Source organism: Saimiri boliviensis, chromosome 7, assembly GCF_048565385.1.
Source record: "Saimiri boliviensis isolate mSaiBol1 chromosome 7, mSaiBol1.pri, whole genome shotgun sequence".
NCBI lineage: Eukaryota > Metazoa > Chordata > Mammalia > Primates > Cebidae > Saimiri > Saimiri boliviensis.
Genome location: NC_133455.1, coordinates 102,198,301 through 102,342,479, shown reverse-complemented (window position 1 = coordinate 102,342,479; position 144,179 = coordinate 102,198,301). Strand labels below are relative to the sequence as shown.

The window sequence follows — 144,179 nt, the reverse complement described above, 5'->3', positions numbered from 1 at the left end:
ATTTTATCTGTGTATCTGTGTATGTATACGTACTTTGGCAAAGAGCTGTCCTTAACCAAACTCTTCTCGCCAGGTTCCTCTGAGTTCTTTTCTGACTAGACCTCATTCTTGGTGTGTTCTCCAGAGCCCAGTTTTAGCAAGTCTCCTGCCCAGTTGGTGTACCAGAATTTCCCAGCCTTGATATCTGATCCAAGTCCTTATTCCCCACCATCCCCCAAGTGATTATCTGATCACCCCAGCTTGCATTCAGCAAGAATCCTGTCAAGTACATTTAGCTGGAAATCCTTCAGCCTGCTGTCTTATTTCAGTAATTTTCCATCATCCACTGACCACCAACCCAGCTTCTTGGCTATAAATCCCCACTTATCCACATTGTATTAGGAATGGGTCCCAGTTCTATACTGAGGCCTGTTTTTCCCTGTTTTGACAGCCCTTGATTAAAATCTGTTTTCACCACTTTACTCTCCAGCTCTCATTTTACTTTAACAACATAGGCATATGTAATAAACACATAAAATGCACACAGCCTATCCACAAATTCATGGTTCTTTTTTAAGAAACTAGACAGCATACAGTAATGTGTGTGTGTATATGTGTGTGTGTGTGTGTGTGTGTGTGTGTGTGTGTGTGTGTATTCTATACATACATGCATTACTTACTGGAGAAGTGAGGAGTTTCCTTTAACTAGGTTATTAACGTGACCTTTAACTGACCCAAAAAGGTTTATTGTGATTTATTTTTTTCCTCCTGTTCTTTTTCTTCAGGAAACCTGGCAATAGTCTAACCCTAAAAATAGAGTTGGGCCAGGCACTGTGGCTCACACCTGTAATCCCAGCACGTTGGGAGGCCGAAGCAGGCCGATCACAAGGTCAGGATCAGACTGGCCAACATGGTGAAACCCTGTCCCTACTGAAAAAATACAAAAATTAGCTGGGCCTGGTGGCTCGTGCCTGTAATCTCAGCTACTTGGGAGGCTGAAGTAAGAGAATTGCTCAAACTGGGACCAGGGAGGCGGAGGTTGCAGTGAGCCAAGATTGCGCCACTGCACTCCAGCCTGGGCTACAGAGCGAGACTCCATCTCATAAAAAAAAAAAAAAAAAAAAAAAAGTGGAGTTAATTACCCCTAAATAAAATCAAATCAGGTGCTTTCTTCTGAATGTATGAAAAATACCTAAAAGGAAGCTTAGAGTGACTTGTGGCACAACAAATGCATTTAATGTCAACTAATGTAAGCCATCAAAGGTGTGCTCACTGAGCATTTGATTTTATAGGAAACAGTATCTAGGTAGTGTTTTTAAGAATAACATGGCTGCACTATTGCTTATCTTTTGGAGACCATTCCAGATTTGCTTATTCTCTGCCTTCAATATTGAGTTGAAGGGTTTTGGGAAAAGGGGCTTGTTAAACATATCCCTTCTGTTTCTAGTAAAGAAGTATGATGTGTTAAAAATACAAATGTCACTGTGACCTCCTCCACTGACAGGACTGGTTTATGCCAGGTCATTTTTCTGGCACATAGGGAGTAGCTTTGACAGGCTGATAACTTTTTTTGAAGATGGGAGACATCTAAACTATTTTTTTTCTCATAGTCCTGCCTCTAATATTTAGAAATGTTCTCAGACTTTAAAACAATGCACAAGGCTTCAGTTTACTGCCGTTTGACTTTAGAAGGAAATGTTTGTTCACAATATTTATTCTCTTATGTAAACTGTTTGTATAAAAGTCTCACCTCTGAATATGTTAAATGACAAAATTACTTTATAAAATGTTTATGCATGCTTTATAACCTTAAGTTTTTATTTGACAATGTGAACTTACAAGGTACAGTACACTTCAACAGTCTTGAGTGCCAGAAATAATGCAGAAAAAGAAGATCGTTGACTAATGAATTTAAAGAGTTCTGATCTAAAGATGACAAAATTGTATAAAGACCTTGCTGGTTTGCTGGTTTTTTGGGTGTCAGTTTCTTAAGCAGTCCAAACCTAAACTTAGAAGAAAAGCTCAACATGGATAAGCTTCAGCCTTCTCTTGCCAAGAGAAAAAGGCAGAATGAGTTTGAAGTAAGCAGGCTTTTCATAAACTTTCCAGATATCAAAATAGATTTTGATATGTAAATGCATTTTCTGAGACACTATCCCTCAGTTTCTATAACCACTTCACCTGAAATGTCTAATCAGTCCTCTGAATGTATTCCTACATGTGCCCAGTTTCTACAAAAACCAATTCACCGCCTCATGACAATTAAGTACATGTTATTTGAGGAGGAAAAAATAATAATAAATTGTGAATTAAGTGTGTAGCCTTCTTATCATTATAAAATTTCTTTTTCCACATTAGTTAATGACTTAATTTAATAATAAGTGTTTAAAAATGGTTAATTGTCCTACATCAAATTTGTTATTAAATAGATCCATTCATTTATGGGACACAGAAAGAGTTCATAGAAGCTGGACGAAAGCCCTTGTGCCTGTGAGTCAGTGAAGACTGAAGTAATGTCCCATGTTGAGTTCGTTATTTTGATACATAATGATTACCATCTTTGAGGTAAAATAATTTCGTTAACTGGAAAATTACAAGATATATTCAGCATATTCTTCAAGACAGATGATTTTTTCCTGCATGGCAAATAGGTTAAAATTACACTGTCTGGTAATTGCATTTAGGTCCTAAAAATAATCTATAGTGTTATCTATGCAATATATACTTTGTTCAAATTTGTTTTTATTTGGGGAATGAAGTTCTGAAAATGTCTCCAATGTTGTTTACTCATCAATTGAAAAGTCCTCCAACAAGACAGTGATTGGACCACGGTGTGTGTTAATAGAAAAGAAAAGCTCCCTCAGTTTTTTTGAAGGAAATAACTTTAAAAAATACTTAAAAGTTTCTTTACTTGGTACAGTTAAAACTTAAACTTCCAATTTTAACATTGTTGTTATATCTGAAATTAACTTATGTGATGTTCAGACAAAAGGATGTATATAGCAGCAGTGTCCGTAATCGACTGTTACCATAATCTGCCCAAATCCACATCAACAAAAGAATGGACATAGAAAAAATAGACTATTCATACGATGGAATAAGAGTTGGCAATAATATTAAAGAGCTAGAGCTTCAAGTAACTAGTTGGTGAATCTAAGACAATAACTGAGGAATAAAAATAAGTCACAGAGAAAAATCACTGAACATGAGTCTATCTGTATAATATTCAAAACAGGCCAGATTAAACATTATTTTGTTTAGGAATACATTTCTTTCTTTTTTTTTTTTGGTTTCTGTTTTTGTTTTGTGTTTTTTGAGACGGTGTCTGGCTCTTGTTGACCAGGCTGGAGTGCAATGGTGCGACCTTGGCTCACTGCAATCTCCACCCTCCTGGTTTCAAGTGATTTTTCTGCCTTAGTTTCTTGAGCAGCTGGGATTACAGGCACACAACTATGCCTGGCTAATTTTTGTATTTTTAGAAGAGCGGTGTTTCATCATGTTGGCCAGGCTGGTCTCGAACTCCTGCCCTCAGGTGATCCACCCACCTTGGCCTCCCAAAGTACTGGGATTACAGGCGTGAGCCGTATACAATGGCAGGATCTTGGTCATTGCAGCCTCTGCCTCCCAGATTCAGGCGATTCTACTGCCTCAGCCTCCTAAGTAGCTGTGATTACAGGTGTGGGCCACTTCACCCATCTAATTTGTGTATGTTTAATAGAGACGGGGTTTCACCATGTTGGCCAGGGTGGTCTCGAACTCCTGACCTCAGGTGATCCGCCTGACTCGGCCTCCCGAAGTGCTGAGATCACAGGCGTGAGCCACTGCACCCAGCCTTGGAATACACCTCTCTGTGTTAAAACCATAAAAAAGAGAAAGTGACTGAGTAATGGTGAATGATTACAGAGGCAAGAAAGCATAGCGATTTTAAGTTCAGACTCGGGAATTAAACAGCTGTGCTTCCAGCTCTGCCGCTAATTAACTGTGTGTGTGACTTCTTTGATCTTGTCAGTTTCCCATATCTGTGTGCCACAGTTTCCTTATCTAAAGAAGGGTGGTGTGTGTACCTATCTCATAATAGTATATACAGATAAATGACTTTAAATCTCCTTGCGTGTGGATTTATTATCAGACCGAGTTACCTATGGTAGTTACCTCTAGTGGGGATAAGGAGGCAGAACAAGGCAATCTGAAAGGGGAGCAAAGGGCCCTGAACATTTTCTCAAATAAACTGCATCCCATGGTTGGTACAGCCTCAGTGACATTTTATGGGCCGGGTGCAGTGGCTTGTGCCTGTGATCCCAGCACTTTAGGAGGCAAAAGTGGGTGGGTCACCTGAGGTCAGGAGTTCGAGACCAGCCTGGCCAACATGTTGAAACCCTGTCTTTACTGAAACGACAAAAACATTAGCTGGGCATGGTGGCAGATGCCTGTGATCCCAGCTATTTGGGAGGCTGAGGCAAGAGAATCACTTGAACCTGGGAGGCGGAGGTTGCAGTGAGCTGAGATCACATCCTTGCCCTTCAGCCTGGGCAACGAGAGTGAAACTCCATCTCAAAACAAAAACACAAATGAACAAAAACCCCATTTTATGTTATTTTTGTAAACTGCATACATACACTACATATCTCTTTTATGTGTCCGGTTTTTTACATTTTTTTAAAGTTAGGTTTTACACTAGGAAACTATTTTCCCATTTCTTTATCTGAAAAAGTGCGATAGACCAACCCAGGGCAACATACTGAGATCTCCTCTCTACAAGTGGCATGTGCCTGTATTTCCAGCTACTTGGGTGGCGGAGATGGGAGGACCGCTTTAGGCCCGGAGGTTGAGGCTGCAGTGAGCTATGATCATACCACTGCACTGCAGCCTGGTTGACAGAGTGATACTCTGTCTCAGAAAAGAAGAACAATATACCACTTAAACTGAAAGTTAAAGATTAATACACTATTGTGTGCATTTATTCTTTTATTTCCAAAAACTGGTATTCAGATATTACTTGTTGCTAAATTGACTTCCTTTTAAACACCACTTGGAACACACATACCAACTGGTTTTCAATCTGTGCATTTGACTATGGTGAGGCTTCCAAGGAATAAACTTTTTCCTCTGGGCAAGAATCCATTTGTAGGACTATAAACTATTAATTTGCTTGAAGAATTTGGTATGGTTTAGTAAGTTTACAGCTGGTAGGGGCTCTCTAGTTTAATTCGTATTTAAGGAAACGAAAGTACAGTAAAAGTTTTTCCAAAGAGGCTTCGTTTCCCTTCCAAGTCCTCCCAATGTGTTGTTTGTGTCTCAAGAAACAAAAATTTCTTGAAGCTTTTTCCAGTGGCTCAGGAGACACAGATAATGTGACCCGGGTTCGGGTCCTGCATGGGCCCTCTAACACTGGTCTGCAGTGATGGGAATCCATCCTGATATGTCATCTTTGAACCTACACTTCCATATCAATACTTTGGTTGTAATCACTGCCTGTTTTAGCTGTTCGTGTCCCTGGGATGCTGTTATGTCAATCTCTTTGGGTCCCATTCTCTGTCATTTTTATTCCAGCTTTATGTAACCCTGAACACAGCTCCAACACTAAAACCCCAGGACCAAGGTCTCAGGCGGGGGAAGAATAGAGGTTTGGATGTCAGTGATTTCGCCTATTACACAGTTAATGAACAGCAAAGCTAAACCCAGAACCAAGTACCACCAGATCCCTAGCAAACATGTGTTTCATCTTCATCTGACCTTTCCTTTCACTGAGTACACCTTAGTAAGTCCATAAGAGCAGCTGCATTTGCATTACCCTGCAAGGCGTTCTGACCACTTTTCCCTCTAAATATTCGTAAACATCATCCAATGAACAGCGCACCTTAGAGGCTAAATTGAACTGGCTGTAGCACTGGAGTTTGTGACAATCTGGTCCTGCTGGCCTTCTTGGCTCATCTACCAATGCTTTCTCTCTAGTCCATCCAGACAGTGGGCTCCCATCTTAGGGCCCTTGATTTGCTCACCCTGTGGCTGGAATTCTATCCCTAGATGTCCACGTGGCTTACTCCACTGCCTCCTTTAAGTCTTAAATATTAAATATTACCTTACTGGTGAGGCCCAATCAGACTGTTTAAGATAGCGACCTCTTCCTCTTTCCAATACTTACTGGCTTTCTTCCCTGCTATACTTAATTTTCCATAAAATTGTTCCCCATCTGACAAAGTATACATTTTAACTGCATATTGATTCTGTTTCTTCACTAACAGAAACATGTGTTCCATGAGATCAGAGATTTTTAGCTATTTTTCCCACTGCTGTATCCCCAGTGCTAAGATCACAGGAGTCAATCAACAAATGTTTGAAGAAAAGGAAGAGGAAAAGGGTGAAAATAACAAGTAAAAGTCAGCACAGCTTCCTCCGCACCTTCCGTCCGGCACTGCAAACCTGCCTGCCATGCTCTATCGAGGGACCGTCATGCCGTTCACAGCTGTCACACCACTATCTTACAAAAGTTCTCAAAGCCTTAGGTTATTTAATTAACTGACCTTGCCAAATAGGAAAGACAGGCAGAAGCAAAGATCTTAGTGTGCAAACTATCTGATTTTTGACGCATTTTTATTCCTTTTGTTTCTTTGCAGTCTTTGTCTTTCTAGCATCTCTCTCTCTTTCTTGTGTCTCCCTCCTCCTTTGCACTTTTCACCATGTTTTGGCTAAATGCACCTGTAGCACCAAACCATGGTGTGGAGCAGAGACAGTGGAGGGTCACGGAGCTGCATACTAACGGCAGACAATCTGCCTTGGGGCCATCTTCAAAGGAAAGGGCAGCTTCTGCTGAAACTGGAAAAGCCCTTCTGTAAACTGAGAGCCTCTAATAAACATTTTATTAAAACTAAACAAGATCCAGTGCATTAAATCAGATCAGTTGTTGCTGATGGGAAAAGCATCAAAATCGATTATTTTAAAAACTGAGATTTTCAATTCGCTTTTTATTTTTATTTTAAGATTAATTTTGTTTTCTGGAAAATAAAAGTAAATATGAAAAACTGAATTAGAATTTAGTGTGAAAAGAAAAGGTTAAACCTTGTAACATTAGGTGGATAGCTTGTCGGTTTACACATGAAGCAGAGGTTTATTATGGAATTGGACACGATGTTTCAGGATATCATTTGTGGATCCTCTAGCCTCCAATACTTACTGATCCCAATTATTTTTCAGCTAGATCCCACATTACATAAATCCTATACTGCATAATCTAGAATCCCCTGAAATGAAGCTAATAGGGATACCTAACGGGCCAATCATGTCATTAACTCTAAATTAGGACTTTTAGCTTGGAATGAGGAGTTTGAATAAGCATTAAAAATTCAGAGACTATTGGCAAAGACCTCAGTTGTAACTGTAAACCAAAATCAGAATGAGCCATTTGTAACAGGCAAGAATGAGTCAATACGCAATATCTAGTTTTGGACAAGAGGTTGGAAAATCTAAATCCTAGAAGAAATTCTATATTCCTGTCTTTAAAAAAACTTAAATACATTTTGTAACATTTTACTTAACTCCCTTGTTCTGTCTCAGAACTCCAAATATTATATGCAAATTTCCATGTATATATACAGAAACACATCTTTCTGGAGTGTGGGTACAGTAAACTCCAACAATGATTTTTACTTTTAGTGATCCAAAAATGATAAAGAATTACTACTGTATAATCTCTTTTCAACTTGAAAAACAGTGTGAGGGAAGTATCTGGCTTTCCATTTGTTGTGATATTTTTATTTGTAAGGACCCTAAAGCAAAGCTCTTTGGTTACAGAAGCAGAGCCCAAATGACTGAGCTGAATCGGATCAAAGCTGTCTATTCATCAGAGCTCCGACTGGCAAACAACAGAAAGAAAATCCAGTTGTTTTAAACAGACACCTAATTTATTGGATGAATGTCATGGAGTTCCCAGAATTGGCTGGAAGGTGGAGCAGCCAGGTTTAAAAATACAGGCAGCAGCTGAGTGAAGGGACTTGTGCCTGTCATCTCAGCTACTCAGGAAGCTGAGGTGGGAAGATCGCTGGAGCCAGGAGTTTGAGACCAGCCTGAGCAACACAGCAAACGCCATCTCTAAAAAAAATGAACGTGGACAAAAAACTAAGGCAGATCATTGCAGGAAAGTAAAAATCCAGACAAGAAAATGTATATGATTTTTCTTATTCACGGAAATAAAAATATTGTTCATTGATATCCTTTACAATATCTGTCTTGTCCATTTTGTATGGCTGTAGCAGAATATCATAGACTGCGTAATTGATAGTAAACAGAAATGTATTTCCTGCAGTTCTGGGGACTGACACATCCAGGACTGAGAAACTGGTATCTAGCGGGGCCTTCTTGCTGTGTCGTCTCATGGTGAAAAGCCAGAGGGCAAAGAGTATGAGAGAGAACAAGGGGAAGCTAAACTCATCCTTTTATAACCTACTCGCATGGTAAGGAGCCCGCTTCTGCAATAACAGAGTTAATCCGTTCCTGAGGGTGGCGCCCTCACGGCCTAATCCCTTCTTAAAGGTTCTACCTCTTAACACTGTTGCAGGGGGGTGAAGTTTCTAGCACACGCTTTATGGAGGGCACATTTAAAACATAGCAGTATCTTTGTGCATACCTGGAAATTGAGCCTCAAGGCTGTTTTTCAAGTTTAGAAGCCTAGTTCTTTTTCCATGCAATGTGAATTTCCAGAGAAGGCAGACAATCCATTTATTGTCCAGAAAATGTAAGTAATGCAAAGAAGTTGTCCAGGTTTTAGGAGGACAACAGTCGCCGTCAACACAGCCCTCCCAATGTCTGTGCATTTCACATATAGATATTTTCTATTCGCTACATCAAAAAAGTGTTACATTTCAATGAATGAAGTACCAATTATCATTTATATTCAACCCTTTAAGACCATTCTCTATTTAAATCTAAGCTAGACAAATAGATAAAATAAAATTATCATAGAAAATAAATTTAAGTGAGCAAACGCATACAAGAAGATCAAGAAAATATAGTTCTGATTTTAAAAATGTTTCTCTTAAAATGCTACAAGAACAATTATATGACTAAATAACTCAGATGAATATAATATTAAAACTAAAAATCTGAATATTTTTGTCAAATATCATCTTGGTCCATTATGTTGATATTTGGGTAATAGGGCCGGTTAGCAGCAAATTCCAAATAGTCTAGATCCTTACTACTCAAAGAGTGGTCCACCGAGCAGCAGCAGCAACACTGCTTGGAAGTTTGCTAGGTATACAGAATCTCAGGCTCCATCCCAAACTTGCTGAGATACAATTTGCATTTTACCAAAATTCTTAGGTTGACTGACATATACATTTTGTATGAGAAGCTCTGTTGTATTTCTCAGTTATTCTCATTTTTTAGGACTTTTAACTAGGGAAGAGTAAGGATTAAGAACAATCACCTGGGAGGACTTTAAAAATTCTCACAGGTTCTAGAATAATCGTGGAGTAGAATAGGGCATAGGTAGTCTATTAATAGCATGGTTGCTCTTTAGGAAACTCCCCAAATAAACGTCTTAACTGTTCTCTCTGGTGGTTTGAGAATGTCTAACTTAGAAATGTGCACTCCTTAATGGTCATTTCTAAGTCCCTGCTCTATCCTATATTTAAGAGCACAAATCACCTATTGGATCTAACTAGTTATGTAACCCTGATCAATTCACTTAGTAACTTTTTAACTCATTTGCCTCATCTGTCAAGTGGAGATAATAATACCTAAGCAATAACATTTCAACATAAGTAAATGAGTACATGAATGTAACATGATTACCACTGTCTTGGTACAAAATACACACGAATTAGAAAGTCTATGATGATGCTGGTGGTGGTGGGAGTGGCGGTGAAATTCCTCTCTAGCGCAGAAAATTCCTGAGGACATCTTGATTTAGAAATGCGCAATAATTTGGTATATAATTCCCATAATTTAATTACAAAAGTGCAATTGTTTTGATGATACGGTTTTCCTTAAATAGTCAAATCATATTTACCTCCTCATTTGTTAAAGAACTTGTGTTCAAGAACGTAAGGAGTTTCTCTTAAAGGCTATATACAAAGAAGCTATTTATTGAACAAGTTGATGGCTTGTAGTGGTCTCTAATTACTGCTACCCAAGGTTTCCAATTAATATTCATACGACCGCATACTAAGAAAGGCAAAAAACATCTACGGCTCTTGGTCATTGTTCTGTCAGAAACTATGAGAATTTTCCACTACCAAGGTGGAGAGAGAGTCAATGACAAAATACTGGGGCTAATTAGAAGTGGGGTAAGAGGTTTCTGTCTCCCCAACGGCACACTCCCTACCTCGGACCTGGGGCTTCACTATTCAGAGGAAGCTGTCCGGGTGCCTCCCGCCCCCTCATTTCTATCTGTCTACTTCTTTCCCTGCATTCCTCATAGTCCATTAGTGAACCATTGTCCCCATTTATGTGAAAACCACACTTATTCATTATTGCAAAACCATCAGCGATAGAAGTAGACTAGCAGGTGTCCCGAAACACGGGCTTTTGAACACTAAAGTCAAAAGGAATGGATAAAAAGGAACTTAAGAGAGTTGTGCTCCGTGGGAATTGGGTGTGCTTTTTCCCTCTGTTTTTAGAAAATTTATGTTAGTGTACACACCAAATAATTTATGGTTAAATTCCTATAATTAAGAAACAGCATCATACATACTTTTATCTATCTTTCAGAACTTCATAAAACAAATGGCAATCGCTAGATTTTGTCTAGGGACCGTGGTAATCATTTCACTATTCACTTTAAGGTCTGAAGTGAAATTAAAACAGCAACCAGGTGGATAACTGGAGCCAGGAGAATTTATCCATGCAGTGTATTGGCAAACACCAGGTCTAATTTATTTTGAAGATGAGTAAAAGAACAAGAACAATGAAAACAATACAATCTAAAACGACTTTTAAAGGTTTGAAAACACCCTACAGCATAAACGGAAAGGAATAATTCAGAAGAAAAATGTATTTTTAGAATAAAACAAAAAGGAAAATCTCAGTTCAAGAAATATAATTAAGTTTCAAAGAGCATGAACTTTTTGTTTAAAAAAAAATCAACAAAACATTGACTGTTGACAAGAGGGATGAAAAATATGAGAAGCCAACTGAAGGAGCTGCGGATGTGCCTGGTTGAGAGATGTGCCCTTGGAAAGGGCGGAGTCAGCTGACCTGCCTGTGGGCACTTACGCCAGAGCCCCTGGAAGTGTTGACTTAGAAGCCAGTCCTATGAAGGAAAGACTGGCATAAAGTAGCCTGTCAATCAATGCTGCTTAGAGCTGCGAGGAAAGAGAATGGATAGTGCACAAATACACAAGAAAGAAAACACTAAGGAAATGAAACAAACAAGATTGCAATTAAATGATTGTTTATGGATTATGAAGAAGAATTCACACTGCAAAAATTGAGTAAGTGATATTGGAACACATGTAAATAAAATTTTATCCATTTAGCAGGTAAAAAAAACAGTTTTGCCTTCTATATTGTTAAAAGACGTACACTGCACTCAAAAATAAAACAACTGTAAAATGTATATAACTGACACTCTTAGAAATACAGGTAGAAGTTACAAGACACCAGTTCATGGGTGCAGACTTCCAAAATGTTTTCATAAAAACACTTAAATAAACCACACACACCCACAGTCGAAAACATTTTCTAATAATTAAAACTTATATATTCCAAAATTTAGTATTCTAATAATAAAATTGTGTTTCACATACTCATGTGCAGTATAAACATTTTGTAAGATAAAAATGTGACTTTCAAAACTGGAAAACATAATTTGTTACACATTTTCAAACATGAAGCTTTAAATAGACTAGTAGCACCATGTGACCCAGAGTCTCTCTCCTAATGCCTAAATGTAATGTGATGTTTTAAATTGTATCCTGGAACAGAAAGTCGACATTAAATAAACTGAAAAATTCTGAATAAGTATGATCTTTAGATACCAGTAATTCATCAATATTGACTCAATAATTGTATCAAATATACCATACTAAGATATTAATAATAGAGAAAACTGAATTTGGGGCTTAACAGAAATACCATACTATCTTCACAAGTTTTTTGTACATCTAAAATGGTTCTAAAATTAAAATTCTATTTAAATCAATTGCAATATGAAAATACAGTTTCTATTATAATTTTCCTCGACAGCTTCTGAAGACAAAGCTTTTCTTTTAAATTTTTTGCTGAAATTGCACAAATTTTCAGTCAAACTATTTATTTGTAACAATATTTGCAATACTAAAAGCTTTATAACTTATAGAGTCACAGTAATGGAAAAGGAAGCATACTGTTGGTTTTATTTTTGGAATGCTATATGAAACATATAACTTTTTATTTAAGATTTATAATAACAATTCTATGGTATTCAGTAAGGGACCATAATTCACATACAATATAAGTTAATTTTATCTTAATGATTGTGAAAAGGTTAAATATCCAAGCTAAAAAAAGAATCGTTTTTAGATTAGAAAGAAATATAAAGTATATAATTCTTTAACTTTAAAAATATTAGGGCTGGGCTCATGCCTGTAATCCCAGCACTTTCGGAAGCCAAGGAGGGCGAATCACGAGGTCAAGAGATCGAAAGCATCTTGGTCAACATCTGAAACCTCGTCTCTACTGAAAGTACAAAAATTAGCTGGACATGGTGGTGCACACCTGTAGTCCCAGCTACTCGGGAGGCTGAGACAGAGAAATGCTTGAGCCTGAGAGGCAGACGTTGCAGTGAGCCAGGATCTGTCACTGCATTCCAGCCTGAGCGACACAGCAAGACTGTCTCCAAAAAAAAAAAAAAATTATAGACATGGTTAGTATTTTAATAACAAAAACAGTATCAAATATTTTACATGTATTCTGTAATCTGCCCTAAACAAAATTCTTTAACTTAACCTTTTTGAGAGCTATTCATGATGTCTAAAAATGCTTAATTCAAATTTGTTTTAATATCAGCAGCTCTTTAACCTTTTCCTGACCCTGCCAAGAAATTTATCTTCCTAAGCTCTCTTACTAGGTAAATTTCTCTGTGTGTGTATGAAAGAGAGAGGGAGGGAAGGAGGGAGGAAGTGAGGGAGGGAGGGAGGGAGGGAGGGAGGGAGAGAGAGAGAGAGACTAATAGAGAATTTATAGAAAAATAATAAGTTAGGAAGGGTTATAATAATAACTGCTTTCCTTTGATTTCTCCATCCTTCTGAAGTCCCCATTTTTGTCTCTGAGAGCTGATCTAGGACAGGGTAGGCTAAAGGAACACAGAAAATTAGAGTGCTGGAAAGAACTAGAAGGGAAGTGGTGACCTGAAGATCAAATACTAAAAAAGGGCCAAATAGATGGCAAGGAAGGTGGTCAGCACAGCGTGCAGGTAGATGGGGTCCTGGTTAGTGAAGACCCACAGGGTGGAAGGTAATCCCATGCAGGGTCAAGTATAATTCGGGGTCAAGTGACAATACAGGCAACATGGGAGACTTACCACAGTGAACCAGCGATTGGCACGTTTGTAAGGACAGTGTTGAGTTTGCATTTTATTTTTAAAGATTAAGTGATCTTGAAATTGGCATTGCATGTCATTTTTAAACATACATGGTAAAGCAAATGTTTTATTCACGTGTCCTTATTTCTCCCCTCCCGCTTTCCCCTCCACTCTTCTTTTTTTCACGTGGAAGTTTAAAATGCAATCTCACTTTTTTTTTTTTTTTTTTTTAAGTATAAATAAATGGGAAAACTTCACTTGGCTAGGGAATGCGTTAGCAGGTCCGCGTCATTATTTAGCCTTTACTGCCGCCTAGTGGTAAGGCAGAGCCGTGCGTTGACTGAGGCTCAATTGCTCAAGTCTGCGAAGGCTAGCAATGCCTCTGATTTATTGAAGAATATTTCATTGTAATTACTCTATATGTTTTGCAGGCAACGAGCTCTTGCTGCTTTACAGACGTGTGTGTGTGTGTGTGTGTGTGTGTGTGTGTGTGTGCTCAGGCTGGAGGTCAATGGTGCCATCCCTGCTCACTGCAGCCTCCGCCTCCCGAGTTCGAGTGGTTCTCCTGCCTCAGGCTCCCGAGTAGCTGACACCATAGGCCCCCAACACCACACCCGTCTAAATGTTTTGTATTTTTAGTGGAGACGGGGTTTCACCATGTTAGCCAGGACGGTCTTCATCTCCTGACCTTGTGATCCTCCTGCCTCGGCCTCCCAAAGGGCTGGGATTACAGGCATGAGCCACGCGCGCCTAGCCTACAGGCAAGGTTTATTGAATACAAAACAAAGTTTTATGTTCTAAGCATTGTATGACTTTTAGTATTAAACAAAACGTAATGAAGTTTGGGCTAGCGGTGGTGGTGGTGGGTTTTGTATTCTGATGACAGAAATGCACTTTGAGAGGCTGCATCCAAACTAAATGCATCCTTAGCTGTCGGCCTAGAGATTTGCTTCCCCTGAGCGAAGCTGCACATTGTGAATTGTGGGTGGTAGAACATGGTTATTAAAACAGTTTCTTCTCTTATTTTTCTATTATATTATTCCTTAATTTGTGGTGATTTATTAATATGTCATATTTCCCTTTAGCTTCTTAATGTCAAGACAATTTGTTATCATTTTGTATATTTCTTAATGTCTTATGCAGAATTGTTGCTCAATAAATCTTTGTTCAGTTAATCTCATTGAATAAGGCAAAACAACATCATTTTCACTATTAATTAAGACTGGCTCTGCATTAGCAGAACAGGGACTCTACAGTATTTGTCTCAAAAGCACTTTTTCTCCAAAATCATTAGGCAACTTTAGAACTAGAAAAGGTATAGGGGTGAAGTCATTGAATGACCTTGGCTTTAACCAAATTGATACATACTCTAACCAAATTGATACAGATCAGAGAGTCTTTGCCTTAAAATGGGCCATACACCTCACCTAAACCAATAGTTAAACCAGAAAAAATATTCCAAGGAATACTTGGAAGGTGCACTGAACGGCTGAAAACCTAAAGTTATGAGAACTAAGAATCGAAATGGTGATTGCTTAAAAACAATGCCATCAGCGCTCCGCGACTCAGTCCTGTAATCCCAGCACTTCGGGAGCCTGAGGCTGATTTAGGCTAGGAGTTTCAGCACAGCCTAGGCAACATCTAAGACCTTGTCTCTACACAAAATAAGTAAGTAAATGGCCAGATGTGGTGGTGTGTCCTTGGAGTCTCAGCTACTTAGGAGGATTGCTTGAGCCCAGGAGTTTGAGGCTGCAATGAGCTGTGATTGTACCACTCCACTTGAGCCTGGGTAACACAGTAAAGACCCTATCTCAAAGGATGCATATTACAAAACAGTACCGCCAACCACTGCTCCAAAAAAACATACGCTTTCCACAAAAGTAGCTTCACGTGGTTTGTGTGCATTCTCAAATATTTAAAAGCAATCCACACTTTATATGTGGTCCTAAATGCTTCCGTAAGATGTTGGATTTGTTTCAGTTTGAACCTTTAATGTATTGCTTAAACGAGGAGGTGAGGGAAGTGTTAACCCTGCCTGCCTTCTCTCAGCTCTCCCTCACTGAGGATGGGAACACGGCCCTCCTCAGGGCACCTGGGAACCCTGGTTACAGTGCCTAGGTGACATTCCTGTGGAGAAAAGCACTTTAGGGCCAGTCTCTAGATGTCCTCTCGTGGGCCTTTTGCTTTCACATGAAGCATGGGAGGGAAAAAAAGGGGGAAAACTGTGGGAAGAACTATATTGCCCTTCTGGAACAGAAGCCTGTTGTGCAGAGGCACATGCAAATGAAGGCAGAGCTCAGCGTTTTAAATTAAATTTGCATATAGTTTCTGTGACCTCATTTGACAAACTGTTTTTCAGCTCCCTGTTGCCAGTGTGTCTATTTTCCTGTTCGCTTAAGCCTAAGGGAGCACTCACGTCAGCCACAAGAGGTGACTGTTGCGTAGGTGCTCCTGTATCCTCTTACTGCTGTCACAATGACACTGATTCCACACAGTGACATGATCCTGGATGTGCGGTATATGCAGAAGAAGACGGTGCCATGGTTATCCCAGCAGTCATTAAATGAGTTAAAACTGTGATAACAGACAAGGAGAACGTGTCAAACACTGCATTCAAGGTACCCAGAAATGAAAATGGCATAATCCTGACCAATTCATAATCGGCAAAGCCACATTGCGTGTGTCATTCATAGTCCTTCTCTATGATCTGTGTTTATGGCATAGATCTATGTGCAGCCTCTATTACACACAATAAGGTCCAATTGAATGAGACAGAAAATCCTCAAAATAACAGTCCCTTAGACAAGTTAGCTGACCTCTTGCTCACAGAGGCTTGGCTGTCCAGGTTTGGTGCGGCAGCCCCACGTCATGAGTTAGCAGAACTATGCACTCCCCGGCTTTGTACAGGGCACAGCTCACTTACTCGTAGTCACATATGGCTGCGGGAGCTCCAAGAAACACAGCTGCATCCCAAGCTGCAGTCATGACAAAGGAGTAGGAAAAGCAAACGACCTTCTCCCATAAAAAATTCCCTGGAGAGTGTAAATGAGTCCAACCACTGTAGAAGACAGTGTGGCGATTCCTCAAGGGCCTAGAAATAGAAATTCCACTTGACCCAGCAATCCCATTACTGGGTATATATCCAAAGAATTATAAATCGCTCTATTATAAGGACACATGCACATGAAAGTTCATTGTGGCACTGTTTACAATAGCAAAGACCTGGAACCAATCCAAATGCCCATCGATGATAGACTGGATAGGGAAAATGTGGCACATATACACCATGGAATACTATGCAGCCTTAACAAACGATGAGTTCGTGTCCTTTGTAGGGACGTGGATTAACCTGGAAACCATCATTCTCAGCAAACTGACACAAGAGCAGAAAATCAAACACCGCATGTTCTAACTCATAGGCGGGTGTTGAACAATGAGAACACATGGACACAGGGAGGGGAGCACTACACACTGGGGTCTATTGGGGGGAAATAGGGGAGGGACAGTGTGGGATTGGGAGTTGGGGAGAGATAACATGGGGAAAAATGCCAGATATAGGTGATGAGGAGGAAGGAAATCACACTGCCATGTGTGTACCTATGCAACAATCTTGCCTGTTCTTCACATGTACCCCAAAACCTAAAAGGCACTAAAACAAAAGTCCCTGGAAGTCAAAGACAAACAATCTTGCCTCTACCTCACTTTCCCAACTTTAGTTCCATGGCGACACTGGCCTGCAAGGGAGGCTAAGAAGTGTAGTGTTTACGTGGATGATGATGTTCTCAGCTGAATATGTGGGACTCTAGTCACTAACCAAAACTGAGAGAATAAATACCAGGAAGAAACCGATTCTTAGAGGCACAGAACACTCATTCTACAACAGTAATGATTCATTTTTAGAAACTCTTTTACATTAACAAGAAAAGACTTGTGAAATCCAACAGAACGCTGAGAAGCATATGAATAGATAATTCAAAGTAGGAAAAACTTGAATAGATTAAAAATAGGTGAAGGGAAACTCAGAAAAATTAGTGATCAGATAAATGACACAAAAGAGCACTTTACATTAATTTATTAATTTTAGAAATTTGGATTGGGCCAAAATCAGTGGAAATGCATGTGGACATGTTCATGTTTTAGCTCAAAGATTCAGACACACTTGAAGATTTTCTTCGTACTTAGTGAAAATAACTACACACATACTTTATGTCCTGACCATCATATCCCTGGAATATTCCCCTGACAGATTCTCAAAGATCTTATTTGCAACATTTATTGTACTGCAAAGTATACTAAATTTAGATGCCCTTTACTTGGAGATTTTATGCATTAGACATGGTTGTGTTTATTGTATACATTTATTTTATATATGCATGTATATTTCTCTCTATATATCATAACTTTTACACACAATTTTATATAAACATTTGCAGGTGGCAAGAGGGCCCAATGGTCCCTTGTATAAATGTATTTACATCTGTTTTTTGTTTTTGTGTGTTTATTTTCTGGTTGTGTTTATTTTAAACATTTATATTTATATTTCTCTATGTTATAGCAACTACACACAATTTCATCATGATGTGATATAGCTCTATTAACTATTCTATATGAAATAGATACATGTGCACACATACATACAAAAAACACTATTAGTAGGCCTCAAAAGCAGTGTTGTGTGAATACAGTGTGCATATTCTAAGAAGTGGATGGCTGTCTATAAATAAACGACGTATGCATGCTATTTCGCCTGCTCCTGCACTTACCAAGATGAAAGGGTGTTCCCAGCCTTTCACTTGAATAAACGTTTGGAAATGAGATTCTCTTCCTTCGATTATTTCAGGTTGACAAATTCATAGCAAAATAGTGGGCTTTTATAATCAATATCTTTATGATTTGTTTTCCTGAATATCATTTTTAAAAGTATCAGATTATATCTCTTGTCTTTTATCTTCCACAAGCAGAGGAAACTTCCTCCCCCACAAGCAGATGGAAGGACCCGTAAGCTACGTGGCAGGATGGAACTAGAACGGACTTGCGCATTTCTAAAACATTTCTTTACTTCGATTCTTGGAGGACCCAAGGGGCTTGTAAAGAAGAAGAAGGGGATTGACTGTGGGCTTGTAGCTAAAAGAAGGAGAGAACAAACCCACAACCTAGAGAAGCAGAAAGAAAGTGTGTCTGCAAAAGTGTCTGCAGGGTCTGAAGAAGAGCAGAGGGGTCTCTGGCCCCCAGGAGAGGGTCCGGGCCAGATCCTGCTGAACGCGGAGAGCTATCTGCATGATCAGCGTCCAGGCAGGCAGATCCTGCTGAACGCGGAGAGCTATCTGCATGATCAGCGTCCAGGCAGGCAGATCCTGCTGAACGCGGAGAGCTATCTGCATGATCAGTGTCCAGGCAGGCAGATCCTGCTGAACGCGGAGAGCTATCTGCATGATCAGTGTCCAGGCAGGCAGATCCCATGGCGGCCTCACAGGAGATTCCCCCAGTCTGGTGAGGTGTGGAAGCAGCAGTGAGCCCGCACTTCTGAGGGAGATGCCTGAGTTCAACTCTTCTTTCCTGAAGAGGCTTTGCTCTTGAGGAGTCCCTGTATTTCTCTTTCTGCTAGAGAAAACCTGGCTTCCACGCACTTACTGTCAAGGCACATGATGACTCTATACCACCCCCAAGAATCATCAAAATCTGAACTAAAGACCCGGAGCATAGGTGGTTGGCTGCTGAGTGATCCCAACAAAGGCAAGGACGGTAGGGTCCTTGCAGATGTCAGGTCTCACTATTCTCCAGTGAGGAGGGAGGAGGCTCCACATGGTTCCTATCACCCAGACCTTCTCCCCACAATGCTCATGGAGAAGGGATGAGGCAGAAGATTCACTGCCTGCCTGCCCCTCACCTCTGACACTTGGCTTTATCCTCTGTGTCCCACTCTAGGACTGTGTGTCAGTATCCTGGTGCTCTAGGACACAGCAGAGACAGCTGCCTGTCTGTTCCAGGATGAATGGAGGTGCCAAGCCTATGGGACTGGTAATATCAGGTGGCATTCCATTCAAGTCCTATCTGGTTGGTACCTCCATGAGATTTTAAAAAACAGAAAACAATGGAGCTTTCTGTAGGGCCAAGCACTTCAGCCTGGCCTTTGGATGCAGAGACCAGCTGGGAAGCTAGCACTGCTTCTGGCCGAGACTAGATCCCAGCCCAGGGCCTCAGGGCTCTCTGCAGCTTCCTGGCTTGTGCATGCACAGTTCATATCTGATGTGAGAGACTCACATCACTGCACAAGCTCGGCTTTAGTTTGGTGACAGACATTATGCATTCACCTGAGTTAGTAGTAGTGTCCAACAGACTTCTTCTGACACGGTTTTGTTTCCCTGCCTCCTATTTTGGAGTGTAGAAAACCATAACCGTGTTTTCCATGTGTTTTATTCTTACGAAAGAAACCTCTTCCACCTGACTCATCGGGTGCCTCATATTTAGTTGCTCTTTAGAGGACTAAAGAACAACCGTAGAGTTTTCTTGATCCAGATGAAACTGGCTGGAATGAATACACTCAGAACTGAGTAGCCTTCAGAGTCTGACCCATTTTCATGGTTCCTGAGAGGTGTCAGTGGTCCTCAGCAGAGACCTTCCCTGGCCTCACTGTCCCTCCAGCCTTTTACTGTTGAGATTCATTTGGGGTGTATGGCAAAATATTAGCAAAATACTAGGGAAAATTATAGATCAGTATGAAACCTTTTGGAGAGTCGAAAGGTTTTACTGGGGCAGGCCGAAGGTGGTCAGACCATTGCTAGGGAAGACATAGGAATGATAAAAGGCTTTCCCAGTTAAGTTTCTTTACCACACATCCCTTGGTCTCTACTCTGTTTATTCATGTAAATTTGGTGCTGGATGGCCCTCTGAGGGGGAGATCAAAGGGGAATTACCCATTAATAGTGTTTGCTCTGGGCCCAAAACCTAAAGTTTTATCATTCATAAAACCACTCCTTTAACCATGTTAATTATCCACACATATGTTGACTTAGAACTTCTGTTATGAAATCTTTGCAGAATATATGTATGGGGGGGTGGCACTTCTTGGTCAATTGGCTGCATTTTTCCCTCTTAAAGCAGCCAAAAACAATCCCACTTGCATCACTTTAACGTTGTGGGAGTGCATGCATTCATCTGTCATCGAGTCAGGGTCTGAAGGTGGTGGTCAACATCTCAGGTGTCGACCCCACCGTGACACCTGTCACAGCAGGCACTCGAATGCGGAGCAAACTGATGTGATCATCACTGCGAAGAAGGTAAGATAGACCTCCCGAGAACTAGAAAGCAAAGAGGACTCTGAGGTCATGTCACGGAGTCAGTAAGTCATTGGTACCCACTGGGCTTGCCAAGCTCAGGAAGGCATTGTTTCAGGCTAGGGATTCACCATGAGACAGCAGTTATCACTGTAACAGAAACAGTATCAGGCTCCATTAAAAAATATAATACACACTGCTCTTTCCCAAGGCCCCTGGTTTTAGCAAAGGGCATGCTGGATGCAAAGCTCTGAGAAAAAATGAGGAGAAATCATGCACAAAGGGATTCAATGAATAGGAAAAGGAACTGCCCAAAGAAATAGAGACCAAGGAAATCAGAGAAAGAACCCCCTTCTATATGTCCCCGATGAGAAGGGGGACGCATTGGGCAAAGCAATGCAGATCTAAATTTGTTAAAAACAGCAACCCCATAGGTAATCAGATGGGGAACTTTATGAGGGGCCTACCTCAGGCCCTGCTTCGAACTGGGACAATGCCAGCAGCTTTCCTTGGTCAGATGGAAAGGCCATGGTCCTCCCTCACAGAGGAACCACCGCTGGGAGGGCAGGGCTGGACTTAATCTGCCCAAACAAATTAGTGTTAAAAGAAGGAGAGGACCCCAAAAGAGTTGCTAGAGGGATCTGGGGGGCACTGCCTCCAGAAACAATGGGATTGATCCTAAGATGGTCTAGCCTGTCTAGTAAAGGAATTAAAGTACTCACCAGAGTTATTGATAGTTATTATCAAGGTAAAATATTAGTAAGGATAGAATGTAAAGGTCTGAACATTCCTGCCCCTGGATCAAAGAGAGGCCTGTTACTGACTTTACCATACTGGATTCTTAATGGCTGAGGAAAGAAAAGGGATAAGGGAAGTTTTGGAAGCACAGGAGTCACAGGAGTATATTGGAACCAGTTAATCATGGATCAGAGACCCATGATTACCTTAAAAACTGGAAATAAAAATTTTACTGGATTATTGGACACAGGGGAAGATATATCAATTATCAGTGATCAAAACTGGCCTGAAGTGTGGCCTCATGTCACTCAGGAACAAAGGATTGTTGGCTTTGGGGAAGTGCACACAGCAAACCAGAGCACGCACACCCTGACGTGCTGTGATCTGGAAGGGAGAAAGACCGTTATACAACCTCTGATCATGCCCATCCCTGTTCGTCTTTGGGCATGGGGTCTATTAGCCCAATGGGGGGGTCACTCTGCAGACCCCTTTCTAGCAATGGCCACTGTTACTATTTCCCCCCATACTCCCGACATGCCTCCCTCAAGATCCTATCTGTGTAGAACAGTGGCCTCTGAAGGGAAAGAAATTAGTGAAAGCCCATGAATTAGTAAACGAACAATTACAGGCTGGACATATTGAAACTTCAGTGAACCCTTGTAACTGGCCCATTTTCATCACTCCTAAAAAATCTGGCAGGTGGAGGCCTTGGCGTGACTTACGGGTTACTAATGCTAAATTGCAACCTATGGGCCCTCTGCAACCCGGGCTCCCATCCCCCATGGTGATTCCTCAGGACTGGCCTATAATTTTCATTGACCCAAATGACTGTTTGTATATGATTCCTCTAGCCAAACAGGACAGGGAAAAATTCGTATTTACCCTCCCAGCAACTAATACTGAAAGTCCAGCTTGCCAATTTCACTGGAAAGTGCTTCCTCAGGGAATGCTCAACAGTCATACCATGTGTCAGTATTACGTGGATCAGGCTTTACTCCCCAGTAGAAAGGAATTTCCCATTGCAAGATATTTCATTTTAAGGATGATATTTTACTGGCAGCCTCAACAGAGCCTGCACTTTTAAGGTTGTATTCCTCTGTTGTAAAGAATACACAGTTAAAATGTTAAATCATTGCACCCGAGAAAGAATAAACATCCTCTCCGTGGAAATATCTTGGATACATACTGACTCCCCGATCAGTAAGACCTCAAAAGGTTAAATTAAATACTAGCAACTTACACTGAAAGATTATCAAAAATTATTAGGGGACTTAATTGGATTCGCCCTGTCTTAAGTATTCCTAACTTATAAGTTGCAGAACCTGTTTTCTATCCTAAAAGGTGATACAATCCTGGATTCTCCCAGATGTTTAACCCTGGCAGCTAAAAGAGATACCGAAGAAATAGAACAGGCCATTTCTCATAGGCAACTAGATCGCATATACCCCAGCTTCTCAGTCCAACTGTTTATTCTTCCCACTAAACACTTCCCTACAGGGTTAATAGCACAAATGGTCCCCTAACTACACTATCTAGAAAGTTTTTTTGTTCACATACCAGTACTAAAATTCCGTCTCCCTATATTCAGTTAATTAGTAAACTAATCCATTCAGATCACAGATGATGCAGTCAGCTGCTAGGTTATGATCCTGATACCATCAGGATTCCTTTAAGTAAAATGCAATTGGAAGCAGTCTTACCCCTGTGGTTAAATATGCAAACAGCACTATCTGATTACATGTGGCAAATAGAAAATGCCTTTCCTGCTGATAAGCTCCTTCAGTTCTTGTCTTGTACTCCTGTAATTATCCCGACAGATCTAATGCTTTGACACTGTTTACTGACAGATCAGGTAAACAAAATAAGGTGGCTATGTGGTGGAGACCTCATAATCCAATCACTCGATCTGGACTCACTAGCACTCAGATAGCTGAGATTGGAGCCCTGATCCTGACACTGGAAACTTTTCCACTCAACCCATAAATATTGTAAGTGACCTGGTGTACTCAGTTTATTTGTTAAAACATCTTGAAACAGCTTTGATTAAGTCTAGTCTGGAGCCCACCCTAGGGGGCTAGGGTATGTGCTCTTTCTCTTTGACTTCAGCAATTGCTAGATCAACATGCACCTCCTATTTTTATCACACATATTTGAGGCCACAGCTCACTGCCTGATGCATTGGCTTATGGCAATGAACAAGCAGACTTACAAGTAAGGACATCTCTGCTTGACCAAGCCACTCAATCTATCAATTTTAATGGATTTTTTTCCCATCAAAACTGGAGAAACTTGACGAAGAGATTTCAGCTTACTCAGAGACTGGCTAAGCAAATTATCCTACAACGCTCAGAATGCTAGCTCACAGGCACATCCCCTCCTTCAAAAGGAGTTTATCCTAGAGGATTAGAACCTAGTCGGTTACAGCAAACAGATGTTACACACATCTCTGAAGGTGGAAAACTTAATGTCCGTGTGTCCAGTGACACCAACACTCATTTCATTAGCGCACATGCTCTGCCTGGAGAGTCAAGTCGATATGTCACAAACGCCTTCTTTTAACTTTCCCATTTATGGGACAGCCTACAAAAATTAAAACCAGTAATGGTTCAGCCTATACCAGCTCACAATTTCAACAATTTTGTCACAAGTGTGTGGGCCCAGACGACCGGGGACAGACATATGCTGTCTCTACTATTGCTACTTAAACAAATATAAGTCTGATTTGCTTATTAGCTTATAGGGTTCGTGGTATACTGAAGTTTACACCCTGAAATAATCACTAGTGAATGCAAAGTACAGCACAACAGAGAACAGCTTGTAGCTTGTAAAAGTATGAGCAAATGAGGTAATGGGAGGCCTAAAGTTGGACCGTCTGAGAGCACCCCATTAACCTGGCACATCCGCAGTGTGGTTACAAGGCAGGAAAACACTGCTTGGTCCCACAAACTTCTTTCCACCTTGGGGTCTGCACAGGGGTTCCGTGAAGAGGGCTTGTGTAAGCGCCCGAGAAAGGTCGGCGAACTCTGCTCACAAGATCCAGGAGGCTTTTTGCAGATGGTAGCTGGCAAGACAGGAAGGCCTTGTGGGCAGAGATAGTGGAACACCTCCCGCTCTGCCTATGTTCTCAGAATACGGGGTAATCTCTGTTGCCCTATGTCCACAGTGCTCGGGCGATAAAAGCCCCTTGATGCCTGTGTGTGTTCAGAACTGATGGCGCCCTACCCTGTGTTCTGGTCCAGCTGCATAGCAAGAATAATCAGTGGTAAAATTTGGTGTACTAGGTGAGCTTCTTTTAGAAGAACCACCTGTTTCATTGTATTCTAATGATACATACTGCTCTCCCTGGCTATCTTGTCCCACAGTAGTTTCAAGGCCTCCCCTTCACCCACAGTAGTTTCAAGGCCCCCCACAGTAGTTTCAAGCCCCCCCCCCCCGGTAGTTTCAAGGCCTCCCCAGATAACCCACCCACCCTCTGCTTTCCATCCCTATATTCAGGGTGTGCGCTTAATAAAAACCTGTGGATAGGCTGGGCGCGGTGGCTCAAGCCTGTAATGCCAGCACTTTGGGAGGCCGAGGTGGGTGGATCACAAGGTCGAAAGATCGAGACCATCCTGGTCAACATGGTGAAACCCCGTCTCTACTAAAAATACAAAAAAAACTAGCTGGGCGTGGTGGCGCATGCCTGTAATCCCAGCTACTCAGGAGGCTGAGGCAGGAGAATTGCCTGAACCCAGGAGGCAGAGGTTGCGGTGAGCCAAGATCGCGCCATTGCACTCCAGCCTGGGTAACAAGAGTGAAACTCCGTCTCAAAAAAAATAAAATAAAATAAATAAAAAATAAAAAAATAAAAATAAAAACCTGTGGAAACCAGAACCCAGGGCCAAGGTGATCCTTGCACCTTACGTTGGTCCCCTGGACCCACTCTTTGAACTCTATTTCTGTGTATTTGTCTTTATTTCCTTTCTTAATCCCTCATAACCACTGAGGTGGATTTTGTGGATTGGGGTACCCACAAACAGGACTGGGGCTGGTACCCAACACCTGTAGAATATCCAACATTCCACCAGCATCCCACATAACTCCCAACATCAAGCAATAGTAGAATGGGACCACTTCACCCTTAAAAATATGCTCAAAATACAGAGAAGGGGGAATATTGGAAAAGACCATGCAACACTATTGGCACAAGCCTTATTTACCCTAATTATCTAAATTTAGATGACAAGTTTCAATCGGCTGTAGCAAAACACTTTGCTAAAACCCCTCAAGACAGAAAACCTGTGGTTTTATGGAAAGATGTAAGCAGGAATGAGTGGCATGGTCCAAATGAGTTATTAATGTGGGTAGAGGGTATGCTTGTGTTCCAGTTAGCTCAGGTCCGTTTTATATTCCAGCAGGACACATCAAACCGTATCACGGCATGGCTAGGACCCAACCCAATACCAGAGATGCAGGAGATGACTCTGCAGGACCCACCACCCTGGACAATGTGGCTTCCATGAATGACTCGAGCCCCAGTTGTCACCTTGAGGGATGTCAAAGAGGACAACTCAGGAGGCTGAACAAGTCCTACTCTGGGCACAAACACCATTTACTCCAGGCAAATTACTTCTTGCTCTGCTCTCTGTTGTGCATTGGAACTCACATAGGGTATTAATCCTTTTTCTGCTTTTGCTTTGTCTGCAAGCTGCATCTGCTACACTCTATCGGGCTCATATATTAGACCCACCTTTCTTTTGCCCTGTTACCTGGGCAGACACCCCATTCCCAGCCTATAATAATATGACTGCTTGGCTTGGAGGGTTAGAGTTACCCCCAGTGGGGGCCCTCAATAATGGCACACATTGGACTAAGGTGCCAGATAACACTACATATTACTCCACTGTCCTCCCACTGTGTATAAGTTATAAAAGTACTAGACCTTACTGTGTGCCAGCCCTAAAGCAAGTATGGCTACATCATAGCAAAAGAGATACCTTGACATTCTTAGTGGCAGGCAGCCTCAAACCAGGCAATATAATCCACGCTGCTATTCCAAACATTCCCTCCTGTGCAAAAGAACTAAGTTGGGAAGTCAAGGATTTCACTTTAACTGGGAGGTCCGTCACAGTAAACACCCGTAGCTTCCAGTTAGGCAATTATAAAATCTTAGACTGGAGCCCCCATGGCCAACTGCAAAGCAGCCTTTCTAGTGTTTTCATCCACCATAGCATCAATCACAGTTTCATAGCCACAGTTCATTCTTCTATAATTTGGGCCATTCGGGGCTGGGAGATCCCAGACCCCGAGTAAAGTCCATGTCACCCCAAGGCATCTTATGGTGCCTAGGACATCTCGGCACCTCTCTTAACACCTGGCATAGGACATGTCATAATTCCAGTCACAACTACACTTTAGCCTTTATTCATAAATACACTGATCCCTGCCTGATTTGCACTACCCAACCATATGCCTTCCTCATGGGAACTAACATTTCCATTACACCCCTAGACTCAACGTCTGTGACACAGGTGCAGGGACAGGCTTGGTTTGCCTCAGGTATCACTAATCACAATATATCTAATTTAAACAGCACTAGTTTCATGGTATTAAGGAGACAATCTGAAGCATTCCTACCGGTCAGTTTAACATGAAATTGGCAAGGTTCCTCTACCCTTGCCACTTTAGAACGCGCCCTGTCCCAGGTCAGACGCAAAAGATTCGTAGTTACACTTACAGTTTTATAGTTTCAGCCATAGTTGTCCTGGTAACTGTGAGTGAGTCAGTACAAATGGCTGCCTTTGTCGATAATCTGGCAAAGAATGTGTCAAATGAACTGCGTTTACAGCAAGGTATAGATCAAAAAATTCCTGCACATCTGCCAGCCCTCGAGGCTGCTGTGCAATATGTGGGGGACTGCCAGGATGCGACAGCCTTCCCACAGCAATTAAGCTGCAACTGGGAACATAAACATATTCGTGTCAGTTTTCTACCGTGGAATCAATCAGTGCATGATTGGGATGAGGTGAAACAACACTTCTGGGGAATCTTTCAAGACAATTTAACAGCAGATATAAGCAACTTAAAACTAAAATTCTCGAATCCCTTCACAGTATGGATCTATACAGCCAACAAACAGCCATATAGAAAGGTGTGTAAGATCGTCTTACACACCCCACTCCTGGAAGTCACTCTTCAACTGCAAAAGACTGTTGCTAATTGTACTCATAATTGTCTTTTGTTATTTGGTAATCCTAGGATGCAAAGCCAGAATAAAAGCAAGGGTACCTCTCCTGACAAACCCATGGCTGAACAAACCAGTGGCTTCAATGAATGAAGTACCAATTATCATTTATATTCAACCCTTTAAGACCATTCTCTATTTAAATCTAAGCTAGACAAATAGATAAAATAAAATTATCATAGAAAATAAATTTAAGTGAGCAAACGCATACAAGAAGATCAAGAAAATATAGTTCTGATTTTAAAAATGTTTCTCTTACAATGCTACAAGAACAATTATATGACTAAATAACTCAGATGAATATAATATTAAAACTAAAAATCTGAATATTTTTGTCAAATATCATCTTGGTCCATTATGTTGATGATATTTGGGTAATAGGGCCGGTTAGCAGCAAATTCCAAATAGTCTAAATCCTTACTACTCAAAGAGTGGTCCACGGAGCAGCAGCAGCAACACTGCTTGGAAGTTTGCTAGGTATACAGAATCTCAGGCTCCATCCCAAACTTGCTGAGGTAAAATTTGCATTTTACCAAAATTCTTAGTTGACTGACATATACATTTTGTATGAGAAGCTCTGTTGTATTTCTCAGTTATTCTCATTTTTTAGGACTTTTAACTAGGGAAGAGTAAGGATTAAGAACAATCACCTGGGAGGACTTTAAAAATTCTCACAGGTTCTAGAATAATCGTGGAGTAGAACAGGGCATAGGTAGTCTACTAAATTCTAATAAAAATGGAAGAAAATTATTTTATGGATATAGAAAAATGAATTCTATAGTTTATATGAAGAAGAAAAGACCTTGAATAGCTAACATAATATTGAAGGAGAACAAAATTGGAGGAAATACAGGCACAACTCAACTTCAAGACTTACAGTAAAGCGATGATAAAGTAGTGTCATATTGGTGAAAGAATACATAGAGACAGAATAATGAGAGTTGAGAAATAGACACACATCCATATATTTAATTAATCTTTGATGAAAAAGCAAAGGAAATATGATGAAACAAAGATAGGGTTCTTCAGAAAGTGGTGCCGGAACAACTGAATAACCACGTTAAAAAAAAAAAAAAAGTGAGTCAGATCTTACCCTCTCACCAAAATTAACTCAAAACAAATCACAGGCCTAAATGTCAAATAGAAAACTATAAAATTTCTGGTAAATAAAAGGAGAAAATTTAGACCCTCTTGGGTTTGATTACCTCTAGAAAAAAAAGAAGAAACACCAAAGTTACAGCACATGAAAGAAATAATATAAGCTACACTTGATTAAAATGTAACATTTTGTTGTATTAAAGCCACTGAAAGTGAAGACAAGCCGCAGACTGAAAGAAAATATTTGCATAAACATATTTGACAAATTTTTATCCAGAATATACCAATAGTCTTAAAACGGAATAATAAGAAACGACCCAATTAAAAAGTGAACTAAAGACTGTAAAGGGCATTTCACCAAATAAAATATACAAATAATAAAAAAATAAGCATATGTAATGACGCTCCACATAATATATCCTTAAGAAAATGCAGTAATGAGCTAACACTGCACATCAAGTGGGATGACCAAAAGCAAGAACATGGTCACCTGCTTTAATCACATAGTCCGGCCTATCACATAATTAGTGAGCACTGTGGGTTTTAACTCTGCAAGCCTGGTGTGTAAAGAATTCCGCATAGATAATGGTATAGTGACTAGAAGTATTTATTTATTTATTTATTTATGAGACAGTCTCTGTTGCCTAGGCTTGGAGTGCAGGGGCACAAATAACCAAACAATAACCCAAATTCAGAAGACAGAAAACATCAAATGCTGTCGCGGATGTGGAGCAACAGGGCTTCTCATTCCTTGTTTGTGGCACAATCCCAGATCACTGTATCCACGAACTCCCGGGCCCAAGGGATCCTGCCTCAATCAATCTCCTGGGGCCACAGGCATGCACCACATGCCTGGCTGATCTGTTTTATTTTGTCGAGATGGTCTCCCTTTGTTGTCTCAGTCGGCCTCAGACTCCTGGGATCAAGTGATCCTCCTATCTCAGTCTCCCAAAGTGCTGGAAGTACAGGCATGAGGCACTGCCCCCAGCCTGGAAGTCCTTCAATAGGATGATTTCAATGTCACTGTTTCCTCATCTGCTCTACTCAGCTAAGTCTCCCTCTCCGCCCAAGGGAGATAACGTCAGCCCCATCCAGGATGACTGCAGATTACCCGGCGCCACCGCCATTCTCCAGATGCAGGTCAAGGAGGAAGGGACTCCGAGGCCTGGCAGTGGGCACACTCAGCAACCTTGAAACTCTCCAGACGGGACCCACCCTCCGTGCCCCTGTCTGAGACGTAGCTGCTACCAGCACTTGGCACACAGGCAAATATGGCCGAGGAACCCAAACTCCCCACTTACCCTCTGGGCCTAAGCCACGTGGACCGGGGTGAGACGCCCCTGCTGCGCCGAAGTCCGTGGGTCCGCCCCACCTGCACCAGGGCGGGAACCGCCGCTCATCCCAGTCCCGGCGGCTGCACGGCGTCCGGAGCCCAGCTCTCTGGGCGCGAGCCAAGGAAGAGCCCGGCCTAGACTGGGGGGCGTGCGCCACGTGGCGACCCAGGGGCTGCCACCCCGACCCTGCCGGCGCCACCGACAGCGCGGATCCTTGGGCCGAAAGCCTCCATGGCGCCTAGGTCAGGGGGTGGGTCGCCAGCTGCAGCAGGGCGGGAACCGACGCTCAGCGCCACCCCGGAGGCTGCAGGGTGCCCGGCGCAGGGCCCAGCTCCTGGATCGCGGGTCGAGGAGGGGCCCGGGGCGGCTCTGTCAAGCGGGCTGTGTGGCGGGGCGTCCCCCACGTTCCGCTCCAGGAGCCTCGGCAGCGCGGCAGCGCTTGCCGGCACGTGCCACCTGCAGGCGGCGCCCTTCGGAGCGGGGCTTTTTCCCGCCTAGAGCGTCTCCTCAGCCCGCTGAGCTGCGCATGCGCCGCTGCTTGACGCCTGGCGAGCGCGGCCACGGCGTTTTCCCGCCCTCGCGCGTCCCATCAGCCCGCTGAGCTGCGCATGCGCCGCTGCCTAACGCCCGGCGAGCGTGGCTACGGCGTTTTCCCGCCCTCGCGCGTCCCCTCAGCTGCGCATGCGCTGCTGCCTAACCGCTCTGCTCCCTGACGGGACGGACCGTCCAAGCTCTTGGCCAGACCGCGACTTTAACTGGTGTTGGGTTTAGTGCGGGGACCGAGGAAGGGCGGGGCGAGCGGCTGGGGCCGGGGGAGGGCGGTCGGGGGCGGGGCTCTCACTAGCGGGCGGCCGCAGCCACGGAGACGCTCTCAGCAGCCGCTGTCCCGGGCGTGTCGGGCCCGCCGCGTCCGAGCGCCTTCAGTCAGCTGGTCTACACCAGCAACGACTCTTACGAGATCCACTATGGGGATCTCAGGAAGATCCACAAAGCTGCCTGGCAGGGCCGACACTGGAGGCTGCAGAAGATGATGAGCAAGAAGAGGAAGAGGAAGACAATGAACCTGAACAGAAGAGATGCGAAGAAGAGGTACCAGGCCCTGGCTGAGCCCGGGCTGCAGGCGGCGGCGGCGGCCGCGGGGGGTCGCCCTGCAGAGTGCGGCGCTGGGGGCCTGGGGCCCAGGGGGGGCCGCTGGAGGCGTGGGGGGCGGCGGTCCTGGGCCCTGGGGTCGGGGCCTTCGTCCTGGGCGGGGGTCCCCCGGGCCGGGGCTGAGGGCGCCCTGCAGGACGGAGGGCCCGGGCCACCTTGAAATCGGCCCCAGACTTTAGCTGCTGTCCCTTCACTCCCACTTCCTGTCACAGAGCTCTGTCTAGAGAATTTTTTTTTTCATTCAGTTGTCACTTTGTTGCAAGATGGTAGCATTAACTACAAATTTAAACTGTCACCTTGGTAATCTTTAGTCGGGCAGCAAGTTTTTACAAAGACAAACTGCTTATACAGAAGTGATCACGGAACAACTCAAAGGCAGCATAAGAAGGATCCGAAATACCTGACTGACCAGTGGAGATTTCGTTCTCTCACTGATTAAAACAAACTTGTCATTTTTAGAAGAGGTAAATCGTAACTTCAGTAGACACCAATAAGAAAGACTGTGTGAAATAGAGTAGTTTCATTTACTCAGTCAACTGTTTCTAGCAGTCTCAATTGGAATACATACATTTACGTAACTGGCTGTGCTTGAGCCTTTTTTGCCAGCAGCTTTAGGTCAGTAATGCACTTGGCAATTGTCTCCTTTTTCTCCTGTGCAGAGATGCTCTGCACCACGTGCTTCTCCACACACTTTATCATGTGCTCGTATTCCTTTGGATGCATCATGTTCTGCACAGATACTCAAGGCGATTCTTTACTTCCTTATATACTCTATGCAGTTGTTCCTGGTAAGTAACCTCCAAAGCGATAGCAATGTTATTCCTCTGCACATCAAAAAGGTAATGGCACTTCTGAACCTCTGAACCAAGGCCTGCTGTGCCTTCTCCAAATCAACTGCATCCTGGATTTTTTTTTTTTTTTTTTTTTTTTTTTTTTAGAAAATTTCCTTTATTTTGTTTTATTGTACTTTAAGCTCTAGGGTGCATGTGCTCATCCTGCAGGATTGTTGCATAGGTACACACACGCCATGGTGGTTTGCTGTCTCAGTCCCCCAGTTGCCTACATCAAGCATTTCTTCTGGTGTTATCCCTCCCCAACCACTCCACCCCCAATGTCCCTCCCCTCCCCTGGCCCCCACCTCCTAATCTACCCCATCGTGAGGTGTTCTCCACCCTGTGCCCACGTGTTCTCATTGTTCATCACTTGCCTGTGAGTGAAAACGTGGTGTTTGGTTTTCTATCTTGTGTCAGTTTGCTGAGAATGATGGTTTCCAGATTCATCCATGTCCCTACAAAGGACATGAACTCATCGACTTTTATGGCTGCACTGTATTCCATAGTGTATATGTGCCACTTTTTCCTTGTCCAGTCTATCATTGATGGGCATTTGGGTTGGTTCCAGGTCTTCGCTATTGTAAACAGCGCTACAAAGAACATACATGTACATGTGTCTTTAAAATAGAATGATTTATAGTCCTTTGGGTATATACCCAGTAATGAGATTGCTGGGTCAAATGGAATTTCTATTGCTAGATCCTTGAGGAATTGCCACACTCTCTTCCATTATGGTTGAACTAATTTACACTCCCACCAACAGTGTAAGTTTTCGTTTTTCTCCACATCTTCTCTAGTGTCTGTTGTCTCCAGATTTTTTAATGATCACCATTCTAACTGGCGTGAGATGGTATCTCAATGTGGTTTTGATTTGCATCTCTCTAATGACCAGTGATGATGAGCATTTTTTTCATATGTTTGTTGGCCACCTAAATGTCATCTTTTGAAAAGTGTCTGTTCATATCCTTAGTCCACTTTTGAATGGTTTTGTTTGTTTTTTCTTGTACATCTGCTGTAGTTCTTTGTAGATTCTGGATAATAGGCCTTTATGAGATGGGTGGTTTGCAAATTTTTTTCCCATTCTGTTGGTTGCCAGTTCACTCTAATGATTGTTTCTTTTGCTGTGCAGAAACTCTTAAGTTTAATTAGATCCCATTTGTGTATTTTGGCTTTTGTTGCCATTGCTTTTGGTGTTTTAGTCATGAAGTCCTTGCCTATGCCTATGTCTTGAATGATGTTGCCTAGGTTTCCTTCTAGGGTTTTTATGGTGTTCTTACATTTAAATCTTTAATCCATCTGGAGTTAATTTTTGTATAAGGATGTGAGGAATGGGTTCTTTAAGATATTGAACTTCCCAACTGTATTTATCATTGTTTTAATCAATTTATCACATGTAAGCTGAATGCCTATTATGTAGAAGACACATTGTAATAACTTACGAGACCCTTTCACCCTTAAACATTCCATATTTACTTGCTCAGCCTGGGCAAAGTGAGGGATTTGAAATTGGAGTATTAGGACTGACCCTCAATTGAACCTTTTCCTCTCATCTTTCAAACAAAAACACTTCTGAAGTGAGAAACTGGTGAAAGATAACTATCAACTACGATTTTGAAAATTTATAACAGTTTTAAATAGTAATATTAATCATTGAAAATACCTAATCTACAGGCATCCTATAAATCTAAATATGAATTAGCATACATTCTGTAAATCTAAATACAAAATAAAATGTGCCATAGTTACTCATTTGAATCCCAAGTGTTCTTTGGCTTGAAGTTTTTAAAATATTAAAGAAGTACTTTGTTTTAACAATTTGTTGTTTTTATTTCAACTCTGCTTTTGCATAGTATTCTTACAAGCTAAAATTTCTTTAAGTGTTAATCCTGTGACTTGGACTTCCATTGTCTTGTCGTATATACCATATCCCACTTCATGGAAGGCACCGTGAATTGTGTGATGCATCCTTATTTTATGTACCAATAAAAGATTGTTTAAATTGCTACAATATACAGTTGTAATAAATAATGACTTATAAGTGGCATTCAATATCAGAGATGCTAAAATATGAGAAATTGTTCACCTTAGAAGCATTAAAATACAGTGTTATCTCTAACCTTTAAAACACACCACAAAGTAGGCATAATTGCACCATTTTACTTAAAATGTTGTCTTTGTTAAGTAGTAGTAGTAATTACAATATCTAGTATTACTGAGCTTTTACATGTGCTAGGAACTCTTCAACATACTTTGCACAGATTCTCATTGAGACATCACAATTATGTCCTGTGAGATAACTGCTATATTCATCTGCACTTTATTGATGAGAAAATTGAGGCACAGGAAGGTTACATATCTAGTAAGTGAAATAATATCCAATAATATTAACGTAATATCCAAGCCCAAGTTGAAATGAATCCAAAGGCCAAGCTCTTTCTGTTGAAAGAGGCCACTCTTTCGTTAATGTAGTGAGGAATAAGAGCAAATGGAAGTGGTATTTTCTTCAGCAGAACATTGAATATTTGTTTTGAAGGCAGATAAAGAGCATTATATTTAATGTTTACAATTACATAAATCATTGTATGTTTTGAGACAGTGGACTAAAATTTCCTGAAAGGTCCTCTCACTCTCATAGGACCGCGCTACACTTAGCCTGTGCCTACGGCCATGAGGAAGTGACAGCTTTACTGGTAGACAACAAATGCCAGCTTGACGTCTGTGATGGCGAAAACAGGACACCTCTGATGAAGGTAAATAGTAGCCAGTGCTTGCAGCAGGAGATGGATTTGGTTTACATAGATAGAATAAAAAATGAATTTATCTTATTGAAATACAACTTGTTTGTGAACCCTGTGGAATATTTATTTTGATTTCCAATAATTTATAATTTACTTCTTGCTTTAATACTGACAGGCTCTACAATGCCAGAATGAGGGTTGTGCAAATATTCTGATAGATTCTGGTGCTGATCCAACTATCGTAGATGTGTATGGCAACACAGCTCTCCATTATGCTGTTTATAGTGAGAGTTTGTCAATGGTGGCAAAACTACTGTCCCGTGGTGCAGACATTGAAGTGAAAAACAAGGTAGACGTTAACCAATGTTATTTTCAAAATGTTTGTAATCCACTTGTTTTAACATTAACGTTTATATTATATTTAAAAGTTGAAACATTGCTTGAATGAAAATAGTTTGAACAAACTGAATTGTCTTTAATTTTACTATAAGTATTAATATTTTTATAAGAACTATTACAGAGTATGGATTTTTTGTGCATTTATTTTAACTATTTGAATTTGTTAATGGTAAAATTTTTTTCAAATATTCTTTCCCACCCAAGTTTTTTTTTTTCTTTCCAATTAGTGTAAAACTACAGGAAAGCAAAATTTGCCTGCATAAATTTTGTCAACATGTTAAATTTAGGAGACATGCAGAAATCTGGATTTCCTCTTAAAGAGTAGAATCTGATGTCTCTTGAGCCCATCTGACTGTTTGGTACTCTATGAAGAGGTTCTAGGTTTACCCAAAGCATATGTTTTCCAGTTTGCCCTGCTAGGTACATCACTTACTCAAGTTACCTCTTTTGCCTATGTAAATATCTCTTAGTTATCAATTTCTCTCTCATAGTATATTTTGGTACAGATTTCAAGGTATTGAAGACAGTTTATAGGTGTTTATAATATACAGTTTATATTTTACCTTAATTCATTAATAATGGGATTGATTTCTAGAATTCAGAAGACTTTTTTAAACAATAATTTTTCTTTACATAAACCATAAATAATTATCTTCTATTAAAATGACTTTAAGTCTTTTTAGATTAATCATGATTATATTTGAATAGGTTATACATATTGCAGAAAATATATCTTTCTCCTCAGAATTGTTAGCTAAAATTCAAATGATTTAGTGGCTTCTTTATGCTAATATATGTAGGTAAGTTAGAACTTTCACTAATAAGCCATTTTAGTCATATTTCTGATATTTTGCCAAAAATAAGTAGCAATTACAATAGAAACCAGAATAAAAATGGATTATTGCATTTAAGAAGTAGATATGCATTAGGATCCTAGGATTATCATTATAATTGAGAATAAACTTTTATAATGAATTTCCAATACCTGAGATAAAAGATTATTGACTTGTAATAGGAGAAACCCCATGGACCATTTAAAAATAAGCATGCAAAGTTCATTTGAAACTAATCTCTTTTAATTTGGAGCCCACTTCCTTATTGACCCATCTAGAGCAGGAGTGCCTGACATTGGCATCTCAGATCCTGGGATCATTAATAGAAGAGAATCAAGCATGTTTGTATCACCCAGACGAAACCTCAGTTTCTCTTGGGAAGCTTTCAAAACCATGTCCCTGAAATTCTAATTTGTCGAATGTTAATGTCTGCCACAAAAATACATTGTCAAGTAAGGATTAGGCAAAGTTCAAGTCATTTTTTGAATAATGGACATTTAACTCACAGTTTTATAATATTTCTTGAACATAAGTAATGGTGAAATCTGTTGGGGTACAGTGCTTCTGGTAAGATAATTATTCTTTGGAATATAGTTTAAGAAACACTGCTCTACAAGTGATAATTCAGATTATTAATTTAATTTTTTAAAAAAACAAAGTCTTTACTACTATGTCTTAGTGTTTAAGGCTATAGAGATAAAAGAAACTCTTGGTTTAGATGGGAAACAAATCATTACAATATAATGATTTTTTTGAGATATTCAGAGTTAATATGGTGATGCAGAGTCTGAATGTTTCCAAGGGAAGGTGCAGTGGATAGGAAAGCACAGAAAAGGGAGAAAGAAGGGACTGCTATTGATTTACTTTCTATTTTATGTGTTTAAGTTCATAGGATATTATATAAGGTATTCAGTTCAGCTGAGAAATACGTAATTTCATGAATCATAAATTGCTTTTGCTGTTTTACAGGCTGACCTCACACCACTTTTACTGACCGTAACTAGAAGAAATGTGCAAATTGTGGATTTTTTACTGACAAAAAAAGCAAATGCAAATGCAGTTAATAAGTGTACATGGTATAGTAGTTTTTTTTATTAGAAACACTTGAGTAGTGTTCTAGAGTGATAACAATCAAGTCAGAAATATTAAATTGATAGTTTATTTAAAATTATTAGCTTAAGTGAAAAATACCAACACAAATTATCATTTAGGAAGAAAACCCATTATTTGGACTGGTCAATACTAAGAACAGTATACAGTAAGATTTATCTTCTCTTTTTATATTGACTGATTTGTAATCTGATGTTTTTGGTTGCATTATCTTCTATTAGGTAAAGTGGTTTTATGTTAGTTTTAAGAAGTATGAACTTTTTCAGTTTATAATTCAATATTGAATGATTAACATTTTTATAGTATTTTTCTAACTTCTCTTTTTTATACACTTAAAAATCGCAATATTTGCTGGGCACGGTAGCTCTTGCCTGTTATCCCAGCACTTTGGGAGGCCAAGGTGGGTGAACCACTTAAGGCAGGCATCCCCCAAACTTTTTACACAGGGAGCCAGTTCATTGTCCCTCAGACTGTTGGAGGGCTGCCACATACTGTGCTACTCTCACTGACCACCAATGAAAGAGGTGCCCCTTCCTGAAGTGTGGCGGGGGGCCGGATAAATGGCCTCAGGGGGCTGCATGCAGCCCGCGGGCCGTAGTTTGGGGACGCCTGACTTAAGGCAAGGAGTTTGAGACCAGCCTAGCCAACATGGTGAAAACCCATCTCTAGTAAAAATACAAAAGTTAGCTGGGCATGGTGGCACATGCTTGTAGTCCCAGCTACTCAGTAGGCTGAGGCATGAGAATCGCTGGAACCTGAGAGGCAAAGGTTGCAGTGAGCTGAGATTGTGCTACCGCATTCCAGCCTGGGAAACAGAGCGAGACACTGTCTAACAACAACAACAACAACAACAACAAACAATAGTAGTCAAAAATAGGAGTTTAAAATCATTTTGTCTTTAGGATGACTATTGCTTTAAGTTATTTTCTTTGAAGAATAGTTATGTTAGGTTATCCCTTCATGACTATAAATTGCTGTCACCAGATACTGTGAATTTATTTATTTTTTCTTTTTTTATTCATAATGTATTTTTATTTTTAATTTGTATTTAATTTGTATAGGTAGAGGAAAGAAAGTCACTTTTAACTGGATTAACATTTTAGTTAATGAAGATAAGTCATTGGTGAGTGATAAAGAAGAAGAGATAGGCTTTTGAGTCACACAAGACTGGGTTTAATTTCTACCTTCCTCACTTGATAGGTGTGACCTTGCAGACATTATTTAGTACCAAGTATGATTTTCTATATGAAAAGGAGAATATACTATGTCCTTTAAGAATGATTGTGTGGAATTAACATAATAAATATCAACAGCATTTAATTCAGTGTTTCATACATTCTTATCAGCATCATTAAGTAAACTTAACTATTACTAAGATCATTATTCCCACTATTGTTTTAAGCCTTCAGATGGCTCTCACTTGTCTAATTTCTAGCTGATTTTGAAGTACAAAATACTATATCAGTCTAAGGAAGAAATAGATACTTTTTCACTTAAATCTGTGCCTCTTTTAGATTAGTGAACAGAGCATATTTTCTTGCCCCTCAAAGGACTTTATGTTAGCCACTTCTAGTATGCCATTTCCCAGTGGAACATGAGTCTTTTTGCCCCTTCGTTTTAGTCTTGGTGGGGATTTACAAGGATAAACACTTGAGCACTCAAGATACTTATGTTTGTTAGTATTACGTAAATGGTTAATTCTACACTGACAGACAAATATTAAAACAGTTCTGTTCCTAATAATGAAGTTATTTCTTTGTTATTTTAGCACAGCCCTCATGCTTGCAGTATGTCATGGATCATCAGAGATAGTCGGCAGGCTTCTTCAGCAAAATGTTGACATTTATGCTGCAGATATGTTTGGAATGACTGCAGAACGTTATGCTGTTGCTTGTGGATTTGATAAGTAAGTGTTTACATTTAAAGACTAGGTGAGCATTCATAGTTTGTTTCAAGTAATTTTTGAATGACAATGAGTTAGTTTACTTCATCAGCCAGAAAGTAGGCAAAAAGCTAGACTAGTTAGAAGGAGTAATGGGTCCAGGATTCTTTATTTTAGGATTTTCAACAACTTTATCCCCAGGGATCCTGATGCTGGCTGCCTGATTTGAAGTAAACCCTTATGCGGGAGATAAACATAGTGCCAGTTTTGATTTTTCTAATTAGTTATTTGGGTCTTGAAATGTCCACTTTAGCAGAACACCTGATAGTGTCCCCTGGGGGCTGTCTTTCATACCTTCACCCTTGAATTTTTTAAAAGAATTTAAGGGGTTTCCTAAGTCCATTGAAGACATTCCTTTTGTACATGTCAGAAGGACTTGGGGGAAATTGCCATTTTCTTCATTTTGTTGTTTCCATTGGTTCTGTTGCTGCATTGCTGTCATTGAAACAGCTTCTGCAGTCTGGAAATGATTGATTTCTGTGACCAGGATGCCTTTACTAATACAGATTCCTCAGTCTTCATGGTGACCCACATATAGGCTTCAAAGTTATTACATTTTTTTACGTTTACATACATATTCTCAGCCACAGTTTCCAAAGTACCAGCACCCTGCTCTGGCAGCTAGGACTTTTAGCTTTAGCCACACACATAGTGATCAAATTGACCCTTCTTCTCACACTCAAAACCTGATGTGAAACCCACATCTTAGCTTGGACTTGGCCTAGACCTTCATGGTAAGTAATCCTTTGAGTGGCTTTTTTTCTAGTTGTGATAGTTTGAAACTGTAAGTCAGGTTAAAATATAGGAAGAAATTAGAGGTCCATTTAATTAATGTTACCAGATCCATATCCTTAGCCCTTTAGATCCTGTGTAGCACCATTTCGTAGGTAGTGGAGGAAGGTCTCATCTTGTTCTAGAAGATTCTATGTCATCTTTCCCTAGTTGTAGTGGGTTCCAACTTGCGGTTTTCCCCTTAAATGATTCTTTTTTTTTTCTGAAAGAAAAATCTCCCACGCTACTTGCATCTCTGTCTCGAGCTTTTAAAATATTTTCAAATTCTGCATCACTGTGAAGCCATTCAATAAATCTCAAGTAAGTTGGTTAGATTTAACCAACTTCATTGATTTAAATCTTCGTAGATGTAACTTACTTCATCCATGACTGATCAGTCTTCACATACAAAATTAAGGATTTGTGCTGGCTTCACTGGTACATATACTAAAACTGAAACAACATCGAGAAGATCAGCATGGTCCCTGCATGAGGATGACACACAAATCTGTGCAGTGTTGCATATTTCTTGCAGTCCCCAAAGGACATTTGACTACTTTCTAACTAGCTCCAAGGAAGTGGTGTCAGTCAAAGCACCGTGGGTGATGTCCAGTATTGCAATGGTGATTTTCATACAAAAAAGATTTATGTAAGGTGATCTATAAAATGAGATATTGGTGAGTAATACATAAGAAATTCTGTGCAATATGTGGTTAGTAGGCATCTCATAAATGAGAAACTACCAACTTGCATCTTCTTTGTGGAAGTTACAAAAAATAAAGGTAGCATTTTGTCTTCCACAGCAGCTGGAAATGAGCATAGTGACCAAGCATCATTCTAACAAAGATTTTTGGTTCAGAGTTTAAGGAGGTAGATAAAGAGTAGTAGTAGTCCAAGTCAGTTGCTGACATATATTAGTTTTCTGCCCATGATGTGACTGATGAGCTCAGTAATATAGGAAAATCAGGTTATCCAATTAATGAATTAATATATTTATTAATAAATTTTATTATAAATTATAAAATAGCTTAGATGTCCTGAATTACAAGCCACAAAAAATAGAACATCTAATAATCAAAAGTAGGAATTAATAACAGAAAACTGCAATATTTTGATGTTATAACCTATGTAGACTCTTTATTTAAAAAAATTATTCTTGGTAGAGACAGGGGTCTTCCTATGTTGTCCAGGCTAGTATTGAACTTCTGGGCTCAAGGAGTCCTCCTGTCCCAGCATCCCAAAGTGCTTGCATCACAGGCATGAGCCACTGCACCAGGCCAACACACTGGGTTTTACTGGGAATTTTAAAATAGTTTCAGCAATAAGGTTCAAGAACAAATTATTTCATTGCTTCGTTATTTCTTTGAGCATTTTAAAACTGTTATCTTGTTAAATCTTTATAATAACCTAGTATAAAAAGGCTCTAAAATTCTCATTTTTAGAAGACATTGAGCCTAAGAGAAGCAACTTGTTCAAGAAAAAATACCTGTTGGTGATTGCACTAGGACCTATTGTGAGTTAAGGACATTTTCCATTATGCCAAGCTAACTCTAGTTAATTGACTAAATTATGCTGCCCTCAATTCCTGAGTATTTCATCTTTGTTTCTTCTTTTATTAGAAGCTTAGTAAGTTCATAGACCTTACAAACCTAAAGTCTATAAAATAAGTAATGTTCTGACGTTAGCCCTGATATTTTCTGAAATACTCTAAGAACTTAATAAATGTGGTAAATGTTTTTTAATATCAGTGTTAAAATTGTAATTTTATGTATTATATTTTTTATACATAGCATTCTTCAACAACTTTTGGAATATAAACAAAAGACATCTGAACATCCTCAAAATAGCAATCCAGGTAAGACTTCTGATATTAAACTACTCTTGGTGGTGCCACCATATGATTATGGAAGTTTTGATCACAAAAGAGCAATTAAAAAAGAAATGTGTAAATAGCATGTGTTTACATACATACATATGTGTGTGTATGCATATATGCATATATAGAGCTTTGGTTTAATTTTTTAGTTTATAATTCATAATTAGTTAAGAATATAGTTGTAGGTAGTTTATAATCTCAAAAAATATTATCTGAAAAAATATTTGTTTAATTATGGCCCTAAAATCCTATATAATACTTTTGTATAAATAAGTAAAAGAATTTATAAGTTCATACATTGTATGTTTCCTCAATTGTCATAACAACTTAGGCTTGTTATAAAATGTACAACCCTCAGTATGACTGATGAACTCGGTAATAGGGGATAATCAGGATATCCAATTTAATGAATTAAAATATTATAAATAAATTTTATTCCAAATTATAAAATAGCTTCGATGCCCTGAATTATAAGCCATGAATAATAGAACTAATAGAATAACAACCGAAAACTATAATGTTTGAATATTATAACTTATGAAGAAACATGGATTGTTATTTATTTATTTATTGTAAAGAAGGGTCTCCTTATGTTGCCCAGGAGTATCTTGAACTTCTGAGCTCTATTTAATTTTTATAATAAATGGTTGCATTTAGTAAATGAGAATTAGTTACAGTTGAGTCTTAAGAAACATGAGAGTTAGGGTGCTGATTCCTCACACAGCTGAAAACCTGCTTTATATGAAAATCTGTTGATTTTGACTCCCCCAAAACTCTACTAATAGTCTATGGTTGACCTGGAGCCTCACTGAAAGCATAAACAGTCAATTAACACATAGTTGATATTTTATATGTACTATATACTGTATTCTTACAATAAAGTGAGCTGGAGAAAATAAACTGCTACAAAGAGGAAAAATATATTCACTATTTATTAACTGGAAGTGAATTATTATACATAAATGTCTTCATTATCATTGCCTTCATGTTGAGCAGGCTGATAAGGAGGGGGCATAGGAGAGATTTGTCTTGCTATTTTGCAGTGGCCAAGAAAAAGAATAATCTGTCTATTGCTGGGCTCCTACAGTGAAAGGATCAACTGTGTGACATAGCGACTTGTGTCACCAAAAAGTAACCATCTTTAGAATTTGGAACTCAATAATACTCTTCTGGCACCATAAACAAATGTCAAAAAGAATTACAAACCTTAGGGTGCATCAGTACAAATATTTGAAAAATAATCTCCTACTACTGAATGCAGAAGTCAGAAAAGCAATTCTTTTTTTTGTGAAGTGCAGGTTATGTTACATAATCTTGTACCAACAAGGTTTCACTATTATCAACTTCATTCCCTCTAACTTGAAACCAAATCATGTATATTTACTTCATTAGAACAAGATGAGTTGTTCTATCTTCTGGGTTAGTGTGTTAGTAGTAATTTTGTTACGAGATACTCTGTTCCTACTAGTCAAAATATTATCATTATAAATATTCAAATAGATAACTCTAGGCTCAACAAATTATAATAAAAGTACACAAAATTTCACAATATCAAAAATGCTACTGTGATACCTAAATGTGACACAATGCATTGTACAATACAAACTGTATAAGCACATCTTTATTATATCGAAGGACTTTTATAAGTTAGGTTTTGCAAGTTACAGGAGACAAAGATGGAACACAAATAATTTAGGTCTTAACGTGCTCATAACAATGTAGAGCTGTCCCTATTGAATTGATGCATTTTTAATAGAATTTCCAAAAAATGCTTTTTGTTCACTTATCCACTTGTCCACTTAACAAATAGCTGTCAGGTATCTTTAAAGTACTAAGCATCTTCCTCGTTATCATTGTCATCTTTTTAATTATTTACTACTTTATTAAGGTACTAGGTACTAAGCATTTTTCTTTTTATTATCATCTTTTAAAAATTATTTACTACTTTATTTAGTGCTTATTTTGTGCCAGAATCCCTTTGGGAGCTTAGAATTATCACATATGTCGTTACCTTATTCATTATTTGTTAGACATTTTAAATGCAAGGTGAAGAATTAAAACTTTAAAAAGTTTGGTGGTGTCAAGGCGCAATGGCTCACTCCTGTAATCCTAGCACTTTGGGAAGTCAAGGCTGATGGATTGCTTGAGCTTAGGAGTTTGTGACCACCGTGACTAACATGGTGAAACCCCGTCTCTGCTAAATACGAAAAATTAGCCAGACGTGGTGGTGTGCGACTGTAATCTCAGCTACTTGGGAGGCTGAGGTAGAATTGCTTGAACCCGGGAGGCGGAGGTTGCAGTGAGCTGAGATCACGCCACTGCACTCCAGCCTGGGCGACAGAGCAAGACTCTGTCTCAAAAAACAACAACAAAAAAAGAAAGAAGAGAAAAGTTAGGTAGTATTTAAGGAAAGCATGCAAAATGAGAAGTTTGCCAGGTAAAGAATCAGAAGAATAATATTTAGCAGAAGGAAAAAATTAACCAGATTGTGTGTTTGGCAGAAGGAACAGCTGAAGAAACACCTGACCAGGCTGCACCCTTGGCGGAGGGAATACCTGATGCGGACGCACGCTTGGCGGAGGACACACCTGACGCGGACACACGCCTGACGGAGGGCATGCCTGACAAGGCTGCATGCTTGGCAGAGGGAATGCCTGATGAGGATGCACGCTTGGCAGAAAAAACATCTCAAGAGGTTAAATGCTTGGTGGAAAGAACACCTGAGAAGGCTGCACCCTTGGCGGAAGGATCATCTGACAAAATTTGGTATTTGAGGAATGAGACATCTGGAAAGATTGAACAGTCAGCAGAGGAAACACCTCGGAAAATTATGAAGCATGTAAAAGAAACATCTGAGAAATCTGCATGGACAGCACAAGGAAGACCTAGGAAGATCGCATGGCCGGAAAAACTAAAGTCTAAAAGGACTAAACGCCTGGCAAGAGTAACATTTTATAAAACTGAAGTTGTGGAAACAATATCTAAGATGAGCGAATGTTCCACAGCAGAAACATCTGCAAAAGCAAATACAAATGGTAAGATGCTTGAGTGAACTTTGTAGGGTTTATTGGCACTTCAGGTTCCCTAGTGGAAATAGTGTGATGTGGGAGTAGTTGGGAATGACCTGAATATCCAGATAAGCAAGCTTAGGCAGCACTTTTTAATAGTATAGAAATGAGTAGATTTTATTCTGTAGGACCTGGAGAAATTCTCAGAATACTTCTAGCTCTAAATACTATATGAACTAACTAGGCTGAAACCATAGGAACCAAATTTGTTTTGGTGGTACAGGGATATCTTAGTATCCCACTCTCCTCCCCACTGCCCTGTTTGTTCTCCTTTCATGGCTGGCTAATGAGCAACAGCTACAGTGAACATGCTTTCTCAAGGCAATCTCTGAAGGCTGGAAGTGCTGCTTTTGTTCACATGCTTCTTTTAAATAGGAAGAAAACTTGGAATCTTGTTGTAATCTTCCTGTAACATTTCATTGCCTGGATTATACCACATGCTCATGTGTAAACCAGTCATGAGGAAAGTGTATGTAATTACTGTGATTAGCTTACAATAACGATTTGTCTTTTTGGAGATGGGATGGGGCAATGGAATAATAAATATCTTAAGTAAACTTATGTTTCTGCAGCAAGAAAGAATAAATAACGGCTATGCATAGAAATCCAGAAACATTTTCTGCAGGCATTCATTGGAAAAGTTTGAGCAGGGGAATCACAAGATTAGATTTGAGTATCAGGGCATTCTAGTCATGGTATAAAGCAGAAATTGGCAAACTTTTCCAGTAAAGGGCCATTTAGGAAATATGTTAGACCATGAGGTCTCTATCACAGCTGTTCAACTCTGACATTGTAAAGTGAAAGCAGTCATAGATAATGTGTGAACAAATAGGCATGATTATACTCCAATAAAACTTTGTAAGTAAAACCATTTGGTAAGCTGAATTTAGTCTGTGGCCTATAGTTTGCTGGCCCTTCATGTACAAAATAGTTGGAGGGTAATCACATAATATGATTTAAAGGCAAAGGAAGCTTTTATAGCAGTTCATGCTATAGTCTTTTTTGTCACCAGTCTGTCACCTAGTATCAATCTATTATGAAAGTTTGACCCATCAGGGAAAAAATGAATCAAGTTCAGAAGCTCAATTGATATATTTGAACATTTAGGCCTTTCTATGCCATTATTTTATTTTGATTTGTTTCAGTGAATATTTTTAACTTAAAAAATAACAATAGTGATTGGTACAGTTTCTTTTTCCCTGTGAAAGCCATAAGTTAAGGGGTCATGTTTAGCGAGGAAACACACACAAGTTAAGTACATTCATCATTAGCTGTGGTAGGTATTTTCTAAGACACCAGTAAATGTCTGAAACTGTGGATAGTATTGAATCCTATATATACATTTTTTCTATATGTAAGTATTTATGATAAAGTTTAATTTATAAATTAGGCACAGTAAGAGATTAACAGTAACCCATCATAAAATAAAACAATAAAAATATATTGTAATCTAAGTTAGGTGAATGTGGTGTCTCAAACTCTTTTGTATTGTACTCACCTTTCTCTTTTGTGTGATGATTGTGAGATGATATAATTCCTATGTGATGAGATTAGGTCAGGTGAATGAGGTAGGTGTTGTCATATGGTGTTAGGCTACTATTAATTTTTGGATATTGACTATACATCTGAAGGAGGAACATCTGCTTAATGTGGCCCTGGATCATTGAGCTATGATAATGTTGATGGTTGAGATTCAGGAACAGACAATTTTGATGAATAATGGGCAGACAGTGTATACAAAGGGATGATATGTGACCTGGGTGAGATGGAACAAGATATCTTAATATTTTATCATACTCCTTAGAATGACACATTATTTAGAACGTATGACTGGTATATTTCTGGAATTCCCCATTTAATATTTTTGCACTATGGTTGACCATAAGTAACTGAAATCACAGAAATCAAAACTGTGGATATTATATTGTGAAATATATGTTTGGTCTTCAACACTGTTTTCTGGCATACAACTCATAAAATGTTTAAAATCTCCAAAATGGTGTTTTTCTATGCTAATAATTAAATGAGGGCTGGTAGTCCCTAGCTTCAGGATAGGAGCTTGTCACAAATAAAAGAACAAGGCATGATTACAGTATTGAGACTTTCAGACCCACCCCTCAAACTCCTAGGAGTGAGTAGAGCTGAAGGTTAGGTCAGTTACCAGCGGCCACAGATTTATTCATTCATACCTATTTAATAAAGCTTTCTTAAGAACCCAGAGGACTGGGATCAGAGACCTTCTAGATAGCTGAATATATGGAAGTGTTTGGAGGCTGAAGTGCCCTGGGAGGGCGTGGAAGCCCAATATTGCTTCTCCCATAGCTTGCCATATGCATCTCTTCACCTGTCTCCTTTGTGATATCCTTTATAATAAACTGGTAATTGTGTTTCCTTTAGTCTTTGCGGCACTCTAGCATATTGCTCAAGCCCAAAGAGGGAGTCATGGGAACCCTAGCTTGAAACAAGATGGTTAGAAGTTTTAGAGACCCAGATTTGCAACTGGTGTGGGAGGGCAGTCTTGTGACACTGAGACCTGAGCCTTGAGATCTAACACTATTTATAGATAGAAATTGCTGGAATTGAATAGAGGACAACCAGTTGGTATGTGCTACAGAAATGATTGCTCACTTGTTGATGGAGAAAATCCTCCACACACGTGGTTTCAGAAGTCTTCTGTTTTGATAATTGTGGTGTAAGAGCAGAGGGAAATCATGTTGTGTATGTGTATATCTACCCATAGAGCAGATAAAGAGTGACTACTGTATACTCTGTTCTAACTGCTCTTAGTTCATTTCTCTAGAAATTATACTTCCTAAGGTTGACACTATCCACTTACTCTGCTAATGATACAATTTTCTGTCAGCCTTAAATGGTTCTGTTTGGATTATGACTACTGTATACTGTAGTTCACTTGTAGATATTAAATTGTGATAAAGTCTATTCTTCCTTGCATGTGAGAACTACTAAGGAGGGGAAATAATAGTTCTCAGTTCATTAGTTGCCTACCAATAGTATATTTAATAATTTTACTATAGTCTCAATGTATGGTCCCAAAGCAATGCTTTGTCACAAGTCATCAAATCATCTGAGTCTTGGTAACAAAGTGTCAGAGTATTATACTTTTATTTTTTATTTTTTGTGATGGAGTCTCCCGTTGTTGCCCAGGCTGGAGTGCAATGGTGCGTTCTTGGCTCACTGCCATTTCTGCCTCCTAGGTTCAAAGGATTTTCCTGCCTCAGGCTCCTAAGTAGGTGGTATTACAGGCACACACCATCACACCTGCCTAATTTTCTTCTGTATTTTTAGTAGTGATAGGGTTTCATCATATTGGTCAGGCTGGTCTTGAACTCCTGACATCATGATCCGCCTGCCTCAGCCTCCCAAAGTGCTGGAATTACAGATGTGAGCCACCACACCCAGCCAGTATTATGCTTTTTTAAAGAAGACCAGAAGCATGCATGAAAGTGTGCATGATTCTTTTGGATTAAGTTGAAATCTTGCTGTGTGCCCCAGGATGCTCTCAGACATCTAGTTCCCAAAAGTGATCCTCCTACTTCACATTCCCAAGTAGCTGGGATTACAGGCATGTACCATCATGCCCTCTTATGTTTTTAATATTCTGTATATTTTGTATATATTTGTTGATTTAATGTATTTCCTTTTTTTTTTAAAATAGAGAATGTGAATTCTGTAAAGTCTATATTCAGGTAAGATTTTACAGTGTTTTAAAACTTGTATGTTAACTAAAAACATAAAGAAAAGAAACCACTATCTGTTGAGTATTCTACTCTGGGCTAGACAATATATTAGGTGCTTAACATTTTTCATCTCATATGGTCGTCACACAGCTTTGCAAAGTATCCGTGCTGCTATCACCTACTTTATATTAATCAGGCAACTATGGTTCAGAGAGGTTGATTAATTGGCCTATGATTTCATAGATTAAAGGTAGTTGACCCTTGAGTTCGCCATTGCTCCCAAATCCCTCTTTTGGCACTCAGCGTAGTTTGGTAGAATCTGTGCATCAGTAGAATCAAGGTACAGGTACAGATGGGGAAAATTCACAAAGTCACATTTTGTTATATGTTAATTTTTTTTTTTAGAGTTTTCCCTTAGAATACTGGTTAATCCAAGAGTTTGTTCTAATGTGTGTGACAGATGAGCTGGTAACCAGTACCTTGTTTTTACCATGAAAGTTTTTAGAGCAGATCTTACTTAGCTGTGGCCACAAGACATACATTTTTGTTTGATAAGCAAGACCAGGTAAATCCTGGTCTATTTTACCTGTTAGTGACATTATGTACATATATCTAAATGTTTTTAAGTATTTTTAGAGGTTTTCTTTTTGTTTTGCTTTTGGTTTTTTTGTTCTTCTTCCATGGCTTTTAAAAATCTTTTCCTGATTACTTTCTTCTCTGGTTTCCCTGGTGTTCTTTTCTTCTATTATTTTATTCCTTTCTGCCAGCCCCATTTTTCTATACCTAAAATGAAAAGCACATGGAAATTTAGGGTTGTAAGGACTCTTAGAGGATAACCAAAGTACATTCATATTTCAACCGGTATTTAATACCTGGAAGAATGGTTGTTCAGGTGGAGAATCTGAAACTCAAAGTAACTTATTCAAGTATAGGAGGTAGCAGAAGTAACATTTGAACTCATTTTAAAGCCCATTACTCTGGTTTCTGTATCATCATGTAAGTGAGTGTTTGAATAATAGAAAGGAAGAGGGAATGGGTCTAATTAAACCAATGGAAAAGGATAAGAATGAAATTAGCTAGAGAACCCAGTCGAAGTAAGTAAGAATGGAATTATCAGGGAAATGCTAAATTTGAAGAGAAACAATTTCAGGGTTGGTAGGAGTATGCATTTTACCAAAAAGATCAGAATATTGGCCTTCTGACAAGTTTGATGAAGATAAATTAGAGGAACAAAAACACAAAAGACATTGGGAGTTATCCAAAAAGGCATATTAAAATAGGTTTCAAAGGAAGTCCTGAATAGGTCACTGCATTTTTGTTTGTTTAATTAGAGGAATTAACAAACTTCAAGCTTTCTATTGAAAGATTTTTTTAAAAAAATGAGCCATTGGGAAGAGTCTCTATGAGATATAGAAATGTCCTATTATGTTCTTTCACCCCAGATTTCACAGGAGTGGCTTAGAGTGCCTTGAGTGCTAGGGAGCTGAAGTTCGCTGATATACATAGATCTGTGGCCCAGGGCAGGTGTCCCCTATCCTTGGCCTCACTTTTTCCAAGTGTCTGATGACCTACCCATGTACATGTAAAGCAGGGGTAAGATTGGCTGGCAAATAAGTCATGGAGCTTCAGTTGGGTTTTTGGTAACATGCTTATGTTGGAAATGAATGCCTGATTGAGTCTCCATTTTGGTGATTTCCAGAAACAGGTAAATGCAGAGCTTCTAGGTTGGTGATTAGCGTTTATCTTTTCAGTAATCTCTTTGATGAGCTGAATATTTAAAGGTTGGAGACTGCCATGAAGCCCTGCAGAAGAAAGATCTGGAAGCGGGTGACACTTTCAGTATATACAGTTTCTCCCAATTCCAGGTTTTTCTCTCTGTATATGTATAGTACTTAGAGAAATTCAACCACCAAGACTCAGTTCTTCTAGAAGTCTCTCTCCTTGGGTATGAAGATTTTTAAGGCTTTGCTAGTTTATGTAGACCTGAACAAGGAAGGACCAGTATAGAATAGGAAATCCAATTTTATTATTTTTAGTTTCAATTTTTATTGAGAAAAATACTCCCAATAGCAAATATACATTTGTGTTTTGACATTTGTAGGTTCAGCCTTTCAACATTTCAAATATTTCAGGGCGTTCTCTGTAGTGTTTTAGGGTGAAGGGAAGCAACAGGGACTTCCTAAGTGGTTTTTATGCTGAGAAACAAAGAATATCATTTTCCAGTGACACAGATTAGTCTTTGAATCAGAGATAGATAATGGACAAGGGACAAGGAAACTGTAACTTTCTACCTCATTTTAGGTTATCAAGTTTGTTCCAGTTTAGATAGCAGAAGTTATGTCAACCATTAAGTAGATTTTCAGTTTATCCTTGAGGACAGATGGTTTATGAGAACAAATAATACTTTGGGTATGCCATTATATTGGCTGTAACTATTTGTTATGGAACTAAAAGTGAGTCTTCATTGGTTGTTAAATGTTGGGGAGGCGGAGTCTAAAATACGTAACTAAAACATTTTTTTAAAACAGAGGCCATATTATAATTATACCCAGAAACATAATATAATATAGAGAAGGACTGATCTTCCCCCAGATTTTGTTTTTGTTTTCTTTTTTTAGAGTGGGCACCAAGACAGGAGCTAGCAGAGTTTTTTTTTTAAATACACAAATTTGCTCATTTTTGTTGTCTTTTTGCTTTAAAATCTTTTCAGCAAACCATCTATGGAAAATTTACAGTCTACAAAAATTGAGGAAGACTTCAGTCTTACTAACAAGGTAAAATGGTCTCTTGTGAACTAACTGATTTTCTCAGGTGTACTCTAGTTCCATATAGTGTTTACTTTTCATGTTTAGCAGTGCTATAAGTGTCATTATTTTATGTTGGTAATATAAAGTTGGTCAGATAAAAACGTTTTATGAAAATATGAATAGTTGATTTAAAAAATTTATTTTTTACTTTAGTAAATAATAAATATTTGGTAAATACTTTGAGACGGTGAAGGCAAAAAAATGGAATGGGCTGGAGATTACCTAGTGACAGGTTACAAGAATATTTTCCACTATAAAGAATATATAAATTTTCGTAAATATTTGTTTACATAAGTATTCTTACTGTGACTTTTAAAATTATTCTGTTGTAACTTAATGAAACTCTTGCTTAAATTTATCTTTAATGGATTCAGTTACTTGTAGTAATCAAGGAATTTCTCTGATAGTGTTATATTCCTAAACTGTACCACATGGGTTTTTTTGGCACTTATTATTTTGATATCATGTAGGTTTTAGGAGAGAGCTTTTTCTCAGTTTCCCTTCTTGGTTCTTGGATTACATGGAAATAATATTAGAAATTGTGAAAATTTATTTGGGCATGGTGGTACATGGCTGTAGTTCCAGCTACCAGGGAGGCTGAAGCAGGAAAATTGCTTGAACCCAAGAGTGGGCAACATAGCTAGACCTTATCTCTAATTAGAAAAACAATGTAGAAATTTAGAAATGTAAATTCTCTTTCTCACAATCTGTATTGCTAAGGGATGCCAGTGTGTTATTTTAAGTTATTTCATGAAAAATATACTTTAAAGTCTTTGTCTAAATGAAGAATGCTGGTTTTACCCCAAGTAAACAACCAGTTCTGGAAGCAAAGACTCTTAGTAAGGATATGGTAAGATTTTAATTTCAGAATTTTTAAATTGTAGTTTTTAAACATATTATTCAAAGATCTTTGATCACATTTGAAATTTTTAAATTTCAGAAAATTCTGTATTTAGTTGTTTTAAATAATCATTTTGAAGCTCTTGCATCACTATGAAGTACTGGAGGTTAGAAAACATACTTGTGTGCATACTAGAGTACCCAGAATACAGTCTAAAAAGTGTTTTAGAGGTTTTCAATGTGAATAAATATGTAGACAAATGAATTTTTGTATAATGGAATGTTACAAGTAAGATCATATGAATAATATATCTAATAATTAAATTTAATGTATATCAAAATATGGCTTAAATTTATATTTTCTATTAATGGTTAGAATACAAAAGTTCAGGGGAGATATATTGAAAAAATATGTCTTAAGTAAGAAGTCAGTAAATTAGAGATATGTAGTAAATAGGAAAGCAGTTTACACTGTATTTCTAGTATCCTCCAAGTGGAGTTTAGATTTTAAAAATTTAATATATTTTAGTCACACCTCATGTTCTATTAAACATTTCTTTTCAAGCAATACATTACCCTTTAGGATTCTGATTACCAATCGTTTCTTCATGTGAAAAGATTATGAATTATCCTTTAAAAAAATTTTTTTTTCTCTGTAGTAAGAATGTTCTAGCTTATAGATAGCGGCTGAAGACTATGTATGTTTTAACCAATTGAATGTCTTATGTAATAAGAAAATTAAAATCATTATTACACAGGTATTATCAATAACTAATTGTAGTATAAATACTGATCAGCATTATAGGAATATATTATAAACAAAAGTCGCTATTGTATGTATTTCATCACATATTGTACAGTAGTTTTTTTTTTTTTTTTTTCTTGTTTCATGACTGGAGCTCGTACTTGATTGACTGGTCATGTCTGTTATTTGTTTCTCCCTTCTCCTCTGCCTTTTCAAAAATGATTTACCTGAGACGTCTTTTTCACGGAATACATTTCTTCAGTGTCTGGTTTTTAGGGCATCTCTGTCTCAATTCTCAACATATTTAAGTTACAGATTTCTACTTAGTCATTATGTATGGCTTTCAATTATCAGTCATTGCCCTTCCTACCCATGACTTTTTCTCTTTTTTCTGTTTCATGGAAGAAACCAAATTATACAATTATTTAAATTTAGGTTTTGACATACAGAATAGAAACAACCTATACTATTTCAATGTAAACCCATTTAATTAAAGTACTATAATTACTAAACTCTCACATTTTTCCACACAAGAAGTAATTAATACAACTATAAATCATGAAGCGATATCACATAATATAATACATAATTTAAACTTTTTGATGTTAATTATGTGTACAATATTATAAACAATGTAAGGATAAATTTTTGTCCCAGGTTATTTTGCTTAAAAAATACTCTAATGGATACAACTAGTTTTTCATAATAATCAATTAGATGAAGAGGATGAAAGGAAATAATTCATTGAAGAAGGGTAAGATAAACATAGAGACTGCATAAAAGAGTCAAGGTGAGACAGATTATTATAAAATACAGCAAAAGGGTGGTTTAAATGAGTGCCTGAACTCTCTAGAATGAAATATGATATAAATTATTTAAAATAAAAATTAAGAAATGATAGCCAGGTAATAAAATACTGCTCAGTTGTTTTTGATTGACTTATAACTGATTTTGTTAAAAAACTGAAAGAAAATATAAAGACAACTACAGGTAAGAGTAATTTGTTGTACTATTTAAAATAGCTAGAAGAGAATAATCTAAATATTTGTAGCATAAAGGACAGATTGATACTTAAGGTGATTAATATCTCAATTATTCTGATTTGATATATAAATGTATTGAGTTATAATGTGTAACCCCAAAACATGTATGTTTATATTATATCAAGTAAAAAAAATTATTAAAAAGAAAAGAAAATTTAATTCTCACTTCTTTTAGTAAATTTATTTTTTATATTTAATCTATTTTTACTTATATGAATGGAGAATGCAAAGTGAGATCTGTTTTAAGACTTGTCAGCTTAATTGAGTTATTAATTTTTGACTCTTTGCTTTCTTGTTTAAGATTTCTAATTTAATGTTTGAAATATTCTTAGGTTGTTAACCTCATTTATCTTACTCTTTGGAATAACCTGGATAGCAGTTTTGAATATTTTTGTTAATAGAGATTAAAATAATAAGCAAGCATTTTATTTAATCTTGTTACTAAAATTAAATATTCTGGTCATATGAACAAGGTTTTTATCTGGATCTCTTAAAAAACAAAAATCATTTTTAAGCTACAACACTCTCAAAGAATTAAATATAGAAATTATTCATCTCAAGGTATATTCTGACATCTTTTGCTCTTAGCATCTATATGTAATGGTATTATATGCACACATCAAATGAATGTGATTGATATTTGTGAATTTTTAAAAGTAAAGTACTTAGTATCATAGAATTATATGTATGGAAAGATTGTTAACAGAATATACAAAATTATTACTAGAAGTTTTTTTTACTCTTAAAAACATATCTTGCAGTGGGCACATTGTGACTTGAACATTTTAGTTTCTTCATTTCTCCTGTGAATATGGAAGAATGCTTGACAATCATAGATATAGGTAAAAAACTATTAAATCTTCAACTTGAATAATTATAGCTTAATTAGATTTATATGAAATCTTTTTTTTCCCAATTTTGAACTACCATCCTATATGATGTAAGTAGGCAATTTGAGCTAGCATTGTACTGTTTACAGGAACATAAGAAAAGTATGTGAATTTTAAAACAGGGTTTCACATTTCTATCTCACCTTATAGTAGTACTTAAAAATGCCTTATAATTCTATTATTAGTCAAGGGTTTCTCTTGTACAATTAAAACTTTAAAGGTAAAATTTTATAAAGGCCCTTTTGCAGAACCTTCAATTGGTGTTTTAGAATTAAATGTTTGCATTCAATTCTACTATGTATATTGCAATAATATTTCAGAAATAAATATTTACCAATATAAATACAATTATATTCTCAAAATGAATTTGGACATATATAATGGAGAAACTTAATCCCATGTTTTCCTGTCTCCTTTGATTTCATTTTAAAAATTTCAGCATTCTGCATAGGTTTACGTGATTTAATTCTTCCCATTTAGTCTATCTTATAAATATTTATCTTCTTAACATTATGTAATTTTCCTGATGTAGGTCATCTACTCAGACTTCAAATGTATTTATGTAGATCTTTCTTCCAAGCTCCTTGGATGCCTCAAATTGTATGGGTCTCAAACGGAAAACGTCATTTTTATTATTTTCCCGACTCTTTTCTGACTCTTTGTAATCTACCCTGTCTTCTGGTTTCCCCATCCTAGTAAATAACACCTAGGAAGTAGCAGTGAAACGCTCCAGCACTTCAACCTGTACTTCGAGTCTCCCCCACAACCTACACGTCAACCCTCCTCCACATCACCAATCCAGTCACACATCAAATTTTGTATTTTCTACCTTCTTAAACTTTTCCATCCCTTATTGCCATAATTAACTCTTTACCTATAATTTTGAAGAACTTTTAGCTTTGCCCCATATCCCCATGTTCATCTATCTTTACATTGCTGGAAGGGTGCACTTTCTAAAATATATTTGTAATGATGTAACTCATCTGCACATTGAGTAAATACCCACAACATGAAGGGATAAGTTCACATTCTAGCATGACAAGTATCTTATATGGTCTGGCCCCATTGTACCTCATCATCTCATTTCCTCTGACTGTATTCCAGTTTTATCACATCACTTTGGCACTCCTAATTTGCCGTGTTATTTCATGCCTTACTGTTTTGCACATGTTATTGCACCTAGACTCCTAGAGCCTTTGTATCCTGACTCGGCACTTTGTCTCTCTTTCCAAATATGGCCCAATTATGGCAGTGTGTTGAGTTATGTTAGGATATAAAAAGGTGATTTGACATTATTTGCTCACATCTGCATGTGTTCATAAGAAATAATTTTCTGACATTTATCAGAACATACTTTACAATCATGTGTGAAGCAGATAACAGCTGCATAGAGCAATTATGCTCCTTTTCAGGATTAATATAAGAAGCCAGTATAGAATAATGCAAAAGAAAATGTGGCTTAGAAGTCACTAGGAATCTATTTGAGTTCTGAAGTTAAGTTGGTCTGAAAACTAAATAATTTCTCTGTGTTCGCCTATGAGCAAATAAATGATTCTGTGTATATCTAGATGTAAGAAAGCTCTAAATGAATTCAGAGAGAATTAGTTTAACTGTAGTCTTAGTCTTATACAACTTGGAACTTGAAAAGATCATGCCTGAGACTTGAATGTATTGGTATACTTTCATTTTCCAGTATAGATCTGAAGGAACATTTCAGGAGTTGGATAAACATGAGAAATAGGACACCTGTAAAACTATATATAACACCAATTTGGTTGAGTAGTGTTTTAATAAGTAGACATTCTTTTCACAAATAGAACTCTTTGAGTCCCTCTGTGGCTGCCATGTTTGCAACCACATACATATCAAATAATTATGATGTATTCTAAGGTCACAACTGTGAAGGTGGAAGAGACAGGAAAGGCCTCACCAGTTATCTAAAGCAGCAGTACTGTAGTGGTAACAGCAATGACTGGATGTCAAAGATAAGTCTGTATTTTGGTTCTGTCACTTACTAGCTATGGGAACTGGGAAAAAAATTATTTAACCTGATGAAATACCAATAACCTTGTTTATAAAAATAGTGCTCATATCTACCTCTTAGGTACGAGTGATGAAATAACATTGTAACAAGTGTGAAAACATCTTGTAAACTGAAAAAGTCTTTATACAAATATAAGACAAAATGATCAAAGTGGCATTTAAATGAAAGCAGTACTGTTAGGACAAGAACGTGGAGTAAGAACAGGCTTGCGGATTTCTAATTTGTGGTAAAGGGATGGTAACTTGCAGCAGACTACTACTACAGATTTTCCATAGAAACAAAGCAGTTTGGAAAGTTAGACTTTCCTGAGGAGATTTTAAACTTTTTGGCCTGGAGCTATTTCTTTTTGAGTACCCACTGTGTGCTAGGCAGTGAGTCTCTGAATGTCCAAGATGAGGGATTATGCTATGGTAGTACGAAGAGAATAACAAATACAAAACACTTCTAAGTCACTATAACTCTTTCTTAAAATCAAAACAAAGAATGTTAGGATAGAGAATTGAAGAACTTTCTATTTAGCATGGGTATGAGAGTGGCAGGGGAATTCTATGGTCAGGGTAGATCTTTCTGAGACTGCCATTTAATCTCCCTTCGCAAAGATGAGGAGTATGCCATGTGAAAGCCTAGGATGAAGACATTCTGAGCAGATTGAACAGTAGATCATCTTTGTTCATTTTGTTCTTAACAACCTAGAATGACTAGGAAGCAGAAAGTGGCATAACCACCAATGTCTTCATCATCCTCATTATTCTAAGGTGAAGAAAAATCTGCAAATATGTATCTGGCACATATTAGATGTTTCATGAATAGATGTTTGTTGTTTGTTTTTATTTTATTTTGTTTTCTTTTCTTTTTCTTTTTCTTTTTCTTTTTTCTTTTTTTTTTTTTTTTTTTTTTTTTTTTTTTTTTTTTTTTTTGAGATGGAGTCTAATTCTGTCACCAGGCTGGAGTGCTCAGCTCACTGCAACCTCTGCCTCCTGGTTTCAAGCCATTATCCTACTTCAGTCTCCTGAGTAGCTGGAACTATAGAAACGTGCCACCATGCCCAGCTAATGTTTTTTCAGTAGAGACAGAGTTCACCATGCTGGCCAGGATGGTGTTGATCTCCTGACCTCATAATGTGACTGCCTCGGCCTCCCAAAGTCCTGGGATTATAGGTGTGAGCCACTGTGCCCAGATGAATATGTGTTTTATTCTTTGCTTTTTATGAAAGCTTGCTCTACTTTTCTGAAGTTATGTCTTAACAATTCATTGCGTGCTTTATCTAATAATTGTTTTCATTCCTGTAAAAATAGCATAAATATACATATTCCTTATAAATCTTTCATTTTATTCAAGCATTTCTTTATCAGCAAAATGCTTATCAAAACTATTCTTATTATTTTAAGCCCTTGTTTTCCTAAATGAAACAGCTTCTACAGAGTTCTGTTTCTACTGCACATGACATAGTCTGAGAATTCTCTTCATTCCATGCATAGTTTTTAACAGAAATTTTGTAATTATACATATGTCAAATGTTTAATCACATTGTATTCTGTTTGAAATGCCCTATTATATTTGGTGATGACTACACAGTAAGGCAGATGCTTTGTACTTAATTCCTTTTTGAAATATGCCCACTAGTGAATTTCGTTGTGAATGTGATTTATTTTCCACGCTCAGTAGCCTAGTCAATAGCCACATGAAGATAAAAGATAAGCATGATCCACAGAACATATATGAGGTTTTCTCTTGAAACGTTTCGATTTTCAATATGTGAACAGCCTTAAATCTAATTATCTTTAATGTAAAAAAAAATTGTGTTTTACAAAAGATTTTAAATAGAAAATATTGATGGTAGTCATTATTATTTTTTAAATTGAAATTATTTATTGAGGCAGGCCATGGTGGCTCACGTGAGACTGTAATCTCAGTGCTTTGGGAGGCTGAGGCGGGAGGATCACTTGAGATCAGGAGTTTGAGACCAACCTGGCCAACATGGTGAAACCTGTCTGTACTAAAAATACAAAAAAATTAGCCAGAGGTGGTGGCTCATACCTGTAGTCCTGGCTACTCAGAAGGCTGAGATAGGAGAAATGCTGGAACCTAGGAGACAGAGGTTGCAGTAGGAGGAGATCATACCACTGGGCAACCCTGTGAGACTTTGTTAAAGAAAAAAAATTTTAAAAAAGAGGTTATATATTGATATTACTTTTAATAGGTTAACTCTGAGAGGGCTGCACAGAATTATGTATGTTTACCTGAGGCTACATATGAAAAAGAAATCAAGACAATACATGGAAAAATAGAAGGTAAGAATCATTTTTTAATTAAAATATCATTTAACTAAATGTTTGTCAAATGCATGAGGACTCATAAACTCTTATAGCCAAAGAAAATTATTCTCTAAATGGATAGCATGGAAGAGCAAAAGGAATGAAAGTTATATGTCTTCTCAGGTGTTGACAACAGATGATATTCAGGGTGCCAAAAATAAAGAGCTGAATTATTCATTTAAATTCAAGATACTCAAGGTTATCTGAGAAAAGAAGTAAAAGAGGAAATGAAGACTGAGGAAGACAGAGAGTACATGAGGGTTATATAATGGAGGCTGGTAAAATAAAATAATTCTATAGAAAAAGCTGGATCATGGTTAAAAAGTTGGAAAAAATATAGTGACCTTCTGTTACCAAAACTTGCCAGAGAATTTAGCAAACATGTTGTCACTCCTGTCTTTCTCACTGGTGGGAAGGCATTAGGGATGGAAACACGTGACCATGGAGAGTTGTGATTCATCTGCCACAGGTGACTATAAGCATATTTGCACAGCCATGTATGTATGTAATTCGTCATACACTCTCAGTATAGACCAGAAGTTTTCAATCTTCAGAAAATCAGCTGAAGAGCTTGTTAACAGTGCACAAAGTGATACAACAGACTTGAGATTCTGACATTTTAATAAGTTTTCAAGTGATAGTGATGCTGGTGGTTCTTGTACCTCACTCTTAAGTAGCAAGGGAATAACTTTTCCTTTGGAAAAATCTGAAAGAAGGGCAGTTGGATAGAAGGTCAACACATAACAGGGTCAAGGGAAAGCATTATATTGCTCTTATTTCTGAGTATGTTTCTGTCCAGAGGGGTGAAAAAGGAGGTAAAGAAATAGTAATTACAGATGTCAGATACTACCCCTCATCAAAGAGAAAGAAAGTGGTGGGAAAATAGATCTTAAAAGATGTTGAAAGGGAAGAATCAAGACCACAGATTTAGACATTATTTTGGCTATGAAAGAGAGATTGTGAGGCAAGAAATGGGGCAAGAAAGGACATAGCTAGGCAACTTTGGAGTTTCAGAAAAGGAAATTTGAGTGAATTCACTTCAGATGCCTTTGCAATATTTATACTCCATAAGATTACATTGTGGGTATTCCAGAGACAACCAGAAGCAGGAGGATTACAGATTTGGAGTAAACTACCATGACTCATTATTTTCCTCTGTTGCTATGAGGCATAAAAGATATGTATTTTGTTGATATTAGCTATTCAAATGAGAGATATTTGAAAGTAAGAGCATTGGCTTTATTTTTAATGAAGCAAATTGTTTTGGTAAAATTTTTGTTCTATAAAAATCCATTAGACCTTTACCATGACAACCAAACCAGAAAAATATTTAGAAACCAAAATATTACTGAATTTATTACTTGAATTCTAACATTGCTTTTAAAATAAATAGTCCTGATTTAAAAATATGAAATGTTATTTAAATGTAATAAGCCTGTTGCCATACATTTTCAAATAAACATGTCAATATTGAAAGCTCATTATACATTTTTTATATGCATTTTGTATATATGTTTGCATGAGCAAATCAAGAAAATTTCTTAGGATAAACCAGAGGTTTCAGAAATGTAGGCAATGATTACAACACATAGATATGGAAAACAATGAATATTTATATTTAGTATTATTCTCTAAGTATATATTCAAGCTGATCAATTTATAACACTTTCAGTGATGAGATGTCAGTTCTGCATTCAGCTGAACTCTCATAATGTTGTACTGTCTCAATTGTAGGACAAATTAAAGAACATGATGAATGTAATGATATAAATTATTCTAATGTATTTCATAAGTATATGTTGCAAGATTCTATATTTAGCTTTGACATTTATTTTTTCAGGGTCGTGATTTGCTCCTCTGATGAGGGATCATTTCTCTTTTCACCACCCAGCTTATACATATTAATAACAACATATTTTGCATGCACAACACATTCTCACTTTTGAAATCTTTAAGTGCATGTTTATGAAACCTAGATTCCTAGCTCCTTCAGTGTATGTCTGTCATATGAGTGTCCTAAAAAAACAAACTAAAAGAAAACCCCCAACTCTCAAAGTTGATCAAGAAGATTCAGTTACTATCACTGCATTCATTTGTGGTTGGCTTTGTCATATTTACCTATGATTGATGATAAATCTCTTTTGCTATATAGAGCCTCCTGAGAAGCCTTCTGACTTTGAGGTATTGAGTTTTATAATTTTATCTTGAATTATTTATTAACAATGTGTTTTTCGAATTATACATTCATTGTTAATCATTCTTCTTCCAAACCAATTTAGCCTGCCATTGAAATGCAAAACTCAGCTTCAAATAAAGACTTAGAATGGAAGAACAAACAAACATCTAGAGCAGGTAAATTCTACAGTTCAACTATATTAAAATGAATATTTCAATATTAGGCATGTTAATAGTCTCATCTCCCAACATTTATTTTTCAAATTTGATGGAAATATTTGACTAAATAATGTCCATATTGGTATCTACATTGGAAAAACTGTTATTTACAGGAATGCAAATTTTAATTAGAGGTTTAAAAACGTGGCTTTAATTTCAGGTATTTCTACTTTTATGTCCTGATACTGTAATGTTTTGTATTGGGAATTTCTGTAAGTCTTAAAGATTCAAGAAGGTGAATTTTTATTTTTATTTTTATTTTTATTTATTTATTTATTTATTTATTTTTTGTTATCCCGGCTGGAGTGCAATGGCATGATCTCGGCTCACCGCAACCTCCGCCTCCTGGGCTCAGGCAATTCTCCTGCCTCAGCCTCCTGAGTAGCTGGGATTACAGGCACGCGCCACCATGCCCAGCTAAGTTTTTGTATTTTTAGTAGAGACGGGGTTTCACCATGTTGACCAGGATGGTCTCGATCTCTTGACCTCGTGATCCACCCGCCTCGGCCTCCCCAAGTGCTGTGATTACAGGCTTGAGCCACCGTGCCCAGCACAGGTGAATTTTTAAACTAATATTTTTTCAGTTTTTCAAAAATTAATTCAAATTCTACCCTCTACTTCAGGGAAAGCTTCACTTGTTGACAAGCCATTGTGTTTTAACATTGGTTACCTCACGTGAATGTAGTCATTTGAAGAATCCTATGGAAATCAGCTATTCTGATTAGCTTACTCTATGCACCCATGTGTGCGTGTGTGTCTGTGTGTTCTGCACCTTTGTTCTTGTGTGGATGTGGGTGGGGCGGTGTGGTACCCTTAATTTTTTTTTAAATATGGGAGAAGCAATCATTTCTTTATGATTATTTTTGTAAAACTGTGATTCTGAAGCATTTGGCCTTGGTGTCTTTTCAATGTCCAGAGTTAAACAGTTGTCTAAACTATTTTTTAGTTATTATTTCTAGGCATGTTTCAACATTTTACAACATATGTGCATGGTCATAGATAATATGTAGAATTTGTTTTCAGCTTCTAGTATGTGAATAATTGTACATTGTGTGCTATTTTCTGTGCCATTCTTTGATGAGCATTAAATTGTTAGAACCATTCATAATGGACAAAATTAACTCTGGTTATGTTTATATTAGCTTCTTCATAGAATTCCATTATATGATTGCACCACAACTCATTAACTTTGTTCATGCAAAAAACAAATATATGAAAAGAAAAACAACTGCAGATTTCAGTCTTCATTTCAGTTGGTTTTATCTATTGCTTTTTGATGTATTTGAAATTAAAACTAAAATATTTCAAGTATCACTATGCACAATCACCTGCTTTAATAGCAATGAAAACTGAGATCTATGGGCCATCTTGTGCTATTATAACACATCATTTCCCTTGAACAGTACAGTATACACTTCTGAAAATCAGAGTGAAAGTGGTCAATAACAAACAGATCATTTGAGGTTTTGGATTCTCTTTGTGAAACCTGAACTTTAGAGATGCTCATGTCACAACTTAAAACCACATTTGAAAACCAGATGCAAAGTTCATGGATGTCAAATTATAAATGTACCCTTAATATTAACATAATATTTAAAGTTTCAGTTGAGCATGTTCACTTTTCTCTTTAAACTGTGTTAAATAGTTAATATTTGAAAACATTGTTTACAAAGAAAACTGGACATTATTTCTGTTATATATTCCTTTTTTGTCTCATGGCTGGCTCTCAGTCCTCCTTGGGCCTTGCGTAGACCTTGATTTTATTCTATGAAATGTGGGAAATTTAGGTTACTTAAGGCATTCATTTGTCCTATAAATTTCTAATGTTTCTCCAAGGCATCACAAGTTGATTTTGAAGATACTATTGCATTAAGAAAAGACTATTTCATTGTAATTAAAGCAGTTTTTAATTTATATGCAGTATAATTTATTTAAGTTTATATAAATGAAACAGATACACACTGAATATACTGTCATGGCATATTGAAATTTAAAGGGCCTAGACATATACTTTGCTCATATCAAAAAGTTAATATCTCAAAAGAATCATATCTATTTTTTTATTTATTAGAAATGAAAACTAAAATATGCAAAGTATTTCCATGTGCAATCATACATTTCACTAACAATTAAAACTATGACCTACAGATTGTTAGAACTACGGTGTTACAACACGTTAGATCTCTGAAATGATCCAGGATACACTTCTACTAATGAGTGAAAATGGTGAATTACCAATGTATGATTTGAGTTTCCTGGACCCTCTGCATGAAATTTGAACTTTAGGGATGCTGAAACCACAAGTTAAATTTACTTTTTTTTTTTTTATTTTATTTTTATTTTTTGAGATGGAGTTTCGCTCTTGTTACCCAGGCTGGAGTGCAATGGCACAATCTCGGCTCACTGCAACCTCTGCCTCCTGGGTTCAGGCAATTCTCCTGCCTCAGCCTCCTGAGTAGCTGGGATTATAGGCACACACCACCATGCCCAGCTAATTTTTAGTATTTTTAGTAGAGACGGGGTTTCACCATGTTGACCAGGATGGTCTCGATCTCTTGACCTCGTGATCCACCCGCCTCGGCCTCCCAAAGTGCTGGGATTACAGGCTTGAGCCACCGCGCCCGGTAAATTTACTTTTTAAAACCAGATATACACTTCTTAGATGTCAAATGATAAAGATACCCTTAAGGATTAAATCATCTTTTAAGTTTTAGTTATGCATGTTTGCTTTCTTTTAAGTTGATTTAAATAGTTGTAATTTATACTTTTTGTTGATAAGGAAGACTGGATAATAATATGTTAGTAATTCATTTTCTGTCTCATTGGACTGAAACACTTCAATTATTGTGTGGGCCTTGATTTAATCCTATAACGTGGGAACATTGGTTACTTAAGGCAATTATTTTTTTCCTATATATTTCTGATGTTTCTCCAAGGTGTCACAAGCTGACTCTGAACATATTGCTGCATTTGGGGAGAGCTATGTCATTGTAATTAAAGCAGTTCTTACTTTACATGAAATAAAAGTTTTTTAAGCTTATCTTCCTAAAACATACACACTTCCAAAGCACACCCAATGTACTGCCATGGTATATTAAAATTTAAAGGGTTGGACATATATTTAACTAACATCAAAAAGTTAATATCCTTAAAAAATCTTGTTGATTGATAAATAATCTTTTTTGAAGAACTGCATGATAGAGATTGCTGAGTCGATCAAACTAATACTAAAAAATAAACATTTGTAAAGAAATGAGAGCTGAAAAGTAATAAAGGTTGTCTGAATGAATAGCAAACATAGGACGTACTGTGTTTCATGGGTGAAAAAGGATATGACTGCTTTGTGAAGAAATAATTTATACAAGTGAGTCAAATTTCTAGTTTTCTGCATTCTAATGACATAAAGTTAATTTTTATATTGTTAAGATTTCAATTTTAATGGATTAACTATAGAACTTGCTATTGTAATCTACCAAAAGAATATGCAGGCTACAGAAGAAAAATATATTCTTGAATGAAAATAGGTTTGTATATGTTTTTGAAATGTATAGTAGAGAAATGTTCTCATGAATGCATCTTTGATTAACCTTTTACAGATCAGATGTTCCCATCAGAATCTAAAGAAGGGAAAGATGAAAAAAATTCTTGGGATTCTGAGGTACTGTGTATTACTGAATTTTTTTAACGTTAGTTTTGCATGATGTGACAACATAAAACCAGAGGCTTAGATTTATTTTCTCACCTTTGCATATGTCACCCCAAAATTATTTTTTCTGATTATTTTAGAATGTACTGTATAAAGAATCAATGTGCTAAGTAGATTACTTCTTCATAGTGAAATTCTGCTCATCTGTAGGATTAAATTAAGAAGCCATTTAAGTATAGTGTAAAAAATAAGGCTTAGAACTCACTAGGAATTCACATGGAATCTGCAGTAAGTTTGTCTAAAAACTAAAGAATTACAGTGAGTCCAGCTATGGTCAAATGCATGATATGGTATATCTATATGTATAAAAGTTCTAACTGGATTCATAGAGAGACAGTTTAAACTGTAGTTTTGTAAAACTTGGGACCTGAAAAGATAATGCCTGGAAAATGGAAGTATTGAATTATTTTACTATTCAGTATAGATCTGAGGGAACATTTCAGGAGAAAGAAAAGCATGAGGAATAGGAAAGCCATGGGACTATAATAACAACAGTTTGGTTGAGTAGTATTTTTAAAAATAGAAATTATGTTCACAAATATAAACTTTTGAGTCCCTTTGTGGCAGTCAAGCTGCAGCAGCATAAGCATCAAACAATAGCGACGTATTTTAAGGTCACAGCTGTGGAATGACATAGAAGGTATCTGACCTCTTAGAAACAAGAAGCTGCTGCATGGTGGTCACAGCAAAGGTTGGAAGTTAATAGACAAGTAGATTTTATCTAATTTGTCATTAGACACAAAGACTTGTTTGCTTTCATTTAGAGATGACACAATGTTTTTTCTTATCACATTTTCACTTTATTCAAGCACTGTTTCAACCATCATAAATTTTATCAGAAATGTTCTGATTATTTTTTGCCCCTGTTTACCTAAATAAAGCAGTATTTTGGATTTTCTGTGCAGGCATTATATGACAGACTCTGAAAGCTGTCTTCATGACATGCATCATTTTTAACACTAAACAATTCTATAGTCATGAATATTTTAAATGTTTAATGCAGTATGTGTTATGGTAAGTAGCAAGTGTTTTGTATTTTGTTCGAAGTGCCATATTTATTTTTTATGAGAACTGCAACGTAAGTTAGATATTTTCAAGTGAGTTACTTTTTGAAATACGCAAGAGTGATTTTTTTTTTTGGAAATGTGATTGATTTTTCCTGCTCAGGAACCAAGTTAATAGCCACATGAAGGTAAAGAAAAGCTTGATCTAGAGAGCATGTATGAAGTTTTGCACCAAAATGTTTTGGTTTTCAATACATGTCTGCCCTTAAATCAAATTGCCTTTAAAGTAGGAAATTTTACTTTAAAAATTGCCTTTTAATTAGGAAATTTTGATACTCTTAATTATTAGGATTTTTAAATTGAACTTATTTATTGGTATTACTTTTAACAGAGTCTTCCTGAGAGTGTTCAACAGAACTATGTGTGTTTACCTGAGGCTACATATCAAAAAGAAATCAAGACAATAAATGGAAAATTAGAAGGTAAGAATCATTTTTTTTAATTTAACAGGTCTTTTGACCACATATTTCTCTAAACTCATGAGGAAGGATACACACTAATAGCCAAAGAAAAGTACCTCCTAAATGCCCAGCATGGAAAAGAGAGAAGTGAAATGGTGATAAGTGATACGTCCTATCAGGTGTTGGCAACAGACTGTATTGAGAGTGCTGAAAAGGAGCTGAATTATTAGTTCGAATTCAAGATATTCCAAGACCTGAGGAAAATCAGAAAATTAGAAAGAAGGAAGTAGTAAAAGACGAAATAAAGTCTGAGAAAGACAAAGTATATGAAGCAACTGGAAGCAGGTTTATGTAATGAAGGATGGTAACTGAAATTATTCTTCAGAAAAAGATAGGGTATGATTAGAAATTTAGGAAGAATATAAAGTGACCTTCTAGTACCAAAATGTACCAGAGAATCACAGCATAAATATTCTGTCTCTTCCTGCCTTTCTCACTGGTAGGATGCCATTAGGGATGGAAGCACCATACCATGGAGAACTGTGTTCTATTTACAGTAGGTGAAAATAAGCATCTAACTACAGCCGCACATGTATATAATTTGTCATATACAATCAGCGTAGACCAGAAGTTTTCAAACTTAAGAAAATCAGCTGGAAACCTTGTTAACAATTCACACTGTGATTCAGCAGACTTGGGATTCTGCATTTTCAGTAAGTTCTCATGCAATGCTGATGCTGCTGGTCCTTGGACCTTGCTTTGAGTGGCAAAAGTAGAAGCCTTCATTGGAAAAGTGTGGAAGAAGAGCAATTGATAGAAGGTCAAGACATAACGGGGTCAAGAGAAAGCATTATATTGCTCTTATTTTTGAGTATGTTTTTTAGCCAGAGGAGAAGGAGAAAGGGACAATGCATTAGAAATTATAGATGGAAGATATTATCACTAAACCAAGGAAAAGAGTGAGAAAAATAATTTTAACAGGTGTTCAATGGGAAGAATCAAGAACACAATCTAGAGATTATTTTTTGCCAAGGAAGAGAGATTGTAGGGCAGGAAGCAGGGTACAAGAGAGAAGCCAGCTAGAGTATTTTGGAGTTTCTAAGAAGGAAAATTCAGTGAACTCACTTAAGAAGCATTTAGAATATTTTTACTGCAGAATGTTAGAGTGTGGATGCTTCAGGGACTACTGGAATCAGGAGAATTACTATAATTGGATTAAACCTCAGTGATTCATTACTTTTCTTTGTTACTATAAGGCATCAAAGATATGTAAATTCTGTTGATATTAGCAATTTGAATAAGATATACTTGAATGTAAGAGCCTTGGTTTTAAGGAAGCAAATTGTGTTGGTAAAATTGGTGTTTTATAAAAATTCATTAGAGAATAACATGATACACCAAACCAGACTAACTTTAAAAACCATAAATTTCTAAATTTATCGTTTGAATACTTAAATTGTTAGTATTAATAGAATATTGTACCATTTTAATACAGAAAAAGTTAATATTTAATAAGTCTGTTGCAACTAATTTTTTAAAAAAATATATTAATGTTGAAAGCTTATTCTACATGCTTTTCCTGGTGAGTTTTATACATCTTCCTCTATAAGTGGACCAAGAAATATTCAGACCGCTAAGCTAGAAGATACAAAAATGTAAGCACACTATTATACTACATGGTTATGGGAAACAATGAATATTTTAATTTATTATTATATCATAATATCCAATCTGATGAATTCATAACACATTCACAGATGAGATGTCAATTCTGCATTCTGCTGAATTCTCATCCTAACTGTATACCTTATCAATGATAGGGCATATTAAAGAACATGATGAAAGTCTGTACTGTAATGATATAAATGATTGTAATATGTAATTAAAGACATCACATAGCATTCTACATTCAGTTTTGGCATGTACTTTCTCAGTGTCATCATTTGCTCCTCTGATTCAAGATGACTTCTCTTCTAATCACTCAGCATATATATATATAGGTATTAACACTTTTTGCAAAGATCATATATAAATGGTTATACAATGTAGTTATCATTTTACAACAAATATTTTTGTTCAGCAATTAGCTTGTTTTCCTTTATTTTAAGATTTCATAGTGCACCATCTTTACACTACATTTAATTTGACTGTCTTCATGGTGACAGGAAAATCGACATAAATATTATTACAAATGTCAACAAGCTTTGGTTTAAGTGTGTGTGCTGCTTCACGCTATATTAGAAATTAAAATGAAGTACTTAAAATACAAGGTGTATAGCCATACATTTCAATAGCCATTACAGATGGGCTCACTAATCTTTAGAACTATGCCATGTGACCTGTCATGACTCTAAATAATCCAGTGTACACTGTTGTAAAAATTAAAGTAATAAAAAAATAACTAAAGTAGTATTTTTCTACTGGTTTCCTCTGCATGGATCTTGACCTTTAGCGATGATCAGATCACAATTTAGAAACAGAGTTTTCTTTTCTTTTTTTTTTTATTGTACTTTGGACTCTGGGGTACATGTACACATCCTGCATCTTGCAGGATTGTTACATAGGTATTTACATACCATGATAGTTTGGCAAAACCAGAGTTTTCTGCCATACATAGGATTCTTAAATGCCAAGTGAAAATGGTTCCCTCTCAACCTATTTTTTCCTTTTATCTTTTCTCAGAAACTTTAAAGCCTACTATTTTCTCTATAAAGGAAAATAATTTGGTTATATATTCATTTTCTGTCTCATGACGCTCTGCTTTCTTTGCACTTAATTGAAGATGTACATTTATCATAGATTTACATAAACCGAGCAGATGAATTAATGGTGTTAGTATTTATATGAATTTCTGAGGTTTCTTCAGTGCTTCAGAAGTAAATTTTGAAGATATTAATGAAGTGAGAATGACCTTCTCATTGTAATTAAAGCAGTTTTTTATTTGAAGTGTATTGAATACAATTTTAAGTATTTTTTTCTAAAACACATTTATGCAATATGGTTATGTAAATTTAACCTTAAAATGATTAGACATAAATTCTGTGTGTTTTGGAGAGTTTATAATCATGAAGTATCTTATTTATTAATCAATCATCTCTCATGGAAAACAATATATATAGTAGATATTTCAGATATATTAAAGTAAGTTGTACTGAAAAATAAAAAAGGAGAGATAAATAGGAAGATAAACATGTTTTATTAATGTTATTTGATGAAATTAGCTATATTTCAATGTAAAAGAAATGTCTGTTTTTCTGGAAGCTTTTTGTAAGATCTTTTCTTAAGAGTAGTTTAAAAACTCACACCATATAACAAATATAATTAATTTTAGGAACAAAACAATTTTAGAATTCATTCCTTGAACACTAAAACTGTTTTTTTTAAATAACCATTATTCTAACATTGAAATATACAAGTTAATGATACTTAAAAATCTCTGGAAATTCACTTCTATTTTCTGATACTTTCATATTAGATTTTTTCTTTTCTTTTCTTTTTTTTTTTTGAGGCAAATGTTGATCTGTCATCCATGCTGGAGTGTAGTGGCATGACCTTGGCTCATGCAACCTCTGTCTCCTGGGTTCAAGTGATTCTCCTGCCAAGTAGCTGGGATTACAGGCATGCAGCACTATTCCTGGCTAAGTTTTGTATTTTTAGTGGAGACAAGGTTTTGCTGTTTTGGCCAGGCAGGATTGGAACTCCTGAACAGGAGTGATCCGCCCTCCTTGGCCTTCCAAAGTGCTGAAGTTACAGGCATGAGCCACTGCACCTGGCCTGTATTAGTTTTTTGATGTGTATGCTTTGACCACTGTATAAGTGGATCAGGAAATTTTAAGAGGGCTAAACTAGAGAACCCCATAAAAGTGAAATTACTAGTATTTCACATAGATAAAAATAATGAATATATTTATTACCTTTTATTCCATAAGTAGGTATTTATGGTGATAAATTTAGGACATTCTCTTCAATGATAAGTAAATTGTGGCTTTGAACTCTCATCACAACTTTGCAGTTCCTAAATTTCAGGACAAATTGAAGAACATGATAGCTACCTGTAGTATAATGACATAAATGATTCTGATGTGCTTCTTTAACAATATGCAATAGCATTCTACCATTAGCCTGGAGATTTATTTTCTTTGGGTATTGACTTGTTCATCTTATTAAGTATAACTTATTTTTTTATATGGCAGCTTACTCCCACTGGTATTGGGAGTGTTCTGCTTCAGTTATCATCACTCTAAACATATTGTCATTGTTGAAATCTTCACAGCATGTTTTATGAAATCTGTTTTTAAAATTATCTTAGGTATATTCTGTTATATTGGCATGTTAACTAATACAAAAACCCCAAATACCCCAAAACCTAATGTAATCCCTTTTAAAGCCAAGCATGAGGATTCATCTTCATATTCAGACTCTGTGAATGTTTGATAGATTTTGTCAGGCTTGCATGTAATCAATTACATATGTCCCTTTTTTTAGAGTCTCCTGATGAACATACTCTTCTGAAGGTAATAATTTTCTATTTTTATATTGAATATTGACTGCATATTTTGTGAAGTATTCATTATTAATTATTTTGTTTCCAAACCCATTTAGCCTTTCTGTGGAATGAAAGATTCTATTCCAAATAAAGCATTAGAATTAAAGGACATACAATCATTCAAAGCAGGTAAATTTTGTAATTTTAATTTTAATCTGGAAATAATATTATTAAAATAGTTGAAATATTGATAGCCTTTTTATTCCCAGTGTTTTTTTTTTTCAAAATTTGACGGGAAAATTTGATACAAATAATGCCAATGTTAGTATTTATGTTTGAGAAAATGCCATTTACAAGCATAAGATTTAGAGATTTTTTTTTTTAATTACACTTTACCTCATGTGGATCTGCTTTAATGATTCTAAAGCGTTTGGCCTTGGAATCATTTTATACAACTATATTTAATTGCCTAGTGGTACAAAACAGCCTGAATTCGTTTTTGTTGTCATTGCCATAGTCATTGTTATAACTTCCAACAGCCGATTAGAAGTTTCAGAGACCCAGATTAGCAACTGGTGTGGGAGGGTGATCTTGTAAGACTGACTTCAGCCTGTGGAATTTGGCACTATTTCCAGATAGGGTTGGAATTGAATAGAGATCAACAACCAGCTGGTTTGTGCTGCAGAATTGATTGCTCACTTGGTGGTGGAGAAAATTCTCCACACAACTGGTTGCAGAAGTCTTCTGTTTTGATGATTGTTGTGGTGTGAGAGCATAGGGAAACCACGTGTGTATTTCTTTCTACACGCAGAGTAGATAAAGAGTGACTAGCATGTACTCTGTTCTAACTGCTTCTAGTTCATTTGTCTAGAAATTATACTTTCTAAGGTTGACACAATCCACTTATTTTGCTAATAATACAATTTTCTGTCAGTTTTACATGGTTCTGCTTGGATTAGGACTATTGTACAGTGTATCAAATTGTGATAAATTCTGTTCTTCCTTGCCTTTGAGAACTACAAAGGAGGGGAAATAAAGAGTTTTTAATGCACTAATTGCCAACCAATAGTATACTTAATAATAATTTTACTATAGTCTCAATGTGTGATCCCAAAGGAATACTTTATAAGAAATCATCAAATCATCTGAGTCTTTGTAACAAAGTGTCAAAGTATTATGATTTTTATTTTGTTATTTATTTAGTTTTTCATTCACTTTTGAGACAGTGTCTCATTCTGTCACCCCAGCTGGAATGCAGTGGTACATTCTCGGCTCACTACCACCTCTGTCTTCCAGGTTCAAGGGACTCTCCTGTCGCAGACTCCTAAGTAGCTGGGATACAGGCATGCATCACCACCCCGGGCTATTTTTTCTTTTTTGTATTTTTGAATACCTACAGGGCTTCACCATATTGGTCAGGCTGGTCTTGAGCTCCTGACCTCGTGATCCACCTGCCTCAGCCTCCCAAAGTGCTGGGAATGCAGGTGTGAGCCACAGCTCCTGGCACATTTTAAAACAAGAGCTGAAACATGCAGGGAAGTGTGCATGATTCTTTTAAATTAAGTTGAAGTGTTGCTATGTCTCCCAGGATGCTCTCAGACTCCTGGACTCCCCAAGTGATCCTCCTGCTTCGCCTTCCCAAGTAGTTGTGATTACAGGCGCACGCCATCATGCCCTCTTCTGTTTTAATATACTTCATTTCTTATTTAAATTTGTTGATTTAATATGTTTTACTTTTTTTATTAATAGAGTATGTGAGTTCTGTAGAGTTTCTACTGAGGTAAGATTTTACAGAGTTTTAAAACTTATATGTTAACTGAGAAAATATAGAGAAAAGAAACCACTATCTGTTGAGTAGATGTGTTATGTGCTTAACATTTATTGTCTCATATGGTCAACACACAGCTTTGCAAAGTATCTCTGCTACTATCACCCACTTTATATTAATCAGACAACTTTGGTTCAGAGAGGATGATTAATTGGCCTATGATTTCATAGCTAAAAAGTAGTTGACCCTCGAGTTCACCATCAGCCTACCTTGAGCCCGAATCCATTCTCTTGTCCCTCAGCACAGATTGGTAGAGACCTGTGCATCAGTAGAATCAAGGTACAGGTCCCCATGGGATCAATTCACAAAGTCACATTTTGTTATATATCAACTTTTTTCAGAATCTTCCCTTAGAACACTGGTTAATCCAATAGTTTGTTCTAATGTGTTTGACAGTTGCAGTGATAACCAGTATCTTGCTTTTACCATCAAAACTTCTAGAGCAGATCTTACTTAGCTCCGTCCACAAGACGTAGGTGTTCGTTTCATAAGCAGGACCAAGTAAATCTTATAGATGCATTATTTTACCTGTTAGCAGAGATTATCACATATAGAAGTTGTTAAGTATATTTAGAGGTTATTTCTTATAGGTTTCTCTGTTTACAGATTTCCCAGCTTAGTTTTTCTCAAAGGCAGTACACTGCCTAGTTGCATGCACTCTTAATTTTTTTCTAGAGTTTTTCTTTTTCTTCCATGACTTTTAAAGTCTTTTCCTGATTACTTTCTTCTCTGGTTTCCTTGGTGTTTCCTTCTTTTCTTCTATTATTTTATTCCTTTCTGCCAGCCCCATTTTCCTATAGCTAAAATAAAAAGCACATGGAAATTTACGATTTCACATAATCTTGGAAAGTAATCAAAGGTCTTTCATATTTCAATCTGTATTTAATATTCTGTAAAAATGGTTGTTCAGGTGGAGAATCTGAAACTGAAAGTGACTTGTTTAAAGATAGGAGGTAGCAGAAGCAACATTTGAACTCATTTCAAAGCCCATTATTCTGGTTTCTATGTCATCATGTAAGTGAGTGTTTGAATAATAGAAAGGAAGAGGGAATGGGTCTAATTAAACTGATGTGGAAGGATAAGAATGGAATTAGCTGAAGAACCTAGTAAGTAGTTAAGAATAGAATTAGCAGTGAAAGTCCAAGTTTGAAGAGAAACAATCTCAGGGTTGGTAGGACTAAGGATTTTGTCAAAGAGATCAGAATATTGGGCATTCTGACATGTTTGATGGAGATAAATTAGAGGAACAAAAACAGAAAAAAACTTTGGGAATTATCTAGAAAGGCAAATTAAAATAGGTTTCAAAGAAAGTCCTGAATAGGTCGCTGCTTTTTTGTTTAATTCGAGGAGGAAACACATTTCAAGCTTTCTGTTGAAAGATTAAAAAAAAAAATGGGCCGGGCGCGGTGGCTCAAGCCTGTAATCCCAGCACTTTGGGAGGCCGAGGCGGGTGGATCACGAGGTCAAGAGATCGAGACCATCCTGGTCAACATGGTGAAACCTCGTCTCTACTAAAAATACAAAAAATTAGCTGGGCATGGTGGCGCGTGCCTGTAATCCCAGCTACTCAGGAGGCTGAGGCAGGAGAATTGCCTGAACCCAGGAGGCGGAGGTTGCGGTGAGCCGAGATCGTGCCATTGCACTCCAGCCTGGGCAACAAGGGCGAAACTCCGTCTCAAAAAAAAAAAAAAAAAAAAAAAAAAAAAAAAAAAAAAAAAAAGAGCTACTGGGAAGAGTCTCTATGAGATATAGAAATGTTCTATTATATTCTTTCACCCCAGATTTCACAGGAGTGGCTTAGAGCCCCTTGAGAGCTAGGAGACTGAAGGTTGCTGAATTAAACAGATCTTTGGCCCAGGGCAGGTGTCCCCTACCCTTTGCCTCACTTTTTCCAAGTGTCTGATGACCTACCCATGTACATGTAAAGCAGGGGTAAGATTGGCTGGCATGTAAGTCATGGAGCTTCATTTTGGTTTTTGATAGCATGCTTATGATGGAGCCTCCATTTAGTTGATTTCCAGGAACAGGTAAATGCAGAGCTTCAAGATTCATCATTAGATTTTATCTTTTCAGTAATCTGTGCTTTGATGAGCTGAATATTTAAAGGTTGGACACTGACATGAAGCCCTGCAGAAGAAAGATCTGGAAGCGGGAGACTCTTTCACTATATATAGTGTCTGCCACTTCCAGGTCTTTCTCTTTGTGTATATATATTACTTAGAGAAATCCAACCACCAGGTCTCAGTTTTCTAGCAGTCTCTCTCCTGAGGTATAAGTACCTATGAAGATTTTTGAGGCCTTGCTAGACCCAAGCAAGGAAGGATCAGTATAGAATAAGAAATCCGATTTTATTATTTTTAATGTTTCAATTTTTGTTGAGAAAAATATTCTCAATAGCAAATATACATTTGTGTTTTCACATTTGTAGGCTCAGCTTTTCAATATTTCAAATATTTTAGGGTACTCTCTGTAGTGTTTTAGGGTGAAGATAGGCAACAGGTCCTTCTTAAGTGGTTTTTATGCTGAAAAACAAAAAATGTCATTTTCCAGTGACACAGATTGGTCTTTGAATCAGAGATAGATAACGGATAAGGGATAAGGTAACTGTATCTTTCTACCTCATTTTAGGTTATCAAGTTTGTTCCAGTTTAGACAACAAATATGTCAACCATTACGTAGATTTTTAGTTTATCCTTGAGGACAGATGGGTTTCTGATGACAAATTATACCTCGGGTATGCCAACATATTGGCTGTCACTATTTGTTATGGAACTAAGAGTGAGTTTTCATTGCATGTTACAATTCGGGGAGGTAGAGTCAAACATAGTTAACTAAAATTTTTCTAAAAACAGAGGCCTTATTTAAATTATATCCAGAAACATGATATAATATACAGAGGACTGATCTTTCCCCAGATTTTGTTTTTCTTTTTTGTTATTTTTGAAGTGAGCACCAAGATAAGAGCTAGCAGATTTTAAGTACGTGAATTTGTTCATTTTATTGTATCTTATGCTTTAAAATCTTTTCAGCAAACCGACTATGGAAAATTTACAGTCTATAAAAGTTGAGGAAGACGTCAATCTTGCTACCAAGGTAAAATGTTCTCTTGTGAAGTCGATTTTCTCAGATGGATTCTAGTTCTGTGTAGTGTTTAGTTTTCCTGTTTAGTAGAGGTGTAAGTATCATTATTATAAGTTGGTAATATAAAGTTGGTCAGATAAAAGCATTTTATAGAAATATGACTAGTTAATTAAAAAATTTATACTTTTACTTCAGTCAATAACAAATGATTGGTAAATACTATGAGGGGTTCAAGGGCAAAAAATGGAATGGGCTGAAGAATATGTAGTGACAGGATCATTATATTAGAAGAAACTTTTCCACAATAGATTATATATAAAAATTGGTAAAGGTTTGTGGATAAGTATTCTTACTGTGACTTTTTAAATTATTCTAATGTAACAAAAAAACACTCATGTGGGAATAAAGCTGGAAACCATCATTCTCAACAGACTGACATAAGAACAGAAAACCAAATACCACAAGTTCACTCATACGTGGGTGTTGAACAATGAGAACACATGGACAGAGGGAGGGTAACAACAGACACCAGGGCCTGTAGTGGAGGAATCTAGGGGAGGGATAGCAGGAGGTGGGAGTATAGGGGAGGGATAACATTAGAAGAAATACCTAATATAGTTGATAAAGTGATGGATGCAGCAAACCACCATGGCACATGTATATCCATGAAGCAAAACTGCACATTCTGCACATGTATCCCAGAACTTAAAGTATAATTTTTTTTTTTTTTTTTTTTTTTTTTTTTTTTTTTTTGAGACGGAGTTTCGCCCTTGTTACCCAGGCTGGAGTGCAATGGCGCGATCTCGGCTCACCGCAACCTCCGCCTCCTGGGGTCAGGCAATTCTCCTGCCTCAGCCTCCTGAGTAGCTGGGATTACAGGCACGCACCACCATGCCCAGCTAATTTTTTGTATTTTTGGTAGAGACGGGGTTTCACCATGTTGACTAGGATGGTCTCGATCTCTCGACCTCGTGATCCACCCGCCTCGGCCTCCCAAAGTGCTGGGATTACAGGCTTGAGCCACCGCGCCCGGCATAAAGTATAATTTTTAAAAAATTCATGCTTAAAGGCATCTTTAGTGAATCTAATTACTTTATAGTAATCAAGGAATCTCTCTGATACTGTTCAGTTCCCATACTGTGCCACATAACATAAAGAGTTTTTTGGCACTTATTATTTTGATATCATGTAATTTTTAGGAGAGGGCTTTTTCTGTTTCTCCTCTTGGTTCTCTGAATACACATAAATAATATTAGAAATCATGAAAATTTATCTGGGCATGGTGGTGCATACCTGTAGTTCCAGCTACCAGGGAGGCTGAAGCAGGAAAATTGCTTGAGCCCAAGAGTTTGAGATCAGTTTGGGCGACATAGGGAGACCTAATCTCTAATTAGAAAAACAATATAGAAATTTAGAAATGTAAATTCTCTTTCTCACAATCTGTATTACTAAGGGATGCCAGTGTATTTTCTAAGTTATTTCATGAAAAGCTTACTTTAAACTTTTCATCTAAATGAAGAATGCTGGTTTTACCCTAAGTAAATAACCAGTTCTGTAAGCAGAGACCCTTAATAAGCATGTGGTAAGATTTTAATTTCAGAATTTTTAAATTGTAGTTTTTAAACATATAATTCAAAGATCTTTGATCACATTTGAAAATTTTAAATTTCAGAAGCTTTTGTATTTAATTGTTTAAATAATTGTTTTGAAGCTCTTGCATCACTGTGAGATGCTGGAGGTTAGAAAACATACTTGTGTGCATCCTAGAATACCCAGAATACAGTTTTGCCTATAAAGAGCATTTAAAGAGGTTTTCAATGTAACTAAATACGCAGACAAAGGATTTTTTATATAATGGAATGTTACAAGTAAGATTATATGAATAATAGATCTAATAATTAAATTTAATGCATATCTAAAATAAGGTTTAAATTTATATTTTCTGTTAATGATTAGAATGCATAAGTTCAGGGAAGATATGTTGAGAAAACGTTTTTAAGTAAGTAGTCAGTAAATCAGAGATATTAAGTAAATAGGAAAGAAGTTTACACTATATTTTCTAGCATCCTCTAAGTAGAGTTTAGATTTTAAAAATTTAATATATTTTTATCACAACTCATGTTCTATTTAACATATCTTTTCAAGCAATACATTAACCTTTAGGATTTTGATTACAAATAGTTTCTTCAGGTGAAAAGTTTATGAATCATTCCTTTTTTTTCATTTTTTTTTCTCTCTGTAGTAATAATGTTCTATCTCGTAGGTAGTAGCTGAAGACCATGTTTAACCAATTTAATGCCTTATTATATAATAAGAAAATTAAAATACGTATTACACAGTCATTAACCAAATAACTAATTGTAGTGTAAATACTAATCAGCATTATTGGAATATATTATGAACAAAGTTTCTATTGTATGTATTTCCACACCTATCTTATAGCAGTTGTTTTTTCTCTTGTTTCATGACTGGAGCTCATACTTGATTGACTGGTCATGTCTGTTGTTTGTTTCTTTCTCCTCTTCCATCTTTTTAAAAATGACTCCCCTGAGACTTTTTTTTCACAGAATACATTTCTTCAGTGTCAGGTTTTTAGGGCATCTCTGTCTCTATTGTCAGCATATTTAGTTAGAGGTTTCTATTTCATTGCTATATATGGTTTTCAATTATCAATCATTGCCCTCCCCCACATGATTTATTCTTTTTTTCCTGTTTCATGGAGGAAGCTGATTTTATACAATTATTTGTATTTAGATTTTGGACACACAGAATTGAAACAACCTATACTATTTGAATGCAAACCCATTTAATTAAAATACTATAAAAACTAAACTCTGACATTTTTCAACACAAGAGGTAATTAATGCAACTTTGAATCACGAAGCTATATTTCAACCTATAACATATTATTTAAATTTTTAAGTTAATTATTTCCACAATACTATAAACAATGTAAGGGTCAATTTTTGTCCCAGGTTATTTTGGTTAAAAAAATAATCTAATGAATACCACTAGTTTTGTATAATACTCAATTAGATGTATGGGATGAAAGGAAATAATTCAATGAAGAAGGGTAAGATAAACAGAGACTGCATTAGAAAGTCAAGGTGAGAAAGATTATTATAATACACAGCGAAAGGAATGGTTTAAATGAGTGCAGGAACTCTCTAGAATGAAAGATATGATAAAAATTAAGAAATGATAGCCAGGTAATAAAATACTGCTAAAATGTTTTTGAGTGACTTATAGCTGATTTTAATAAAAAGCTGAAAGAAAATATAAAGATGACTACAGGTAAAAGTAATTTGTTGTACTCTTTAAAATAGCTAGTAGAGAATAATTTGAATGTTTCTAGCATAAAGGACAAATTAATATTTAAGGTGATTAATATTCCGATTATTCTGGTTGATATGTAAATGTATTAAGTTATAATGTGTAACCCCAAACATGTACCTTTATATTGTGTCAACTAAAAAATTATAAAAAAGGAAAAAAAATTAATTCTCACTTCTATTAGTAAATTTGTGTTTTATATTTAATCTAGTCATACTTATAATTCATGGAGAATGCAAAGTGAGATCCTTTTTAGGCCTTGTCAGCTTTATTGTGAATTATTAATTTTTGACTCTTTGGTTTCTTGTTTAAGATTTCTAACTGTGTTTGACTTATTCTTAGGTTAATTACCTCATTAATCTTACTCTTAGGTATAACCCTGGTAGCTGTTTTGAGTATTTTTGTTAATAGAGAGAGTATAAATAAAAAAGCAAGCAGTTTAATCAAATTACTAAAATTATATATTCTGTTCATATGAACAAGGTTTTTGTCTGGATCTCTTAAAAAAGAAAAATCATTGTTCAACACCCATCTATGAGTGAGAACATGCGGTGTTTGATTTTATGCTCTTGTGTCAGTTTGCTGAGAATGATGGTTAACAGGTTCTTCCATGTCCCTACAAAGGACATGAACTCATGGACACTGGGAGGAGAACACTACACACTGGGGTCTGTTGGGGAGAAATGGGGGAGGGACTCGGGGGTGGGGAGGTGGGGAGAGATAGCATGGGGAGAAATGCCAGATATAGATGAAGGGGAGGAAGGCAGCACATCACACTGCCACTTGTGTACCTATGCAACAATCTTGCATGTTCATCACATGTACCCCAAAACCTAAAATTCAATTAAAAAAAAAGTATCACTTGCAGTAAGCATATTGGGACTTGAAATTTTTTAGTTTCTTTCTTCACTTCTCCTTTGAATACTGGAGAATGCTTGACAACCAAAGATAATAGGTAAAAACTATTAAATCTTCAACTTGAATAATTATAACTTAATTTGATTTATATGAGATAGTTTTCCCCAATTTTAAACTATCCTTTATGGTGTAAATAAGCAATTTGAGCTAGTACTATATTGCTTACATGAACATAAGAAAAGCATGTGAATTTTATAACAGCATTTCACATTTCCATCTGACATTATAGTAGTACTTAAAAATGCCTCATAAGTCTATTATTAGGTAAGCATTTCTCTTGCACAATTAAAAGTTTCAAGGTTAAATTTTATTTATTTTTATTTTTAATTTTAATTATACTTTACATTCTGGGGTACATGTGCAGATCATGCAAGATTGTTGCATTGGTACGCACATGGCAATGTGGTTTGCTGCCTCCACCCCCCTGTCACCTACATCTGGCATTTCTCCGCAAGTTAACTCTCCCTGACCTCCCCACCCACCTGCTGTCCCTCTCTCGGCAGGCCCCAACAGACTGCAGTGTGTGCTGCTCCCCTCCCTGTATCCATGTGTTCTCATTGTTCAATACCCACCTAAGAGTGACAACGTGCAGTGTTTGATTTTCTGTTCTTGTGTAAGTTTGCTGAGAATGATGGTTTCCAGATTCATCCATGTCCCTACAAAGGACACAAAATCATTGTTTTTTATGGCTGCATAGTATTCCATGGTGTATATATGCCACATTTTCCTTGTCCAGTCTATCATCAATGAGCATTTGGGTTGAATCCAGGTCTTTGCTATTGTAAGCAGTGCCACTATGAACATACGTGTGCATGTGTCTTTATAATAGAATGATTTATAATCCTTTGGGTATATACCCAGTAATGGGATTGCTGGGCCAAGTGGAATTTCTATTTCTAGGTCCTTGAGGAAGCATCACGCTGTCTTCCACAATGGTTGAACTAGTTTACACTCCCACCAACAGTGTAAAAGTGTTCCTATTTCTCCACATCCTCTCCAGCATCTGTCATCTCCAGATTTTTTAATGATCGCTGTTCTAACTGGCGTGAGGTGGTATCTCAACATGGTTTTGATTTTCATTTCTCTTATGACCAGTGATGATGAGCACTTTTTCATATATTTGTTGGCCTTATTTATGTCTTCTTTTGAAAAGTGTCTGTTCATATCCTTTGTCCACTTTTGGATGGGTTTGTTTGTTTTTTTCTTGTAAATCTGTTCTAGTTCTTTGTAAATTCTAGATATCAGCCCTTTGTCAGATAGGTAGATTGCAAAATTTTTTTCCCATTCTGCTGGTTGCTGGTTCACTCTAATGACTCTTTCTTTTGAGGTACAGAAGCTCTGGAGTTTAATTAGGTCCCATTTTTCTATTTTGGCTGTTGTTGCCAATGCTTTTTGTGTTTTAGTCATGAAGTCCTTGCCTATGCCTATGTCCTGAATGGTTTTGCCTAGGTTTTCTTCTAGAGTTTTTATGGTGTAAGGTCTTATGTTTAAGTCTTTAATCCATCTGGAGTTAATTTTAGTGTAAGGTGTCAGGAAGGGGTCCAGTTTCTGTTTTCTGCACACTGCTAGCCAGTTTTTCCAACACCATTTATTAAACAGGGGATCCTTTCCCCATTGCTTGTTTTTGTCAGGTTTGTCAAAGATCAGATGGTTGTAGATATGTGGCATTGCCCCCAAAGCCTCTGTTCTTTCCATTGGTCTACATCTCTGTTTTGGTACCAGTACCGTGCTGTTTTGATTACTGTAGGCTTGTAGTATAGTTTGCAATCAGGTAGTGTGATGCCCCCAGCTTTGTTCTTTTTGCTTAGGATTATCTTGGCTATGCAGGCTGTCTTTTGGTTCCATATGAAGTTTAAGGTGTTTTTTTTCAGTCCTGTGAAGAAAGTCATTGGTAGCTTGATGGGGATAGCATGGAATCTATAAATTACTTTGGGCAGTATGGCCATTTTCACAATGTTGGTTCTTTCTAACCATAATCATGGAATGTTTCTCCATCTGTTTGTGTCCTCTCTTATTTCCTTGAGCAGTGATTCGTAGTTCCTCTTGAAGAGGTCCTTTATATCCTTTGTTAGTTGTATTCCTAGGTATTTTATTCTCTTTGTAGCAATTGTGAATCGGAGTTTGCTCATGATTTGGCTCTGTTAGTCTGTTATTAGTGTATAGAAATGCTTGTGATTTTTGGCACATTGATTTTGTATCTTGAGACTTTGCTGAAGTTGCTTATCTGTTTAAGGAGATTTGGGGTTGAGATGATAGGGTCTTCTAAATCTACAATCATGTCATCTGCAAGTAGAGACAATTTGACTTCCTCTTTTCCTAATTGAATACTCTTTTTTTTTTCTTCTTGCCTAATTGCTCCAGCTAGAACTTCCAATACTATATTGAACAGGAGTGGTGAGAGAGGGCATCCTTGTCTAGTGCCAGATTTCAAAGGGAATGCTTCCAGTTTTTGCCCATTCAGTATGATATTGGCTGTAGGTTTGTCATAAATAGCTTTTATTGTTTTGAGATATGTTCCTTTGATGCCTAGTTTATTGAGAGCTTTTAGCATAAAGGGCTGCTGAATTTTGTGGAAGGCCTTCTCTGCATCTGTAGAGAAAATTATGTGGTTTTTGTCTTCAGTTCTGTTAATGCGGTAGATTACCTTTATAGACTTGTATATGTTGAACCAGCCTTGCATCCCTGGAAAGAAGCCTACTCGATCGTGATGGGTAAGCTTCTTGATGTGTTGTTGCAATTGGTATGCCATTATTTTATTGAAGATATTTGCATCTATGTTCATCATGTATATTGGCCTAAAGTTTTCTTTTATTGTGGAGTCTCTGCCAGATTTTGGTATCAGGATGATGTTGGTTCATAAAATGATTTGGGAAGGATTCCCTTTTTTTGTATTGTTTGCAATAGTTTCAGAAGGAATGGTAAAAGCTCCTCTTTGTATGTCTGGTGGAATTCAGCTGTGAACCAATCCAGATGGGTTCAAGGTTAAATTTTGTAAAGGTCCTTTTCAGAATCTTCAACTGGTGTTTTAGAATTAAATGTTACATTCAATTCAACTATGCATATTGCAATAATATTTCAGTAATATTTACCAATATAAATACAATTATATTCTCAAAACAAATTTGGACATATATAATGGAGAAACTTAGTCACATGTTTTTCTCCTCCTTTGATTTCATTTTCAAAGCTTCCTCATTCTGCATAGGTTTGCATTATTTAATTTTTCCCATTTAGTCTATCTTATAAATATTTATCTTCTTAACACTATGCAATTTTTCTGATGTAGGTCATCAACTCATACTCCAAATGTATTTATCCAGATCTTTCTTCCAAGCCCCTTGGATGCCTCAAATGTTATGGGTCTCAAACTGAAAACATCATTTTTATTATTTTCCTGACTCTTCTCTGACCCTTTGTAATCTACCCTGTCATCTGGTTTTCCCATCCTAGTAAATAACACCTAAGAAGTAGCAGAGAAAGGCTCAAGCACTTGAACCTGCACTTCAAGTCTCCTCCACATCCTACACTTCAGTCCTCCTCCCATCACCAATCCAGTCACACACCAAATTGTGTAGTTTCTACCTTCTTATATTTTTCCATCTTTTATTACCATAATTAACTCTCTACCAATAATTTTGAAGTACTCCTTTCTCATTTTGCCCCATCTGCCCATGTTCATCTATCTTTACATTGCTGAAAGGGTCCCCCTTCTAAAATACATTTGTAATGATGTAACTCATCTGCACATTGAATGGATACCCACAACACAAAGGGATAAGTTCACATTCTAGCATGACAAGTGTCTTACATGGTCTGGGCCCATTTTACCTCTTCATCTCATTTCCTCTGATTGTTTTCCAGTTTTACCACGTAACTTTGGCACCCTTAATTTGCCATGTTATTTCATGCCTTACTGTTTTGCACATGTTATTGCACCTAGAGTTCTACAGTCTTTGTATCTTGACTCTGCATTTTACCTGTCCTTCCAAATATGTCTAAATTATGGCAGCATCTTCTATGCTTTTCAGGTAAAACTGATTTTCTCCTTTGTGCCCACATATATTTTATTAACTAAAATTGTAGAACTGGTGACTTATACTTATCTGTTCTTATATGTTTTCATAAGTCTCTACCATTTCTTAAATACAGGCTAGAATCTACCTTATGTGTATATCTTCTGCTTCTCCCAAGATAATGCCTGTGATTGATAGATACAATGCACTTTTTTTTGTCTTACTGACAAATAGAGTGAGTGAATGAATAAATACATTTTTTTTCTAAAGTTGTTTATAATTTTGGTTTTTTTGTTTTTTGTTTGTAATAGAGGAGAGCATTGAAGACAGTAATTGGACAAGAAGAAAATGATATTTGCATTATTGAACAAACTCCTCAAGATCAAACAAGTAATGATGCTTTCACTTTTAGACCAAAATAATGAAGCACAGTAAATACCTCTGAATATTTCTATACTTTAATTCTAGTACTTAGAAAACAATTTTATAGATGGAACTATAATTTCTACTTAAAAAATACTTTTTGCTATCTGTCTTTATACTATCAATTCTTTTTTCTGAACCTGCTTCAATCCTGAAATTCTATTTCTGCTATGATGTTTATTTCATTGAAATATTCATAAATAGAAATAGATTTGTATATGTTTTCACAACTTACAGTAATAAATGTTCTCATATATTTGTCTGTGAACAACAATTTGTAGATAAGATGCCCACATCAGAATCAGGACAAAAAGAAGATAAGAAATCACCTTCAGATCCTGAGGTACTGTGTATTGGTGATGTTGTTGTTTTTATTATTTTAAAATGTAGTATTGAGTAATGTTAGGATATAAAAAGATGAATTGACATTATTTTCTTACGTCTCCATGTGTCCGTAGAAATAATTTTCTGACATTTATCAGAACATACTTTACAATCATGTGTGAAGTAGATAACTGCTGTATAGTGCAATTCTGCTACTTTTCAGGATTAATACAGGAAGCCAGTGTAGAATAATGCAAAAGAAAATATGGCTAAGATGTCACTAGGAACCTATTTGAGTTCTGAAGTTGTTTGTCTAAAATGTAAATAATTTATGTATGTTCACCTATGGGCAGATAAATGATTCTGTGTACATCTGGATGTAAGAAAGCTCTAAATGGATTCAGAGAGAAATAGTTAAGCTGTAGTCTTAGTCTTGTACAACTTGGAACTTGGAAAGATCATGCCTGGGACTTAAATGTATTGGTATATTTTCATTTTCTAGTATAGATCTGAAGGAGCATTTCAGGAGTTGGATAAACATGAGAAATAGAGCACCTGTAAAACTATATACAACACCAATTTGGTTGAGTAGTATTTTAATAAGTAGACATTCTTTTCACAAATAGAACTCTTTTTAGTTCCTCTTTGACAGCCACGTTTGCAGCAACATATGTGTCAAATAATTATGATGCATTCCAAGGTCACAACTGTGGAGGTAGAAGAGATAGGAAAGACCTCACCACTTAGATATAAGCATCAGCAGGGTAGTGGTAACAGCAATGAGTGGATGTCAAAGATAAGTCTGTATTTTGGTTCTGTCACTTACTAGCTATGGGAACTGGGAAAAAAATTATTTAACCTGATCAAATACCAGTAACTTTGTTTATAAAAATAGTGCTCATATCTACCTCTTCAGTATGTGCAATGGAATAATGTAGTAACAAATGTGAAAACATCTTGTAAACTGGAAAGTCTGTATACAAATATAAGACAAAATGATCAAAGTGGCATTTAAATGAAAGCAGTACTGTTAGGACAAGAATGTGGAGTAAGAACAGGCATGCGGATTTCTAATTTGTGTTAAAGGGATGGTAACTTGCAGCAGACTACTACTGCGGATTTTCCAGAGAAATACAGCAGTTTCAAAAGTTAGACTTTTCTGAGGTGATTTTGTTTTGGCCTGGAGTAATTTCTTTCTAAGTACCAACTGTGTACTAGGCAGTGTCTCTCTGAATATCCAAGATGAGGGATTATGCTATGGTAGTAGGAAGAGAATAACAAATACAAAACACTTATATGTCACTGTAACTTTTTCTTAAAATCAAAACAGAGAATGTTAGGATAGAAAAAATTGAAGAACTTTCTATTTAGCATGGATATGGGAGTGGCAGGGGAATTCTATGGTCAGAGCAGATCTTTCTGAGTCTGCCATTTAATCTCCCATCTCAAAGATGTGGAGTCTGCCATGTGAAAGTCTAGGAGAAAGACATTCTATATTTGTTCATTATTTTGTTCTTAACAACCTAGAATGACTAGGAAGCAGAGAGTGGGGTAACCATCAATGCCATCATCATCCTCATTATTCTAAGGTGAAGAAAAGTCTACAAATATGTGTCTGGAACACATTAGATGTTTCATGAATAATAGCGGGTTGTTTGTTTGTTTGTTTGAGACAGGGTAGCTCTCTCTCACCAGGCTGAAGGGCAGTGGCGCGATCTCTGCTCACTACAGCCTCTGCCTCCTGGCTTCAAGCCATTCTCCTGCCTCAGTCTCCCGAGTAGCTGGGACCACAGGCATGTGGCACCATGCCCAGCTAATTTTGTTTGTTTAGTAGAGACAGGGTTTCACCATGCTGGCCAGGATGGTGTTGATCTCTTTACCTCGTGATCTGCCCACCTCTGCCTCCCAAAGTCCTGTGATTACAGGTGTGAGCCACTTCACCCAACTGAATACATGTTTTTATTTTCTCTTTTTGGGAAGGCTTGCTCTACTTTTCTGAAGTTATATCTTAAGAATTAATTGCGTAGTTTATCTAATAATTGTTTGCCTTCATTTAAAAATAGCTTCTGTTTATTTCCTTTAAACAGCTTCTACAGAGTTCTATTTTTACTCTGCATGACATCCGAGAATTCTCCATGCCATGCATAGTTTTTAACAAAAATTCTGTAATTATGCATATATCAAATGTTTAATCATATTATAGTTTGTTCAAAATGCCTCATTATATTTAGTGATAACAAGAGTAAGGGAGATGCTTTGAAGTTAATTTCTTTTTTAACTTCTAATTAACACAAGTTAATTTTCTGTAAATATGACCTTTTTTAATGCTCAGTAGCCTAGTCAATAGCCACATGAAAATAAAAGATAAGCATTATCTGCAGAGCATATGTGAGGTTTTCTCTTGAAATATTTTGGTTTTCAATATGTGAACAGCCTTAAATCTAATTGCCTTTGAAGTAAAAAATAAAAGTATTGTTTTAAAAAAGATTTTAAATAAAAAAATATATCATTGTCATTATTATTATTTTGAAGTTGAAATTATTTATTGAGGCAGGCCATAGTGGCTCACATCTGTAATCCCAGTGCTTTGGGAGGCCAAGGCAGGTGGATTACTTGAGGTCAGGAGTTTAAGACCAGCCTGGCTTGTCTCTACACAAAATACAAAAGTTAGCCCAGCATGGTAGCTCTTGCCTGTAGTCCCAGCTACTTAGAAGGCTGAGGCAGAAGAATCTCTGGAACCTAGGGGAGGGAGGTTGCAGTAGGCCAAGATCATGCTACTGGTTGACCTTGGGAAACTTTGTTATAGAAAAAGAAGTTTTTAAATAGATTATTATTGATATTGCATTTAATAGGTTAACTCTGAGCATGCTGCACAGAATTATATGTGTTTACCTCAGACTACATATCAAAAAGTGATCAAGACAATAAATGGGAAAATAGAAGGTAAGAACCATTTTTTAAATTATACTTTAAGTTCTGGGGTACATGTGCAGAACATGCAGGGTTGTTACATATGTATACACATGCCATGGTGGTTGGCTGCATCCATCCCCCTGTCATCTACATTAAGTATTTCTCCTAATGTTAGCCCTCCCCAATCCCTCCCACTATCCCTCCCTTAACCCCCTGAATCCCTGACAGGCCCCAGTGTGTGATGTTCCCCTCCCTGTGTCCATGTTTCTCACTGTTCAACACCCACTTATGAGCTAGAACATGTGGTGTTTGGTTTTCTGTTCTTGTGTCACTTTGCTGAGAATGGTGGTTTCTAGCTTCATCCGTATCCCTGCAAAGGACATGAACTCATCCTTTTTCTTATGACTGCATGGTATTCCATGGTGTCTATGTGCCACATTTTCCTTGTCCGGTCTATCTTTGATGAGCATTTGGGTTGGTTCCAAGTCTTTTTTATTGTGAACAGTGCTGCAATAAACATACATGTCCATATGTCTTTATAGTTGACTGTTTTATAATCCTTTGGGTATATACCCAGTAATGGGATTTCTGGGTCCAATGGTTTTTCTAGTTCCAGATCCTTGAGAAATTGCCATATTGTCTTCCACAATGGTTGAACTAATTTACATTCCCACCAACAATGTAAGTGTCCCTATTTCTCCACATCCCCTCTGCATCTGTTGTCTCCTGATTTTTTAATGATCACCATTCTAACTGGCATGAGATAGTATCTCAATAGTTTTGATTTGAATTTCTCTAATGACCGTGATGATGTGCTTTTTTCTTATGTTTGTTGGCTGCGTAAATGTCTTCTTTTGAAAGGTGTCTGTTCATCTCCTCCGTCCACTATTTCATGGGGTTGTTTTCTCTTATAAATTTGTTTAAATTCTTCGTAGATTTTTGTTATTAGCCCTTTGCCAGATGAGTAGCTTGCAAAGATTTTTTCCCATTCTGTTGGTTGCCAGGTCACTGTAAAGATAGCTTCTTTTGCTGTGCATAAGCTCTTAAGTTTATTTAGATCCCATTGGTCTATTTTGGCTTTTGTTGCCATTGCTTTTGGTGTTTTAGTTATAAAGTTCTTGCCTATGCCTATATCCTAAATGGTATTGCCTAGATTTTCTTCTAGGGTTTTTACAGTGTTAGGTTTTCTGTTTAAATTTTTAATCCATCTGGAATTAATTTTTGCATTAGATGTAAGGAAAGGATCCAGTTTCACCTTTCTGCATATGGCAAGCCAGTTTTCCCAAAACCATTTATTAAATAGGAAATTCTTTTCCCATTGCTTGTTTTGGTCAGATTTGTCAAAGATCAGATGGTTGTAGATGTGTCATGTTACTTCTGAGGCCTCTGCTCTGTTCCATTGGTCTGTATCTCTGTTTTGGTACCAGTACTGTGCTGTTTTGGTTACTGCAGTTTGTAGTATAGCTTCAAGTCAGGTAGCATGATGTCTCTAGCTTATAGTCAGGAAGAGTGATGCCTCCAGCTTTGTTTTTTGTTTTTACTTTTGTCTTTTTTGCTGAGGATTGGCTTCGCTATGTGGGCTCCCTTTTGGTTCCATATGAAGTTTATGGTGGCTTTTTTCAATTCTGTGAAGAAAGGGAGCTTGATGGGGATAGCATTGAATCTATAGATTACTTTGGGATGTATGGTCATTTTCATGATATTGATTCTTCTTAACCATGAGCATGGAATATTTTTTCATCTGTTTGTGTCCTCTCTTATTTTCTTGAGTACTGTTTTGTAGTTCTCCTTGAAGAGGTCCTCCTTATCCCTTGTTAGATATATTCCTAGGTATTTTATTGTTTTTGTAGCAATTGTGAATGCAAATTCACTTATGATTTGGCTCTCTGTCTGTTTTGGTGTATAGGAATACTTCTGATTTCTACATGTTGATTTTGTGTCTTGAGACTTTGCTGAATTTGCTTATCAGCTTAAGGAGATTTTGGGCTGAGACGATGGGGTCTTCTTTTTTTTTTTGTTTACTTTTTTTTCCATTTTTTTTTTAATTGCATTTTAGGTTTTGGGGTACATGTGATGAACATGCAAGATTGTTGCATAGGTACACACATGGCAGTGTGCTTTGCTGCCTTCCATCCCCTCACCTGTATCTGTCATTTCTCCCCATGCTATCTCTTCCCACCTCCCCACCCCCCCGCCCCTCCCCCATTTCCCCCCAACGGACCCCAGTGTGTAGTGCTCCCCTCCCTGTGTCCATGTGTTCTCATTGTTCAACACCCACCTATGAGCGAGAATATATGGTGTTTGATTTTCTGCTCTTGTGTCAGTTTGCTGAGAATGATGGTTTCCAGGTTCATCCATGTCCCTACAAAGGACGTGAACTCATCGTTTTTGATGGCTGCATAATATTCCATGGTGTATATGTACCACATTTTCCCTATCCAGTCTATCATCGTTGGGCATTTGGGTTGGTTCCAGGTCTTTGCTATTGTAAACAGTGCTGCAATGAACATTCGTGTGCACGTGTCCTTGTAGTAGAATAATTTATAATCCTTTGGATATATACAATCATGTCATCTGCAAATAGACATTTTACTTCCTCTTTTCCTAATTGAATATCCTTTATTTCTTTTTCCTGCCTGATTCCCCTGACCAGAACTTCCGTTACTATGTCAAATGGGAGTGGTGAGAGAGGACATCCTTGTCTTGTACCAGTTTTCAAAGGGAAAGCTTCCAGTTTTGGCCCATTCAGCATGATATTGGCTGTGGGTTTGTTGTAAATAGCTTATTATCTTGAGATGTTTCATCGATACCTAGTTTGTTAAGAGTTTTTAGCATAAAGGGCTGTTGAATTTTGTTGAAGTCCTTTTCTACATCTATTGAGATTATTATATGGTTTTTGTCGTTGGTTCTGTTTATGTGTGGATTTCATTTATAGATTTGCATATGTTGAACCAGGCTTGCATCCCAGGGATGAAGCAGACTTGATTGTGTTGGATAAGCTTTTTGATGTGCTGTCAGATTTGGTTTGCCAGTATTTCATTGATGATTTTTGCATCAATGTTCATCATGGATATTGGCCTGAGATTTCCTTTTTTAGTTGTGTCTCTGTCAAGTTTTGGAATCAGGATGATGTTGGTCTCATAAAATGAGTTAGGGAGGATTCCCTCTTTTTGTATTGTTTGGAATAGTTTCAGGAGGAATGGCACCAGTTCCTCTTTGTACATCTGGTAGAATTCAGCTGTGAACCCATCTGGTCCTGTACTTTTTTTAGTTGTTAATCTATTAATTGCTTCCTCAATTTCACACCTTGTTATTGGTCTATTCAAGGATTCAACTTCTTCCTGGTTTAACCTTGAGAGGGTGTCCAGGAATTTATCCATTTCTTCTTGATTTACTGCTTTATGTGCATAGAGTTGTCTGTAATAACTTCTGGTGGTAGTTTATATTTCTGTGGGATTGGTGGTGATATCCCCTTTATCATTTTTTGTTGCATCTATTTGATTCTTCTCTCTCTTCTTTTTTATTAGTCTGGCTAGCGGTCTATATATTTTGTTGATCTTTTCATAAATCCAACTCCTGGATTTATTGATTTTTTGAAGTGCTTTTGTGTCTCTGTCTCCTTCAGTTCTGCTCTGATCTTAGTTATTTCCTGTCGTCTGCTAACTTTTGAGTTTGTTTGATCTTGCTCCTCTAGTTCATTTGATTACGATGTTATGATGTTGATTTTAGATCTTTCCTTGCTTCTCATGTGGGCATTTAGTGCTGTAAATCTCCCTCTACACCTGCTTTAAATCTGTCCCAGAGATTCTGTTATGTTGTGTCTTTGTTCTCATTGGTTTCGAAGAACATCTTTATTTCTGCCTTCATTTCATTATTTATCCAGTAGTCATTCAGGATCAGCTTGTACAGTTTCCATGTAGTTATGTGGTTTTGTGTAATTTATTTTATTTTATTTTATTTTATTTTATTTTATTTTATTTTATTTTATTTTATTGCATTTTAGGTTTCGGGGTACATGTGATGAACATGCAAGATTGTTGCATAGGTACACACATGGCAGTGTGGTTTGCTGCCTTCCATCCCCTCACCTGTGTCTGTCATTTCTCCCCATGCTATCTCTTCCCACTTCCCCACCCCCCACCCCTCCCCCATTTCCCCCCAACGGACCCCAGTGTGTAGTGCTCCCCTCCCTGTGTCCTTGTGTTCTCATTGTTCAACACCCGCCTATGAGTGAGAATATACGGTGTTTGATTTTCTGCTCTTGTGTCAGTTTGCTGAGAATGATGGTTTCCAGGTTCATCCATGTCCCTACAAAGGACGTAAACTCATCGTTTTTGATGGCTGCGTAATATTCCATGGTGTATATGTACCACATTTTCCCTATCCAGTCTATCATCGTTGGGCATTTGGGTTGGTTCCAGGTCTTTGCTATTGTAAACAGTGCTGCAATGAACATTCGTGTGCACGTGTCCTTGTAGTAGAATGATTTATAATCCTTTGGATATATACCCAGTAATGGGATTGCTGGATCAAATGGGATTTCTATTTTTAGGTCCTTGAGGAATAGCCACACTGTCTTCCACAATGGTTGAACTAATTTACATTCCCACCAACAGTGTAGAAGTGTTCCTATTTCTCCACATCCTCTCCAGCATCTGTTGTTTCCCGATTTTTTTAATGATCGCCATTCTAACTGGTGTGAGATGGTATCTCAATGTGGTTTTGATTTGCATTTCTCTGATGACCAGTGATGATGAGCATTTTTTCATATGTTTGTTGGCCTCCTGTATGTCTTCTTTTGTAAAGTATCTGTTCATGTCCTTTGCCCATTTTTGAATGGGCTTGTTTGTTTTTTTCTTGTAGATCTGCTTTAGTTCTTTGTAAATTCTGGATATCAGCCCCTTGTCAGATGGGTAGGCTGCAAAAAATTTTTCCCATTCTGTTGGTTGCCGATTCACTCTACTGACTGTTTCTTTTGCCGTGCAGAAGCTGTGGAGTTTGATTAGGTCCCATTTGTCTATTTTGGCTTTTGTTGCCATTGCTTTTGGCGTTTTGGTCATGAAGTCCTTGCCTAAACCTATGTCCTGAATGGTTTTGCCTAGATTTTCCTCTAAGGTTTTTATGGTATTAGGTCTGATGTTTAAGTCTTTAATCCATCTGGAGTTAATTTTGGTGTAAGGTGTCAGGAAGGGGTCCTGTTTCTGCTTTCTGCACATGGCTAGCCAGTTTTCCCAACACCATTTATTAAACAGGGAGTCCTTTCCCCATTGCTTGTTTTTGTCAGGTTTGTCGAAAATCAGATGGTTGTGGGTATGTTGTATTTCCTCTGAGGCCTCTGTTCTGTTCCATTGGTCTATATCTCTGTTTTGGTACCAGTACCATGCTGTTTTGATTACTGTAGCCTTGTAGTATAGTTTGAAGTCCGGTAGTGTGATGCCTCCTGCTTTGTTCTTTTTGCTTAGAATTGACTTGGCTATGCGGGCTCTCTTTTGGTTCCATATGAAGTTTAAGGTGTTTTTTTCCAGTTCTGTGAAGAAGGTCATTGGTAGCTTGATGGGAATAGCGTTGAATCTGTAAATTACTTTGGGCAGTATGGCCATTTTCACGATGTTGATTCTTCCTAACCATGAACATGGAATGTTTCTCCATCTGTTTGTATCCTCTCTTATTTCGTTGAGCAATGGCTTGTAGTTCTCCTTGAAGAGGTCCTTTACGTTCCTTGTTAGTTGTATTCCTAGGTACTTTATTCTCTTTGTAGCAATTGTGAATGGCAGTTCGTTCATGATTTGGCTCTCTTGAAGTCTATTACTGGTGTATAGGAATGCTTGTGATTTTTGCACGTTGATTTTGTATCCTGAGACTTTGCTGAAGTTGTTTATCAGTTTCAGGAGATTTTGGGCTGAGATGATGGGGTCTTCCAGATACACAATCATGTCATCTGCAAATAGAGACAATTTGATTTCCTCCTTTCCAATTTGAATACCCTTTATTTCTTTTTCTTGCCTGATTGCTCTGGCTAGAACTTCCAGTACTATATTGAATAGGAGTGGTGAGAGAGGGCATCCTTGTCTAGTGCCAGATTTCAAAGGGAATGCTTCCAGTTTTTGCCCATTCAGTATGATATTGGCTGTTGGATTGTCGTAAATAGCTTTTATTGTTTTGAGATACGTTCCATCAATACCTAGTTTATTGAGGGTTTTTAGCATAAAGGGTTGTTGAATTTTGTCAAAAGCCTTCTCTGCATCAATTGAGATAATCATGTGGTTTTTGTCTTTGGTTCTGTTTATGCGGTGAATTACGTTTATGGACTTGCGTATGTTGAACCAGCCTTGCATCCCTGGGATGAATCCTACTTGATCATGGTGGATGAGCTTTTTGATATGCTGTTGCAATCGGTTTACCAGTATTTTATTGAAGATTTTTGCATCTATGTTCATCATGGATATTGGCCTGAAATTTTCTTTTCTTGTTGAGTCTCTGCCGGGTTTTGGTATCAGGATGATGTTTGTCTCGTAAAATGATTTGGGAAGGATTCCCTCTTTTTGGATTGTCTGGAATAGTTTCAGAAGGAATGGTATCAGCTCCTCTTTGTATGTCTGGTAGAATTCTGCTGTGAACCCATCTGGACCTGGGCTTTTTTTGGGTGGTAGGCTCTTTATTGCTGCCTCGACTTCAGACCATGTTATTGGTCTATTCAGGGTTTCGGCTTCTTCCAGGTTTAGGCTTGGGAGGATGCAGGTGTCCAGGAATTTATCCATTTCTTCCAGGTTTACTAATTTATGTGCATAGAGTTGTTTGTAATAATCTCTGATGATGGTTTGGATTTCTGTGGAATCTGTGGTGATATCCCCTTTATCGTTTTTTATTGCATCAATTTGGTTATTCTCTCTTTTCTTTTTTATTAATCTGGCTAGTGGTCTATCTATTTTGTTGATCTTTTCAAAAAACCAACTCCTGGATTTATTGATTTTTTGAAGAGTTTTTTGTGTCTCTATTTCCTTCAGTTCTGCTCTGATCTTAGATATTTCCTGTCTTCTGCTAGGTTTTGAGTTTTTTTGGTCTTGCTCCTCTAGCTCTTTCAATTTTGATGATAGGGTGTCAATTTTCGACCTCTCCTTTCTTCTCATGTGGGCACTCATTGCTATATATTTTCCTCTAGAGACTGCTTTAAATGTGTCCCAGAGATTCTGGTATGTTGTGTCTTCGTTCTCATTGGTTTCGAAGAACATCTTTATTTCTGCCTTCATTTCATTGTTTATCCAGTCAACATTCAAGAGCAAGTTGTTCAGTTTCCATGAAGCTGTGCGGTTCTGAGTTAGTTTCTGCATTCTGAGTTCTAACTTGATTGCACTGTGGTCTGAGAGACTGTTTGTTATGATTTCTGTTCTTTTGCATTTGCTGAGGAGTGATTTATTTCCAATTATGTGGTCAATTTTAGAGTAGGTGTGATGTGGTGCTGAGAAGAATGTATATTCTGTGGATTTGGGGTGGAGAGTTCTGTAAATGTCTATTAGGTTTGCTTGTTCCAGGTCTGTATTCAGGTCCTGGATATCCTTGTTGATTTTCTGTCTGGATGATCTGTCTAATATTGACAATGGGGTGTTAAAGTCTCCCACTATTAATGTGTGGGAGTCTAAGTCTCTTTGTAGGTCATTAAGAACTTGCCTTATGTATCTGGGTGCTCCTGTATTGGGTGTGTATATATTTAGGATCGTTAGCTCTTCTTGTTGCAGTGATCCTTTTACCATTATGTAGTGTCCTTCTTTGTCTCTTTTGATCTTTGTTGCTTTAAAGTCTATTTTATCAGAGATGAGAATTGCAACTCCTGCCTTTTTTTGCTCTCCATTTGCTTGGTAGATCTTCCTCCATCCCTTTATTTTGAGCCTTTGTGTATCCTTGCATGTAAGATGGGTTTCCTGGATACAGCACACTGATGGGTTTTGGCTTTTTATCCAGTTTGCCAGTCTGTGTCTTTTGATTGTGGCATTTAGTCCATTGACATTTAGGGATAGTATTGTTATGTGTGATTTTGATACTGTCATTTTGATGCTACCTGGCTGTTTTGTTGGTTAGTTGATGCAGATTCTTGATTGTGTTGATGTTCTTTTACCATTTGGTGTGCTTTTGGAGTGGCTGGTATTAGTTGTTCCTTTATAAGTGTAGAGCCTCTTTCAGGAGTTCTTGTAGAGCAGGTTTGGTGGTGATGAAATCTCTGAGCGCTCGCTTGTTCACAAAGGATTTTATTTTTCCTTCACTTTTGAAGCTTAGTTTGGCTGGATAGGAGATTCTGGGTTGAAAGTTCTTTTCTTTAAGGATGTTGAATATTGGCCCCCAATCTCTTCTGGCTTGTAGGGTTTCTGCTGAGAGATCTGCTGTGAGTCTAATGGGCTTCCCTTTGTGGGTAACCCGACCTTTCTCTCTGGCTGCCCTTAGCATTTTCTCTTTCATTTCAACCTTGGTGAATCTGACGATTATGTGCCTTGGAGTTGCTCTTCTTGCGGAATATCTTTGTGGTGTTCTCTGTATTTCCTGGATTTGAATATTGGTCTGCCTTGCTAGGTTGGGGAAGTTTTCCTGGATAATATCCTGAAGAGTATTTTCCAGCTTGGATTCATTCTCTTCGTCACATTCAGGTACACCTATCAGACGTAGATTAGGTCTTTTCACATAGTCCCACATTTCTTGAAGATTTTGTTCATTCCTTTTTGCACTTTTTTCTCTGTTCTTGCCTTCTCTTTTTATTTCATTGAGTTGATCTTCGACCTCTGATATCCTTTCTTCTGCTTCGTCAATTCGGCTGTTGAAGCTTGTGCATGCTTCACGAAGTTCTCATGTTGCGTTTTTCAGCTCCATCAATTCACTTATACTCCTCTCTATGCTGTCCATTCTCGTCAGCAGTTCGTCCAATCTTTTTTCAAGGTTCCTATTTTCTTTGCGTGTGGTTAGAACATGTTCTTTTAGCTCACTGTAGTTTCTTACTACCCACCTTCTGAAGTCTGATTCTGTCATTTCATCACTCTCCTTCTCCATCCAGTCTGGTTCCCTTGCTGGTGAGGAGTTGTGATCTCTTTTAGGAGGAGAGGTGTTCTGGTTTCGGGAGTTTTCATCCTTTTTACGCTGGTTTCTTCCCATTTTTGTGGGTTTATCCACCTGTTGTCTGTCTCTGTCCCAGGGAGTTGGAGCTTTATGAGTTTCCGTTGCACTACTGCCTTTTTTGATTTTTCTTTCAGGTCTGACCCGCCCAGCTAGCAGCACGCCTAGCCACTGCCTGCCCGCAGGGGCTTTGCTGAGCTGCTGTGGGCTCCGCCCAGCTGCCCTGAGCTCTTCCCTGTAGTCCTTTTTATATGGGCGTAGTTAGAACTGTCTGGGCAACGGTGGCCCCGCCTCTGTTATGGCGGACTCTCTCTGTTGTGGCAGGTTGCCTCGGCAACGGGGGCCTGCCTCCGTAGGGGTGGAGAGTCTCAGTAATGGCAGAAGCCCCTCCCCCACCGAGCGGGACCCTCCCGGTTCAGCTGTGCTTGGTTTGAAGGGCTCAACCCAGAGGGTTTCCAATTACTGTTTTTGTTTTCGTTGTTGGGGGTGGAGGGCTGGGACCAACCGAGCCTGATCACCTGGCTCCCTGACTCAGAGTCTTTTCTTTTAAGTTGAATGACCCCGCGTTCCAGTAGCTTGTTGAAAAGGCGCCGGGATCTCCGGTACTGCGACTCACGGAGTTGGCTCGAACTGCGGTGCCAGCTCCTGGCGGATTTTTTGCCTAGGAATCTTCTGGCCTGACTCGCTATTTCAGATGAATGGCCAACTCTGCCGTCTCAGGGCTCTGCTCGCCAGCTAAGAGGGCTCCCAGACCAGTGGCTTTTGTACGGAGAACCGCAGCAACAGGGAGTGGTCACAGCAGCCGCGCGGGCGGAATCAGCCCCACAGGGGCCAAAACAGCCACAGCGGCTGGGACTGCGATGCTGGCGACCCCTCTGCCTGGGTATCTCCTGGTCTGTGGGCAATAAGAGTTCGTCTGGAAATGCGGCGTTCACTCACCCTCTGCACTTTCATTGGGAGCTGAAGTCCTGAGCTGTTTAGGCGGCCATCTTCCCAGCATTCCCCTTGTGTAATTTTTTTAAATCCTGAGTTCTGATTTGATTGCACTATGGTCTGAGAGACTGTTTGTTATGATTTCCATTCTTTTGCATTTCCTAAAGAGTGATTTACATCCAATTATGTGGTCAACTTTAGAGTAAGTGTGATGTGGTGCTGAGAAGAATGTATATTCTGTAGATTTGGAGTGGAGAGGTCTGTGGATGTTCATTAGGTCTGCTTCGTACAGATCTGAGATCAAGCAGAAGAAAGGATAACAGATTGAAGATCAACTCAATGAAATAGAGTGAGAAGGCAAGATTGGAGAAATAAGAGTGAAAAGAAATGAACAAATCCTCCAAGAAATATGGGGTTATGGCTGGGTGCAGTGGCTCACACCTATAATCTTAGCACTTTGGGAGGCCGAGGAGGGTGGACCACAAGGTCAAGAGATTGAGACTACCGTGGTCAATATGGTGAAACCCCGTCTCTATTAAAAATACAAAAATTAGGCCGGGCACGGTGGCTCAAGCTTGTAATCCCAGCACTTTGGGAGGCCGAGGCGGGTAGATCACGAGGTCGAGAGATCAAGACCTTCCTGGTCAACATGGTGAAACCCCGTCTCTACTAAAAATACAAAAAATTAGCTGGGCATGGTGGCGCGTGCCTGTAATCCCAGCTACTCAGGAGGCTGAGGCAGGAGAATTGCCTGAACCCGGGAGGCGGAGGTTGCGGTGAGCCGAGATCGCACCATTGCACTCCAGCCTGGGTAACAAGAGCGAAAACTCCGTCTCAAAAAAAAAAAAAAAAAAATACAAAAATTGCTGGGTACAGTGGCGTGTGCCTGTAGTCCCAGCTGTTTGGGAGGCTGTGGCAGGAGAATTGCTTGAACCCAAGAGGCGGAGGTTGTGGTGAGTCAAGATCATGCCATTGCACTCCAGCCTGGGTAACAAGAGTGAAAAAAAAAAAAACCTCAAAAAAAAAAAAAAAGAAAAGAAGAAGAAGAGGAAGAAGAAGAAGAGGAGGAAGAAGAAGAAGAGAGAAGAAGAAGAAGAAGAAAAAGAAGAAGAAGAAGAAGAAAGAACAGGAAGAAGGAGGAGGAGAAGGAGGAGGAGAAGGAGGAGGAGGGGGAAGGGGGAGGGGGAGGGGGAGCAGTGGAGGAGGAGGAGGAGAAGGGGGAGGAGGAGGATGAGGAGGAAAAAAGGAAAGGAAAGGAAAGGAAGAAATATGGGGTAATGTGAAAAGACCAAATCTACCTTATTTTGGTGTACCTGAATGTGATGAGGAGAGTGAAACTAAGTTGGAAAACTCTCTAGGATAGTATCCAGGAGAACATCCCTAACCTAGCAAGGCAGGCTAACATTCAAATTCAGGAAATATAGAGAACACCACAAACATATTCCTCAAGAAGAGCAGCCGCAAGGAGCATAATTGTCAGACTCACCAGGGTTGAAATGAAGGAAAAAATACTAAAGGCAGCCAGAGAGAAAGGTCGGGTTACTCACAAATACAAGCCCATCAGACTCACAGCAGATCTCTTGGTAGAAACCCTACAAATCAGAACAGAGTGGAGGCCAATATTCATCATCCTTTAAGAAAATAATTTTCAACCCAGAATTTCATATGCAGCCAAACTAAGCTTCATAATTGAAGGAGAAATAAAATCCTTTACACACAAGCAACTGTTAAGAGATTTAGTCACCACCAGGCCAACCTTAAAACAGCTCCTGTAGGAATCACTAAACTTGGAAAGGAACAACCAGTACCAGCCACTCTGAAAGCATACCAAATTATACAAACCATTAACACTATGAAGAATCCGCATGGACTAATGGGCAAAACAACTAGCTAGCATCAAAATGGCAGGATCAAATTCACACATAACAATGTTAACCTTAAATGTAAGTGGGTTAAATGCCCCAATTAAAAGACACAGACTGGCAAATTGGATAGAGTCAAGAAACCATTGGTGTGCTGTATTTAGGAGACCCCTCTCGTGTAAAGACACACATACGCTCAAAATAAAGAGAAGGAGGAAGATTTACCAAGCAAATGGAAAGCAAAGGAAAATAGGGGTTGTAATTATAGTCTCTGATAAAACAGACTCTAAACCGACAAAATCAAAAGAGACAAAGAAGAACATTACATAATGGTAAAGGAATCATGCAACAAAAGAGCTAACTATTCTAAATATATATTCATCCAATACAGGAGCACGAAGATATATAAAGCAAGTCCTTCATGACCTACAAAGAGACTTAGACTCTCACACAATAATAGTGGGATACTTTAATACTTCACTGTCAATATTTAACAGATCTATGAGACAGAAAATTAACAAGGAAATCCAGGACATTTTTTATTTAAAATATCATTTGACCAAATGTTTTTCTAAATGCATGAGGAATCATAAACTCTGATAGCCAAAGAAAATTATTTTCTGTTGCATAGTGTGGAAGAACAAAAGGAGTGAAAGTTATATGTCTTATCAGGTGTTGGCAACAGATTATATTCAGAGTGCCAAAAAAACAGGGCCAAATTATTAGTTTAAATTCAAGATACTCAGAAACCTGAGGAAAGAAGTAAAAGAGGAAATGAAGACTGAGGAAGACAGAGAGTACAGGGAGTACATGAGGGAAAAAGAAGCAGGTTTATATAATGGAAGATGATAAAATAAAATAATTCTTTAGAAAAAGATGGAGCATGGTTAGAAAGTTGGGGAGAATATGGCAACCTTCCATACTAAAATTTCTCAGAGAACTACAGCAAACATGTTTTCACTCTTGTTTTTCTCAATGGTGGGAAGGCATTAGAGATGGAAGCACCTGACCATGGAGAGTTGTGATTCATCTGCCATAGGATATTTGCACAGCCATATATGTGTATAATTTGTCATGTGTGTGTATAATTTGCAAATATGCTTATTTGCACAGCCATGTGTGTGTATAATTTATCATGCACACTCAGTATAGACAATAAGAGTTCAAACTTTAGAAAATCAGCTGAAGACCTTGTTAACAATGCGTGCTGTGATTTAACAGACTTGGGATTCTGGCATTTTTAATAAGTTCTCAAGTGATAGTGAAGCTGGTGGTCCTTGGACCTCACTCTTAAGTAACAAGGAAATAGCCTTTCCTTTGGAAAAAATCTTGAAGAAGGGAAGTTGGATAGAAGGTCAACACATAACAGGGTAAAGGGAAAGCACTATATTACTTTTATTTCTGAGTTATGTTTCTGTCCAGAGGGGTTTTTAAAAAAAAAAGAGGTAAAGAAATAGTAATTAAAGATGTCAGATACAACCCCTAATCAAAGAGAAAGAAAGTGGTAGGAAAATTGATTTTATAAGATGTTGAAAGGGAAGAATCAAAACCACAGATTTAGACATTATTTTGGCTAAAGAAGAGAGATTGTGAGGCAGGAAATGGGACAAGAAAGAAGATACTAGGCAACTTTGGGGTTTCTGAAAAGAAAACTTGAGTGAACTCACCTCAGATCATTTAGAATATTTGTACTCCAGAAGCTTACACTGTGCGTATTCCAGGATTACCAGAAGCGGGAGCATTACTGGAATTGGAGTAAACAACCATGACTCATTATTTTCCTCTGTTACTATGAGGCATAAAAGATATGTATTTTGTTGATATTAGCTATTCAAATGAGAGGTATTTGAAAGTAAGAGCATTGGCTTTATTTTTAATGAAGTAAAGTATTTTGGTAAAATTTTTGTTCTATAAAAATCCATTAGACACTTAACATGACAAATAAACCAGACTAGCTTTTAGAAACTAAAATATTACTGAATTTATTACTTAAATTCTAAAATTGCTTTTAAAAATGAATATTGTCCTGATTTTGAAATATAAAATGTTATTTATATGCAATAATCCTGTTGCCATACATTTTCAAATAAACATCTCAATATTGAAAGCTCATTATACATTATTTTTTGTGAGTTTTGTATGTATTTTTGCATGAGCTAATCAAGAAAATTTCTGAGAAATACACTAGAAGTTTCAGAAATGTAGCATATGATTATGCCACATGGATATGGAAAACAATAAATACTTATATTTAGTATTATTTCCTAAGTATATATTCAAGTTGATCAATTTATAAAACTTTCAGTGATGAGATGTCAGTTCTGCATTCAGCTAAACTCTCATGATACCATTATACAGTCTCAATTGTAGAACAAATTAAAGAGCATGATGAATGTAATGATATAAATTACTCTAATGTATTTCCTTAAATATATGATGTAGGATTCTATATTCAGCTTTGACATATTTTTTTTCAGATCGTGATTTGCTCCCTTGATCAAAGATCATTTCTGCTTTCAACACCCAGCTTATACATATTAAAATCAACACATTTTGCATGCACAACACATTATCCCTTTTGAAATCTTAAGTGCATGTCTTATGAAGCCTAGATTCTTAGCTTCTTCAGTGTATTTCTGTCATGGGAGTGCCCTAAAGAAACAAACCAAAAGAAACCCCCCAACTCTCAAAGTTAGCAAAAAGACTCAAGTTACTAGCACTGCGTTCATTTGTGGTTGGTTTTGTCTATTTACCTATGATTGATGATAAATCTCTTTTGCTTTATAGAGCCTTCTAAGAAGCCTTCTGATTTTGAGGTATTGAGTTTTATAATTAATATATATATAATTGAATATATATTATTTTAACGATGTATTTTGTGAAGTATGCATTCATTATTAATCATTTTTCTTCCAAACCCATTTAGCCTGCCATTGAAATGCAAAACTTTGTTTCAAATAAAGCCTTAGAATGGAAGAATGAACAAACATTGGGAGCAGGTAAATGAATATTTCAATATTTGATCTATTAATAGTCTCATCTCCCAGTGTTTATTTTTCAAATTTGATGAAAATACTTGAGCTGAATAATGTCAATGGTGGTATCTACATTGGAAAAACTGGTATTTATAGGAACGTGAATTTTCTTTAAAAACATACCTTTAATTTCAAGTGTTTCTACTTTTATGTTTTGATACTATAGTGGTTTGTATTGAGAATTTCTTTATGTCTTAAAAATTCAAGCATGCACAATCATACATTCTGAGGGCAATTAGAATTATGACTTACAAATTATTAGAGCTGTGGTGGTGGTACAACACATTTTGTCAGAGACAAAATGCACTTCTAAATAAATGTAAGTGAACATGGTCAACAACAAAAGTATGATTTGACTTCTTGGATTTCTCTTGATTTTTGAAACTAATGTTTCTTCAGTTCTTCAAAAATTGATTGGAATTCTACCTTTTACTTCATGGAAAGCTTCACTTGTTGACATGCCAATTTTGTTTTAACATTGATTACCTCATGTAAGTGTAGTCATTTAAAGTATCCTAAGGAAAACAGTTATTCTGATTAGCTTACTCTCTCTCTCTCTCTCTCTCTCTCTCTCTCTCTCTCTCTCTGTGTGTGTGTGTGTGTGTGTGTGTGTGTGTGTGTGTGTGTGTGTGTATGGTGTACGTTCATGCCTGTTTGCATGTGTGTGTGTTTGCATGTGATACACTTATTTTAAAAAAATGGGAAAAGCAATCATTTCTTTATTATTATTTTTGTAAAACTGTGATTCTGAAGTATTTGACCTTACTGTCTTTTCATTGCCTGGAGGTAAACAGTTGCCTAAACTAGATTTTTAAAAATTATTATTCCTATGCATGTTTCAACATTTTACAATATATGGGCATGGTCATAAATAATATGTGGAATTTGTTTTCAACTTCTATTATGTGAGTAATTGCACATTGTGTGTAATTTTCTGTAACAGTCTTTGTTTGATCAGCATTATATTGTTAGATCCATCCATAATGGGCACATTTAGCTCTGGTTTTGTTTCTATTAGGTTCTTTATAGAATTATGTTGTATGACTGCACCAAAACTCATTAAATTTTGTCCATGCAAAAAGTAAATGTATGAAAATAAAAACAAGTACAGATTTCATTCTTCATTTCAGTTGGTTTTATCTATTGCTTTTTGATGTATTAGAAATTAAAACTAAAATATTTCAAGTATCACTGTGCTCAATCATCTACTTTAATAACAATAAAAACTGCGATATGTGGACCATTAAAGCTATGGTGTTATAACACATTATTTCCCTGAAACAGCGCAGTATACACTTGTAAAATTGAGAGGGAAAATGGTCAATAACAAATGGATCATTTGAGTTTTTTGGATTCTCTACATGAAACTTAAACTTTTAGCATATTTGAAAATCAGATATATAGTTCATGGATGTCAACTTATAAATGTACCCTTAATATTAAAGTGGTATTTAAAGTTACTGTTGTGTATGTTTGCTTTTCCCTTTAAACTGTGCTAAAAGTTAATATTCGAAAATTTTGTTTACAAAGAAAACTGGACATTATTTCTGTTATGTTTGTTTTCTGTTTCATGCCTCCTAAATTTTCACATTCTATTGTATGACTACCACAATTTATTAAACTGTTTTATTCTGATAAAATAAATAAAAATTAAAACAAGTGCAGATTTTGATAAGCCTTTTGAGTTGGCTTTGTATTTTGTTTTTAACATGTTAGAAATTACCACTGTAGTATTTAAGATATATGAATGTACAGTCATACATTCTGATGTCAGTTAGTCATATATTCTGATGTCAGTTAGAACTATGACTTACAAATCATTAGAGCTATGGTGGTGTTAACAATACGTTTGTCTCTTAAACATTTTAGTATGCACTTCTAAATAAATGTAAGTGAATATGGTCAACAACAAAAGTATGAGTTGACTTCTTGGATTCCATGCATGAAACGAACTGCAAGGATTCCGATCAGAATTTAAGACCAGTTTTAAAAGTTCATAAATGTCAAATTATAAATTGACCCTTAATAATGAAATCATCCTTAAAGCTTTTGTTATGCATGTTTAATTTTTTCTTCAACCTATTTTAAATAGTTGAAATTTGAAAATTTTGTTTATAAAGAAAATGCAGATTTTTAAAAAATTTATTTGTTGTCTCATGACTCTCAGTATTCCTTGGATCTTGTGTGGATTTTGATTTAATCCTATTAAATGTGGAAACATTAGTTTACTATTGGGTAGGCATTGATTTAATTCTTTTTTTTATCGAAACATTAGGTTACTTAAGACAATTATATAGATTTCTAATGTTTCTCTAAGGCATCACAAGTTGATTCTGAAAATATTGCACTAAGGAAAGACTATCTCAAAATAATTAAAGCAGTATTTAAATTTAAAGTATATGCAATAAAAGTTTTTAAAGCTTATTTCTCTATTACACATACACACAGTATACTGTCATGCATGTTGAAATTTAAAACTGTTAGATGTAAAGTTTGTTAATGTAAAAAAAGTTTTATATCTCAAAAGTTTTATTTATTGATATTCTTAATTGAATAATTCTGTTTAATAGACATGGCTGAGTCAATAATGCTGAGTAATGCAAAATAAATAGAAAAAAATGAAAGATGGCATATAATTAAATTATCTCATTTAATATCCAGCATAGGACATACTGTGTTTCTGGGAAGAAGAAAACATGGTTGGTTGCTTTTTTGAAGAAATAGTTTATATGAGTTAGGCAAATTTCTATTTGTTTCTATTCTAATGAATAAAAAGTTTACTTTCAGATATTTTAGTTTGCAGCACTACTAGATTGACCATAAAAGTGGTGGGAATAGTCTGCAAAAAGGATTTACAAGCTGAATAAGAAAAACCACAGATTCATGAAAAAAAAATAGATTTGTATATACTTTTTAAATATATGGTAATAAATGTTCTCATGAATATATCTGTGATTAATATTTTATAGATAAACTGTTTACATTAAAATCAGGACAAGAAACATACATAGAATCACATTGGAGTTCTGAGGTATTGTGCAATTTTGTTTTCATTATTCTTTAAAATATAAATACTGAGAGATGTTGAAACATGAAAATAGAATTTTGATTTTCTTGTTTAACCTCTGTATATTGCCCTTAAGCAATTTCTCATATTTTTCACAACATATTGAACAGTTATCATTTGATAAGTAGATTACCGCTTCATAGTGCAGTTCCACTAATTTGCAGGATTAATTTAAGAAGGTAGTGTAGTATAGTGGAAAAATAAGGCTTAGAAATTCTAGGAGTTTATTTGGGTTCTGAATCTACATTTGTCTAAACACTGAAGAATTTCAATTTGGGGTCCACTTGCGGGCAAATTTATGATTCTCTGGTATATCTGGATTCAAAGGGAAAACATTACAACTATAGTTTTGTACATCTTGAAACTTGAAAAGAATGCTTGGGACTTGAAAGTGCTATATTTGAATTGTACAGTGTAGATCTTAAGGAATATTTCAGGCAAAGGAAAGGCAAGAAGAATAGGAAACCTGAGAAACTATAATAAGAACAATTTGGTTGAATAGTGTTTTAAAGGGTAAACATTATTTTCACAAATAGAACACTTTGAGTTATTTTTGTAGCAGCCACATAAATATCAATAATGATGTATTCTGAGGTCACAGCTGTGCAAAGAGATGGGAAGGGCCTCACCACTTGTTAGAAGTAGCTGCTTTATAAGAATCATGAGAGGAAGTCAAAAAAATAAGTCAGTATTCTGGTTCTGTTACTAGCTACGTGACCTTGGAGAAAACTATTTAGTGTCGTCAAATGTCAGTGGCCTTGTTCATTGAATTAGTGCTAAAATCTACCTCTTAGGTATGTTTAATTGAACAATGTTGTAATAAAAGTGAAAATATTTTGTAAACTGAAAAATGTGTATACAAACGTTAAGATAATGATGACTGATACTCAGTGGCTTAATAAATATTGAGGGTACTTTTTCCAAATGTAAAGGAAGTATTGTCAGAAAAATATTGGGGGAATAACAACAGACGTGGATTTCTAGTTTAGTGTAAGGAAATGTTAAGTACCAGCAGGCTACTACTACTATTTTCTAAACTTGTAAGGAATTTAGTAAGTTAGACCTCTCTGTTGAGATTTTAAATGTTTTAACTAATGGTAACGTTCTTACTGAAACTAAATGCATGCTAGGCAGTGAGATCTGAACACACAGAATGAGGACATACGTTAAAATGGTAGGAACAGAAAAACAAGGCGACAACACTGATCATTAAATATAAGTGATTTCTATTTAAAGACAGATAGTGTTAGGCTAGAGAAAATTGAAGAAATTGACAGTTAGGATGGGAATGGGAGTGGCAGTTAAATTCTGTAGTCAGAGATTTCTTTGAGACTGCGTCAAGCTCCCATAAAAAGCATGAGAGGTAGTACAGCATGTGAAGGCCTAGGTGAAAGATATTTGGAGTAGAGAAAAACAACAGATCACACTTGCTTATAACTTTTCTGTTAACATCCTGGAAAGACTAGGAAGCATTATCATCATTTTCATTATTGTAAGGTGTAGAATAAGATTGCAAATGGCCGGGCGCGGTGGCTCAAGCCTGTAATCCCAGCACTTTGGGAGGCCGAGGCGGGTGGATCACGAGGTCAAAAGATCGAGACCATCCTGGTCAATATGGTGAAACCCCGTCTCTACTAAAAATACAAAAAGTTAGCTGGGCATGGTGGTGCGTGCCTGTAATCCCAGCTACTCAGGAGGCTGAGACAGGAGAATTGCCTGAACCCAGGAGGCGGAGGTTGCAGTGAGCCAAGATCGCGCCATTGCACTCCAGCCTGGGTAACAAGAGTGAAACTCCGTCTCAAAAAAAAAAAAAAAGATTGCAAATGTGTGCCTGGCACATATTAAATGCTTTATGAATTAATGTTTTTATATTTTTATGAAGGGCTTGCTATATTTTTCTGAAATTATGTCTTAATTGGAATCAAGTTGCATAATTTACCTGATATTGGTTTCCTTTCATTTAAACATAATAGAAATGTTTTTCTTCTTTTAAATTTTATTCAAGCATTTTCTGTTATCAAAAATTTTCTCAAAAATATTTGTTATTTCAAATTTTATTTTATACAATTTTTATATCTTATTTTAAGTGTCTTATTTTAACCCTAAAAATTTATAATTATGAATATTTTTAATGTTTAATACTGCCATTGTTATATAGCAAGAGGCAGATGATTGTATTTTGTTTTAAATGCCCTCTCATTTTTCTTGGGAACTACGAAGTAGACTTAGATATTTTGAAGGAAATTTCTTGTTTAAATATGCATGAGTGAATATTTTTTTCTGTGGATATGCTTTTATTTTTGGATTTTCATGCTTAGTAATGGTTTCAATAGCTAAATTAAGATGAAAGGTAAGCTTAATTTAGAGATCATATGTGAAGTTCTTAATAAAAATGTTTTGGTTTTCAATATGTTTCTATCCTTAAATCAAATTGCCTTTAAAGTAGGAAACTGAGTTGTTGTTGTTGTTGTTGTTGTTGTTTTTGAAATATGTTATTCAGGAAATCTTGATGTCACTCATTATTATTTTTAAATTGAAATTCATTATTGATAGGACTTTGAACAGAGTGTCTCTGAAAGTGCTACACAGAATTACACATGTTTACCTGAAGCTACATGTCAAGAAGAAATCATGACAACACATGGAATACTGAAGAGTAAGAATCATTTTTAATTTAAAAGTCATTTGACAGCATATTTATCTAAAAATTTGAGGACTGCTATACTGTAATAGCCTAAGAACATTATCCACTAAATGCATAGCATAAAAAAAGGGAATTAAAATGGTGATAAGTTACATATCTTGTCGGGTGTCAGAAAGAGATTATATTGAGAATGCCAAAAATGGATCTTAATTATAACTTTAAATTCAAGATACTCTAAAATGTGAGGTATCACAGGAAATATATAAAGGAAGGAATAAATAATGAGGAAGACAGAAAGTACAGGAGTATATGAGGGAAAAAGAAGCAGGTATATGTAATGGTGGTTGATACAATAAAATAATTATTTAGATAGAGGAACAGTATGGTTAGAAAGGTGGGAAGAATATATACAAGCTTCCAATACAAAAACTAGTAAAAAAGAATGACAGCAAAAATTTTCCACTCTGTCTTACTTGCGAACAACTTTAGGGATGGAATTACCTGACTATGTGAAGCTGTATTTTACCTATTAATAGTGAATATAAGCATAAGTGGGCAGCCACACATGTATATTTTTTTCAGTATAGATGCACATTCTGATTCAGCAGACTTAGGATATGGCAATTTTAATTCTCTGACTATACTGATGCTGGTGGTTCTTGGACCATGCACTGAGTAGCAAGGGTATAGACTTTTCATTGAAATAATTCAGAAGAAGAGCAATTGGATAGGATGTCAAGACATAAGAGAGTCAGGGGAAAGCATTATTTTGATTTTATTTCTGAGTATTATTTTAGCCAGAGGAGAAGAAAGAGATTTAAAAAAAAACAGAAAATTTTTTCCGTATCTTGGAAATATCTTTTTTGTTAAATTTTTCTTTAAGTTCTGGGGTACATGTGTAGATCTTGCAGGATTGTTACATAGGTATACACATGTCATGGTGGTTTGCTGCCTCCATCCCTCCATCACCTACACTAGGTATTTCTCCTAATGTTATCCCTCCCCAATCTCCCCACACCCTGCTGTCCCTCCCCCAGCCCTCACCCCACAACAGACCCCAGTGTATGATTTCCCCTCCCTGTGTCTATGTGTTCTCATTGTTCAACACCCATTTATGAGTGAGAACATGTGGTGTTTGGTTTTCTGTTCTTTTATCAATTTGCTGAGAATGATAAAAACCAGAAATTATAGATGCACAATACTACTTCTGAACAAGAGGAAGAAAGTGGTAGGAAATTTTATTTTTAAAAGTGTTGAATGGAAAGAATCAGGACCACAGATCTCGAGATTATTTTTGCTTAAAGAATAGCAATTGTGAGGCATGAAAGTTGAGTGGGGGGTGGGAAGAAGCTAACTATGTAATTTTGAAATTTCTGAGAAGGAAATTGAGTGAACTCACTTCAAATGCACTTGGAATATTTGCACTCCAGATTAAACTATGGGTACTCTAGAGAGTCCTAGAAAAAGGAGGAATTACTAGATCTGACATTTACCACAGTGACACATTACGCTTCTCTGTCACCTTCAGGCTTCATAATTACACAAGTTTTTGGTATATTTTTCCAAAATTTCACAAGTAAATTCTTAATGTATGGGTGCATTAGAAAAAGACTGTATTATTATGATTGGCTGTTTGGAAATATATTCAATAAAATGTTTTAAAGCCCATGCCTATATAATTCATTGACACAATAGTTTTATTCATCTTTGATAGACATAAATTTCATTGATATAAAAGTATATATATCTTTGAAAAATCTTATTGATGAATAATTTATCATGTAAAATGAACTATGTCATAAAATTTGCTGAGTGAAAGAATTTGATAGTAAAATATTAATTCCTGAAAGAAAATGAGGGTTGATATTTAATTAAACTTATCTGGGTTAATGGCTACTATCAGACATAGTGTTTTTTGGGGGGAAGAGGAAAAGAGGAAACTCCTTTTTTGAAGAAAAAAAAGTCATACAAGCTTTTTATGAGTCTTAGGTCAGAGTTGTGATAAGGAAGCAGAACCATTCATGACCACTCAGGACATTGAACTGATGCTGCATTTTCTCTTTCCTTGGGAGCCTCTGCTTTCACTAAGAGCTTTCCCTGATGCCCTTGTCTTGGCTGCTATTTGTGCTCCTCTTTAGGGTATCCAAATGTCAGGCCAGTTTTGTCAGTCTAGTCCAGCTTTCCAGTGTAGTTTTGCCCAGCTACATCCTTCTTTCTGGAGCTAAGTAGAGAATTCAGGACACTGGGCATTACACAGATTTGCTGATATCCTGAAGCAACAGAGAGTTCCTAGCGGTAAAACAAGGACAAAGCACATTCTTATCCGCTTCTGCCACAGCATGTTGTAACCTGTGGTCACCAATTGTTGGCTGGGAGGTTGCACTGCACACCTCATCACAAAATTTGCTGACTCAAGTGGAGACTGATGTAGCCTCCTTGAAACATCCACTTTCTCATTTCTGCAGCAAGTTGAGGGCCTTCTCACATGCCCAGTATGCTGCCATAACTAGCATTTGGGGGAAGCACCATACTAAGTTTACATATAACCAAAAGAATAATACAGAGGCTGACTCCCCTGACATCACTCAGAAGCAAATTGTATTCCTCAGCATACACCCTCAAGGGTGATAATATTTCTCAACCAAGTGAAAGTACACTTAAATAGAAGAAGTTACTCTTTTCATATTAGGAAGATGAGCAAAAATTTCTGAAAATTGTAAAAACACAGGGTATCTTTGCTCCTCAACTCTTTGGAAAACACTGATCTTTTTTCCTATATCCATAATTTGTTTTCTTGATAATTTCATTATTGTAAATATGCATTTAAGTCCTTTCATGTTTTTTCATAGCTTGATAGTTCATCTCTTTTTAGTCTTTAGTAATATTCTATTGTATGATTGTACCACAGTTTATGCACTGATTTTTTTGGAGGATATCTCCATTGCTTTACAAATTGGTTGAATTTTTGCATACATCGTCATGAGGCAGTTATCTTGTTTCTAAGCATATACTCTGGTTTTGATCTGGGGTAATTCTAGCATTATACAATGAGTTGAAATGTACTCTGCATTAGGTTATTTGTGCATTGCTATAAAGAAATATCTGAGATTGGGTAATTTCTGAGAAAATAGCTTTAATTGGCTCACAGTTCTACAGGCTTTCCAGGAAGCATAACATGGGCCTCTGCTTCTGGGGACACCTGCAGAAGCTTTCAATTTTTTTTTCTTTTTTTTTTTTAATTGCATTTTAGGTTTTGGGGTACATGTGAAGAATATGCAAGATTGTTGCATAGGTACGCACATGGCAGTGTGGTTTGCTGCCTTCCTTCCCCTCACCTGTATATGTCATTTCTCCCTATGCTATCTCCTCCCACCTCCCCACCTCCCCGTCCCTCCCCCATTTCCCCCCAATGGACCCCAACATGTAGTGCTCCCCTCCCTGTGTCCATGTGTTCTCATTGCTCAACACCCGCCTATGAGTGAGAACATGCGGTGTTTGATTTTCTGCTCTTGTGTCAGTTTGCTGAGATTGATGGTTTCCAGGTTCATCCATGTCCCTACAAAGGACGTAAACTCATCTTTTTTGATGGCTGCGTAATATTCCATGGTGTATATATGCCACATTTTCCCTATCCAGTCTATCATCGATGGGCATTTGGGTTGGTTCCAGGTCTTTGCTATTGTAAACAGTGCTGCAATGAACATTCGTGTGCATGAGTCCTTACAGTAGAATGATTTATAATCCTTTGGATATATACCCAGTAATGGGATTGCTGGATCAAATGGGATTTCTATTTTTAGGTCATTGAGGAATTGCCACATTGTCTTCCACAATGGTTGAATTAATTTACACTCCCACCAACAGTGTAAAAGTGTTCCTATTTCTCCACATCCTCTCCAGCATCTGTTGTCTCCCGATTTTTTAATGATCACCATTCTAACTGGTGTGAGATGGTATCTCAACGTGCTTTTGATTTGCATTTCTCTGATGACCAGTGATGATGAGCATTTTTTCATATGTTTGTTGGCCTCCTGTATGTCTTCTTTTGTAAAGTGTCTGTTCATATCCTTTGCCCATTTTTGAATGGGCTTGTTTGTTTCTTTCTTGTAGATCTGTTTTAATTCTTTGTAAATTCTTGTCAGATGGGTAGACTGCAAAATCTTTTTCCCATTCTGTTGGTTGCCGATTCACTCTACTGACTGTTTCTTTTGCCGTGCAGAAGCTGTGGAGTTTGATTAGGTCCCATTTGTCTATTTGGGCTTCTGATGCCATTGCTTTTGGCGTTTTGGTCATGGAGTCCTTGCCTACGCCTATGTCCTGAATGGTTTTGCCTAGATTTTCTTCTAGGGTTTTTATGATGTTAGGTCTGATGTTAGGTCTGATGTTTAAGTCTTTAATCCATCTGGAGTTAATTTTGGTGTAAGGTGTCAGGAAGGGGTCCTGTTTCTGCTTTCTGCACATGGCTAGCCAGTTTTCCCGACACCATTTATTAAACAGGGAGTCCTTTCCCCATTGCTTGTTTTTATCAGGTTTGTCAAAGATCAGATGTTTGTAGATATGTTGTATTTCCTCTGAGGCCTCTGTTCTGTTTCATTGGTCTATATCTCTGTTTTGGTACCAGTACCATGCTGTTTTGATTACTGTAGCCTTGTAGTATAGTTTGAAGTCCGGTAGTGTGATGCCTCCTGCTTTGTTCTTTTTGCTTAGAATTGGCTTGGCTATGCGGCCTCTCTTTTGGTTCCATATGAAGTTTAAGGTGTTTCTTTCCAGTTCTGTGAAGAAGGTCATTGGTAGCTTGATGGGAATAGCATTGAATTTGTAAATTACTTTGAGCAGTATGGCCATTTTCACTATGTTGATTCTTCCTAACCATGAACATGTAATGTTTCTCCATCTGTTTGTGTCCTCTCTTACTTCACTGAGCAGTGGCTTGTAGTTCTCCTTGAAGAGGTCCTTTATGTTCCTTGTTTGTTGTATTCCTAGGTATTTTATTCTCTTTGTGGCAATTGTGAATGGGAGTTCATTCTTGATTTGGCTCTCTTTAAGTCTGCTATTGGTGTATAGGAATGCTTGTGATTTTTGCACATTGATTTTGTATCCTGAGACTTTGCTGAAGTGGTTTATCAGTTTCAGGAGATTTTGGGCTGAGACGATGGGGTCTTCCAGATATACAATCATGTCATCTGCAAATACAGAATTTCCTCTTTTCCAATTTGAATACTCTTTATTTCTTTTTCTTGCCTGATTTCTCTGGCTAGAACTTCCAATACTATATTGAACAGGAGTGGTGAGAGAGGGCATCTTTGTCTAGTGCCAGATTTCAAAGGGAATGCTTCCAGTTTTTGCCCATTCAGTATGATATTTGCTGTTGGTTTGTTGTAAATAGCTTTTATTATTTTGAGATAGGTTCCATCAATACCTAGTTTATTGAGGATTTTTAGCATAAAGGGCTGTTGAATTTTGTCAAAGGCCTTCTCTGCATCAATTGAGATAATCATGTGGTTTTTGTCTTTGGTTCTGTTTATGTGGTGAATTACGTTTATTGACTTGCATATGTTGAACCAGCCTTGCATTCCTGGGATTAATCCTACTTGATCATGGTGGATGAGCTTTTTGATATGCTGTTGCAATCAGCTTGCCGGTATTTTATTGAAGATTTTTGCATCTGTGTTCATCATGGATATTGGCCTGAAGGTTTCTTTTCTTGTTGAGTCTCTGCCGGGTTTTGGTATCAGGATGATGTTTGTCTCATAAAATGATTTGGGAAGAATATCCTCTTTTTGGATTGTCTGGAATAGTTTCAGAAGGAATGGTAGCAGCTCCTCTTTGTATGTCTGGAAGAATTTGGGTGTGAACCCATCTGGACCTGGGCTTTTTTTGGGTAGTAGGCTCTTAATTGCCGCCTCGACTTCAGACCTTGTTATTGGTCTATTCAGGGTTTCGGCTTCTTCCAGGTTTAGGCTTGGGAGGATGCAGGTGTCCAGGACTTTATCCATTTCTTACAGGTTTACTAGTTTATGTGCATAGAGTTGTTTGTAATAATCTCTGATGATGGTTTGGATTTCTGTGGAATCTGTGGTGATATCCCCTTTATCATTTTTTTATTGCATCAATTTGGTTATTCTCTCTTTTCTTTTTTATTGATCTGGCTATTGGTCTGTCTATTTGGTCGATATTTTTGAAAAACCAACTCCTGGATTTATTGATATTTTTGAAGAGGTTTTTGTGTCTCTATTTCCTTCAGTTCTGCTCTGCTCTTAGTTATTTCCTGTCTTCTGCTAGGTTTTGAGTTTTTTTGATCTTGCTCCTCTAGCTCTTTCCATTTTGATGATAGGGTGTCAATTTTAGATCTCTGCTTTGTTCTCATGTGGGCACTCATTGCTATATATTTTCCTCTAGAGACTGCTTTAAATGTGTCCCAGAGATTCTGGTATGTTGTATCTTCGTTCTCGTTGGTTTCGAAGAACATCTTTATTTCTGCCTTCATATCATTGTTTATCCAGTCAACATTCAAGAGCAAGTTGTTCAGTTTCCATGAAGCTGTGCGGTTCTGAGTTAGTTTCTGCATTCTGAGCTCTAACTCGATTGCACTGTGGTCTGAGAGTCTCTTTGTTATGATTTCCATTCTTTTGCATTTGCTGAGGAGTGATTTATTTCCAATTATGTGGTCAATTTTAGAGTAGGTGTGATGTGGTGCTGAGAAGAATGTATATTCTGTGGATTTGGGGTGGAGAGTTCTGTAAATGTCTATTAGGTTTGCTTGTTCCAGGTCTGAGTTCAGGTCCTGGATATCCTTGTTAATTTTCTGTCTGGTTGATCTGTCTAATATTGACAATGGGGTTTTAAAGTCTCCCACTATTATTGTGTGGGAATCTAAGTCTCTTTGTAAGTCATTAAGAACTTGCCCTATGTATCTGGGTGCTCCTGTATTGGGTGCGTATATATTTAGGATCGTTAGCTCTTCTTGGTGCAGTGATCCTTTTACCATTATGTAATGTCCTTCTTTGTCTCTTTTGACCTTTGTTGCTTTAACATCTATTTTATCAGAGATGAGAATTACAACTCCTGCTTTTTTTTTTTTTTTTTTTTTTTTTTTTTGCTCTCCATATGCTTGGTAGATCTTCCTCCATCCCTTTATTTTGAGCCTTTTTGTATCCTTGCATGTAAGATGGGTTTCCTGGATACAGCACACTGATGGGTTTTGGCTTTTTATCCAATTTGCCAGTCTGTGTCTTTTGATTGGGGCATTTAGTCCATTTACATATAGGGATAGTATTGTTATGTGTAAATTTGACACTGTCATTTTGATGCTACCTGGCTGTTTTGTTGGTTAGTTGATGCAGATTATTGATTGTGTTGATGCTCTTTTACCATTTGGTATGCTTTTGGAGTGGCTGGTACTGGTTGTTCCTTTATATGTGTAGAGCCTCTTTCAGGAGTTCTTGTAGAGCAGTTTTGGTGGTGATGAAATCTCTGAGTACTTGCTTGTTCGCAAAGGATTTTATTTTTCCTTCACTTATGAAGCTTAGTTTGGCTGGATAGGAGATTCTGGGTTGAAAGTTCTTTTCTTTAAGGATGTTGAATATTGGCCCCTGATCTCTTCTGGCTTGTAGGGTTTCTGCTGAGAGATCTGCTGTGAGTCTAATGGGCTTCCCTTTGTGGGTAATCTGACCTTTCTCTCTGGCTGCCCTTAGCATTTTCTCTTTCATTTCAACCCTGGTGAATCTGATGATTATGTGCCTTGGGGTTGCTCTTCTTGAGGAATATCTTTGTGGTGTTCTCTGTATTTCCTGGGTTTGAATATTGGCCTGCCTTGCTAGGTTGGGGAAGTTTTCCTGGATACTATCCTGAAGAGTATTTTTCAGCTTGGATTCATTCTCTTCATCACATTCAGGTACACCTATCAAATGTAGATTAGGTCTTTTCACATAGTCCCACATTTCTTGAAGATTTTGTTCATTCCTTTTTGCACTTTTTTCTCTGATCTTGCCTTCTCTTTTTATTTCATTGAGTTGACCTTCGACCTCTGATATCCTTTCTTCTGCTTGGTTAATTCGGCTGTTGAAACTTGTGCATGCTTTGCGACGTTCTCGTGTTGTGTTTTTCAGCTCCATCAATTCACTTATATTCCTCTCTGTGTTGTCCATTCTGTTAGCATTTTGTCCAACCTTTTTTCAAGGTTCCTAGTTTCTTTGCATTGGGTTAGAACATGTTCTTTTAGCTCACTGTAGTTTCTTACTGTCCACCTTCTGATGTCTGAGTGGGTCATTTCATCACACTCCTTCTTCATCTTGTCTGGTTCCCTTACTGTTGAGGAGTTGCGATCCCTTTTAGGAGGAGAGGTGTTCTGGTTTCAGGAGTTTTCATCCTTTAGCGCTGGTTTCTTCCCATTTTTGTGGGTTTCTCCACCTGTTGTCTTTGTAGTTACTGTCTTTCAGATTGGGTCTCTGAGTGAGCTTCTAGTTCATGGATGCTGAAGTTACTTCTTTTTTTTTTTTTTAAGCTTCCCTTTTTTTTTTTTTTTTTTTTTTTTTTTTTAATGAGACGGAGTTTCGCTCTTGTTACCCAGGCTGGAATGCAATGGCGTGATCTCGGCTCACCGCAACCTCCGCCTCCTGGGTTCAGGCAATTCTCCTGCCTCAGCCTCCTGAGTAGCTGGGATTACAGGCACGCGCCACCATGCCCAGCTAATTTTTTGTATTTTTAGTAGAGACGGGGTTTCACCATGTTGACCAGGATGGTCTCGATCTCTCGACCTCGTGATCCACCTGCCTTGGCCTCCCAAAGTGCTGGGATTACAGGCTTGAGCCACCGTGCCCAGCTTAAGCTTTCCTTCTAACAGTCTGGCCCCTCTGCTGTAGGACTGCTGAGGTTCTCTCCAGGCCCTGCTTGCCTGGGCATCACCTGCAGCAGCTGCAGAACAGTAAGGGTTGCTACCAGTTTCCTCTTCCGCTATCTTTGTCCCAGAAGGATGCTCGCCAACTGTCAGTCTGTTCTCTCCTTTATGAGGTGAGTCTTTGGATCTATGGGGGTCAGGGAGCTACTTGAGGAGACAGTCCATCTTTTACTGGGGCTTCAGTCCTAAGCTGTGAGCTCCGTTGTTCATTCAGAGCTGCTGGGCAGGTCTGCTGCAGCTGAACTCATAAACCACTTTTTATTCCCAGGTGCTCTGTCCCAGAGAGTTAGGGCTTTATGAGTTTCCATTGTGCTGCTGCCCTTGTTTTTTCTTTCAGGTCTGCCCCGCCCAGCTATCAGCCCACCTGGCCACCCTCTGCCTGCAGAGGCTTTGCTGAGCTGCTGTGGGCTCCGCCCAGCTGCTCTGTGCTCTTCCCTGCAGTCCTGTTTATATGGGTGTAGTTAGAACTGCCTCAGCAATGGTGGCCCTGCCTCTTTTATGGCGGACTCTCTCTGTTGTGGCAGGTTGCCTCAGCAACGGCGGGTTGCCTGGCAATGGCGGCCTGCCTCCTTAGTGGTGGAGAGTCTCAGTAATGGCGGACGCCCCTCCCACTCCGAGCCGGACCATCCCGGGTTCAGCTGTGCTTGCTGTGAAAGGCTCAACCCAGAGCGTGTTCAATCACTGTTTTTGTTTTCCTTGTTGTTGGGGCTGGGGCTTGGGACCAACCGAGCCTGATCACCTGGCTCCCTGACTCAGAGTCTTTTTTTTTTTTTTTTTTTTTTTAAGTTGAATGACCCAGCGTTCCAGTCACTTGTTTAAAAGGCACTGGGATCTCCCTTGCTGCGACTCACTGAGTTGGCTCAAACAGCGGCTCCGGCTCCTGGAGGTTTTCTTGCCTAGGAATCTCCTGGCCTGGTTCGCTATTTCAGATGAATGGGCTACTCTGCTGTCTCAGGGCTCTGATCGCCAGCTAAGAGAGCTCCCAGACCAGTGGCTTTTGTACGGAGAACCGCTGCAACAGGGCGTGGTCAAAGCAGCCGCGCAGGGGCCAAAACAGCCGCACCGGCCGGAACTGCGGCACTGGCGACCCCTCTGCCTAGGTATCTCCTAGTCTGTGGGCAATAAAAATTCGTCTCGAAACGCAGCGTCCACTCACCCTCCGCACTTTCACTGGGAGCTGAAGTCCTCAGCTGTTCTTAGGTGGCCATCTTCCCAGCATTCTGTCAGAAGCTTTCAATCTTGAAGGCAGGTGAAGCAGGAGCTTGCACATCACATGGCAAGAGCCAGGAGCTAGAGAGAGAGGTGGGAGGTGCCATGTACATTTAAATGACCAATTCTCATGAGAATCACTACTATGAGGACCATACCAAGGGCATGGTTTTAAATTATTTGTGATAAATCTTCCCTTGTGATGCATTCACCTCTAATCAATCTTTACTTTCAACACTGGGAATTACACAATTTTTTTATTATTTTAGAGGGAGAATTTGTGCAGAATTCTCTCTATGTCTCTTTTTTTTTTCCCCCTAAAACATTTGGTAGAACCCACCAGTGTAGGATTCTTGACCTGGAGTTTTCATCGTACGAAGATTTTTAGCTATGACTTAATTTTCTTTTATAGATTTCAGGCGATGCAGGTTACCCATTTTTTCTTGAGGTTTGGTAGTTTTCACATTTCAAGGAATTTGTCAATTTTGTCGAAGTTGTCATGTTTATTCACATAAATTTTATATTACCTAGTATTTGTCAGTATCTGTGGAATCAGAAATAATGTCACATTACTCATTTTCAAGGTTACTAATTTGTAGCTTTTTCTTTTCATGAGCTAGTTTGGCTAGGCAGAGGTTGATTACTTTTATTGATCCCCTCAAAGTGTTTGATGTTGTTGAAGTTTTATACTCTTTTTGTGTTTCATTAGTTCCATCTCTGTTATTTTAGTTCTCTTGGCATATTATTAAAAAATCCATAGTTGGGAGCTTATCAGCACCATAAATTGATTCTCATAATTTTGGAAGCAGCACAATTTAAGATACAGGTATCATCAGATTTGATGTCTGAAGATGTACCAATTCATGATTCATATCATTATTTTTTCCCTGTGTCCTTACATGGAAGAAAGGGTAAAGAGGCTCTCTGGGGTTACTTTTACCAGAACATTAATACATTTATGAACACTTGGACCTCATGACCTAATCACATCCCAAAACTCCTACCTCCTAATAACATCACCTCTGTGATTTGATTCTAGCATATGAAATTTGGAAGAACACAAACTTTCAAATCAATGTAGACATTTATTGTTTCTCTCCTCTGCTTCCTTTGAATTTCCTTTTCTTTTTTTCTAATTTCTTAAGGTAGAAGTCAAAGTGATTTATTTGAGAGCATTGTAATGTAGACATTCAGTACTGAAAACTTTTATTTAAGCACTGTGTTAGATGCATTTTACAATTTCTAATGTGTTTTCATTTTCAGTTAGTTCAAAATAACTTCTAATTTTATTTTTATTTTTTAAACATCCCACTTATTTTGATGTATGCTAATTTCCAATAGTTGAGTTTTTTAAATACATTTTTGTTATTCATTTTTAAGTTGATAGCTTTTGGGTCAGGGAACATGTTTTGTGTGACTTAAATCCTTCTTAATCTTTTTATTAAGATGTGATCTAGAGTATAGTCTTTGAGTACTTCTGAAGAATGGTGTTATTTAAGTCTACCATAGTCTTGCTGATTTTCTGCCTCCTTATTCTACCCATTTAGTAACAATTTTAGAAATTTCAGGCTATAGTTGGGCATTTGTCTACTTCTTTTGCAGTTTTATCTATTTTTGTACCATGTATTTTGAAGCATTTACATCAATATGTACACAAGTATTTATGACTCTTACATTTTCTTGGTTAGTTGAACCCTTTGTCACTGCACAATGACCTTATTTATTGCTGGTAATATTTTTGCTATGAATTGTCCTTTGGTATTAATACAACCTCTCTTCCTCAGCCTTCTTTTATCACTTGTTAGTGTGGTATGTGTTGTTTCATCCTTTAACCAATTTCTTAATTGATATTTAAAGTTTATTTCTTATAGGCAGTATACAAGTAGGTCTTGCTCTTTTATCTATTCTGACAATCTGCCTTTGAGCAGAGGTTTTAAGACCAGTTTAATTTATAATGTAATTATTGATAGGGTAAGAGTTGTCTGTTATCACGCTGTTTGATTTCTATTAGTCCCAGATCTTCTTTGCGTCTTTTTTTTCTGCTTCCTTCAGAAAAGTTTAGTAAATTTTATTATTTAGTTTTATATATATATATATATATATATATATATATATATATAATATTTTTAGTGATTGATCTAGCTTTGTATTTCTTTATGATTTACTCATATCTTTTTTGTTATAAGTTTGTTTGGTTATTTAGTGGTCTGCTGTCTTAGTGGTTGCTTTAGGATTTAAGGTATATGAAGTTACCTTATCGCAACCTGCCTTCAAGCAATATTATAACATAATTGTAGATGGTATGAGAAATTAGAATTGAATATTTTCATTTCTTCCAGCCAGATCCCACCCTGGATCTGTGAAACTATAACTTTTGTTAAGTTTAGAACACATTTAGCCAATTTGTCCTCAAATTTTTGTTTCTGTCTCTCTTCCGACCACTTTGGGGACTTATATATTACCTGCTAGAAGTTTGCTGATAGTTCATTAATGTCTCAAATTTGTGAATATTTACTTTCATGATGGCAAATCAGTCTATGTTTGTGTCTACTCAGTGTAGCTTTCATCTCCAGCATTGTAACTTTTATCTCTACAAGTGCAATTTGGTTTTTAAAAGTATCTTCTATTGCTCTACTTGTCTTCTTGATTTTTATGGTAAAATAGAGTTGAATTATTAATAAACAGTTTGATCCTCTTCATTTTGCTTTATATGGTATGAGCTAACTCCCCACACCTGAGGCAAGACTTTTCTGATTATTCATTTTCCTGTGAATAATCTGAAGTTTGCATTGTGAAGTCTGAGTCTTCCCATGCAAATCTATAAAAATAGATTTGTCTCTTCTAGATACTGTGTGAGCAACAGGTGTGATTTTCTCTTATTTTATAAGTCCCCCCGACCACTTGGTCTTAGGTAGTTTCTAGCTCACATGCAATCTTCATTATTTTGCCAAATACTGGGAGGGAGTTTGAATGGGTTTCTTGCTGTTGCTTCTGTATCTCCCTCTCCTACTCAGTGTTCTCTTTCATAATGTCTGTCCGCTTTGGTTTTACCAGACTCTAGGCTTCATCACTGTAACCAGGAGAGTCTGATAGATCCCACCTCAGTTTTTCTTCCTGTGTCATATCTTGGAATCTCTGTCAAGGCAGGAAGCTGAAACACTCATAAGGCTTGCTTTCCTTTTTTCTGTTTTTGTTTTGTTTTGTTTTTCCCCAGGGATTTTTGTCTTCTTTCCCTAATGTCCACCATCTGAAAAATCATTTAATGTATTTTGTGTGCTTTGCTTTTAGTTGGTTTAGCTAAGAAGAAAACTAAGTACCTGTTGTTCTCTTTTGGCCAGAGGCAGACTACATTAGAGCTTCAGCACATGCCACAGACTGGCTAAAATGCTTTCTTTCCCTCTTTGCTCAACTGCTTCCCTTTCAATCTTCATTCTTCAGTGTAGCTATACATTCCTTGGGGGAATTTTCCATGGGGCTAGTATAAATTTAATTCATAGCAATCTGTTTTCTTACAGTATCTATCTGAATTTATAACTTTCACTTTTCTTGGGCTTCGTTTTTCAGGACATTTTAAGCTAAACAAGAGCAAAGGTTTTTTTGTTTTCTGTTTAATCTGCAGATCTTAGTATAATGCCTTCCACATGGTAGGCAATCAATATATATTTTTTCAGTGTATGAATTAGTGAATGTTAAAATTTGCAGACCTTTGTATCCCAAAAGTGCTAATATATTTTATTTCTGTCTCCTCCTTGAGACAGATTCACCTAACCTATCAAAAATCTTGGATGCAGTACCTTCTTGTAAAAGAGCAAGGGAACTTAAAATAGATCATCGTAAACAACTTACAGAAAAAATGAAACAAATGAAAAAGAAGTTTTATGAACTACAAGAGGAACTATCAGAAACAAAAGAAATAAAATTACAGTTAGAGAACGAAAAAGTTAAATGGCAGCAAGAGCTCTGCAGTGTGAGGTATGACATCCTACTTTGAAATAAATATTTCCACTGTTTATACTAAAAGTAAGTAGGATACCTTTTGTACTAGCTGACTGAGGTTTAACTGGGAAAAATATCTCTGCCTTATAGTGTCAAATAAAATTCTTCACTGTGAATACTTCTACTGCTACTTAAATGCATATGTATTGAAATCAGAATCTTAATAGCTATATAGAAAGCCATTATCATTATTTACTTAACCAATTAATTTTTTTGATTTTTAATTTGTTGTATTATAATAAGTGCTGCAAAGCATAACTGCATGTAAATATTTTTCTAAATTTCTAATTATTGACTTGGAATAAATTGACTTCAATATTAAAATATTTGGTGAAATTATAGGTTTTTAAGAAGTTCTTTGTTTATTGCTTCTAAATTGTTCTCAAGAAAATTTATATTCATTTACAAAGAGTATGAATCAGCCATTCTTTGCCCTCCAGGAATCATTTTCCTTTAATTATACACTTTTAACCTTAATATACATGGAGTATAAAGGAAAATATAGGGTAATTTCTGATTAGTTTATTCAACAACTCTTTATTGCTTACATAAATAAAATTAATTCAGAGTTCTGTGTTAAAAATACATATTTTTATTGTTTAAATATTTTCTGTTTTATTCTAAAAGATTTAAAATTTGTTGATAAAATATATAATAAGATACATTTAAAGTATTACTCATAAAAGAAGCAAAAGATATATGGAATAATAGATACTAGACTCTTTAGCATCATCTCAGATTTCATATTCAAATTATTTTTAGGGATTCTTGCCATATTTGATAAAGAAGAATATTAATGTCGAATGAATCTGTAAACATTCTTATTTTTTAAAATGTGATTTTAATCAGTTAACTCTAAATGATCTGTCCTCATTGAGGACTAATTTTGACTGTGTGATACATTTAAATAGTAATTTTCAACTTATAAATTTACTGGATAGCTTATAATATTCTTTTCCATAACAGTTGTTAAAGTTACCAGTAACAGAACCTTTTTGACTGGAAGATGTTCTTTTCTCACTATTTTTCAAGTATATATGTCATTTGGAAGAGAGTAATAAATTAAAGAGAGTAATAAATTAAATACCTGAGAACTAGAAAGGAAAAAAATATTCAAGAGTATAGGAATTTTATTGGAATAATAAACCAATATAGGAAGAGGTAAACCTTAAAGTGAATTCTATTTTCTAACAAAATGAATTTTAAGATAAATATATTTAATGGCAGGTTTACTTTAAACCAAGAAGAAGAGAAGAGAAGAAATGTCAATATGTTAAATGAAAACATTAAGGAAGAATTAGAAAGAATCAAAGAACAACATAGGAAAGAGTTAGAAGTGAAACAACAAATTGAAATGGCTCGCAGAATGCAAGATATGGAATTGAAGACTCCAAGAAGTAATTTCAATCGGGTATATCAATCTCTGGCAAAAAATTTATATTTCTAACTTTATTTCATCCATATTACTTTTAATATCCCTCTGATTTAGTATGTATTATTTAGGTCTAAATCTAACAAAATAAGTTGTCATAAAATTAACTATGACATTTATAGCTATAGTTATTTATTATAAATTATGACATCGAAGTGCTATCTTATTTCAGTACAAAGAACTTTTGAAAACAATGATAATCCATACCATATACTTAGTGGTAATTTATTGTAAGTATTTTGTTCCTAGCAACATAGTTTAGTGTAGTTTTCCTAATTAACATTTAATACTGACTCAAACATTATCAAGAGGAAACAGAAATGATTGCTATAGTAAATAAGCTCATGGTTTTCTAAGTAGAGCTCTATAAATTTTATCTTCTTTACCACTTCTGTTTTGAAATAGAAGACTTCTTTTATATTTATATCTTTATCCAGTAGAATTAAATGTCATTTGGTGGAGAAGTATTGGATGTAGACTCAGAAGACCTGGAGAAAATCCTACAACTTGTTTATATTTTAATCTTTCCATTTCAGAATTGTGATAACTAAATGAGTTCATTGATGTGTGTATGTAAAAGTGCTTGGTACCAACATCTGAACTTATCAAACATTCATGAATATAATTTTTAAAATTAACTATAGTTTTTTAAATAGAATATCTATAGAGCATTCTCAGGAAAAAGGAACTGAAAGAGCTTCAAGAATTTTTTTCTGTCTAAATATATGCAGCACTAATGCTCTTAGTATGGGGTTTTATATAGGTTAGACATCAGAGTGTAAATCCAATTTCTTAGTAGTCACATTGATTTAATCTTTTTTATTTTATGCTTTTGAGTTTGTTGTAATTCAGGGAAAGTTTTTTTCAATTCTGAGGCTCTTAAAAATTATCTTGTCATTTCTGTTTTACGTTCATGAATACATTGTCTTCAAATAAATGTTCGAACTTTGGGGAATGTATGCTCTATATAGCGTGTGAAGTTTTGATTCAATGGTTCTTCAAATAATAGTTATTTATGGAAACCCTTTCATTGTATAAATGTGCAAGTTATTCTCTAATTTTAGAGGAACCATGATATGCCATTTTTTGGGATGCTAAGTAAAAGTTTATTTTGTTTTATTTAGGCCTCTCACACTCATGAAAATGAAAATGATCTCTTACCTGAAAATTCCATGTTTGAAAAGGAAATTGCCACGCTAAAACTGGAAAGAGACACACTAAGACATCTGAACCAGGAGAAGGAAAATAAATACTTTGAGGACATGAAGATTTTAAAAGAAAAGAATGCTGAACTTCAGATGACCTTAAAACAGAAAAAGAAAACATTAACAAAAAGGGCATCTGGATATTGTGAGCAACTTAAAATTCTGACAGCAAAGAACACAATGCTCACTTCTAAACTGAAGGAAAAGCAAGACAAAGAAATACCGAAGACAGAAACTGAATCATATCATCCTAGACTGGCTTCTGCTGTACAAGACCATGATCAAAGTGTGACTTCAAGCGTAAAACAAGAACTTACTTTCCATGCTTCAGGATATGCTCATTTGCAAGAAAAAATGAATATTGATGTGAATAATATAATATATAACAATGAGATGCCTCATGAACCACTTTCTGAAGTTCAAAGTAAATCCAAAAGCCCAAAAATGACCAATTATGCAGGAGATGCTGTAATAGAAAATACATTGGTTTTAGAACATGCTCAAAGAGACCTAAGTGAAATACAGTGGCAAATAAAGAAAGCCGAATACATGTATGAAAATGAAGAAGATAATGTGCACACACACACTGAACAGCAGGAGTCTCTGGAGCAGAGATTACTTCAACTAGAAAGGAAAAATATGTGGCTTCAACAGCAATTAGTTCATGCATATAAGAAAGCTAATAACAGAAGCAATATAACAATTAATATTAGGTTTCCTGAGAGGAAAAAGCAATATCATGTCCTAAAAGAGAAAAATGAAGAGATATTTAATGACTGTAACCATTTAAAAGAACGCATATATCAATATGAAAAAGAAAAAGCAGAAAGAGAAGTAAGTATCAAAAATATAAATTTGTTTAATATTCCTGAAAGAAAATTTAAAGCCATATTTGGCCTTGGCTAAATGCCGAGTTTAGTTGGATGGATGGATAGGTAGGTAGGTAGGTAGGTTAGATAGGTAGATAGGTGATAAATGTATTTACTTTATCAGGTTAGAAGCATACCTTATTTCTACCAAATGAAAGTTAAAGCTGAGAGATGTTTTACTTTGAGTAAGACATAGTGTCACTTACGAAATGTTGAGTTAAATATTTTTAATAGACTAATGACATTGGCTTATACTGCTGAAATAAAAGTTTTAATGTCTCTTTGTGGCCACATTTTATGAACACAATGAAGCAGTTAAAAGGGAATGTCCATATCAGCAATGAGTATTTTGAAATTAAGATTCAATTCAGCAATTTACTTTGACTTAACTCTAAAATTTTCAGAGAAACTAAAGTGCCTTGAAGTAAATTTTGAAGTGTACCTTTCTGCATCTTTTAATAATACTTTTTAAATAGCTTTTCCTATATTTTAGCTGGTAGAATTTTATTTTCATTCATGAAGTATTTACTTAAACATGAACATATTTGAGTCTCAAATTATGTACTGTTATGACCACTCAATTTTTAAAGGCATCTGCATTTTGTTAAATAATATCTTAGTATTAATTTTAGCAATATCAAATTTGAATTAATCATCGCACTGGTATTTACAATTTAGTTTGCATATTGTTACAAATAATTTGCCCATAATTTCTATTTCAAGGCTTAAAGACTCATGTGGATAAAACTTTGTCCCAGGGAAAGATTATTGTAACTATCTGTGATATATTAGCTTTGCATTGGATCCCCATTTTCAATTCATGTATTTCAATACATGTAGAGTTCATGTATAGTACAAAAAAGTGAGTGGAGGAGAAAAACATAGCAGCTGCGGTCAGGAGGGATGTGGTGAGCAGGTTACCTAGGGCGTCTAAAGCCTTTGAAATAAAAATACTTTTATTCTGAGATAGAAATCTATTGGAAAAATTTCAGCAGGTGATTGAATATGTGAGGAACTTTGATGTTGATTTTGTGCTTCTAATAAAAAGAAGGAAAGCATTCCACTGTGTAGAATTTACCTCCACTAGTCCTGCCCACATATTTTTTTGAGACTTCAGCAGGTTGTGAAGCATTACAGATTCAAAGGACAAATGACTAGTGGGATGAATCTGGTGTCTAGAAAGAGATTACCAGTTTGGCAGGAAGATAATACTTTCTTGTGTCCTTAAGTGGATTAGTAATAAGCAGGAATCTGTATGCATAAAGAAAATAAGGTGAATCAATGTATTTGGGGATATTTTTGAAGGTAAATATTGTTAATATGATAAGATAATTCATAAAATTAATAACAAACATGTCTTGTTAGGTCATTATAAGACAACTTCAAAAAAAATTGGCTGATCTCAATAAACAGTGTGTGTCTGAGGCTTCACTAGAGGTTACATCACATTGTCACATGAATCTCCAAAATGAGATACAGGATTCAATGAAGAATTTATTTGAAATCAAAAGTCAAGTATGTATTAAATGTAACATGCCAACAGTGAATCTATAGCTGGTTAAATAATATAAATTGTTTTATGATACTGATTTTCATGGGAATTCTTTTATGTTCATTATAATTAGTTTCATTATAATTTTATCTTTATAATGTGTTTATTTTTAAAACTGGCTGTCATTCTGCAATTTTTTTTATAATTACATTTCCTTTCTCATAATATTTACCCTTGAGAAGGTTAAGAATTATACATCATTTATCCCATAAACTGAGAGACTATTCTTGGGATAAACAGTATTTTTCAGTGATTTGTGTTGCCATGGTGAAGCAAGCTGTGTTTAATCAGAGAAGAATGTTTAATGGAGTATTCCAGAAAATTATCTTATTTCTTAGCTCCACTTTGTGAATGGATGCCAAGGACATTATACTATTCTCCAAAATGCAAATGTTTAGGTTAATATACATAGTATTTGAATAGCTAGGCAATATTTTAATTTTTTAAAATATATTGTATGAACATACAGATATTTAGATCATATATAGTAAGCATATTCACAATGAAAAATAAAAGAAATTATTCTGATACTGCCATTGGATGTTTTAAAAAGAAGTTTATTGGGATAAAATTCACATATTATACAGTTCACCTGCTTAAATTGTACAACTCAATGTATCTTAATACATTCACAGTATTGTATAACCAGCACCACAAACAATTTCAGGACATTTGCATCACCCTAAAGAGAAACGTCACATCTTTTAGTCATCACAGCCACCCACCATGTTTCTTCACCTTCCCTAGTCCTAGGCAACCATCATCTAATTTTTGTCTTTATAGATCTGCCTGTTCTGAACATTTCATAGAAATGGAGTCATACAATTTGTAGTGTTTTATGAGTGACTTCTCTCACTTAGCATAATGTTTTTAGGTTCATCTATTTGGTAGTACATATCAGTACTTCATTTTTATTTAATAATATTCTATTGCATGATTACAGCTGCTATTAATTCATCAGCTGATAGAACTTTATGTTGTTTCTACTATTGTCTATTATGAATAGTGCTGCTATGAGCATTCATTTACAAGCTATTGTGTGGACCTGTGTTTTTACTTCTCTGCTACTCAGTTTTATATTTAGTTAATTGGGCCAACTTTCTTATCTCTCTGCCTTCCTCATGCTATTCTTGCATTTTTAGTTTTTGTTCATCTATCCTCATTTATTCAGAGTTGCTGCACAAATTTTTCCTTCCCATGAAGCTTTCTCTGACTGTTCTAATTTTTATTGACTTTATGCTTCAGGACGCATTTTCTAGTCAGTACAGAACAATTTAACTTTCAATTTTACATTGCTTTATTTTCTCATGAGACATAATCTTGTCTTATTATAAATTTGCCTAAGCAGGTAATAGTATCTGCCATACATGCTACCTGTTATTGTGTAGATTGAAAATATTCTATTGTACCTGTTGTTACAACACAATTAAGTACATTATACTGATAATTTATGTTTTTAGACATTGACATTAAATAAAGTTTTATTTAAAACATATTTTAACAAATATAAAACATAAACCACTCTAATAGAGAATGGTTCTAATTCATACTCATATTTTTTTGACTATTGAGAAAAATTATTTCTGCATTTAAAAAGTTTCTGATTTTGAATCTTCCGATTTTAGAATAGGGATTTTCAACCAACAGTACAGGTTCTCCTGTGGCGTTGCATCTTGATAAACCCATTATAAGTTGAGAATATTGAGAATGAGAAACATAGAAAACATAAACTTTATCTAAAGAAAAATGTTTAATAGAAAAAGGAAAATCAAAAAACTATAAAAGAATGCTTACAGAGAATGAGCATAGCTCTTCCTGAAGTTAGTTGAGAATCAGAAATGTTATGGGGACCAAATGAGAGTTTTCAAAAAATTATCTTAGTTAGATATGAATGAACAAACCTGAAATACTGTGAACTACTGATGACAATGCTTTGAGGGCATCTTTGGAAACAAAAATGTAAATGTAACTATTATTTTTAACTTATTATTAGCATGTAGCATTTTATGTTTAAAAACTTTTTTTACCAAATAAATTTTGGCAGTTTAAATTCTACGAATAAAACTAATGAAAGTATAAATCATTGGGCTGTTTTTAAAAAAGTTATGTTTTCAATCTGTCATTAATGGAATACAGTGTATAAACTGCATGTTATAAAACAGTTTACACACATACAACTCATGAACTCAAGAGAAATAATATTCTTAGGAAAGAAGAGTGTCTCTAGATTTTTAATAAGAATTTTCTTTAATATTTTTTAAAGTCTGAAGACAGAAAAGAGAAATTAAGCAAATGTTTCAAGTTAATGCAATCTCTAGAGCATAATTTGGATCAAAAAATAAAGAAAAACATGAATTAGGAAAAGAAATAACTGGATAAGATTTCAACATTTTAGAACTTTAAAAATATTTATTAACTATAATTTCAATATATTTATTAACACTGAAATAGACATTTGACCTATATCTGCATTTTTATAATTAAACAAGGTATTCTACTTAAAATTTTTTCAGAGTCACAGCACAACCTGAAACATTTTTTAAATACCTAAATATTACACTTATTCTTTAATAATTTTGAAAATAAGAACAATACCTTTGGCATATAATGTCAACTACACTCTTCATTGTCTACTTTTAAATTTTTGTTTCTGAATATATTTTTGTTTGTATTTGGTAATCTTCCTCTTGGTAGTGTGTTTACGTGCTATTCTTTAATATCTAAAAATCTGTCTTTGTTATTTTTGAACACCATCAAAAATTATCTTGATTAACTTTTTATTTGATTTTTTTGTTTTTAAAAATATTATAGATATGTACTTATTTTCTACCAGTTCCTGCCATGCATATGTGAGATACATATATCAATAAACTGCTGTTTTTGATATACACACATATGTGTATACATGTACATATATGTATATATGCATGTTATGATAAAAATAAGTATGACTTTAAAAAGAGTAAAATTAGTAATTTTGTTTCTACCACCCAAATTAAAAATGGAATTTTCCTCAGTGGCTTTGAAACCGCCAACATGGCTACTGTTCTATTTGCTGAGAACTTTAATTTGTTCTCTGATTCCAATTAATATTTTGCTCTCATTATCTTTCTCTGCATGGTTTGGATCCCTTTCCCTTTGTTAACATGGTCCTAGCGCAAATCTTTAGAACCCTTTCTAAACAGTCTTTAAGTCTTCACATGATCTCTCTTCTGATTTCCTTTCTTCTAGAACTATGTCTCCATCCTGTTTGACAGAGCGAGACTCTGTCTCAAAAAAAAAAAAAAAAAAAAAAGGAAATGATTTTTGGTAGAGATAGATTCTGTGTTGCCCAGGCTATGCCTCTTTCCTTGTCCCTCCTTAACTCAGACTGTTTTCTTTTCTAATTTTCTCCTTTGAATAATCTTCTTGATAGTTGTGTGTGTGTGTGTGTGTGTGTGTGTGTGTGTGTGTGTGTGCGTGCTCTTTTCTTCTTATAGGCTGTGGTCAAAAGGTATCAAAATATATTTTTGTGTATTTTGCAAACATTCATATATAAATATGCTTTTTCCCCTTTGATGCTGGTCTCAGAGTGAAAACATATTTAATACGTGTTTTATATTAACATATTAGGTTGGTGCATAAGTCATCATGTTTCAAAAACCGTGACTTTTGCCCCAACCAAATACTAAAATGAATATTAATAGTTTATTTATGAAAACTCTATATATGGTTTTAATATCAATCCTTTGTCATATATGTTGTAAAATTTTCTTCATATTACTTACATAAAACTAAATTTGGTTTGAATGTTTTCAAACTATGTTACCTTGAAACAAATGAGAGAGGATCATAATTTATTGATTGGTTTCTTTTGCAGGTTAGAATGTGTTTATTTAAGAAATTATTAAATATTAGTCTGAAACATTTTAATCATTCTGTACATTTATGCAGATATAAGAACTTTTTAAAAATTACAGAAAATAGTTATAGGAATGTTAAAATGAAGAGCTTAATTTCCATGGAGATTTTAAAACCAGTCTACTTGAAATGGATATTCAGATGAATAAGCTAACATATAATGCACTTTTTGAAATTTGTACTTTAGGTTCTGGGGTACATGTGCACATCATGCAGGATTGTTGCATAGGTACATCCACGGCAAGGTGATTTGCTGCCTCCATCCCCCATCACCTATATCTGGCATTTCTCCCTGTGTAGTCCCTCCCCAACCTCCCCACCTCCCATTGTCCCTCCCTTAGCACCCCAAACAGACCCCAGTGTGTGATGCTTCCCTCCCTGTGTTCATGTGTTCTCATTGTTCAACAACCACCTAAGAGCAATAACATGTGGTATTTGGTTTTCTGTTCCTGTGTCAGTTTGCTGAGAATGATGGTTTCCAGATTCATCCATGTCCCTACAAAGAACATGAACCCATCCATTTTATGGCTGCATAGTGTTCCATGGGGTATATGTGCAACATTTTCTTTATCCAGTCTATCACTGATGGGTTGATTCCAGGTCTTTGCTACTATAAACAGTGCTGCAATGAATACATGTGTATATGTCTTTATAATGGAACGATTTATAATCCTTTGGGTATATACCCAGTAATGGGATTGACAGGTCAAATGGAATTTCTATTTCTAGATCCTTGAGTAATAGCCACACCGTCTTCCCCAATGGTTGAACTAATTTACATTTCCACCAACGGTGTAAAAGTGTTCCTTTTTTTCCACATCCTCTCCAGCATCTGTTGTCTCCTGATTTTTTAATGATCTCCATTCTAACTAGTGTGAGATGGTATCTCAATGTGGTTTTGATCTGTATTTCTCTGATGATGAGTGATGAGGAACATATTTTCATATATTTGTTGGACTCATAAATGTCTTCTTTTGAAAAGTGTCTGTTCATATCTTTCACTCAATTTTGAATGGGTCTTTTTTTTCTTGTAAATCTGCATTAGTTCTTTGTAGATTCTGGATTTTAGGCCTTTGTCAGATAAGTAGATTGCAATTTTTTTTTCCCATTCTGTTGGTTGCCAGTTCACTCTAATGATTATTTCTTTTGCTATGCAGAAACTCTTAAGTTTAATTAGATCCCATTTGTCTATTTTGGCTTTTGTTGAAATTGCTTTTGGTGTTTTAGTCATGAAGTCCTTGCCTATACCTATGTCCTGAATGGTTTTGCTTAGGGTTTCTTCTAGGATTTTTATGGTGCTAGGTTTTATGTTTAGATCTTGAGTTACTTTCAGTGTAGGGTGTAAGGAAGAGGTCCAATTTCAGCTTTCTGCAGATGGCTAGCCAGTTTTCCTGGCACCATTTATGGAATGTAGTTAAGAGTTACACCATGGGATTTGCAGCAATAGCTTAGGCCCTCTATCTCAAACTGCTTGCCCTTGGTATCCTCTTCCCCTGTTTTGAGTGAAAATGGCCAGGCCACATTCTACTTATTAGCAGTAAGTCACTAAGTTTGGCTCATATTCTTTTTTTAAAAATGGGATCAAACATTTTATGTTTTCAGTTGACGTGTACATACATGTTTATGGGATATAGAGTAAGAGTGATATCTCCTCCATATATGTATACAATATGTAATGCTCAAATCAGGCTAATTAGTGTATTAATCACCTCAAACTTCTATTATTTCTTTTTATTGGGAACATTTCCAATCCTCTCTTCTATCTTTTTGGAAGTATACCATAAATTATAGTTAACTATATTCACCCTACAATGCCACAGAACACCAAAATTCATCCTCCTATCTAGTTATTAGCTATTATCAATTTAGTAAATATTACTGATAAGTATTTCAAGCCTTGGCTTCCTTTTCATGTATTTAAAATTTCTTTCTGAATCACTGACTTAAAACAAAAGGAAACAAATATACAATATTTATGCAGGTTACAATTACTTTAAAATGTAACTTTTTGATTTGTTTTTATTTTTAATTTCTGTGGGTACATTGTGTGTGTGTGTGTGTGTGTGTGTGTGTGTGTGTGTGTGTGTATGTATATATATATACACATATACATATACATATATATATGGGTTACGTGAGATATTTTAATACAAGCATAAGATACCTAATAACCACATTAGGGTAAATGGGATTTGTCACCTCAAGCTTTTATCCTATGTGTTACAAACAATTTAATTATACTCTTTTAGTTATTTTCAAATATACAATTAAATTGTTACTGTATTTTAATTTGTTTAGACACAAGCAGAAACTCAAGAAAGCCTATAGCACTTAAGAAAGCATTGATGGGATTCACTCAGGATGGCTGGCAAAATATTAGGGAAATATTAGGGAAAGTTAGAAGACTGTAGTCTCAAACTTTTTGGAAGGCCAAAAGGTTTTAATGGAATGGGCTGAAGGCAGCCAGTTCTTTTTTTTTTTTTTTTTTTTTTAATTGCATTTTAGGTTTTGGGATACATGTGAAGAACATGCAAGATTGTTGCATAGATACACTCATGGCAGTGTGATTTGCTGCCTTCTTCCCCATCACCTATATCTGGCATTTCTCCCCATGCTATCTCTCCCCAACTCCCCACCCCCCACCCTCCCTCCCCTGTTTGCCCCCAAAAGACCCCAGTGTGTGATGCTCCCCTCCCTGTGTCCATGTGTTCTCATTATTCAACACCCGTCTATGAGTGAGAACATGCGGTGTTTGATTTTCTGCTCTCGTGTCAGTTTGCTGAGAATGATGGTTTCCAGGTTCATCCATGTCCCTACAAAGGACACGAACTCATCGTTTTTGATGGGGCAGCCTGTTCTTTACCTCAGAATTTAAAGCCATAGGGTAAGATTAGAATAATAAAACTTCCCCAGATAAGTCTGTTTACCCCACATTTATTTGTCTCTACTCTAATTTGTTTGCTCATGTAAACTTTTTGCTGGATGGGTCTCTCAGGGGGATGTCAAAGGGGAATTACCTGTTAATGGTGTTTACTCTGGGCCCCCAGAACCAAGACCTTTTATAATTTGTAAAAGCACTCTTTTAACCATTTTAATAATCCACAGGTGTGTTGACTTAGAACCTTTGTTATTAAATCTACCACTGAATAAATGTGAGGAAGGATAAGGAGTAGGGGTCAGTTAGCTGCAATCGTCCTCTGAAAACATCTGACCATCATCCCCAGCCCACTCAGATTTATTGTATTCTAGTATGTGAGAGTGTATTCATTCATCCCGTCCTTGAGTCAGGGTCTGCAGGACAGACCTCTGCAGCTGGTGATCAACATCTCAGGTGGTGACTCCGACGTGATTGAGGTCTCAGGTGGTGATCCCAATGTGATACTTGTCACAGTGTATGATGTTGTTTTAATATCATCATTCTCAGCAAACTGACACAAAAACAGAAAGTCAAACACCACGTGTTCTCATTTATAGGTGGGTGTTGAACAATGAGAATGCATGGACACAGGGAGGGGAGCACCTCCCTCTGGGGTCTGTTGGGGGTGAATAGGGGAGGGACAGTGGGGAATAGGGAGGTTGGGGAGGGATAACATGCAGAGAAATGCCAGATATAGGTGACGGGGGGATGGAAGTAGCAAACCACATTGCCATGTATGTACCTATGCAACAATCCTGCATGTCCTGCACATGTACCCAAGAACCTAAAGTGCAATTATATGTCTATATCTATCTATCTATATATATATATATATATTATCTATATATAGATAGATAGATATAGATACAGATATAAACTGAAAAAAAAAAAGATGGAGCTCATAGTTAAAGACCTGGAATTTGAACTCTCGAAAATGAAAACTGTAGAAGACTTTAATAAAACAGAATTAGAAAAATATAAAGACCTCTATCTAGAAGAATGAAATTTAGAAATTTGTTGTAAAATCAACTAAACAAATCAGTCAAAATGTAATTATAGAAAATGTATTAAGCTCATTAATTTGCTTCAAAGGTATAATTTTTAGTGAGACAGGTTCACAACATTAGTGGGAAGTGAAAGTTAACTAGGTAATAATAATTATGGAAAAATGATGTTAGTAAATGAACTGAGCTTTAAAATGTTTGTCCAAGAGAGTTTATGTCCCTTCCTCACTTGCTGGTATTACATGGCTTATTTTTCCCTTCAGATTCACATCTAGTCAACCTGATCTATTAGCCTTTCAGCTAATCACTTTTGAAGCATTTAATTCAGACAGTAGTATTGTCATGAAATTGCTTTTCAGCATATTCCCAAGTAGATATACTAACACGTTTAACTATTGTTTGGAAGATTAAAATTGAGACCAAAATGGTCATGTACAATTACTAATACATTTCACTTTCTGGCACTTGGTAAATTAACTGTCTTCGGTAGTGATCTTGGGTACTATCATTAGACAGCACCCTGAGAAAAACTATCCTATACAACTCACCATAATGCAGAATCAGTGGGAGTCCTGAGCTTGTTTTTCTGCAACTAGACAGTCCCATCTAGGGGTGATGGGAGACAGTGAGAGATCATCAGGCATTATCTTTTCAGAAGGAGCATGCAGCTTAGGTTCTTTGCATGCATGTTCTCAATAAGGTTCATGCTCCTACTATAATCTAATGCCACTGCTGATCTGACAGGAGGCAGAGCTTCAGGTGGGAATGCCAGTGATAGGGAATGGCTGTAAATACAGATAGAGCTTTGCTTGCTCACATGTTGCTCACTTTCTACTGTCTGGCCTGGTTCCTAACAGGCCATGGTCTGGTACCAGTCCGTGGGCTGCGTTGTGAATTGGGGCCCCCTGCCCTAAGGGACAGTGGCAATTAATCCAGGTTAAATGTGATGATATCTTAGCCAGGGATATTAGAGAAGAAGGCAGTGAGAAGTGGTCAGAGTCTGGATTTATTTTATCTTTTTAAAAGCTAACAGATCTTGCACGTGGATTAGATTGTGGGTTGTGGAAGAAAGAAAGAAGTCAAGGATCATCATATTAAGAGGACAATGGAGAAAAAAATGAATACCTCAGTAGATGCTTAAGGGAACTCTGTTAAGAGGCAATATCCATCTCAAATAATAATTAAAAAAAAAACTCTTTGCAAAATGAACACAACAATTGAAGTCCCAAAATGTTCAATAAACAAGATCTTATGGGTTTTGTCTATTCAGCCACTGTCTTACCAGATTAATGTATCCTGGTTGTATACAACCTTAGGTTTTAACAAATACTTGCCATGAACTGAGAGGGGCCTACTGTCACTATGGGGTAAAACTTAGAGGAAAGCCAGCCATGACAGCAAAAGCATGTATATCTTCAGAGTACTTTGGGGACACTCATTACTTGAAGCCATTGTTAAAAATTCTGACAGGGGAATTAGGCAGATTGAACTCCCAGTGAGTTATGAGTCATGAGAATCTTTCCGTAAGGAGAGGTAGCTTGGATGCAAGGGTTGTGCAGAAGATGGAGTTCAGGTGAATCTGCTGTGCCAACCAAAAAGCCCTGTTTGAGTGACTATTTTCCTCTGCAGTTCAGCCATCTAGCTGTGTGGGGAGGCATGCTGACCTGACTGGTGGTTTTTGGGCATCTACTCAACCATCTGGCCCACCATTCTCATTGCCCAAAATATGATAGGACAGGTAATACACCTGATTGGGAGTTTGCCTTCTGTATCTTGTGATAACAGTGTTTCTCCATGTGTGGACAAGCACACCCTCTGTGTTTTACAACTGCAATGAGGTTTAGGAGAGGCTGGTGCTACCTGTTTCTGTCAGGATCTATCAGCAGGTAAACCAAATTAAAGCACCTGGAAGATGTCATCCAGTCCACATAAGTGGCATTTTAAATTTGAAGTATTATAAAAAGTCAACTTAAATCCTCTTACCTGGCACGTCCACATATTTAAAAAAATTTTTTGTTAATTGCAAACATTACTGATATGTACAGTTTGTTGCCCTTTGGAAACTAGAGCTATTTTGAGTTGTTCCTAATCCAGTGATTACACTGGTTACAGTTTTGATGTTGTATTCTGATTAGTTGTTTTCCTCATCTGAGTCACCTGTGGAAGTTAAATCTAGCAGCTCTACTCTCATTGTATATCTCTTTGAACTGAAGGGGCTGAGATTAAAGACTTGTATACTCATTTTAATATCTTTTTATTTTTTCTTTTATATTACCTTTGTCTAGGGCATGAGACTGAGCCGTCAACAGTGACAAACTGGATCATGGAACCTCCAAGTATCAAGTTTGGATAGAAAGGAGCTTGGGAATCTTGTGGTCCACACCTCCTCAATTTACCAAGGAAGCTGTGCAATCTCAGGTCTTCAGATTTATCCCAGAGACTCCACTCTGAGGTTGTCCACAGCATTCTTGTTGTTAGACCCCAACAACAGGCTGCTGGGCCCTGTACTTAAGGACCTCTCTACTGGTCCTCCCATCATGGGTGTGTTCCTGCACACGGAGTGAAAATCTATGAGGTACACAGCCAGTCTTCCCACTTCTAATCTGTTCTCTGGGCTCCCAGGAACCTAAGCTTTTTTCTCAAATACCCAAATGCCCACTGCCCAGGCCTGCCTGGGTCTCCTTACAGATCTAGGCCAGTGTGCACAATTCTGGGCCCAAGGGGCAGCTGTTTGCAAGGGATGTGCACTGAGTGTTTTCCACCCACATTTAAGAGAGGATGTTCATGCTGGGACACAGAACCCAGGTGGAAAGGGAAGAACAGTGGGTCAGAATTCAACTGATGTTTGTCACCAAGGGATACATATTTAAGGGGCAGGTCTGTGCATGGCACAGCTGTCTATCACTGCCTCACTTACTCTGCAGAAGTAGACAACCCCCCGCCGGGTTGACCCAAGTCTAGACTGTGTCCAGCAGCTGTGTCTCATGAGGTAGCCCAGAGTAGAGTTGCTTGCCTTTCCACCTGGTGGCTCAATTGTCTAATTAAGCCCCAGGGTGCACAGGACCTCCACTGAGGGTGCTGAGTGGGATGGACCTGTCCTGCAGGAGTGGGTGTGCATGTCCTCTAATGCATTTTGGCTTTTTGTAAGAAAAGAGGATAAATGTCTAATGTGCTTTTCAGTTATTTTCCAAATTCTGGCAATAGAAGAAATTAGAGAGCATTGAATAAACCCAGAGGATTATTACGTAGGAAAATGAGCATTTCCAACAAAGAAACTGTGTGTGTTTAAAGAAAGTAAATTTGTTTTAAAGCAGCGTAATTGAGCCCCACAAAACAAAGTGTCCAGTGCAAGACAGTAGCCCTTTGGTCAGGTCTTGGAGCTTAGAATATGTTTTATGCTCTTTTCTTTCTGGTTCAGGGTTGATCTGCTATGATGAATACTTTATCAGGGGCATTTTTTGGTACTGGACAATAAATAGGGCCACAGCTGATTGACCAGACAATTTTCTAAATTAGAGGACAGTAACCCCTGACAGGATGGGTCACTTCGTATGTGACTGGCAAACAAAGACCATTTCTCCAGGTTTCTAGGTTGGTGAATCCTCAGAAATGAAGGTTATTCTATTAAAACATTGCTTTTTATAGGACCAGCATGCTTCCGCTGCACAACTCTGCTATCTAAAAGACTGGTTGGTTTTTTTTTTTTTTTTGGAGACAGAGGCTCCCTCTGTCACCCAGGGTAGATTGTAGTGGCACAGTCTTGGCTCACTGCAACCTCTGCCTTCCAGCCTCTAAGCAATTCTCCTGCCTCAGTCTCTGGAGTACCTGGGATTACAAGTGTGCACTGCCACGCCTGGCTAATTTTTCATTTTCAGTAGAGATGGCATTTCACCATGTTGGCCAGGCTGGTCTCAAACTCCTGACCTCAGGTGATCCACCACCCTTGGCCTTCCAAAGTTCTGGGATTTCAGGTGTGAGCCATTGCACCAGGCCAAAGACTTGTTAAAATTGGTATTTGAATAATGATTCTGGTAATTTTTTTTTTTTTTCCGAGAATGAGTTTGCTCTTGTTGCCCAGGCTAGAGTGCAATGGTGCAATCTTTGCTTACTGCAACCTCCACCTCTTGGGTTCTAATGATTCTCCTGCCTCAGTCTCCCAAGTAGCTGGGATTATAGGCATGCACCACCGTGCTTGGGTTATTTTTGATATCTAATACATATGGTGTTCCACCATGTTAGTCAGGCTGGTCTCAACTCCTGACCTCAGGTGATCCCGTACCTCAGACTCCCAAAGTGCTAGGATTACAATCATGCACTACTGCACCTGGCCAGCTTCTGGTGAATTTATAAACCATTTTTTGTAGTTCGCTAAACAGTTGGTTTTTAGCAAATGAACATGATTATTTAATACTCTAGAATTAAACTACCGTGTAATAGTAAATGGCATTTTTCACCACAAAGACAGAGAGATTTGACACACAAAACATATTCTCTATTCATACCTGTTTTTTGTTTTTTGTTTTTTGTTTTTTGTTTTTTTGAGCTAGAGTTTCATTCTTGTTGCCCAGGCTGGAGTGCAATGGCATGATCTTGGCTCACTGTAACCTCTGTTTCCCAGGTTCAAGTGATTCTCCTGCCTTATCCTCCCAAGTAGCTGGGATTACAGGCACCCACCATAATGCCCCACTAATTTTTGTGTTTTTAGTAGAGATGGGGTTTTACCATGTTGGCCAGGCTATTCTCAAACTCCCGACATCAAGACATCCACCAGCCTTGGCCTCCCAATGTTCAGGGATTACAGGCAGGAGCCACCACACCCAGCCCATAACACCTCTAACCTTCAAAAACATGTATTGTTTCTGATGGGGGTTTCCTTTACTAACTTGATTAAATACTTTATCTTTTTTATGATACCTGGAGTTATTCTCATGGGAGAAAATGCAGGTTTTTCCTCGATGGTAAAGGAAAGGAAGGACTGTAGAATTAGAATTTTTCATTACTATCAAAGAGTCTTTATCTTCTGTAAAGAACCTCATGATATGGTATGTGAAACCCAATCAGAAAACATTTTAGGGAGTTGCAGTTGAAGTTTCTGAAATCAAAGAAGCCATCTGCATCCTTTCTGTCTTGAAAATATGCCATATTTCTGGGATTTTAAAAGAAACCCTGCTTTTCTATTTGTCTCGTCTAAGTAAGCTAAAAACTTCTATAGTAAGCTATATTTCGTTTCTATAGTAAGCTAAAAACTCAGACTGTGTCTATTCTGATCAATGCCAGCTAAGCCTTCAGCTATAGAAAATACATGATAATGTTTTTCCATAGAGGACTATGTGTTTTTTTCCCCCAGTAACATATCTGTGAGATTTACGTTTCCTCATAATGGGTCCAGAAGGCAAATACTAAAAGATGTTGCCTGATGATGGAGAATTGGAGAGATGAGTAAAACTTAATCCAAAATTAGATTAGGAAATGTGTTTATATTTTCTGCATGCTTTTCCCAATGCTTTTAACTTCAGTAGTGGTAGAGAGAATGACATGTTATTTGGTCTCTGAACAAAAGTCGGTAGACCTAGCAGGGTTTATCACCCAAACAGTTATATAACCTTTGGCAAATCACTTTACCTGCATTAATCTCCCAATCAGCAAGGTCAGAATAATACCACTCACCCTAATTACCTTTGAGAATTGTGGAAAAATTATAACAACCTATGGAGAATCTAAAACATGCATGCTCTTCTTTTTCCTGGAGTGATGAATTATTTTTAAACCTTCATGAATAGAAAGATTGCTGTGATTTAACTCCAAGTTCTCTGGCCACATAATTTTAATATTTTATAGGTTCTAAATTGGATGTTTCTCAGCAAAGTCCATTGACCACCTGCATCCAAATCATCTGAGTTGCTTGTTAAAATGACAACCTTTCCACCTGCAGGCAATCTCTCTCCCTCTGTCTGTCTGTCTGTCTGTCTCTCTCTCTCTCTCTCTCTCTCTCTCTCTCTCTCTCTCTCTCTTTCTCTCTCTCTCTCTCTCACACACACACACACACACACACACACACACACACACACGCAGTGAATTGGAACCTCTGGGTGTGGCACACCAGCATCTACATTTTAATAAATCTCCAGGTGATTCTTTCCTTTACATTTTGAGAACCATTGCTCCAAAATACCTAAAATATGACTCCATTAGAATGTTTTACCTCTCATTGGGTGTTAAAGGAGAAGATGGTATACTGAAGATACTTACAGCTGAGAATGTCTCTGGAGGTTGAGAGTTTAAGAGTAGGAATCTGCCTAGGGTCAGGAGAGGACATTTTTTCAGGTTAAGGTCTGTGGTGTAAGGGCATGTTTGGTTGCCCCAACATCCATTTTTCTTCACTCTTTCCTAATTGTTCCCATATGTACTGTGACTTTCCCCCTTACTCCTGGGTAAAACTTAATCCCATCTCCCCTTCTGTAGTGATTGGTTCATGAAGCCTAGAGACATGGGGAGATGCTTTCAGGGGATTCTGGGACAGTAGCAAGTGTGCTCCTAAAAGAAATCCATCGAAGAGATGGCTTTCTCATCTGAATGCTGTGGTTGCTGCTGTGATGCTGGGAATGGTTCAGCCAAAGGAGGAAAAACCACTCTCAGAATCCTACTCCTGGCATGAAAGATATACTAGAAAGTCAAAAAAGCAAACAAAACCAAATCTCTTTTTATTGCTTTATTATTTGGCAGGTAAATAAACCCCAAAAGTCTCTGCGTGGTTGTTGAGGCCCTGTATAAAGCCAGCGTCAAAGCCCAACCCACATGGGTAACTTAGTGAGTGTCTTCTGTGTGTGGCCTGGCCTTGTGAGCAGCTTTTGCCAAGGAAGCTTCTCTCCACCCAGGTGAATCTATCTAGATGTTTTCCCAGCTTCACAAGCACATGGTCAGCCAAGAAAGTAAATGCTTTTTAAGAACAAAATCTTTAGTATAGCGTGTTTAACTCTTTTACTACACCTAAAGTGAACAGATTTATTTACGAACCTTGTAAAGAGTTTCTTAGTGTTGCAATTATGTTTTTTAGGCAGTAATATCACATAAAATACTTAATGGACATATCTCAAACTTACTGGAATTGATCTCTAATACAATATTGAGTAGATTTCGTCCAGTTTTTCTCAAGTATTATATTTCAGGAACCCAAGGCCTGTCTGGTAAAGAGCAGTCAGCCTCATCAAGTGGGAAGTCCCATCAGCAAAGGCTTGCCTTTCTGTTTGAAATAACGCTGTGGCATATATTTGTACAGTTTTCTTGGATATTGAAGTTGGCTAAATTATTTGTTGAAGTCTAATTCCCATTCTAGCTTTTAAGCTTGCACCTTTTGTGGAATAGTAAGACTCACAAGAAGTAACATGTGCTTCTGCATGATATTCTCATCTAAATACAGACTTCCTGGTTTCTCCCATACCTGTGACTCTTGTCACCTGCACCCTGGGGCCCCCCCATTCATGAATTTCTCTCCTTGAAAGCTCCTGACATTAATCCCTGTCTGAGGCAATTTTGAGAACCAAATAAATGAATAAAACTATAACAAAAATCACTCTTTACTGATAATAAAAAGTCAGAAACATTGACTTGACCAGTGGTAGTGAGATGTGTTCTCACAGCCTATGAATATTTGTGTTCTGAAATCAGAAATCTCAGGCATCCATCAGACAACAATTCTGTCACAGAATTGCTTTTGTCATTGTTACATGTAATCTCAAATTATTTTTGGATTTCTTTTTCCTGATTAACAAATGAAAAAGAAAGTATGTATTTTTTTAAGTTGGAAGCCCCTTAAAGTGTTTTCAGATTCTATAGGCAGTGAAGGGCACAGCACCACCCTTTATCATAATTGCCTCTGGATTCCCTTGAGTCCTTCTGGATTCAAGTGACCTGAATCCTATTTTTTTCTTTTCTTAAAAATTTATTTTACTTCAGGTGCATACTATATCTGGCATTTCTCCCCATGTTATCCGTCCCCACCCTCCCCTCCCTCTCCACCCCTGTTTTCTCTACCCCCCAACAACTGTCCCCTGTGTGTGATGCTCCTTTCCCTGTGTCCACGTGTTCTCATTGTTCAACATCCAACTATGAGTGAGAACATACGGTGCTTGGCTTTCTGTTCTCGGGTCAGTTTGCTGAGAATGATGGTTTCCAGATTCATCCAAGTCCCTACAATGGACACAAACTCATTGTTTTTTATGGCTGGGTAGTATTCCATGGTGTGTATGTACCACATTTTCTATGTGCAGTCTATCACTGATGGGCATTTGGGTTGGTTCCAGGTCTTTGCTCTTGTACACAGGGCTGCAGTGAACATGTGTGCAAGTGTCTTTATAGTTGAATGATTTATAGTTCTTTGGGTATATGCCCAATAATGGGATTGTGGGGTCAAATGGAATTTCTATTTCTAGATCCTTG

General features: G+C 36.9%; 1 protein-coding gene and 1 non-coding gene across 4 annotated transcripts; both read left to right on the top strand.

Annotated features, from left to right (window-relative positions):
• The first annotated feature begins 31,077 nt into the window (after window positions 1-31,077).
• On the top strand, window positions 31,078-141,195 carry LOC141585176 (ankyrin repeat domain-containing protein 30B-like). 3 transcript variants are annotated; one of them, XM_074403151.1, is made up of 30 exons: window positions 31,078-31,233; window positions 34,762-34,876; window positions 35,040-35,213; window positions 37,066-37,172; window positions 38,975-39,112; window positions 41,710-41,774; window positions 44,297-44,830; window positions 48,540-48,570; window positions 51,272-51,335; window positions 59,131-59,221; window positions 61,398-61,426; window positions 61,525-61,597; window positions 65,236-65,297; window positions 66,741-66,831; window positions 71,296-71,324; window positions 71,413-71,485; window positions 73,046-73,076; window positions 76,154-76,217; window positions 84,781-84,859; window positions 85,174-85,235; window positions 88,069-88,159; window positions 102,805-102,833; window positions 102,944-103,016; window positions 106,022-106,083; window positions 108,673-108,775; window positions 122,627-122,840; window positions 124,092-124,275; window positions 125,421-126,335; window positions 127,736-127,885; window positions 138,029-141,195. In XM_074403151.1, exons 1-30 carry the CDS (start codon window positions 31,172-31,174, stop codon window positions 138,053-138,055), a joined length of 3,822 nt encoding a protein of 1,273 aa, XP_074259252.1. In that variant the 5' UTR covers window positions 31,078-31,171; the 3' UTR covers window positions 138,056-141,195. The 3 variants fall into 3 exon arrangements, with proteins under 3 accessions (XP_074259252.1, XP_074259251.1, XP_074259253.1); XM_074403150.1 differs by lacking the exon at window positions 138,029-141,195 and having other exon boundaries at window positions 127,736-127,937; XM_074403152.1 differs by lacking the exons at window positions 61,398-61,426; window positions 61,525-61,597; window positions 138,029-141,195 and having other exon boundaries at window positions 127,736-127,937.
• LOC120365141 (U6 spliceosomal RNA) lies at window positions 40,343-40,449 on the top strand. Its single transcript, XR_005580160.1, has one exon. It is a non-coding gene; the product is annotated as a U6 spliceosomal RNA (small nuclear RNA).
• Window positions 141,196-144,179: the final 2,984 nt, after the last annotated feature.

Bases quoted from the DNA above. Each gene is read 5' to 3' on its own strand.
- LOC141585176 (XM_074403150.1), top strand. From the start codon at position 31,172: ATGATGAGCAAGAAGAGGAAGAGGAAGACAATGAACCTGAACAGAAGA. The intron at 65,298-66,740 runs GTACTGTGTATT...TACTTTTAACAG, and splicing joins AAAATTCTTGGGATTCTGAG to AGTCTTCCTGAGAGTGTTCA. The intron at 76,218-84,780 runs GTAAAATGTTCT...TGTTTGTAATAG, and splicing joins ACGTCAATCTTGCTACCAAG to AGGAGAGCATTGAAGACAGT.